At 39.7% G+C, this 144,179-nt stretch overlaps 4 protein-coding genes and 1 long non-coding RNA gene across 7 annotated transcripts; 1 reads left to right on the forward strand and 4 right to left on the reverse strand.

Annotated features, from left to right (window-relative positions):
• Positions 1-3,531: 3,531 nt before the first annotated feature.
• Positions 3,532-40,012, reverse strand: LOC124110350. Its single transcript, XM_048383809.1, has 20 exons — positions 39,946-40,012; positions 36,554-36,763; positions 35,425-35,441; positions 32,361-32,599; positions 31,683-31,864; positions 30,547-30,751; positions 29,867-30,041; positions 29,253-29,419; positions 28,556-28,637; positions 25,367-25,579; positions 24,522-24,637; positions 17,118-17,326; positions 14,285-14,507; positions 13,419-13,600; positions 11,986-12,190; positions 11,063-11,231; positions 9,957-10,123; positions 9,183-9,264; positions 7,659-7,871; positions 3,532-4,825 (listed from the first exon to the last, which is right to left on the reverse strand). The coding sequence occupies exons 2-20, from the start codon at positions 36,744-36,746 to the stop codon at positions 4,709-4,711; spliced, it is 3,156 nt and encodes a 1,051-aa protein (XP_048239766.1). The 5' UTR covers positions 36,747-36,763; positions 39,946-40,012; the 3' UTR covers positions 3,532-4,708.
• A 15,390-nt stretch (positions 40,013-55,402) lies between these two features.
• LOC124110351 lies at positions 55,403-60,445 on the reverse strand. The gene is made up of 2 exons (XM_046469650.2): positions 58,772-60,445; positions 55,403-57,073 (listed from the first exon to the last, which is right to left on the reverse strand). The coding sequence occupies exon 1, from the start codon at positions 59,731-59,733 to the stop codon at positions 58,810-58,812; it is 924 nt and encodes a 307-aa protein (XP_046325606.1). The 5' UTR covers positions 59,734-60,445; the 3' UTR covers positions 55,403-57,073; positions 58,772-58,809.
• A 1,126-nt stretch (positions 60,446-61,571) lies between these two features.
• Positions 61,572-93,287, reverse strand: LOC124110352 (NXPE family member 3-like). 2 transcript variants are annotated; one of them, XM_046469652.2, is made up of 4 exons: positions 93,008-93,287; positions 64,883-65,542; positions 64,206-64,267; positions 61,572-63,649 (listed from the first exon to the last, which is right to left on the reverse strand). In XM_046469652.2, exons 1-4 carry the CDS (start codon positions 93,100-93,102, stop codon positions 63,180-63,182), a joined length of 1,287 nt encoding a protein of 428 aa, XP_046325608.2. In that variant the 5' UTR covers positions 93,103-93,287; the 3' UTR covers positions 61,572-63,179. The 2 variants fall into 2 exon arrangements, with proteins under 2 accessions (XP_046325608.2, XP_046325607.2); XM_046469651.2 differs by having other exon boundaries at positions 61,572-63,958.
• On the forward strand, positions 92,713-116,151 carry LOC124110353. The gene is made up of 3 exons (XR_006857252.2): positions 92,713-92,859; positions 93,809-93,976; positions 113,900-116,151. It is a non-coding gene; the product is annotated as an uncharacterized LOC124110353 (long non-coding RNA).
• Positions 116,152-134,178: 18,027 nt separating this feature from the next.
• On the reverse strand, positions 134,179-141,555 carry LOC124110354. Of its 2 annotated transcripts, XM_048384080.1 has the most exons (5): positions 141,454-141,555; positions 141,254-141,331; positions 135,086-135,142; positions 134,438-134,695; positions 134,179-134,231 (listed from the first exon to the last, which is right to left on the reverse strand). In XM_048384080.1, exons 1-4 carry the CDS (start codon positions 141,455-141,457, stop codon positions 134,490-134,492), a joined length of 345 nt encoding a protein of 114 aa, XP_048240037.1. In that variant the 5' UTR covers positions 141,458-141,555; the 3' UTR covers positions 134,179-134,231; positions 134,438-134,489. The 2 variants fall into 2 exon arrangements, 1 of the variants encoding a protein (XP_048240037.1); XR_006857253.2 differs by lacking the exons at positions 141,254-141,331; positions 141,454-141,555 and adding an exon at positions 140,894-141,008.
• Between the last annotated feature and the right edge of the window lie 2,624 nt (positions 141,556-144,179).

The raw sequence follows: 144,179 nt of genomic DNA on the forward strand, positions 1-144,179 counted from the left end.
TGACAAATCGTGGCGGTATTACACACTGCTGATTCAAAAACGTAAACTTTTAGATTTCCCATCTTACCCCTATTTGTCCTTTAAGTCGTTGGCTGTCATAACATCTACTGTCATACTTCACTACCGGTTGTAATGTGTTGCCAATTGATTCATTATTATCATACAACTAATACTAAAAAATATCATCTCTTTCAATTGTGGAAAATTTAAGTTATTTCAGAGTATTCTTTCTAAAGAGTATACTATGCAACGTTGTTTTTTAAAGTTTGGAATTCTATGTTTTAATATCGTTTCTCTTGCTGATCAGTTAATTTATTTTCATCGCAACCTGTTGCTTATATTGCACTCAACGATGTCATTTCCTGGAAACTACATTACATCCCATTGTACGGGTGACAGGATTTTAGTCATTTTGAAGTGCTTATTGAAGTGCCAATTGGTTTGAAATAACGCTCCAATAGTAATACATACACAGAATAACGTCATATATCCACACCCGAACTTCGACCTGGCCGAACTTAACTTACAAAGCTACATTTCTATCTGTCAGAGGTTCAGGACAATTTGTCAAAAATGAACACAAATGTCATCTGAGGTTAACAGAGAAAACAATATATGAAATATGGATTCCTCATTCATAACATCTATGTAAACCTTGGGGTTAAGACATTGAGGCAAGAAGTAGGCATACCCATGGGCACCAAGTGTGCTTCCTTTCTTTCTGATCAGCTTCTTTTTTGCAAATGATTAGGAAGTTATGCTCGGATTAGCAAAAATCAAAACAAGTAATTTGGCCAAGAAGTTTAATTTAAGCTTCAGGTATAACGAAGATCTGATATTGTTCAATAACACTTAAATAGCCAGTTCCCTTCCACGATGTTACCCACCTGAACTAGAAATAAAGGAGACCATACAGATTCATAGTGCCAGTATGGCAAGAGGGTGGCTTCACGTTTCCAAAAGACAACTTTCCCTTTACGTCAAGCCCTCTATTCCAGCAGCTCCAGCCTTTGGTGTCAACATTTCCCATCTTTTGCTGCACAATTGAGCATGCTCGTTCCAGAAGATTTCAAAGAGCGTCATGCGACTCCTGCCCAAACGTTGTTTGATCAGAGTTACAACAAATAAAGCCTCAGCTAAGCTTTCAAAAACCTTTATGGTTGTCCTGTGACGAACCTTTCAAAATTAGAGGCACCAGTGACAAAAATGATAATTTCTATATATAATTATGGAAAGAATTTGGTCCCTTTTGTTCACTATTATTTCTTTGACACAAACATTGTATCCATAAAGGAAACAATACATTGATATGTTTTGCCAAAGGGACATGTTATGATTTATACCTGTGTTTGTATACTATGACTTTCTACATGCAATTTTGCCACAGCACAAAATGTAAGGTGTCTGTCATAAGCTGTGAAAGCGCATATGCATTGATAATGATTAAAATCCACTTATTCCACGACGACCGTGCCTCCGTGGTCTATTTCTATTCTTTAAAACAATTGTTTATATAACATGTCACATTTGGTCTACTTGTTCTTAAAATTTTTAGTTTTATCTAAACTCTGACATTTGTTAGAACGTTCACCGCAATAACAAGAGTGAGGCAGTGCAGACGTGTCATTACAAGCGGAATGCAATTTGACCTAGTTCCGGTCTGAATAGAATACGGCGCTCTTGTAATGTAGACAGACCGTGTTTCTCAAATGCAGTATGTAAGGGAGGTAATCGCATAATAGTCAACACATGGTGAGGTGAGGCGAAATATGGTTTAACGTCGCGTCCCAGATACTGGTCCGGACTGATGCCGATTTATAGTACCAGCACCCTTAGTAGACTAGACTCAGTATACTAACTCCGAGCCTACCAGTCCTTGTTTTAGCTCCTTAATGCTAGGGTAACAACAAGACAGACAGGGTAACAACAAGTACCATCTTTTAACGTCTTTTGGTATGACGCAGCCGGGGATCGAACTCCGGACCTTCCGCTCTCCAGGCGGATGCTCTACCACGAGACCACGGAAGCGGTGTAACATGTGAAACAGGGAATATTGTTGCCAGGAACTTGACTTTGCTGATAAACCATATTGGGACAATTAGGTTATTGTAAATATAGTTGACGAAAAACACCTGCTTTGCCGCCGTGTTGATGTCTATCATCAACATGTTCTTGTAAACATTGCGGTCTCACCTGGGCAAAGCCCACGTGGGCGTACATATATGTCCTTGCTTGTTTGTATGTTGTTAATCTCTTCACCATGGCACCTGATACGGCTTGACTCATGGAGCTCTGAGTTTTTGCGTTTCAAGTGATGATTACACAAATGTAACAAATGTTTTCTCTCTCCTTTTGTCCCTCGTATATGGATGTTGGAAAAAAATGATATCCGATTTACATTCATGTTGATACAAGACACATTGGGCTTTTTGTTGGTTTCTGAGGAAATTCTTATGATTTGTCAATTACACAATTTACTTTCAAAATTCATATTCGAGAGAGTTAAACATTGATCCAAAGAAATTAAGTGAAGATTTGGTCAGATAAATATACTGCCAGTCGGAAATGACGTTTGATATGACTGCAGACAGACGTTTAAACATGTACAGTCACAACATTTACCACCATACCAGTTTAGCAATGGGCGATTATGTCAACAAAAGTGAAAGTAGAAATGTACTTAGAATTTAGCTTACTCTTATATACTGTATAAAATATGTAGATTTCTGTTTTCAATTTCACAACTAATAGTGAATAAAACTACATCGCCAGCTTGAGCAGATGGCGGTGCAGCTCATATTTAGTTGGCTTAAGACAAGAATGTATGTACCACCAATTTCGCAGTCATCGAGTTGTATTGTCTGCAGTGCATCATTTCTATTGTAATTAAAAGGCACCAACATTTCCATTGCCATAAATGATTCAGTTGTAGAGGTGGTCGCGGTGATTCTTTCACGTAAGTGACGTAGCCGTATAAATCTGTCCTGTGCTCTAGTGGTGTTTTCTGGTCACCCAGAAACTGGGAAGGCCACGTTTTGTCCCGTGTGTCTGATGACGGTTCCACAATCGTGTAATGTTGCTTGGTGCTACGTGAAAAAACCTGGCTACAGCTAATGATGTTTCATGCATGAAACATATAATAATCAAGCATGCATGATTCGTGATAATAAATATTAATCCATGCATGCTTCCTGTACTCGGGATTTGAGCTGGCTAAGCTAGCGACATTCTTTAGTTTTATTGCAGTTTTAATAGTCGTGTCAGGATCAGCTGATTGCGGGTTTGAATCCTAGTGCCGATGGCCCTTGGTTAAAATAGCACCATCATCGAAGTGATATGGCATGATAAAGGCTATTCAAAACTTCGTAAACCCTAACTCACTCACTAGACCTGTTCATCGACACATATATTCCACTGCGGTAGTGATGTTTAGGCGTTTCTCTTGACCTCAAACATCATCACAGGAATTAAACGTGTTCCAGCTTTACTTATGAATTTAGTGACGAAATACATTTATATTGAAAATATTAAGTTTATGTTTCATTAAAGTGAAACAGCAATTCATGTCGGAACCGATTCAATCAACCTCAATGACATAATGGTTTTCAGAGTAAGGTCGTGAAGATCAGTTAGAAAGTACATAAGAAATAGAACATGTGTTGTTTCTCTCCGCATGGCCTGATATTGTTAACATTTGCACTCGTGGGTGCGCTGGTCTGACAGAGTAGTTGGACATTGTGACAATTACTCGATTATTTACAGGCCACCATTTAGTGCAATGTTGTATAACAAACAAACACACAAACAAAAACAAATCCAATACGGTAGATAAAATAAACTTCACTTCAATGTTTAGGGCTGGCCAAGCAGTTCAGATATAATACCAAGACTCGATAAGTTCTACACACGCAATTATATGAAAAGGGTAGAGACTTCTACTCAGAGTATCAGTAATTATTGCCCGCAAAAGCTCACGATAAGGAAACGAGCTGAGAATTATTCGCTGCAGTACTCCGCACATTGATCTTTGGGTTCAAATGTGATAGTCTTTTTTTTTATCCGCGCCAACTCATTCAGAATTGTATTCTAATATAAATGTTTGATGTGTATGTAACTGATTCAGTCAAGAAAAGGGGCACGTGGCCTGTCTTAGGAGTGATCATGGGTTTGCATCCTAGATTCAAGGTTTGTGAGCACCATAGCCATGATCGTGGGTAAACGCCTAAGGCCTGCATCACTTCCGGCGTTCCTCTCGCATCATGCTGACACCACGTGATATGACTGAAATTTTGTTTAAAGCTATTCTTGAAGACCCGTGTAGAATTGGTCTTCAGCAACCCATGCTTATCGTAAGAGGCGGGATAGGGTGGTCAGGTTCGCTGACTTGGTTGATGCATGTCATCGTATTTCAATTGCGTAGATCGATGCTCATGATGTCAATCACTAGATTGTCTGGTTCAGACCAGATTATTTAAAGACATCCGTCATACAGATGGAATATTGATGAGTGCGGTGTTAACAACAAAAATCTGTTTGAAGTGGTTTATACCAAACCATTTTCACACATCAGTTCATAAGAGCAATGCGTCCTAATTTCAATGACGGTACATGAAGTGAAAGCATGTAATAGCTATTCAAGCCTTGTACGTAGTTACGGTGTTATTTAAAACAGTGCCATGGAATCAGCAACCTCTTCATCCACGCAATGTCATGACCTCCTCCTGAAGACGAAGCGGATAGGATGTTTGGTCCCCACAAATATTCTGTATCTGAGTTCTACCTCTTCATGTCCTTGCTCTAGATCCACCTGAAAATGCTGCATTATCTGAAAAGGACAAATGCATATCGATGTAGGTCAAGACAGACGGATGCTTGTACATCAATTGAGCATGAGTGAGTGAGTTTGGTTTAAATCCGATTTGAACATTATTCCAGTTATGTCACGGCGTGTTAGCATAATGTGGGAGGAAAGCCCGAAGTTATGCAGTCTAATAAGACATTTACCATTTCGGTGAAACCAACGAGCACGAGTATGGTGCTGAAAAGCCTGAAAACATAATCGGTGGGAACCGGGATTCGAATCCATGGTCATAGGTTTCAGGCGCACCCAAAGTACTTGGAGCGAATTGAGGCGCCTTAAACCACTGGGCCACTCGTGCCCAGACAGGTTTAACTTAAGCATGCTTCTAAAACAGCAAGAGTAATGCTATGGTGTTCCAGGTACATGACTAAATGTGTAATAGATTCATTAATTGATACGTCCATGGTGATAAGTACCATGATCTCTTTGTGGGTTCACGCATGACCTCTCACACCAACAGAAATATGCAATTTGAGGCTTTCAAGCTAACTTACAATAGATAAAAGCGACAAAGCACTTTCCAAAACTGGATAATAAAGAACCCAGGATTCATTAGGCGAATTTATCACACATATGATAGGGATTCCCTCCGTTGTCTTTGTGTATTGCCTGTATAAATAAGTAAATGAATACTGTATACTCCTGTAAGTTATATTCCGTAGATATCATGGCGATTTAATATCTTCGAGTCTGACATAGCAAACTAGTGGTTGACTGCATCAGCAAAGATGATCCAAGCCGTTTGGGTTCGATGGCACGGAATGGTAGCCAACCGATCCTCATTAGATGGGTGTTACGACAAGCATTGGGTACTGGAGTATATCTGCCCGATCCTCATTAGATGGGTGTTACGACAAACATTGGGTACTGGAGTATATCTGCCATATCGCCATTAGATGGGTCTTACGACAAGTATTGGGTACTGGAGTATATCTGCCATATCGTCATTAGATGGGTGTTACGACAAGCATTGGGTACTGGAGTATATCTGCCATATCGTCATTAGATGGGTGTTACGACAAGCATTGGGTACTGGAGTATATCTGCCCGATCCTCATTAGATGGGTGTTACGACAAACATTGGGTACTGAAGTATATCTGCCATATCGTCATTTGATGGGTCTTACGACAAGCATTGGGTACTGGAATATATCTGCCATATCGTCATTAGATGGGTCTTACGACAAACATTGGGTACTAGAGTATATCTGCCCGATTCTCATTAGATGGGTCTTACGACAAACATTTGGTACTGGAGTATATCTGCCATATCGTCATTAGATGGGTCTTATGACAAGCATTGGGTACTGGAGTATATCTGCCCGATCCTCATTAGATGGGTCTTACGACAAACATTGGGTACTGAAGTATATCTGCCATATCGTCATTAGATGGGTCTTATGACAAGCATTGGGTACTGGAGTATATCTGCCATATCGTCATTAGATGGGTCTTACGAAAAGCATTGGGTTCTGGAGAATATCTGCCCTATCCTCATAAGATGGGTCTTACAACAAACATTGAATACTGGAGTATATCTGCCCGATCCTCATCAGATGGGTCTTACGAAAAGCATTAGGGACTGGAGTATATCTGCCATATCGTCATCAGATGGGTCTTCCAACAAACATTAGGTACTGGAGTATATCTGCCCGATCCTCATCAGATGGGTCTTAAGAAAAGCATTGGGTACTGGAGTATATCTGCCCGATCCTCATTAGATGGGTCTTACGAAATCATTGGGTACTGGAGTATATCTGCCCGATCCTCATTAGATGGGTCTTACGACAAGCATTTGGTACTGGAGTATATCTGCCCGATCCTCATTAGATTGGTCTTACGACAAACATTGGGTACTGGAGTATATCTGCCCGATCCTCATTAGATGGGTCTTACGACAAGCATTGGGTACTGGAGTATATCTGCCATATCGTCATTAGATGGATCTTACGACAAACATTGGGTACTGGAGTATATCTGCCATATCGTCATTAGATGGGTCTTACGACAAGCATTGGGTACTGGAGTGTATCTAACATATCGTCATCAGATGGGTCTTACGACAAACATTGAATACTGGAGTATATTTGCCTGAGATTCCCCACGAGTAACATAAATCACGGCTAGAAGAGTGGCATTTGTAGGCATTTTAACTGTGACACTAGTAATGAGCTAATTTGAAGCGTCGTTGCGATACTAAGACAGAAACCTACCGTAATGAATATCCTTCCTATCAATGCATTTCCCCAGGCTTTATGTCTTAATGGCTTTATGGTAAGGACCTAGCAAAGTTTTTTACACAACTTTGAACATTATTTCATTTAAATCACGGCGTGGCGATTTAATTAATCCCCGAAATAACGCAGGTCTTAATATGTTTAGGTACAAGCTCGGATATCATTCTGGCAGACCAAAGGTCATAATAAAGACAAAACTGGGAGTTGATCAACAGACCTTGACCAATTTAGGGTGGCAACACTGTACAGCGAGTGAGTGAGTGAGTGAGTGATCATGAGTGAGTGAGTGAGTAAATGTTCCTTAACGCCGCCTCATCAGTCTTGCAGCTATTCGTGGCGATTGTGCAACCAGCTGCGGCGCATAGCGAGTTGGCCACACAAGACCCTGTGTTAGAGAATAGGTTACTCTGATTATATTCTGATACGAAGTCATATGTATGGTCTGAATTGAAACCCGAAAGCCTCATCGATATATCGAGATCGAGATCGAACTTAAATACATCGCTAGTAGAACCGATATGAGATATATGCGCATTAAAGGTGTTTTCTATGTGGAATACCTTTGTTATTGCGAGATATATTTCTTGTTCCGCAAACCTCCTCCCTACACATTGACGAGGGCCGAACCCGAACGGAAGTACAGCGGATGACGGGATGGGAACCGTCCTTCTTCCTGTCTCGTCTCTCAGCCATCTCTCAGGGAGGAACCTGTCCGGATCAGGAAAGTATTCCTCGTCCTTTGCCGCTTTCTGGTTCATCATGGCTACAGAGGTCTGAAAAATGCATGAGGTGTGTCTCTGATCGTGGGTTTGAAGCCAAGTTTCCCCCTGATTATGTATCTGGGTTCGTCAGCACCAAAAGTGGGCTCACCAAAGTGATGAACATCTAAATCAAAACGTCAACATCAGGAGAAACATTAGGAGAAACATTAGGAGAAACATTAGTAGAAACATTAGTAGAAACATTAGGAGAAACATCAGGAGAAACATTAGGAGAAACAGGAGAAACATTAGGAGAAACATTAGGAGAAACATCAGGAGAAACATTTGGAGAAACATTAGGTGAAACATTAGGAGAAACATTAAGAGAAACATCAGTCTCGATTTGCTGCCGAAACAGATTCCAGATTCCTTCCGTAAAAGGCAAACTAGTGGTGAAACTTATATGAATGGATCACTTAAAATGAGTGATGTTCGCGAAAAGGGTAAGCAGCGCCTGATTTAGACCAGCACCACTCCGGTATTTTCACCCACATCAAGCTTACACGCCGTGATATACCTGAAATATTGTTTAAAGCGGCCTTTGGCGAGCATAATACATATTTGGGTTTCTTAATACATGTATACGACATTTTCGCTTCGGAAATACAGAAGGATAATGCCATTTTTATCATTTAGTGTGAATTTTAACATAACATGTTTAAGACGCAATTTCACTGAAGGACACTTAAGATAACCGCGTTAAACGCCCCTCATCATTGTTATAGAGCTGATTTGCAGCCATGTCAGTCTACATAATCGTACACACATCGATGTATGGAGAGTTGGAGTAGTTCCTGCTTGGTGAGCTAATTTGCATATTTATTGTATCATAATACAAGTTCTTGGGTTTATAACATAATCCATTACATCATTATTATATATAACCCTCCAGCTGTATCTGATACCTATATCCATAATTACTTCAGTATCAGCGTCTTCTTATTGTTAAGAGTATCCATGTAATTCATTGTGAAACTTAATTATTTTTAGACGTCACTTCATTGTGTGTGAGTGAGTTAGTGAGTGCGTCATCGGGAGACTTCATTACGGTAATCATATGACGGTGTGCCAGCTTGATACAAGATGAAAGCTCGAGGTGATGTAGGTCTTAGACATTTACCACTTTCGGTTCACATCACTTATGACAATTTTTAGTAAAAGGCATCATAACGAATGAAACTATCATATAAACGATAATGCAAAACGTCGGAAAGGGTAACAAAGCGAAACTTTTCACCAGTTCTTTGGATTGTGAAATGAAACTTATTTTATGGTAACTACACTTAAAGTAAACTATCTCCAAACGCCAGTAGTTTAACTTACACCTGCAGGGATCCTGTAGCCTCGAAGCACAATGTCGGTGGGTATGTATCTCTGTGGACCGGACAGTATAGGATAGGCTAGTCTGAAAATGAATAATATTCAGTCTTAAGACGCAATGTTCAGAAGCATTATATGTGTAATTGAAAATATATTTAATCCATTAGCAGCTCATGTACATCATCTCATTGGCTGTCTTGTCGTAAGGATGAGGAAGATGAGTGATGAGTGTACAGCTGTGGGTGGGGACCGGGGTGGGGACCTGAGGGGGGTGGGGGGGGGGGGGGGGATCCGGTGGATGTCCAAAGGCAACCCCTCAAGCACTGTTATCCCTTTGTCACTCCGACATGAGGCTTATTGAATTCGTTTAAGCCACTTTCTTGACATTCTTTGTATGTAAGACCCTGTTGCGATTATAGGTTAGAATAGGTCCCCAGGAACCTATACCAGTTCAAAGAGGGAAAGAAATGGGCGGTCTATGTGACCTGGTTGTGTTATCATACCCCTCTAGCGTGGGATGTTGTACGTAATATTAATCACCGGTTAGTCTGATCCAGATTATTATTATCATGCTGTCGTAATATGGCTGGAATATTGCTCATTCCTGCGTATGCAACAATTAAACAACCCAACGTTATGTAAGCGGAATGTAGTCGGAATGCCAACAGATCGTAGACCTTACCACTGATAAACCAACGATAATTAATCAGAACAAATATGAGATTAGGCGACACGGATGTTTGGTCCTTGCATTCAACATTGGCGACCTACGTGTACCTGAACGACTCCTTCATACAAGCGAATATGTACTTCATCTTCCCGAGGGCCTCCGTCGTGAGCGGAGCCCGTGGACCAACAGCCTCAACGACTTCTGCAAACAACTTGTTCTGCTTGTCTGGATTACGTGCAAGATAATACAGAACCATTTGGAGGTTCCGCGCTGTCTGAAAACACAACAGTCATGTAGGTATTAATGAATATGATGATGAGATAATATATCTATCTTAAAACAGTACATGGATATCTCGTTTCGCTGCTGATGGAACTATGGAAGCTTATAGGTGTTCATGACACTGATATTACATCATGATGATGTGGTTATCTGAAAGTCATTCTATGATGAGAAGAATGTCCTGATAAGATGGACATTATTTGTAAAAACCATCAGTAAATATTTGATAACCGGAGACCTTTTGCGGAAACCCGAAAAAAGAAGCGATAATATAGATAATGATCGAAAATAACGAAATTACTGAACCATGCTGAAATTGTTTACATGATAGAACCTCGAGAGTATAAACTACACTACTCAACGAAGCCAACACGTCAATAAAGCACACACTTGTCATTTGTTTGTTTACTGTTTAACGCCGCACTCAGAAAAAGTCCAGCTACAACGGCGGTCTACAAATAATCGAGTCAGGACTTGACAATCCAGTGAATGACACCATGATTATCTATCTATTGGGGCATTCATCAACCAAGTCAGCGAGCCTCACCACCTGTCTGCCGTTGTACAAAACAACCTTAGCCCTAAGACTGTCGTAAGTCTGTGTTAATGCGTGGGAGTTACGATCACCTCAGCGCTAATATCGCTTTGTACAACGACGCCCTGGTTCCGTTTATCGCCTATCACGACATTAGTGGGTTGCGAAAGGCCAATTCTAACCCGGATCTTCACGGGTCGTGAACCAAGTCAGCGAGCCTGACCTCCTGATCCCGTCAGTCGCCTCTTACGACAAACATGGGTTGCTGAAGGCCAATTCTAACCCTGATATTCACGAGTGTACCCGGTTATTAGCAAAGGGGTATACTATGTCTGAACTTAGAAGGGCGAAGCGAGTAAGTCAAATCAAACAGTGTGAATGATTAAGCCATGTTACCGATTCTGTCCCCGAGCTAAATAGTTCGAATGCCACCGATCCCATTTCTTCAACCGAGAGTTTGTCTAACATCAACAGCGACAACATGAAGTTGTTCTCGTCCACGACGCCGTCCTGCTGTCTCTGCTGGATGTTCGTCAGAGTGTTGGAGTAATAGTCTGTAGCATGACTACAATCACATATAAGACAACATATGAAAAAGAAACGGGAATACTATTTGTTTGAATAAATAATCTATATACTAAAAATTATCAATTTGGGGTCGCCATTATGAAAATGTACATCTGTTATAATTCCAAATTCGATCCTATTACGATCCATTGAAATTTCCCACACATTTAGTGATACCCTTCATATCACAGAAATACTGTTCACGGCAGCATATAATTCGCGGATATTAGTTTTACTGAATTCAGGGACGATTCCCTACATTGTTTGAATCCATGCTTCCTGGAAATTAACCATATCCACATTGTCCGTGTAATGCTGAATGCATGAACAATCATACACAAGATTTCAGCATGTGTATAGGGCAGAAACTGCTTTTTGTTGTCTCGAAACCTAGATTTTATGCGATCAGGCAAGGCATCACCGTACTAGTTGTAGGCAGTACACCCAGTCCAACAAAAAAAAACACCTCTACACACACACCCTATTCTGACTGTGGAGCCCATTTCTGGTGTTTCCCGCTTTGATATTACTGGAATATTCCTGAAAGCGGCGTAAAACCATACTCACTCACTCATTCATCTGACACGCTTTGATTTTCGAGTGCATATGAATTGTGTCTGTTCTATAAACATTCAGTTACAATCAAACAGATATAACACAGTTATGTAATCAAATGAGTCACTTTGGACGTATACCCCTCGCATTTGTGCCCCTAATATTTGCCGTTTATTGAAATAGGAGTTATTTATTACCTGATGATGCGATTCACTGCAGCGTCGTATTCTCTTTTCGCCCTCCATGGTAATTTCTTCAGTAAAATATGGGGAATAGTAAGTGTTTCATTCATCAGTTTAAACATCGTCTGTATGTCTTTCAGATCTTGCATTTTCTCAGGATCACTGTCTGTGTGTGGACTCAGGTACCCAAGACGTTTGTTGTAGGCAACCACGCTGATGCCTGTTGTAACAAACCATACAGGATATGCATGTGAACGCATGTGTTTGATTTAACGACACAGTCGGCCATATTCCAACTGTATGATAGCAGCTTGTGGAGAGTCCAAACAATCCAGTGATTGATATTATGAGCATCAATCCACCCCGTAGGGGTACTTCCACACGCTACCCAACCAAGCAGCTGAGTGTGACACCCGATCCAGTCGCCTCTTACGACCAGACCATCTAACTCAGAAGGTCCCCAGTATCCCATGCTAGTCATCCATTCGGACTACAGAGGATCTGGTGGTCAGGCTTATCGCGACGATCTTTTTTATTGCTGCTCATGCCATCAACCATTGGTTTGGCTAGCCCAGCATAGATTATTAACAAGCCGTGATATTCCTTGGCTATTGCTGAACGTGGCGTTTTATATATATATATATATATATATATATATATATATATATATATATATACGCTCACTCTGCAGTTGACATTGAAAAAGAATAAAAGCTCATCACCATGCGGTGTGTATCATATGAGATGGCTTACGACTCGCTGGTCTGGACAATATCAGGATTCGAGAACGAAGATATGTTATAGTTTATATCTAGCCTTCCTCTTCGCCAAATTAAAGTAATTGGTGACATATTGGCTTATGATTTAATACATTATGTGTGTGACCCGTGAAGATTCCGGGGTAGAATAGGTCTTCAGCAACCCATGCTTGCAGTAAAAGGGGACTATGCTTGTCGTAAAAGGCGACTAACGGGATCGGGTTGTCAGGCTCGCTGACTTGGTTGATGCATGTCATCAATCCCAATTGCGTGGATCGATGCTCATGATGTCAATCACTGGATTGTCTGGTCCAGACTCGATTATTTACAGACCGCCGTCATATAGCTGGAGTATTGCTGAGTGCGGCGTAAAACAACAAACCAACCAACCAAACATTATGTGTGTCGTTTTTTGCCAATCCAATAATAGCGAAACGTCACTGTCCATATCAGGAACGTGACCTGTCAAGCCATACCACACAGCAGGCCTGATACCACGTATCAGTCGGCTGAGTTTTGTACGTAACGTCATGGAATGTTTATGACGTCACAAAATTCGATGACGTCATGAATAGAGGCCTCGGTCAGATATGGGTCTCAGGGTGATACGGGTCATTATATGTAAAGGGTGATCATCTCTACTTATCTTCTATATAGAATATTAACATGATAATTATGTAGGATGCTTACTTTCGCAGGCATATCTGAAGAACATTTCCAATGCGCCATCCTTTTGGATTTTACCCAGTTTTATCTGAGCTACAAGATCATCTGCGACTTCGTTCTGTACCGGAAGATAGTGATGCGCAGAATCGACTTTCATCATCCGGGCATTTAGAGGACTTCGATATCTGTGCCATTCTTCTCCCTCTCTTAGGAATAAGAAGGTAGAGTTTGAAGAATATAAAATGGCTTTAAACGTCAAAGTCCAGATATAAATTTAATTAGCAATGACTTCTTGAGGTCGAGAGGACGAGTTTGAAACATTATCAGACATGTTCATATGGTTGCCAATAGCCCATTCTGCTTCTTGCATTCGTAGGGGCGGTCGGGTAGCCCGGTGGTTAAACCCTTCGCTCATCACGCCGAAGACCCGGGTTTGATTCCCGACATGGGTACAATGTGTGAAGCCCATTTTTGGTCTCCCCCGCCGTGATGTTGCTGGAATATTGCTAAAAGCTCACTCTTGTATTCGTAAATACACCATGAAATGTTTCATGAGGAAAGCTCACTAAGACCCTAGATAATATGTTTACCATATGTTTTTATCTACATGTAAGAAAATCAGCTTGGGTCGCAGATTTGCTAAGTTTCAACCGTAAGGAAAAATATTCAACATAAAAAAACGAAAACAAAAACAGCCTTTCGAATATTTTAGCTTTCCACCTTTTATTAACTTAGTACTTTTGTCCTTACATGTACACATATATGCTCTCTGCCTCATGGCATCCATTCACCTATTGAAGGAGTTAGCATATTCTCCGAAACGTTGTGTTCCTCATAATAAAGAAGTTGACATCTAAACATTCTAAAATGTTTCAGTATACAATACTTACAGACTACCAACTCCTTTTGGTATGCCGTATTTCTCACAGTGCAAGACATTGATATAGGGCTCCATCCTCCGGGGGTACCTCCCTTCACTCCGCATCACCCTCTCCATGTCCCCCACGTCCGACACCAGCACCACCCACTCACCCAGGCGAACACGGACGAGGGGGCCGTACTGGCTGGCGAGATCATTGTACAACATGTTCGCTGTCTCCACGGTGTATTTTGCTGAAAGTGGTGGAGCGTGTAAAGGAAGAAGGTTAATAAGGATCACCCATCCTCGCGTATCTAGTGTATTATATCCAATTTCTGTTATGATTAATACCCTTGACCCATTGGCCACAATAGCCTCATTTTGATCCCGATTCCTACGCTGAAAATAGCCAATCAAATTACTCTCATGAACGATAGGAGTTCTGTGCTAAGCTGTACATAGGGGAGAGGGTAACGACGCTACATTTTAAAAAAAATGTGTTTAGATCCATACCGGAACATATTTTAGGTCTAAACATGTTTAGGGTCTTCATGTGTTGAAGACCCTAATTGGGGCGGTGGGTAGCCTTGTGGTTAAAGCGTTCGTTCGTCACGCCGAAGGCCCTGGCTCGGTTCCCCACATGGGTACAATGTGTGAAGCCCATTTCTGGGTCCCCCGCCGTGATGCTGCTGGAATATTGCTAAAAGCGGCGTAAAATCACACTCACTTACTTATTGATATCATGGTAGGTAGTTTAAGAAAGCGGCGGTTTCTATGGGCTTGTTGGTGTTTAATGGGGATACAGAATAGTATATAACAGATGGTATAATAATACAGAAGTATGTAGGGGTGGGGCTATCTAAAATAAAGTTAAGGGTCTATCGTAGCAATCAAATATACTTTCAATGTCAGCTTCAGTGATACACAGTTTAAACATGTTTTGCCTGAACTTTTAATTTTGTTTAAATTCTAAACATTTTTCAACATGTTACATTCTAAACATGTACCATGTGTAAGTTCTAACCATGTTTAGATTGTGGAGATGTGTTTAGGTGGTGTTTAGGCTGTGAGACGACAGCTCATTTCATGTGTTTAGACCCTGAACACCAAATGTGCTTTCCGTTTGGGATTTAAACACATTCGTGAACATGTCTTGTATCTGTTTACATTCTAAATAAAGCGACAAAACCCTTTTCCATATCCAATAGAAATCGTAAAGCAGAGTCGATTTACAATTCCGACTCATCATAAGCATGTGTTTATGAATCACTATCAAATAGTAATGATACCAGGTGTTCGAGAAAAGGTTAGGGTATCCTGCCCACCGGTGGCACCCGTCACAAACACATGCAAAGGAAAAGCAATTGTTCACCTGAAAAAAAACATGGGAACATATGGTAAAAGTCAAAGTAGGGAATAGCATTGGACATGATTTGTATCACTAATTGGAAATGTCCTCCACATGTCTCCAGTGCATGAAGCGTCTAGCGTACACGTAAAAAAAGAAATCGACCTCTGTGCCCTGGATAATCGTTGGTGAGGATCACTGCACACTTTTGTAGTAATAGTTTTAAAAACGTATAAAAAATGGTTCCTTTATACAAGACAGTGACGTCATCTAAAAAGTTGTAATAATCGCATAGATGATATCAAGTTGCCTGTTATGAAACGCTTCCATCTTAGTTCGAGATATATCTAGTTGTAATCCCTACGGACTAATTGCTATTGTTTGTTATCACACAGTCCGCAAAATGTATGGGAATAGAACAAGCTATACATCCATATACACCATACTGCAGTTGTCATAATTGGGCGCAGGCTGATCACGTGTCATTTCCCCGGATGTGTGAATAACCTAGTGACCCATTGCCGCTTCAATAACCATAATAGCTGTTTCTTTGAACTATTATTATTACATATGCCTGTTATCTTATCCCAATTACGTAGATCGATGCTCGCGATGGCAATCACTGGATTGTCTGGTCCTTAGTTGATAATTTAAAGACAAGGGTGCCGTTAGCGCTAAGGTGATCGTAGCTACATGTACCATATCTTTACATAGACTTAAGACAGTCGTAGCGCTAGGGTTGTTTTGTACATCGGCACCCTGGAATATTGCTGAGTGCGGCCTTAAACAACCAACGATTAAACACATTTAACGTTACATACAGTAAAACCTATTCAGCCCCGACCCCGTATATCTGAACAACTATCGCACTACTTGGGGTTTCTTTATGTTTGTGTTTGTTGTTTAAGGACCTTGTAATATGTCACCTGGTTTAAAATAATCGAATCTGGGCCAGGCAATCATGTGATTGATATTACGAACAACGATCCTCGCCGTCAGGGTACGATAACAAGTCAACGAGCAATCAACAACGGATCCATGAAGTCCTACAACATGATGACCAATTCTAACCCGGAATACAGTAAACTACGGTTATAACGAACACGCTTAAAACGAACTGACGGATATAACGAACTCATTTTTTTGGTCCCGACTATTTGCTGTAGTTATGCTATATATATGCTTATAACGAACTACGGTTATAATGAACTAAACTTAGTAGTCCCTTTGAGTTCGTTATAACCGTAGTTAACTGTATGTGATTTAGGGGCAGTATTCCTCGTAAATCCGGACCATTTTTACTGGGAACGGAACCGTAAATATACGTTGCAATGTACCGTACCGGCATTGTATATTATGATAGATGTGGTATCCTAGTAGTCAAAGCGTTTAAAAGACCCGGGTTCGTTTCCCCATATAGGGCAAAATGCTCAATATAATTATATATGTACACTGTGTTGTGGCATGATTATTGCTAACAGCGGCATGCAACCATTCCCTGGCATACAATACTTACTGAACGGTTTGAACAAAAACATGGCTCCAATTAAGGGTATATTGTACACCCCACTCGGTCCAGGAATTTCTTGAAACGGTCTGGCCTTTGGGATATCCATATCTCTCCCAGTGGCGGTATGCGAGGACATTCGTAGTTTGAGCCACGCTTTCCGAATGCCTCTGACTGCCCACTTCATTGTGTGCCGATGTTGAGAGAGGTGTTTGTACCTGAAAGGATTGTTTGTTGGCCGAAAACGTGTTACAGTTGCGATACGCACTGATAAATGTGAAGAGATGACTGACCTTGACCCTATAGGGCAGTGCCGACAGACAGGTGGTGTGTACATATCATTCATGAAAAGGAAGTGACGTACGGGTGTGTCACAACAGTGAAGGAAGAAGGAACAAGTAGAGTAATATATTGTTAAAATAACAAATAACATAAAGACATGAACGATTTTTTTAATTATAAAATGATTTTTTGTTACGACGAAGCCATGATGCGTGACTAGAAGAAAAAGAAGAAGTTACGAACACTAATAATCATCTGTACTGTTATACGTGGGACTTCACGCTTAAGGCAGGTCGCGTTTACCCGTGTTATTGACACCTTGTGTCACTCAGTCTTTGCCTTTACGAAGGTTCGCGAATGTAGTGGCTCCGTGTATTGTTCGCGTTCATTCAGTGGGCGTTCTTGCGACAGATACACTCAGAAATCCCCGACAGCACTACTGAATAGTTACCAGAGCGCCATATATCTTTTGTGAGTGAACAGCGGCTCAGGTCATTGCTCTCTTGGAATGTAACGCAATGAAAATTATTCTTGTGTAGCACGTGTGTCTAGAAAGGACCGCCGTCAGCTGGAATATTGCGGTGCGCGGCGGTAAACAACAAACAAACAAATGTAGAAATATACTCACAATGGCCTCTAGAAAGTGGTCAAATGTAACAATTTTTATATTTGGTATAACACTTTCTTAGAAAAGTAAAGATTCTCGTACTTTTGGGGGGTTGGGTCCCGTCCGGGATTCGAACCCACACTGCCAGAGTGAGGCACTAAATCGCTTTGGCAGTGTGGTTTCGAGACTCAACCCAAAAAAGTACGAGAAGTTTTACTTTACTAAGAAAGTGTTATACCAAATATAAAATTTATTAAACATTAAGTCAAGTATATTATGAAAATATGACATGCCGTGGTAGGCGCGGCCATTCGCGGTGAAAGTTTGCGCTACAGAAACCAGTGAGGGAGGGTCCGAATTCCAGATTCGTTCTAATTTTGTTTCAATGTTTGTCGGTGCTCTTGTGTTTCACAAGGCTGGTAAACGTATAAGACATATATGACTGCACCATTAAGCCGACACGCCCTGATATAACTGTTAACCTGTTTCAAACAATGTAAAACCAATCTCGCTCATTCACTGTTGTAAAGGGGTCGGTGGCCTTAGGTACAACAAACGTACTTGACTTGACTCTTGAAGAACGAATTTTCACTGACATGTGCTACATAAAAAGATGTGATGATAGCATCAATGGTACACGGATAAGTGCATTTAATACGCAGCCTACGACCACCTGATTCCCGTATTCTACTGTCATACTTGATCAGTTACACATGTTGGAGAACGGGAAAGGGTGTGTGGCAATAGGCCAGAAACACAATGACAATATGCACCAACACGTGGATTTCACACACATCTGTGACACAAGGTGAGCGATCATTCAATCGTTCTACCTGTTCATACATTTAAGTGTTACTGGATAAAAGGAAGTGAGTGACCATTTTGTAACAGGTACGGCTATGATTAATAAGACAGTGATTAATATGAATTCCTGATTAAAAACAGGAATCGCGTGTTAACTGTTTTACGCCGAACTCAGCAATATCTCAGCTATATGACGGCGATCTGTACATACTAGACAAGCATGGTAGTCTTAAGACCATTTCTAACGGATCTTTAGAAATCTCAAACAAGGGGAAAAGGAAGAGACGAATTTCAGAAGCAAAAATAACACATGCAATTTAAAATCATAGTGGCATATATTTAACTTTTAATTTTATTTGTGACAAATTTGTAATTTTAGTAACATGCAGGACTCAAATACTTGCTTAAAGACATTAGCTACAACCTGCAGATAACAGGTATGATATTAACTGTTTGATTGACATGCTAGAAGTTGGTGAGTAAGTAGGAAAACGTACAACTTTATGAATAACAAATCCTGGTGTATTGCAAATGGCGACATTCCTGGTGTCCCCCGCCGTGATATTGCTGGAATATTGCTAAAAACGGCGTTAAACCCTACTCACTGACTGACTGACTGCAAATGGCGACGTTTCGATGTAGATTCTTACACCGCTATCAAGCTGGAGGGACGACAACCATGTGATGAGAGGTATATTAGCATGATATGTTATTTAATTACGATGCAATCAGCTTTTCACAGGTGTTTAATCCTTTTAATCCTCATCCTTGTGTGCTATTTCTGGTTCTGACTGTACATCTGGCTTCATCCAAGTATCCGTATGCTACTTGTTATCTATTACCTGTTGTTGACAATAGTAATCAGCTGCTTATCACAACATATCATGCTTATATACCTCTGATCACTGGGTCGTTGTCACTCCAGCTTGATAACGGTGTAAGATTCGACATCGAAACGTCACAATATGCAATAAACCAGAAATTTTCTTATTTTGTTCTGACATTTAATTACAGTAAACTACGGTTAAAACGAACACACTTATTACGAACTGACGGATATAACGAACTCATTTTTTTTGGTCCCGACTATTTGCTGTAGTTATGCTATATATATGATTATAACGAACTACGGTTATAACGAACTAAAATTAGCAGTCCCTTTGAGTTCGTTATAACCGTAGCTTACTGTGCATAGACGATCAATTTACCTGACTCGCTCAAAGTAGACACAATATGGATAACAATTTCTTTAATTACTGTAAAGGCGACGTTTCGGTATAGATCCTTATACCATTGTATCATGTTCTTCGTTAAGTCTTGCTTGACAACAATATAAGGATCTATAACCGAAACGTCGCCTTTCCGGTAATTAAAGAACCTGTTATCCATAAAATGTGTCTTTTTTGTCACCCGTCAACTTCTCAGTTATGCCCATCAAACAATTGACTCGCTCAGTTTAAGACAGTGAAACATCAATACTTACTGTTCTGTAGTGCGCGCTTCTGTTAATGTGTACTCCTCTTAAAGCATCCATCCACTCAACAGTCCATCCTTAGATCCCATCCCATCATTACACATATCAGGAAAAGTTGAATTCTGCACCAGGCTCAGTTGTCACAACGTTGCCAAAGTTCACCATAAACCCACTTTGGCTAGGCCCACTGACCTAGATGTTCTCCCACGACTTGCATAGGCTATATGTTTAAGTTATGTCTGTCGAGTAAGAAGCCTTGGGTATAATGATAGCTTTATAAACACAATCTATAAACATAATAGGAATAGGCTTGACAAACAAAACATTCAGAGAGGTATGTACGTCCACCTTTTGTATGGAGTCAAATGACATGATCTCCCACGCATAGTTCACGGATCGTGATCATGGTGAATCAGTAAATGGGAAGAGGGATTTGCGGCGTCATACAAAACAAGCCTACAGTGTACGTCACGTCGGCTGGAGCAGATAACAGACTGATAGTGGAGAAATTGATCCAGTTCGTCCGGTAACAATACAGGACACGGATGCATGACTTCTATACAACGTGTAATTGTTTATGGACATTTTTGTTATATAAGTGGGAGGATGTCCATCTGTTACCATCCACACACTACATAACAATTCCCACTCCTTCTATCACATATACTTAATAATCTAACATCGATAACTTGACTAAAGTACACCCTTGCTCGTGAAAACGCCTACGGTCCTCTCTGCTTGAGCAGTGATTTCTCCATCATGGTAAGGGCTTTGTTGCTTTTATTCCGATTACCAATGCTTAACAATTTTAACTTGGATACACCATAATTAAAACACACCCTTGTTTGTGGGAAACACCCCTGACCCCCTCTGGTCTGTTTATAAATTTCTATGATTATGGAAAAGGTATTGTCGCTTTTGTTTCTACCACAGAGTGCGTAAATAATGTAACATCGAAAACATGAATAAATTATACCCTTGCTCGTGGTAAACGCTTCCGCCTTGCACCGGCCGACATGTCAAGCTATGGCACGGTGTAGAGTTATCTTCATTCACTCGATTCAGACACAAAATGAACAGTTTTACTTTAGACTGTTTCCTCACATTCAGATTACCGAATCCTTCCAAACAAAGTATGAACTCTTGAAGAAAAAATATGCCATGATCATCATATCGGGTGAGGACCGCCTCCGTGGTCTACTGACAGAGCTCTGCCCGGAGAGGGAAGGTTGGGGGCTCGATCCCCGGCCGCGTCATACCAAAAGACGTTAAGAGATGGTTCTTGTTGTTACCATACCTGGCGCTCGGCATCAAGGGCCTTAAACAAATAGTGGTCGGCTCGGAGTCCTATTGTGTCTGCGTGGAGTATTCATGTTAAACTGCGGCATGGTACCTCAGAGTGCTAGCACTACTATAAAGTCGGTATTAGTCCGGAGTAGTACAAACAGACAGACACCCAGACACAGACATACACACAGACACACAGACACACACACACACACACACACACACACACACACACACACACACACACACACACACATGCACGTCGCCATTTAAAAACACTGATCTTGAACGCGACGTTAAACCCCATTTCACCTAACCTCATATCAGGTGACAAATACATCAGTGTGTCATTGCAGAGTAAGGAACATGCATTTATGGATATCGTCGAGCAATGGAGAAACCAGCAAGACTCTCCTAGAGAAGCATTATGCTATTAAAAAAATAAAGAAACGTGCTTTGATTGTCTCCCCAAAATAATGATTTTCTACTCATTACTATCTCATTCAGTTTTCAAGTGATCGTTTTCAATAAAGAGAGATTCGGAAAGATTGTCCATGTTAAAAGTACCAACGTGCAAACATACACACTCGAAATGCTAATTAGTTTTGTTTGTCTGTTTGTTGTTTAACGCCGCACTCAGCAATATTCCAGCTATATGACGGCGATCTGTAAAATAATCGACTCTGGACCAGACAATCCAGCGATTGACATCATGAGCATCGAATTGGGATCGATGACATGCATCAACCAAGCCAGCGAGTCTGACCACCCGATCCCGTTATTCGCCTTTTACGACAAGCATAGTCGCCTTTTACGGCAAGTATGGGTTGCTGAAGACCTATTCTACCCCGGAATCTTCACGGGTCGCTTATTAGTAAAAAACAAAACATGTTTACCCAGTTTAAGAACATTAATTAACTCTCGCGGCCAAACATGTTTTTTGTTTGTTTGATTGTTTTTTAACGCCGCACTCAGCAATATTCCAGCTATATGACGGCGGTCTGTTAGGAATCGAGTCTGGACCAGACAATCCAGTGATTGACATCATGAGCATCTACGCAAATGGGGTACGATGACATGCATCAGCGAAGTCGGCGAGCCTGACCCGCCAAACATAGTAGCCCTTTATGGCAAGCATGGGCCCTATATGTACACGTACTCATTTAACATTCAGCGTCTACTCACATATTTTATTAGCCAGCATGTATATGCTTTGACCATTCTGATAAATACGCGTACGTTCACACAGCAAGGCTGTTGACTTCGTTTCGATGTGTTTCAATATAAATATAAAATGTAAACGCCAGACAATAGCGTGTCTCGACTCTCCACCGGAACAGATTCCATTGGGCGTACAAGGAAAACAGCGGTGACAATTGTACGAATGGATCCCTGAAAATCAGTTTGACACCATGCATTCGCTAAAAGGGTAAGCTTGTTCTGCTCTACCAACCCCCAAACGCACGAAAGGAGTTCAAATATCACTATGTCCATTTCATTGTCATGGATATGATTGTCGATCCCCACCTGCCGCGTCATACCAAAAGACTCTAGATGGCACTTGTTGTTACCCTGCCTGGCGATCGGCATTAAGGGGATAAAACAAGGACTGGTAGGCTCGCCGGAGACAGTATTCTGTGTCTGAGTTGGGTAACCATGTTACTACGGCATGGTATCTCAGTGGGATAGTATCATAAAAGTCTGGAATAGAAAAAGCAGGTACACACAGGTTTGTGGATCTTGTCAGATTTGAAACAGGTCACAATAGGATTTCACTGATGTTATTGATTTCACTGATGCATATCAATATCTGGTACATCAGTGGTCTGTCCCACACATATCCCTCGTGAATGAATACTTATATCAGGGACCCATATATGCCATTGTTATTGAAAAACGAAGGCTTGCCCAGAAATCCTAGAGAATCAGTAAAAAACCTGACAAAATTCATAGATAATTAACAAATTATATTGAAACACATAGGATTCGGTGGACAATCTAAAAGGGCAATACAATTGGTCAAACATATGGCAACAGCAACCAGTATCAGGCCCGATGAGAAACACCAGTGCACTCACGAATGTCCAGCATGTGTCACTAATGTCTTGACAGAGGTACTTGCTCCGTTCTTGATTCAAGGAAACAGCGTTGGAAGCAGGCAGAAAACTCCGTGTTTACAGAAGATGTCCCGTCCGCACTGGGCCAGCAGTAAAGACGCAAGTCAGATCGTAGAAGGCGTCGGCACGAAACTTCTCGAATGAGGTAACCTGTCCGCGTGTATCGACGACTGCGAAGAAGTTCCGAATCCTAATTCTAAGGGATGTCATTCTAATCTACGAGCTGCCGTGGGCCTGCCGCTAAAGAAAATCCTTGCCATACCAGAAAACGACATTTTATTTCATTTAACTGCCAAACAATTTCCAGAAAGAACTTATAATAGCCACAGTCACAAAACACTATGACGAGGGATGTTTTGTCTGACACGGTGTAATCTTAGCTTATATTTCGAAGAATGGTTGATAGTGCTTTGTTCATTAATACGGTTCAAGGCCAACCATATGATTTGTTCCCGGAACTGGTTGAAAAATTCTTTATCCTCAGGTTTTATCAACTAACCAGTCAACCAACTATTCAACCAACCAACCACCCACCCACCTACCCAACCAACCAACCAACTATTCAACCAACCAACCACCCACCTACCCAACCAACCAACCAACTATTCAACCAGCTATTCAACCAACCAACCAACCAGTCAATCAATCAATCAAGCAATCAACATGCTGAATGCACTGTAAAATAGGTTGTGGGTCGGAAAAATGTGTTTGTTTCCCTCTGTATGTCTTGCAGCACTAACTGAAAATATGTTCTGCAAAACCCAGAATATTAAAAGGCCGGTCACTCAGCTCTACTGATCCAAGCTGGACATTCGTGATGGATCCCAACCATGTTGGTCTACGACTTCCTCTCCTTGAACTTGAATTTGATTGGTTCTTTGGTCCCGACGAAAGGCCGATAATGTATCTCAATTTCATTTTGTCCTGGCTCCAACGACACTTCAAACTTCTGTATTATCTAAAAATAGAAATAGTGAAAATTATGAGATTTGAATGCAACTCCCAAATTAAAGTAATATTTTGTTGTGTGAATAAAAAAACCAACTAATGCATTTAGACCAAACCGTGTAGAAAAAACAAAAACATTTACGGAAAGTAGGTTTTTTAGATGGAAAAGAACTCTTTTCTGCGCTGAACGCCAGGAAACACGATTTTTTTCGGATTTGAAAGTATTACACAGTTAATTTTTGTTACATACATGTAGTCTAATCAGTCTAACCAAGGTCACGGGGTTTTGAAGATCACAATAATGCATACGAATAATATACAAGGGAAGAGAAAGAGTAAAAGAATGTTTAAAGACGCGATGGACAGTATTTCAGTTAGATCACGGCAGGTTAGCTTGATGTGGGAGAAAAGCCCGAAGTGATGCAGGTTTCAGAAGTTTGTCACTGTAGTGAAACCCACGGTCACGGGTAAAATGAGAGGCTACCTGGAAAGATGATGAAAGCATACCGGGATTAGAACGTAAAGTTCATTCATCGGATCGTTGCTCTCCTAAGGGACAGCTGTGGCGGCCATGCTTACGATCGGATTGGAATTCAGCGAGCAACTTTAATAAACACCATAGTTGGGATGGACAGTCAAACAGGCGTACAATTCGACAAGCCGCCTTGACATCTGCTCAATTGACTTTCCGTCCGTAAGCTAAACATGCATGCTGCGGAACATTCAATGACTTAATAACCTTTGTTACTGCCAAGTATATTTCCTGCTCAGCAAATCTCTTCCCAAGACATTGCCTTGGACCAAAGCCGAACGGAAGCAAGGCAGATGGCGGTATTGGCGTGGCTCGTTTGCCTTCACTGTCCCTCAGCCATCGTTCGGGGAGATAACTCTCTGGGGCAGGGAAATATTTCTCATTTTTGGCAGTTTCCTGGTTCATCATTATCAGCGATGTCTGTAAAGTTAAAATATTTGCATCATACTATATCAAGTCGATGTGTCGATTTGTGTCGAGTCCAATCAGTACATAGTCACAATACAGGGTCTAATAAAGGGCATTTAAAGTTAAATGTACTTTTGTACAAATTCTTTTGACAGTATGATGAGTGGTTGAGAGCGTTTGAGTGAGTGAGTGAGTGAGTGAATTTGGTTTTACGCCGCTTTTAGCAATATTCCAGCAATATCACGGCGGGGGACACCAGACATGAGCTTCACACATTGTACCCATGTCGGGATTCGAACCCGGGTCTTCGGCGTGACGAGCGAACGCTTTAACCACTAGGCTACCCGACCGCCCCTTTAGAGCGTTTGACGCTGCTTTGAACAGTTATATGACGGTGCGTCAGCTTGATGTGGAAGGCAAGCCAAAAGTAAAGCAGGTATCAGACGCTCACTACTTCTTTGAAAACCACAGGCACGGCAACAGTGCTGGGAAATTTAATCAGGGCGAACTGCGTCCCAAACCACAATAAGGCGTCGCAATTCGCTGTGCAGAGTTGCGTCCCTTGGACACACCAGACCCCTTTGATTGTGAGTTCGAATCCCAGTTTTACCAGATAACAATTCAGGTTTGTCAGCACGATACCTGTACTCCTGGGTTTCACCTACGTGGTAAACGTCTGAGACCTGCATCACTTCGGGCTTTCCCCCACATTACAAGCCGTGATATAACTGGAATATTGTTGAAAGCGGCGTTAAAACCCAACTCTATCACCCTCACTCCAAACCACGATTTTCTGGCGCGCCTAAGGGACGCAAGTCTGCACATGGAATTACGGCGTCCTATACGACTTCCTTGACCCTCACATCATTACGAAAGCGGCCGGTTCCTTGGTGTATGTACAGACAATATGATTTATCCCACAGGAAAAACTAAAGGAAAAACTTCATTCCTTGATCCACGAGGCAGTTGTTACTACTCATAGTGACCATGGCCATAGATATAGTTACATCTCTATCGTCAGAGGTACAAGACAATTTGTCAAAAACCGAAAGCAAATGCCATCTGAACTTAATGGAGAAAACAATATGTGAACTGCTCGACTTCTTCTTTGATAACATATATGTGCAATTTGGACATAAGACATTTAGCAAAGAAGTAGGCATCCTCATAGGCACCAATTGTGCTCCCCTTCTTGCTGCTCTGTTTCTTTACGTACGCATATAAATAGGAATATCAGCTCCGGTTGTCAAAATCAATCAAAGGTAATTTGGCGAAGAAGTTAAATCTGATATCGTTCAATAACCGTCAAATAGCCAATTCCCTTACACCGATTTACGCACCTGAACTAGAGACCAGTAAAACCGCCTCATCTGTTTCATATTTATAAATATGCATAGTCATTCACAGTAACAAAATTAATCTCTCAACAAGACTGTTGACCGAATTACATGTACCAGATATGTTTAAACACTTGATCGGCTGCACTCAGCACTGTTCCCGTGCACTTTAACATGTAACTGACCCATTTGTTTTGTTTATGTCCTACATATATTTCACCTCTTGTAAGTGTAAATGTGACAGTATCTGCGAACTGAACTTGTTACCAAACAACGTTGAGTTTGTCACCCAGGCGATAGGAGGAAACATGAACTAATATACTGAACAGCAAAAGAAGCACAAGTGTAACCATTCCATTTTTTGTCTGAATTCATTGGAAAATACTAAAATGATGACAGTTGAGCCGATGACAATATGGTGTCAATTCCACACATGCACACAAACACAACCATATTAACCAAATATAAAACACCGGAGGATATGCAGTCTCGATTATCTGACGAAACAGACACCAGGTGCTTGCGAAAAGGGTAAAACCATGAATTTGTACGTGCAGTAATGATCTGGGATAAAAGCAGGTGCATTTTCGCTCTTAGGTATCCTTTATAAAGATGTATGTCAAACACAGGTTCAAAATACATAGTTGACGGTCTACAGTTGAATTCCTTGGAACGTTGCAGGCCAGCAGCTCCGCGATGTAACCAAACAGTTAGGATGTCATCTCACCACCATCACAAGATCTGCACAACGTCAGCAGCAAATATGATCCGTTGCTGATTGACTACATTCTAGTCGACCTAGAGTTACTATACCTGCACTAGGTCGTTCTACAGGAGTGAATCATCTTAGGATTAGAACTCAAACAGCAACAAGAACAGATGCTGAAGTAAAGCGGCCTAGGGGACCAGTATCATCAGACACGTTTCGACGACGTCTCCACGACGTTTTGGGAGCTCTCAGCTACAACCATGGGCCCCACGTTCTTCGTCCTCACGTTGTTCCATAGCACATCTTCAATTGAGTACCAACAGGACAAGGCACGTCCTCAAACACCAAGGATGTTGATGGAGTCAGGATTCTGATTCCTCCATGGCCATCTCTCTCCCTGGATATGTCTTCCATGGAATATGTCTAGGGCGAAACTGAATATTGGAATGCAGCGGGTAGACAACCAAATAAACTTGCTCACTTGCCTTGGACGTTCTTCTAGAATTTCTTTTAACTGGATGAGGCGACGTTGTACAGCATGTGTGCTAGCCCAAGATGGCCATACAAGCTACTGAGGAGACTGTCACTTTTTAACAACGAAGTACATGTCTTTTTGACGTTCTGTTCCACTGTAAACCTCCGTTAGCCCTGTGAACAACCACCTTCAGCTCTTTAACAGACAGTTCTATCTATAAATATGTGATTTGACACCTTTGTATTTGTCTTTTGTTCCATAACTTGAAACGTTTTCAGATTTGCGTCTTTTACTTGCTGTTCAGTATACATATGTGAAACGGCTGTTTCATTCATTCCTTGAAAATTTTGTTAAAGTTAACAAAGCTATCTGGATATTAATCGTCACATAATATTTTAACTATATGCTAATGATATTTGGTTACAGATCGTAGGTGTGACATGTGTAAACATGAACAGTGCACATACCCCCTTAGGGATCCTGTGTCCCTGCAAGATTATGTCTCCTGGTAAGTATCGCTGAGTGCCTGATACAATGGGGAATGTCAGCCTGTCAAGAAAGGATATGAACCATATTTTACCAATACAGACATGATAGACGGATATGGCACATACAAATCAGTTATTATATATTTATGGACATGCCTATCATAATTGCGATAGGAAATTATGCTCTGTTGAGTCAGGACATTTTAAGATATATATGCCCTGTGGGAACAGAAGACGAGCATTTATAGTCCTTAAATAACTGTAGAACCTGTGAACACTCGACCCTTGAAGATCAGGGTTAGAATATAGGTCTTCAGCAACCTAAGCTTGCCCTAAAAGGCGACTATGCTTGTCGTAAGAGGCGGGTAACGAGATCGGGTGATCAGGCTCGCTGATTTGGTGGATGCATTTCATCGTATCCCCGTTGCGTAGATCGATGCTCATGATGTCAAGCACTGGATTGTCAAGTACAGACTTGATTATTTACAACCGCCGTCATATAACTGGAATATTTCTGACTGTTGCGTTACACATCAAACAAATACTCCCGTGTACTGTTCACATTATCTAGAAAGTTTGCTCCTTTTCTTAGGATTGAAAGGTCGAACACATGTAACCCCTTACGATATATCCAGTTTGCCATACATGATATATATCACAAATAATCTTACCTCACCTAAAGGACTCTTTGAGACACGCTGACATGTAGGGCACCTTGCTGAGGGCGTCTCCGGTGAGAGGACCCGAAGGTCCTAGGACACTGAGGATCTGCTCATACAGTTTCTGCTGCTTGTCTGGATTCACGGCCATGTTATACAACATCATCTGCAGATTGCGGGCGGTCTGAGGACAAGTACAAGATAAGGTTGGAGAAAGGATGTACGTTTTGAGGTCGAATACAGAACATTCACGTGGTTAGAGGTTACCTATTTTCTGAAACATAGAAACATTTCTTCAAGTAGTGCCACTGTAGTACTGCTTCTGTTGTAGTAGAGACCCATGATGTTGTCTATGTCCTTTATTTTCTCCATACATTCCAGTTTGAATCAACAAATAAGAATGCCTTCTTTCTTTTACCTGTTAACTTCCTCGACACAATAAAGGGGCAAACAATAGTGGGTACAGCTTCTCCGGGGAGGGGGTGGGATTACTAAACAACCTGGCACCCGGTATCTCCCCACTCATGGCTACACAGCACGAATTCAGTAAGGCTATTGGAAGAGATGTTAATGATCAGTTGTAACAGTGAAATAATGCATCTTATTGCTTCCAGGGATAAAAATTACTGACCGAATCTGTTCCAGCAATGAAGAGATCCATAGATATAGCGACCATGTCCCCAACTGACATCTTGTCCGTCATAATCAGAGACAGCATGAAGTTGTTTTCTTCTGGATTTGATGTGCCTTCTTTGACTCTGCTGTTGATGTCCTCCATTGCTTTTTCATAATAGTCGCGTGCATTGCTGACAACAGATATAACATTTCACTGCAATTAGTAAGAAAGCGTTACTTTACAAATATGCTCACTTTAGTAGATCTTTTGTCTAAGGCACTGCTGTGAAGATTTGCGTCCCTTGGGCGTGCCACAACCTATGATCATGGGTTCAAATCCGGTTCGTCCTGATTAATCGTATGATTCCAGGTTTGTAGGCACCATACGTGTACGTTGGTTTCACCAAAGTGGTAAACACCTAAGCCCACACCAAACTGGAACGCTGTCATGTAACTGATATGCTGTTCAAAGCGGTCACTCTTGAGGTAGACAATTGTTAACGGATTCTTTTTTCTGTACATCAAATTGGTTTAATAATTATAGTAATTGAATCAGTTGATAATATATAGCGGTCCCAAATTCAATATTCACTAGCAAATCAATATTTGATATTTGATAATAATTGATAGACGCTCTGTTGAGTATTTGAATCAGGGAAATTAACACAATTACAAAGGAATTCTTTGCTCCCATACCTGACAAGGCGATCTGCGACTGTTTTATACACTCGTTTCTCCTTCAGTGGCAAATATCTTGTGATAAACTCGGGCACGTGTTGGTTGTCACTGACGAGTTCCAGGACTGCCTTGATGTCAGCGAGGACCTGCAGCTTGTCTGGGTAGTCATCAATGTTGGGGCTGAGGTAACCCAGTCGTCGGTCGTAGGTCACAACGCCGATGCCTAGACAGATACATATGCTGATGCTATAATCAACAGAAACATTATACTGTATCACGTTAGAAACACAAAGTATGTTAACTTATAATTGCGCCTTTTTGTGACAACCTTGAGTCATCTCACGACTTGAGACAACATCATGGGCTTTACATATGTTTTCCCAGGAGGGTGGTTTTACCATTAAGAAACCCCACCCTTTTCGCGAACACTTGTCATCAATGATTTTCACTTATCCATTCAAATAATTTTCACCGCTATTTGGCCGTTTAAACCCAATGGAATCTGTTTCGGCAGATAATCGAGACTGGTTATTCTCTGGCGTTGACCTTTTATATACATTTGATGAATGCAAATCCAAGCCTTAGTGTTATTTGATTGTTGCAATTGGGGGCTTAACATACTGTATTTATAATGTGGAGCTTGGCTACCTGCAGATTTAACGATGCTTGATCGAATTTCGAATTGAACGTGTTGCATGAGGTTTAAATAGTTATTTTCCAATTAATGGTAGTATGAAAACCCTCCCTGGGAGTTTCACATTTACTTGAGGTGGTTCAGATCAGTTAACAATCTAACCCGAAACCCCAAAAGATTTCTCGAAATGTTTTCAGTATCAGTTACGGTCGTACACCAAGTACATGGATACTCGTGCAGACACGAACAAGAAAAGGTCTCGGACTTTAAGATCTGTGATACATAAAAGTAGCTATGTATAGTGTAAATTGTACACACTTTTCCTACTTATCGTAATTCGCATATCTGTTACACTAGTAGCGCAGGAAGCATAAGTAGACGTCGTCATCTTGATTAAAGGGGCCTGAGTCTTGGAAGTTGTGTAATAGCAAGTATTTCCGAAGCTGGGTTAGTTCGCGTTGGCGGGAATGATACGTTTATATATTTTGTAGGAGGAAAGGATACGTCAGCATTGCCTTACTTTCACACGCGTATCTGTACAACAAATCCAACATTTCCTCCGGCTTGGCGGTTTCCTGTTGAAGGAGGATCACAAGATCATCACCAACCTCGTTTTGAATTGGCAGATAATGCTGAGCTGAATTGACCCGCATTAGTCGTGGATTGACAGGACGTCGGAAATTGTACCATTCTTTACCCTGCCTTTAAACATAAAAAAGAACCAAAATGACAATCCTATTATATAAAAAATATGAACTGAACGTTCTTAAAGCAAGAGGCGGTTGGCTAGCCTAGTGGTTAAAGCGTTCGCTCGTCACGCCGATGGCCCGGGTTCGATTCCCGACATGGGTACATTGTGTGAAGCCCATTTCTGGTGTCCCCCGCCGTGATATTGCTGGAATGTTGCTAAAAGCGGCGTAAAACCACATTCACTCACTCTTAAAGCAACGTTTAATTATTGTCAACCTGATAAACAAAATATTTGACAGATTTGGCAAAATGTATATGTGTCTTAATATACCAGTTTGAACACTGACACCCGGTAGTCTTTCTTTGTAGTTTCTTAGTTGTATTGAATAGACTATTTATGTTATGTCTGATGTGCATCGACAATGACAAAAGACATATTTGATTCATCAGAGACGTCGTGATTACTACAATAGGTTCATGGAACAGAATACTGGGTATATCCACTTACAAATGTGCCAGACCTTTCTTGAAGCCGCTGTGTTCACAATACAGAGAGTGTATCGGGTAGAGCCTTCTCTTGGGGTACTTCCCCTCACAGCGCCTTACAATTTCCATGTCAGCAGGGTCCTCAATCAAGACTGTCCATTCCCCGAGACGGACTCGAACCAACGACCCATACGTCTCCAGAAGGTCGCTAAACAGTCGGTGCACTGTCCATGTTGTGTGATCAGCTGGGGTAGAAATTGTCTATAGGTCAACTTCGAGAACCTTTGTTAATGCATTTGACAGTTGGTGCACATTCGCTACTCTATGGTCAGCTTGAGTAGAATGGTAATAAGATGCAGATACATGAAGGATGGAACAGTCGTGGTCCCTTTATACAGTTATATATTATCATTCAGTTGGTGCACAAGCTGTTCACAGTCGATGGTCAAACCAACCACAACGTATAACTAAGCAGAAGTGATCAAAAGATTCATGTATCTATCTTAAAGTATATGAGAATCGGTTCTATACTATATGGTGAAAAGGGTGGTTTGTATCAATAAATAAACCTTTATGCTAGAGTCAGTAGGATTTTCCGTATATTTTACAAAATGTATTTAACAGAAATATTACACAGCAGATTACGTACAGAATTGGCTTCTCAAGTTGCACTCATGGGGCGAATCGAACCTTTGTCCAAGTAGACTACCGACAGTCTATGTTAAGCACTGGACAGTCAGTGCACACACTACTCTGGTCAGTGGTAAATATCATCAGGTAACGTCTTGAGTTTACAGGCAATATACAGTTTCGGACTGTTGTCTGACAGGAAAAGTAAACATCTTTGCATTGGATATATAAAATGTCTGTAAATTTAAACGGAAACTTGCAAAAGTTAAGTAGTTTATTGTTTTCTGATATGGGTTTCCGTGTGGCGGAATTCAATTTCTTGCACTCAATATTATCCACATGTGTACACTAGCAGAGCATCACCATACGCAGGAGGGTTCTGCTTGAAGTGTTTATACGCTGTCTCTCTAACCTTTGAAGGGCAATTCCCTGATTGTGGTTGAGCCAAGTCGCTGTACTTTATAGCCAAGTCTATGTAACATGACACTGAGACTATTGTATTTAGAATGTAAACACAGACATGACATGTTTAGATCTAAACATTTGGTGAGTTCTATCTAAGAGCATTAAGGTCTAAACACATGAAATGAGCAATCGTCTCATATTATCTAAACTTGTTCAGGAGTTTAACGCGTTAGTGTGAGTGAGTGTTGTTTTACGCCGCTTTTAGCAATATTCCAGCAATATCACGGCGGGGGACACCAGAAATGGGCTTCACACATTGTACCCATGTCGGGAATCTAACCCGGGTCTTCGGCGTGATGAGCGAACGCTTTAACCACTAGGCTTCCCGACCGCCCCTTTTAACGCGTTAAAACATGTTTAGATTATAAAGATGTTAAACATGTTTAGTATTTAAACAGGTTTAAGCAATTTGGATAATTAGAAATGTTGCGAATCTAAACATGTTTCACTAAAGTGCATACCCCCTCCAAAAAAAAAATAAAATAAAAAGAAATTTAATCCATTTATACTGCAAGAATAGCTTTTACCCACCCCACCCCCTCCCACCACACACACGCACTCACTTCTGTATCCCCTTTAAACGTTAATAAAACTATAGAAAGCACTCCTATTTTAAATTAATGAAATTGAAGAGATGTATAGTATTACACATTTAGACTCAATCCAAATCCTCAATCCTCAAACACAATCCTAAATATGATAAGGCCTAAACATGTCAAAATTCTGGGACAAAGAACGTGTTATAGTTTGTGGTTAGGATCTAAACACTTTTTTTTCAGGGTATTTGCTCTATATTTGCAGAGCCGGGCGGAGTGAAATGAAATACCCCTTTGTCATGCTCGGGTGAGTGAGTGAGTATGGTTTTACACCGTTTCTATTCCAGCCTTTATTCTAGCAGTTCACCACAGTGTATACCAGAAATGGACTTCACACACTGTACCCATGTGGGGAATCGAACCCGGGCCTTCGGCCCGACAATCGAACGCTTTTAATATTGGGCTACCCCATGGCACCGACATGCTCTAGGTTATATTCACAGTTGAGATGGGGGAGCGGATCGGTTAAAGCGTTCGCTCGTCACGCTGACGGCCCGGGTTTGATTCCCAATTTAAGAACACGGGTACGCCGAAGGCACCGTTTCGAATCCCACCGCAGTGCAAAGTGATAAAGCTGTAAAAATCCTAAAAGCATCATAAAACCCATCTGACAAACTATACTGTTTCTATACACCACGCCGATAAAAAAAACCCCACTAGTTTACCTGTTTTACGAAGAGTCTTATTGCTGTTTCAGCAACTTTACGACCGGGTCATCAAGATCAGGATAATCCTAGGCTATCTTTGTAAGGAGCAAACATCCTCATCACTAGTACACATTATACTGCATTACGAGGGGACACTCGCCTGCCTAGAGGGACTTCCGAACTCAACATACACATACAGTTTGCAAAAAATGTGCTTTTTACTTGTCTGTTGTTCAACACGCAATTATCAATTCTAGTATTCCAGCTATATGAAGGCGGTCTGTAAATAATCGAGTCTGGGTCAGACAAACCATTATGAGCATCGATCTACGCAACTGGTATACGGTGACATGCATCGATCTGTACGGGAGATATGCTTTCTGACGCCCGTGGCCCCCGTCCGACAAAGCGATCTTAGTACTACGACTGTCGTAAGCCTATGTTAAAGTATGGTAGCTTCGATCATCTTAGCGCTAAGATCGCTTTGTGGGACGAGACCCAGAACATTACACAACCTTCGACACCTTCGACACAATCACCTGTAAATGAAATTGTTATTACTCTATTAAATATCTTGCAATTCTATTACTTAATCCCTATCACGCGACGAAACAATACATGTCAATGTAGACCCCGAAATCATGTGACTGACACTGACCTCAAATCATTTAATCAGTACTGGCCTGTCACGTGATGAATATTGACTCGTCTGCTAGAAAACAAGATGGCGTATGGTACGAACATTTACGGTTTGCAGCTCAGTCACTGTAACGAAACAGAAGACGGTTTAAAGACGTCATAAACTTTAAGTGAATTTCGGTATAACGAAAAGAATGATTACTCTTGATAAGGTAAATAATGTCGGTCCGGTCAGACCATCTCAGGGGTCGTGTCCTCGGTCCTCGTATTCGCATACAGACCTCGTCAAGAGTATTTTCTTGTATAGTGTGTGCAGGTAATCCAGTTTAATGGCATGGGTAATGATTCACAGTAACGATTCCCCCGACAGTAATACTCCTGATTATGACCCATAATTTAATGGGTATTGTTTAAGTGTAATTAGGCCGCGCACCTGTTTGCAAAGACACCTGTAAACAGCCAGCAAGACAACGCTGTCACGACTAATAGCCGTGGTCTCTTTCAGTAAACACCTGGGGGAATTCAGGACAAGAATAGTGCCCCAGTAGCACGTGCATGTAGTAAGGGCCGACTATGGAGGATCGGTCAGATTCGGTGATGGGCGATGGGGTGGCCTAGTGGGTAGAGCGTTCACGCGTCACAACGAAAACCTTGGGTCGATTCAACACATGGATACAATGTGTGATCCCCATTTCTGGCGGCTTGGATATTGCTAAAACACGGTGCAAAACAGTCTGGGTCACACACTCTGTGTCTTGCTCATATTGCGTGTATCGTTGATCATACTTTCATTCACTGGCTTGTCTGCTACAATCATCCATGTTACAGCTGGAATATTGCTGACAGTGCAGTTAAACCAACATTCACCTGCTCTCATTTATTGAACGAGTTATGTTAAATAATGAAGATAACAATATTTTTATAATAATAAGATTTTTTTCTAAAAGGAGAATTAGTTGTACGATTCAAACTATATCATAAGCATGTGTTTAGGAATCATTGTGAAATAGTGATTATACCAGGTGCTGGTGAAAGTGTGAACGTATCCTGTCCCGCCCGTGGCAACGGCTACAAACACATGCAAGGACAAGTCAACTGTAAACCTGAAAAAAAACCCACGTTAAGACATGTTGTCTCACATATAATTATGGCATGTCCGGTAATCAAAGCATCAATTTACACAAGTCTTTTATTTTCATTTGCCATTGTGATCCGATATTACGTGGCCTACTACTTACTGAAAGGCTTGAAATGGAACATTGCGCCTATGAGTGGAATGTTATAAACACCTCCTGGGCCGGGGATGTCTTTGAAGGGCCTCACATTTTCTACGCTAACGTCGCACGCTTGTGTACCTTTCCCGGACCGGTGTCGTATCGATCGATTCAGCTTCCGTCTTAACTGCCCAGCAGTGAGATGGAACGCGTTCATGCTGACCTGCAATGTAGCTGTAAAGAAAAACAGTTTAATCTGTCTCACTTTGTTTTCGCTTTTCTCAGGTTTGGCTCATCCCATTGTAGCCTTGTAAGTGAGTGAGTGAGTGAATATGGTCTTACACCGCTTTTAGCAATATTCCAGCAATATCACGGTGGGGGACACCAGAAATGGGCTTCACTTGTGTATGTTGGGATTCGAACCCGGGTCTTCGGCGTGACGAGCGAAGGCTTTAACCACTAGGCTACCCGACCGCCCCAGTCTTGTAAGTGGCAAACGTCTGAGATCTGCATCACTTCGGGCTTTCCTCCCACATTGAACTGACACGCCGTGATATAGCTGGAATACTGTTCAAAGCGGCGTTAAACCCAAACTGGATATATAGAATACTATTGTCTCACTTTATGGTTTTGGAACAATGTATTGGTAGCCAACCCAGCATAACACTGGTGAAGGTGACAGTGCCACATCAGTATTTCTCAGTTCCAAATCCATTGACATTGATGTAGAGACAAGTCACTGTCTCTTTCAAGTATCAATATATGTATGATTGTGGTACCAACGTAAGATAAAATCGTTGTATTTAGAAGTATAAGTACTGAGATCATATCAACAGCACTCCGGTTTAATAACATCAGGGGTTTCAGGGAATGTGGCGAAAAAGAAAGAAAAGATTATAAGGAATTGCCCTTGGATTATAAAAACGGGAAACCGTTTATGACATATATATGATTTAAACCTTGTTGAAAATTGAAGAAAATGGCACAAACAGTGCTGGATTCATATGTAGGTATAACATCATAGACGATTCAGGTTAATTTTAATAAAAAGTAATGAAACATGGTGATATAAAACGTGTTTCTGGAGGTCACGATTTCCTTAACCATCAGAAGGCCCTTCTTAAAGAATCACGTTCATCATGACATTGCTGCAACAGTCGACACCTTCACGTACTCGACAAACAAGATAGTCAAAATGCTATCGCTGTGCGATGTTTACCTCCAACTGGGCTGAAGCTTGAACGTTGTCGGCTCCTCCGACATTGAGTTATTTCAATCAGGGCACCGATGTCAGTTTCCAAATACTAGTACGCCAACAAAGACATCAGTCCAGTCTACCAACATGACGAAATGTCATCACTATCAGGCCTGACGTTCTCAGATATTATAATATTATTTATGCGCGACATATTCGACACTTGGTGCTACTGTCTTCAAAAATACAGAAACAGCCACGGAATGTTAAATTCACGTTCTCGCGGTAATTGCGATGTTTGCTCAGCCATATGTGACGCTATCCATACCTGCAGAAGGCATTGACGATGACTTAAGTGAAGTGACACTGACGCGCCGGCGCCCTAACCCATCCTCGATATCAGTGTATTATATCTCCATTCTAATATGATAAATATCATGAGCCCCTTCTCCACCAAAGTCCCGTCAACACCCCTCCCCGCCCCACCCCACCCCACAGTCTCCCTGAGAGAATTATAGGGCTACTGGTAACGTCGCACTATTCAAATCTGGCTCCAAACGGAGGTTTGGAAGCACATGGGTCTAGCGTATTTATCCAAATAGGAAGGAGATACACTGGATAATCGAAGATAGTTATACCTCAGTAAAGGGGGCACGGGTGGCCCAGTCGTCTAAGGCGCCGCGATTCGCTGTCCCTCCCACATTAAGCTGACACGCCGCGATATAACTGTAATACTGTTAAAAGCGGCGTTAAACCCAACTCACTCACTCAATCACTCACTATACCTCAGTAAGACTGTGAAGATAGATGGAGGGAATTTCCTGTTGTTCACGACCATAAAATCCGTGTAAACCAACCGTGTCAGCGTCAGAACAAATACCTTTATCAGTGCCCTGGGCCACCTTACCCAAAGCGATCTTAGAGCTAAGCTAATCACAACTTCTATACTTTATCATAGAGCTTCGACACTCGTACCGTCAAGATTACCAGGAATGGGGCCCTGGTATCTTCCCAAAAAACAAGTTGTGAAATCTGGTTGAGAGAAAACAAATGACAAACAACGGGGTAAAAAAGAGTGGAGAGTTTTTCCAGAATTTTGGCATCGCTTATTCATTACCCCAATAACCTTCCCGGAGTTATTGTTTGTAATCATCCTTTGCCTCATCATCCCTTGTTGATAGTCGAGCGATGTTTAACCTGCCCCCGGGGATGTTTCATGACTGTTTACTCAGGACCGGAACCAAAGCTGGGGGATTTCTTACAACCGACTCAATCTATCTGTACACATGCTTGACAAGTTTATAACACTGCTCAGAGTTAAAGGTTCATGACGTTATTCTGATTGTAATAAAATGCAACGAATCTTTATCGGTTAATGAAACCCGACCTCACATGACAGGAACTAATATCTTGACTATGTGAAAGTTGTTGATGCATCGCGTCCTATAGGTTTACCAGGAGTCTTTGATCTAGTCCATACGTGTGTATGAGTAAACAGTTGAGATCCTTTTCGTGGGTTGAACCCCATATCCCCTCTGATAATGTTGTCTGATTTGTCGACATGCATCAATTCGGGATTTCACCCGGCATCAAACTGACACCCCTTCATGTTCAAAGCAACGTTTCAAAAATCTCACTCACTCACTCAAGATGGAAAAAACTGTTGAGGGATAAACATTTTGATAATCTCACTTATACAGAAATTATGTTTATGATTACATTGGACGTTTAATTTACGTGTAACAATTTAAATATTGTTCTACTGCACACAGAAAACAAAAGAAACTATATTTTGAATATTGTCTGTAAAAGTCATTCACAAGACCCAGTTGACTGAAAAGTATGCCAACTTCTCAATTCGTTGAGGTGAGATACTATCTCAATATGACGGTAATTAACAATCCAGATATCACAAATATGTTACGTGGACTTGATGCTTCCCCCATTCAGATACGCAGTCGGCATTGGAGAACTCTTTTTTATGTTTACTTGTGTGTTTATTTCACCGATTGACCTGACAAGTTGATACTGAACAAGATAACTCAGATGTTCGCTGACGAGAAACTTTACAGGCAGCATTTATGGTTTTTTTCTAACCGATCTTACCTAGTGTCTGTGAAGTAAACGAAAAGCAGTTTCCACAGAAACATGATAAATATGCAGATAGATATAGTATTCCATCATTAAATCATGATAAAGATGCGGGTACTGAGCTACATACCTGCACCTGCTTCTTCTCTTGTTGCAAGATGCACAACACTATGTCTCTGCCTGCAAGGCAAGGAGAATCTAAACCATCTGCTTCTTTACTTTGCACAACTGTGTTTAGACACACTTAAATGCATATTGACGAGGGACGAATCATCAGCTATCGGTTCATTTACACAAGTGTTAAACTTCAAACACCAGCTACATTTGGAGATTTGAAAAAGCACAGTTTGGTTAAGCCTAAGAATTTCCTATAACTTTAGTGCAGACACATCCGGAAAATGAAATATTTTTTGAAAATCCGCCATCAAACTATCGTATACACTCTCTCGTATTTAAATGTTGATGCGGTTGGCTAAATATCTCGAGGAAAAGATGTTGCTTTGAAAGCGTGGGAAACAAGGCCTATAAATGATGCTATCGGTCTGTGTTGAAAGTATGAACGTATATGTAAAATTCATAAAAGATGCACATTGAGGAGACAGATGAAACACTTTCTTTGTGTTCTCAAATACGACAGTGCATTAGTTAATGTTGCACTCCTTCGAAAAGTTAAACGCTTCGCTAAAGGCAAACTAAAGACTTTTATAAACATGAACTTATAAAATACACAAATACAAATACAAATAAATGTATGAGGCTTATTTGCATGTGTGTTGTTTTGAATCGCACCCGGCTGTATCCAAGTTATATTACAACGACCTGTAAACAATCGAGCTTGGACCAGTGATTATAATTATCAGCAACGATCTGCGCCGTTGGGGGTACAATAACACGCAATTAAGTAAGTTACCCAGCCTGATCACCCTATCCATTTGGTCGCCTCTTACGAACAACAGAGGTTGCTGTGACATTTTCCTAAAGACACACTATCAGTGCGTTTCTTGATTGAATATTACTCCTTTTTGCTCGGGTGTCTCTTTTGCAGTAAGAGGATCCTACACGTGGTATTCTGCAATACATTATTATCATATCACATTTTACTTAGACATTGGAATTTTTCTGTCAATTGTTTTAAATCACAACAACATGACATTGTCACTGACTAAATTTCAAATATGCCTGTACGGTGATAATTGGGGATATAACACACCCACACACCCACACACCCACACACCCACACACCCACACACACACACACACATATATATATATATATATATATATATATATATATATATAACACGTTTCTTCAACGTCTCTTCAAATTACGGCTTCGTGGTCGTGGTCGTGGTCGTGGTCGTGGATTGTTCATTTCGTATGCGCTATAATTTTATTTGGGGAATCCCCACTTGTCACCGTATCAGGCATGGCCGCTCTTTCATAACAAAAGGTGAGGTAGGGTGAAATGGGGCTTAATGTTGCGTCCAATATTATTGCATTCCATTATATAGCAACGTGCATGCACGTGTGTGTAGCTGCTTGTACTAGTCCGGACTAATAGTCGATTTTATAGTTCTAGCCCACTCAGACACAGTATATTGACTACGATCCGACCACTTCTTGTTTTACCCCCTTAATGCCGAGCGCCAGTCAGCGTTACAACAAGTACCATCTTTTAATGTCTTTATGTATGACACGGCCGAGGATTGAACCCGCTCTCCGGGCAGACGCTCTACCACTAGACCACGGTGGCGGCCTTCATAACATAAAGGCAAACTAGTTTCGATGATGGATTGTACATGAACTGAATACACAATTGCAGCCAGTGATGGTTAATTATAACCATGTACAATAATGAGGTGAGGTGAAATATAGGGTTTAACGTCGCGCCAAAGATTATTGCACTTATTGCGACGTGCATGCACGTGTGTGTGTGTGTGTGTGTGTGTGTGTGTGTGTGTGTGTGTGTGTGTGTGTGTGTGTGTGTGTGTGTCTGCTTGTACTAGTCGCAGTTTAACATGAATACCTCACTCAGACACAGTATACTGACCCCGAGCCGACAAGTCCTTGTTTTAGTCCCTTAATGCCGGGTTAACAACAAGTACAATATTTTAACTTCTTTTGGTATGACGCGGCCGGGGATCGAACCTCAGACATTCCGCTCTCCGGTCGGACGCTCTATTACTAGACCATGGAGGCGGTCTTGTATAATAATGCATCAGCATATATAACACATATTTTATCACCACATCTTGCCAAATTTTTTTTATAAATTTACCTCCCTCTATTGCTCACCTGTCATTTGTGATTCTTTGCTCAGCTTCAGAACATTGCTCGTATGTTGCATCAAAGTGGTAAGGCCTTCATCACTATGAGCTTTCCTGCTTCATTAAGCTGAAACCTCAACACGTGGTGACAGGCACAGATCAGAGATCAAGCGGGAGTCAAGTTAGACTTTTATTTATAATTTTAAACTCGAGTTTTAAGGATTAACTAAACTGGTTGTTTTGCCCTCCGATTAAATTGCAAGTGATTCCATGGAAGTTAAGTGGCTAACCAAGAAACTTCTTTGGGGTTTGTTTCCAGAAACATATTTGTATGAAGACAAGATATTTTTTCATCTACTGCTGAAAAACCAGATGTTTTTTTAATGAAACTATTATCCTATTTTTTTTAATAAACCTCTTTCACCAACGTATTTCTTGTGGCAGACAATTTCTTTTTAAATATCTTCTCCAAGCAATTTCGGGGAAAATGTTTGTTTTCGATAAAATCCCAGCATTTTGCATTTTGCGAGAAATTGGTGTCGTCAATGATTTTCAGTGATCCATTCATATATTTTTCACCACTATTTGTCATTTTGCGCCCGACTAGTTGTGTTGTGGCGGATGATCGGGGATTGTTGGTCTCTGGCATTGACGTTTAGTATTAATAAAGTAACATTTTGTATATTATAAACACTCAATCTGTATCTATACATATGTACGAAAACAATATCCGTCTGTAAGTAACGCTGTGTCCCTGTAAAAAAATATCCGTCGGTAAGTAACGATGTGTCCTTGTAAAACAATATCCGTCGGTTAGTAACGCTGTGTTCCTGTAAAACAATATCCGTCTGTAAGTAACGATGTTTTCCTGTAAAACAATATCCATCTATAAGTAACGATGTGTCCCTGTAAAACAATATCCGTCGGTAAGTAACGCTGTGTCCCTGTAAAACAATATCCGTCTGTTAGTAACGATGTTCCCCTGTAAAACAATATCCATCAGTAAGTAAAGCTGTGTCCCTGTAAAACAATAGCCGTCGGTAAGTAACGCTGTGTCTCAGTAAAACTATATCCGTCGGTAAGTAACGCCGTGTCCCTGTAAAACAATATCCGTCGGTAAGTAACGACGTGTCTCTGTAAAACAATATCCGTCGGTAAGTAACGACGTGTCTCTGTAAAACAATATCCGTCGGTAAGTAACGCTGTGTCTCAGTAAAACAATATCCGTCGGTTAGTAACAACCTGTCCCTGTAAAACAATATCCGTCGGTTAGTAACGACGTTTCTCTGTAAAACAATATCCATCAGTAAGCTACGACGTGCCCCTGTAAAACAATATCCGTCGGTAAGTAACGCTGTGTCTCTGTAAAACAATAACCATCAGTAAATAACGACGTGTCTCTGTAAATCAACATCCGTCTGTAAGTAACGACGTGTCCCTGTAAAACAATAGCCGTCGGTAAATAACGCTGTGTCTCAGTAAAGCAATATCCATCGGTATGATCTTAGAGAGGCTTTTGATGACCTGAAATAGCCTCGAAGATGACCCAAGGCCAGAAAAACCTGAGAATATCAAGGCCACACGTCGCGGAACACTAACTCGAGGTGTGCTGTTCCACAAGGACAATGCACTTGTGCACAAATCGCTTGTTGGCATGGCTGCAATCAATGACTGTGCTGTGAACTCATTGAACATCTTTGGTGATGACCAAATTTCAGTTGTCCACCTCTTCCCAAATTTGAAGAAAGAACTATCTGGCAAGCATTGTGCAAATAATTATGACGTAATTTCTGCTGTGGGTGACATTTGATGCCACCAAGAGGAAGCATTCGGTGGACTCACACTTAAGGGCTTAAAACAGTATGATAAAACATAGCATTCACAAGTCCAAACTGAACAAGCCCGAGTGACAGTTATCCCCGGACAACCTTCACGTTTCAGAGTTTGGTCAAGAACACAGTTTCCTATGGTGGCCGAGAGGGGACATCATTTTCTCGCTCTATCGCTTTCTCGTTTTATCGCTTTCTCGCTTTCTCGCTTTCTCGCCTTCTCGCTCTATCGCTTTATCCCTTTCTCGCTCTATCGCTTTCTCTGATGACTGACCATAGTCATATGAAAGAATCGGGTGTTCTTTAACTTCTTTTGAATAGTATGTACTGTAAATCTTGAAATTAGCGTTAGAATTAATTATAATGAAAAAGAAAGAGAGTAGTATACTTTGCATTTAGGTCTCAGAAATGACTGTTGATAAGACGGCCTCACTGCACACTTTGAATACCAACTTGAATATAAAACCAATCAACTATCTTTTTCCTCATTACGGTTACTGAGAACAATATGTCATCCAAAAACTAGAAATTACATAATGGACATCCGGTACTATTACCATCGCTTGGGTGAGGACTTCCGCAAACAGAATAAACATTGATATTAGCGTTGTTTTTAGGAAAACACTATTGTTTTTTAGGAAGTACGTACTACTCAGCGCTAATGAGCGGTGTTATTTGCTATTTGTTTTGATAACTTGGCCTGGGGGCGGGAGATCCAATAAAACACCTAAACAGGGCCATAAATCAATCAAATTCATTTTTACGCAGAAATCCGTGGATTGTTATAAAAGCACCTATGTCTGTACTGTTAAATTATGTTGAAGTAGATAGTGAGAAAATTTCAACATTCCGTCCATATGTATAATTTGAAATGTGACTGGAAAAATCTCAGCTCTCTTTTATGATTAAAACCCACATTAGCCTCCGCCCACTGAGGTCAGGTTTAACAATTCATTAATATTTTTTTACGTATATACTTTTAATCGTAAAGAAACACATAACACATGCGACCCATATAGTGGCCAAGAGGAAATATTGCTATACCGCGAGAAAGCGATAGAGCGAGAAAGCAAGAAACGAGAAAGCGAGAAAGCGAGAAAGCGATGTCCCCTCTCGGCCACGATAGTTTCCAGGTGAACACGCACTTCTTGAAACATATGGAAAAGAATACTAGTTATGGCGTCAAAGTCTATCAATGTTTACATTGTCACTCATTCTTCACCACAGCTTTTCCTGAAGAGTGAATGCGGACATTTTACGTACGTCTTCATTCCTGTATCACACTGATTTTACGAAACTTATGTCAGAATGCATGTATTGTCTTCGGTCTCAAGAAACATGCTCGTTTCGTAAAACCGGTATGGCACACGGGAACGTTTTATTTCTATTTGAGTGAGTGAGTTGTTGCTTTAAACACTATTCTACCGTGATATTGACGAATGCTTGATTCTGATTCGTTACAAAGAGGTCTCCTTTTTTTCTACGGATGCCTCTCTTAAATTAAGTCTTTTCACACAAAACCGTGCGTATGAACACACCGATCTATCGGCATCCTTCGCATCGATGCACATAACAATGCCAACCGACAACCAATAGGAATAGTGTATACATTCGATATCAAAACCACAACTTATCAAACATTATGAAATTTATTCCTGAACACACACAATTAAGTAAAACACAAACTCCGAAGATCAATCACCGTTTTGTCTGATAATGCCGCGTTAATTTACAGACCTCAGTCCTATAGCTGGAATATCTCTGGGGTGGCGTTAAACACCAAACAAATGTTAGATGGTCTCAAAAACCCATATAACAACGATTATCTGTTCCAATCATGTGAGAGCGTGTGTAGGGGTATGCCTTATCATATACCTATCAATGATATGATGAATTTCGCATTTGCGATTGAACCAACATGGAGACAGTCATATCACAGGGGTATAATAACCAAACCCGTATTAAACCCCCACCCCCACCACCCACCCCACCCCCCACCCCCCTCCACCCACGCCCACTCCTACCCCCCGTCAGGCCACAATGCATTTGCGATCGATATCAGCCTGGGTGGTAAGAAATTGGAGCTACGTCCCTTGGTACGACGTTTCCTCGCCTGCTTTTCAAAACGAACGGATCTCATTGCGTGGATCGATTATGTAAGTCATGTGCATGCTCATTGCACATTGTTTCTCCCAGGTTACAGACACGCGGCAAGTGCATATAAATATAATGACCAGTATTGCGCAGAAATCGATGGTCTGAAAGATAGACACTTCGGAGACAGCTTCACTATGGTGGCACTGTAAACCAAAGGCCGAAACGACAGTCAGGTGATGCGCACGGACGACACTCGGGACTATTTCTATCACGGAAGCCTTGTCGACGTGAAGAAAGCCTTGTCGACGTGAAGAAAGCCTTGTCGACGTGAAGAAAGCCTTGTCGACGTGAAGAAAAGTTCCAAACACCATCTCCATGACATTTAATTTTCATTGTATGTAAATTATGACTATGCCAAGTTTGCATCGTATACTACACTGTCCATTGTAAACCCTATTCATCTAACTGGGTGTTCTGTGACCTGGAATGTTTGTCCTTGACATTATACGTATGGGAGCAAGGTTCAGTTTAAAGTTCTTTGAAGTAAGGCGATGAATAGTTTTGAGACGCTCCCTCGCAAATCAGCTGTCAGTCACCTGAGACCTATTTTATGGTCTTTTCTTTGAGGTTATTTGTTTTGTTATGACGATATCGTACCGTATTCACTCCAGATAATGATTCGATTAAGAGGCTGAAAAAAGTAGTTTCTGCGTTTAGTGGTGAGGTGTTTGTTGATAAATTACTTGGGCGTTAACTGGTGATTATATTGACATTTTAGTACGTATTAACTAGAGTATTAACTACCGCTTCCGTGGTCTAGTGGTAGAGCGTCTGCCCGGAGAGCGAAAGGTCGGGTGTTCGATTCCCGGCCGGTTCATACCAAATGACGTTAAAAGATGGTGCTTGTTGTTACGCTGCCTGGCGCTCAACATTAAGGGTCTAAAACAAGGATCGTTTATTGTGACGTAGCGTTAACTGAAGGACTGGTTAATTATATTATTTAAAGATTATGGCTTGATATGACTCGCTTAAATTGCTGGATGAGTGGTTAACACGTTGTATGTACCACACACCTGCCAGATCAAGGCTTCGGAATACACATGTGGTTTAAGCATTGGCTCGTTTTCTTTGAGTTCTGTTCCCAAATTGGTATGGTACTTAGCGGTATTTATATGGCCTATTTCTGGTGCCGTTTGTTGACTGGAACACTGCTATAAGCGTTTTAAAACCACTCACTCAATCTGTGTGTACTCTGCCATTGTATGGTCGCAGTGTTGCTGATGGCAACATAACAGCGCAGTCACTCCACTATCTGTATACGGGCGAGTTAATACCAACTGAAAGTCCAGTTATCTGTCTCGGGGTAATTGAGGATTGTCCACGTGTTCGCGGGGCCTGTATGTGCAGCACCGACACGTATTCTTACAAGTACTTCTGATATTTCGATGAAATTCCTAACTTCGAGGGCAGCATTTACAAAGTCAAGATAGGCATCTCCCCTTTAATCTGGTAGGCATGGTGTGACGTATTGTGATTCTCTAATGTGTTTATTTGTTTGTTGTTTAACGTCACGCTCCTCAATATTCTAGTATACTTCTCAAAAGAAGTTAAGGACCAAACGATTCTTTCATATTATTATAGTTACTTTGTCATGCCACGACAGGTTAACCATTGCGATACGACAGAATGGGTGGTCCTTACTTTCAAGGCAGTGTATCACTATGTGACGGCGGCCTGGAAATAAACGAGTCTGGACCAGAGGTGAGGTGAAATGGGGTTTAACGTCGCGTCCAAGATTATTGCACTTATATAGCGACGTGCATGTACGTGTGTGTGTTTGTGTGGATGCTGATTTATAATGCTAGCACACTGAGATACCATGCCGCAGTTTAACATGGATATCCCACTCAGACACAGTATACTGACTCCGAGCCGACCAGTCCTTGTTTTAGCCCCTTAATGCTGAGCCCCAGACAGGGTAAAAACAAGTACCATCTTTTAAAGTATTTTGGTATGACGCGGCCGGGTATCGAACCCCGGACCTTCAGCTCTCCGGGCGGACGCTCTACCACTAGACCACGGAGGCGGTCTCTGGACCAGAAAGACTCCAATGTGCTATACGTTATAATATTGGCATTGTCAAAAACGATTTTGTAGTGAAGCATCACGGTTACGAAGCAACGGTTAATTAATAATATATGTCGAACATGTATGTAAAGATATATAGCTGTTTGCTAAGAACTCAGGTTTGGGCTGATGTTAATGAAATCTGCCCATCTGATTATTTCACCATACGGGAGACAAGGCATTAAAGATGATATTTTTTTCTGAATTTACTTTTAACTAACTGAAATCAATGGTGAGAGGTTCTAAGAAATTGCATATTGTTTCGACCTTGAATCAACAACAACTACAACCTATTGTCGTAATAACGGCATTTTACATGGATAATTTCACAGTAACGAGATCTTCCGTTGTAATGTGTGCCTTGATTGTTATATTGTTATATTGATAACAGACCCGTGAAGATCCGGGGTGGAATAGATCTTCAGCATCCTATGCTTGCCGTAAAAGGCGACTATGCTTGTCGTAAGAGGCGACTAACGGGATCGGCTGGTCAGGCTCGATGACTTGGTTTGATGCATGTCATCGTATACCAATTGCGTAGATCGATGCTCATGATGTCAATCACTGGATTGTCTGGTCCAGACTCGATTATTTACAGACCGCTGTCATAAAGCTGGAATATTGCTCAGTGCATTGATAACACAAAAGGCCATACGGATACACACACACACAAATACATGTGACATTTTTCATGAGCCCCTCCTATATTAAATGAGCGGTCCCTAAATAATGTTCAAAGTTTAATTAAAATTATTTGAAAAAATAAAACTGTGTCATTGTTTCATGCCCCCTCCACGAACCTCACGAATCTAAATATTTTTACATTAATTATTATTTACATAATGATTACGTCTAAGCATCGTTGGCATCAATGGGGCCAGGTGCTTTAAAACAATATAAACAATTCATTAAATGTACAACTTAGTCCACAGGGAAAAGTAGTGGGAAGGCTGGCTGTGACTTCTCTACATAAATTATACCTCAAACCTGAACGTACAACTAACAAGAAAACGAGTTTCGTCTTCGAATTCGCTGCAACTACAATATTTACATGTAGTTGGGTTTAAGGGCAAGAATATCAACCTTGTTCAACTTACAGAGCTAATGTGTTACAGACATTTTACTCATTATACATCCTGACCCGTGAAGATCCGGGTAAGAATAGGTCTTCAGCAACCCATGCTTGCCGTAGGGGGTGACTATGCTTGTCGTAAGAGGCGACTAACGGGATCGGGTGGTCAGGCTCACTGACTTGGTTGATGCATGTCATCGTATCCAAATTGCGTAGATCGATGCTCATGATGTCAATCACAGGATTGTCTGGTCCACACTCGATTATTTACAGACGGCCGTCATATAGCTGGAATATGTCCGAGTGCGGTGTTAAACAACAAACAAACAAACAAACAAACAAACATTATACATGGTTGAGATCTGCGTAGTATTGCACTAACATACGGGTCAACTTGTAGTGTTTCTTAAACGGAAAGTATGTAAGGAGGAGTTTGTTGCCGTTATTATGTCCTCTATTATTAAATCATTGTAATCATTGGACAATAATCTTCAGCATAACTAAAATTCTTTGGGAGAAATACAAGACAAATCTAGACAATCTGTCTTGTATTTCTCCCAAAGAATTTTAGTTATGCTGAAGATTATTGTCCAATGATTACAATGATTTAATAATAGAGGACAAAATAACGGCAACAAACTCCTCCGACAAGATAGGTAACTGCTGAAGAGTTAACATTTTAACATTGTTATTCCAGGATTTATTAAATAGCATAGACCAGCTGCAAGTAACACTGTGTATTCTCCTTACATCTACTCAATACGAGTTACGCCAAAAACACACAATTTCAATTTTCTGTTGAGTAAACTGTGAAGTCCAGTCCATCTCCCCACGGACTGACAGATCAGATGTTTTCTCCCAACTTCTAGATAAAATCTAGCTGGGATGCATAAATACAACTATATTGTCTCTCATATCATAGCATAGTTTAAGATAGGTTGGACTAGATTGTCATACAATTTCTTAAATACTTTAAAATCAAAACCTCTAACTGACTCTAATTTGCAAAATATAACACCAAGTGCACGATTAGCAGATTTGGCAACTTCCTTAACTGTAAAGTTCAAATCTAGATTTTCAAGCATCCATATTCCTAAATACCTATAGATATTATTATAATCAATATGATTACTATCTACGCAGTCAAGCATGAGGTTGTAAAGATTGTTCGTCGGGAGTTACATGGGCAATATCAGCTGCATTAACCAGTGCACTTAATATGTCTCCACTTATGTCAATACCACATTGTTAGTTGTCTATTGCTTTCGCCAAGTCATTGATATATATTGAAAAAGGGGTGACAAAACACACCAGAGTTGACGCCAAATACATCAGCATAGCTGTCATTAATATGTACACGAGACCATGCGTTTTCACACACAGACTGCACTACATAAAGAAATATACCGCCAATACCAATTTGTATCAAATAATACCGTAGATAGGCTATTGACTTTGTCGAAAGCTTTCAAAGCATCCATAAAACAAACATAAATAGATTGTCTTGATGATATTCTGTTATTAATTACCGAAAACAAACTGTAGATATGTTCATGTGTACTTCGGTTTGAACGAAAACCATTCTGAACTTCTTCTAAAATAGTTCTAGCCATTTACTGAGCCGTGCATTTCAAATATTTTAATAGCTTTTGCATGGAACAGATAATAAAGAGATACACCTGTACCCCAACGGGTCACGTGGATAATGGAATTAATAACACTACACTGCCATGAATCTGTACAATTCTATTCCAAAACAATCATCATAGTCATCTTAAACAGGGGCGGTCGGGCAGCCTAGTGGTTAAAGCGTTCGATCGTCACGCCGAAGACCCGGGCTCGATTCCCGACATGGGTACAATGTGTGAAGCCCATTTCTGGTGACCCCCGCCGTGATATTGCTGGAATATTGCTAAAAGCGGCGTAAAGCCATACTCACTCACTCACTCACTCACTCATCTTAAACAGAATCTGTATACATATTGGGTTCTGAAGATACTCAGCAGGAAGTAAATCAAGCCCGGCGGCCTTTCCTCGTTTTGCACGTGCATTGGCACACTATATTTCTGTTAACGTAACCGGTAAATGTAGGTCACTGGTGTCGTAGGAAACATCACTATTCACGTGACCAGCGTCCGTGAGATCTAGCAAAGTGGACGTACCGTGCAACAAACCCTGGTTCGGAAAAAAGTTGTGCGGAAACATTACAAAAAGGCTAAAAATCGGTTTCAGAAGAACAAAAATATTTCCAGCAAGCTATAGTATCTCAACAGGCTAAAGCCTATAAATGATGTATACACAAAGAAAAGGGTTAAGCACACCCAAATATATTTCATGATTGATTGGTCCCAATATTTGAAACAGTCATGAAAGATATAATTACGGGAAGAATTATGTTTTCTCGAGATGATGTAATCAGTCATGCGTGACGAAAGCTCACGTGCCATGCATGGTATGTCCGTGCAGCATGCTACCCTCGAGTATCTCTAAAAGCAGTATATCCAAACGTTAAAATTGCTTTCTTAAGCTCGGTTTTAAAAAGATATTCTATGACATTGTGTGACCATAGCACGAAGGCGATTATCAAACGTCACGAGATAATACTCGGCATGCTTAACCCAGGAATGTCTTGTAATGCTATTGGTAAGAATTTGGGCTATCATCACACTGTCTTAAGCCGTTTAGTCGAGAAACATGCTCAGAAAAGTGATGTACAGGACAGTCCCAGATCCGGAAGACCTCCTAGGACGACACATCGCGAAGACAGGGTCCTTCTTCGTCTCATACGTCGAGAACCCTTTTTAACAAGTACTCGTTTGAAACAGCTGTTGTTGCCCAATTGTCGTTTCAGTACCAGAACCGCCAGAAACCGGCTGACGAGTCAAAAAGTGTCCCATGTTGAGAGATCACCACAAAGCTGCTCGTTTAGCATGGTGTATTGCGCAACAGAACTGGAATCTGAGAACTTGGAGACGGATCCATTGGTCAGACGAAAGTCGCTTTCTGCTCCACGTCACTAATGGAAGAATGAGAGTTTGGAGGCACCGGAACACGACCTACACCCCCAGGAACATTAAACCGACTGTTGCATACGGCGGGGGCTCGGTGATGGTTTGGGTGTGTGTCTTTCATGATTGCAGGTTGGATTTGGTCACCATAAGGGGCAATTTAACAGGGACTCAGTACATCCGGGACGTTTGGAGGCCGGTCGTCGTTCCTCATTTTGACAACCACCCTCTTGCTACTCGACCTCAGTACATGGTTGACAATACCAGGCCTTATCGTTCGCAAGCAGTCATGGATTACATGAGGGCCAATGCAATAACGACTCTTCCATGGCCAGCATGAGCCCAGATTTGAACCCCCTTGAACATGTTTGGGATATTATAGGGCGGCGCATACAGGCACGAGGTCCTCCTGTACAAGATTTATACCATTTGGAAGCAGCATTGCATCAGGAGTCAACAGATCCAACATCTGACTGGAGGCATGAGACGTAGGGTGGAATGCGTTATCTGGGCATGTGGCTGTTATACCCGCTACTGATCTGTTTCACGTGTCGTGTCAAAGGGAGACTTGAAGGAACATTTTCACACGAAACATCAAACATAACTCGTTTACTTAATCCTGCAGCTCCTTACTTTTTTTTAGGTCTAAGGTCAAAAACAGTATCTGTGTTACCATGATGTTATTGTCGGTAAATTTCAATCACAACTCACCAATATCTTCTTCATGTGTTGTCAAATGTTTGTTCTATCCGATGACATTGGTATCCCCCAGTTCCTGTGATCAGTCATCCCATGCCTGGATTTTTGCCTGAATACCCTGCCTATAACGATTCTATGTCGAATAAAGATACCTCTTTAGGAAAAATAGGCGTAGCAATAAAACGTTTGAAGATTTGAATAATAAATGCGCCGGAATAGAACTCGTTCTCAACGAATATCTCGTTGGCTCCATTGAAATTCTCGGGCCAATATACACAAACTTATTCAGTCTTGTAAAGGATATTGTATGCAAACGATCGTCTTGGGTCACAGGAATAATAAAACCAATATATAGAAATACAGGTGATACTCTGGATCCAAACAATTATAGACCTATAACGATATTGAGCTGTTTCGGAAAACTATTTATCAGTGTTTAAACATAAGGCTCACATTTTGTAAAAGTAAACCAAATAATGTCAGATACTCCACTGTTGACAACCTATTTGTTATAATAATGTTAATACACATTTTGAAATCCTTTGAAAGAATGTTCTGTGCCTCTCTTTATTGATTACTCAAAAGCTTTCGAAAGCCTTAGGTGTGTTGGACTCGGGTTTAAATTACAAAAATATGGAATTCAGGGTAGATATCTCACACTCCTTTTGTAGAGTCAAACAAGCAGCCAATTGTTTTGTTGTTTGATTTATTTTATTGTACAGTCAACCATATGTAGTTCAGGTTTCTTAATGCTGAATGTTTGAACAGATCTCGCAACTTTGACAGTGTTTTCAGGCAGTGAAATTTATCTCATGAACACAACCAACTTTCTTTTCACAAGGTTTTCAAGGGTTCGTGTGATTGGTTGGTAGAGTGAACATATAGCGGGTAGCCTTGACAATGCTACAGACAATGCTAGCTCTAAGCTAAACAACTCTGAAGTTGTAGCTAGCCTGGATGCTAAGTAAGTTCATTTGTCGACTGAACAAAAGGCTCACGTGTCTGAACTAATTCAAGAGCTTGCTCACTTGTTCATGGATGTACTTGGCCATACAGATTTAGTGTGTCATGATGTAGATGTAGGCGATGCTGTGCCTCAGATACATACATACATACATACATACATATATACATACATACATACATACATACATATAGTTTCGTTGTGTTCATTGTTATTCCTGCATTCTGAATAGCTGTATTGGTCACGTGTTATTGAATTCCTTTTCCAATGAATGTATTAAATTAAGCCACGCCCACGGAAGCAGACTACTTTCACCACTTCCGAGAATCCCAATTACAGTCGAGGGAATTCCCGTTCTGTTCATCTGTATCATCATGCACAGGACCCTTTAGCGAAGTTCATGCATATTCATTGTCCTAACCACCCTTCGAGACCGAAGGCTGAGAAGGGAAGAAACAGCAAACGTACAGGCTCCATCGCCTGTTGTTTCTTTTTCGCTTGCCTGTATTTCAAAAATTGCATTTCTAACTCATATTTTCCCAACTGTCTTCCCGTTCTCAGGGAACTAATGTTTGAATCTGGCGGTTACAGACCAAGTCATTGAAACAGCCGCCTTCACCCTGACATTTGTTCCGGGTCGTTACAGTCTGACAAATGCAGTTCTACCCGCCTCTTGCCTTGAGTGAAAGATCCTATGAACCTTGTTTGATTCTACTGTGTTGATTGACTGATGAGTTTGTGGGCGTGTCAGGTTATGTGCATAAGTTAGTCACCTGATTCATGTCACGCCACAGTTTGTATTCCTTCGCCTGGAAAGTTTGTCAATCTTGTCATTCTGTCTACATTGATACATATAACTGTTTTTCATTAGTCATGTTATCGATGTCTAAATTTATTTTAACATTTAACTGAAGCATTTATCCATGACATAAGCTAATGACATAAAAACAGGTATGTCATACCCCAATGAGAATCTGGTGAGAATCCTCGTGATTGTCGCGACGTCAGGCCCAAACTGTGGTCTAATGTTGCTGATCCCTCTCAGGGCCCTGTGCAGGTATATAAGTTGTATGCCTCCACGCGTCCCCCTCGAGTTATGTCGAGATGACGATTTCCTTTTACATCGGCACACACACTTAAGGCATGCCTAAACATGGCGATCAGTGGTTTATTCGCTATCATATTGGGAAAAACAAACTTTCATCTCTCATGAAAAATATGTGCATGCCGCCAGTCTCCAAACATCGAAACGACTCACTTATCACTCTGCGCGTAAGCACCTTGTGAAAAAGTTGAATGACAATAAGGCGACATTTTTTATTACTTGGTTTACGGATGCGCCGTTCTTTCAGAGTCCAAATGAGGAAAACAAAAACAAAGTACTCCTTTTTTATTACCGCCGATCTTCACTTTAAAAAATGCTTAAAAAGTTCAAACAAAAAATATAATTTAATTAAACAATTAAACGAGACTTACCTGTAAGTTGAAGTTTGATTGGGGTTCTGCTACGTCACTGGAATGCTGGAGGTTTACATGAGATTGCGCAGTGCGATCGAGCGGCAGGATTCAAAGTATGCTTGTGACACCAAGTGCCACTACAAGTACGAGGGAGGGATGCGGAGGGCATGTAAACCTCCAGCATTCCAGTGACGTAGCAGAACCCAAATCAAACTTCAACACACAGGTAAGTCTCGTTTAATTGTTTAATTCTGCTACGTCACTAATGCTTCCGGCTCCAATGAGATTTTAAAGCCACTTGGTGGCACAAGTCCTATCTCAAGAAATAAAATACAAGGTCAAAGTTCAGTATATTTATTTTTTGAGTTTCAGCAAATTCAACAAGATTTGCACAAAATTGGGAAACATGTATGCATAAGCATGACAACCCAACGAAAGTTGAAACTGGTATTCAAGCCAACATGGCACAAACTAAAAACTGCTAATCACAACCAGCAGGTTGTTTGCACAAAACTCCCAACAGTAGTAATTCTATTCACCCGCCGATGTTGACACAATTGTCTTGTACATACTACTTGTGTCGTTCGGCAGTGTTTCTATTGGTACATTGTAGTGTCTAACAAAAGTTGCAGCTGAAGCCCAGCCTGCAGTTTTTAAAATGTCATTCATTGGCACATTTGCTTTCTTAGCTGCCGATGTGGCTGCAGCTCTCGTACTATGAGCTGCAAACACAGAAATGTCAATACCCGCTTCTTCAAGAACAGTCCTAATCCATCTTGCTATTGTGGATCTTGTTACTTTCTTATGGGGTCTCTGGAAACTAATGAGCAGCTGGGTTTCACTTCCTCTAAACTCTGCAGTCTTGTCCAAGTACAAGGACAGAGCTTGATAAACACATAACACATGATCAGTTTCAAATTTTTCTAGCTCAACAAAGTGAGATTTTCGTAATGGATTTCTCTGTTTAAGCAGATCAAGCACAAAAACAATCTTGGAATCTGAAACTTTCATATTGCTAATCTGTAATGTCTGAAGTGACTGGAGTCGGTTGGCTGTAGCCAGAGCCAACAGTGCAGTAAGTTTTAGAGTAAGTTCTTTCAATGTTAGAGTTGAGTTGTCTCCCCGGCCCTGGACTGTAAATACTTAAAAACAAGAGACACATCCCAAACTGAGCTGTATCTAGACCTAGTTGGTCTCTCATTAAAAACTCCGCGCAAAAATCTGCAGATCAAAGCATCAGAACCAACATTAACATCACAACTAATAGAAATCAAAGCTGACACAGCCGATCTCGCTGTATTCAATGAGCTATAGCTTAGTCCTTGTTTATACAGCTCGCTAAGAAAACCTAACAGTCTCTCTACAGACACCTGAAGGGGATCAGCACCCCTTTTATTACAGAAAATTTCCCATCTGTGCACATGGACTGTGTACTGTCTTTGTGTAGATTTCCTCCATGATTTGAGGATGACGTCGCCAATCTCTCTCGGAACGCCACGCTTCTCCAGCGCTTTCCTGACAAGCGACAGGCTAGAAGTTGGAGCTTTTTCCTCAGTGGATGTAGAGCTCCATTGTGAGGAAGGCTGAGGAGATCCATCAGCCATGGTAGCACTTGGGGATAATCCACAACCATGCTCATCGCTACGCTGTACCATGTCTGAGTGGGCCAGTTCGGGAGTACCATTATCGCCTCCTCCCCCCTCCTTCTGAAGTTTCTGTAAACACTGGCTGATCACACTGAAAGGTGGAAAAATGTATGCGTATAAGTTATGCCATGAAACACTGAAAGCATCGACATACCTAGCTGATGGATCAGGCTTCCAAGATGCATATACATCTAACTGTTTATTCAGCCTTGACACAAACAAGTCTATTTCAGGTTTATTCGTGAGTTAACGTTTCAAAGACCTGTTTGTTGAGCATCCATTCCGTTTTGTCATCGAAAATCCTCGATTCTGAATCTGCTATGATGTTTTTTGACCCAGGTATATGGCTTGCAGTGACCCATATGTGCCTATCAACACACCATTGCCAAAGTTTTCTGACAGTCCTGTCACATGATCTAGATTTACTTCCGCCCATTGCATTGATGTAGGCGATTGCCGTAGAATTGTCTATAAAGAGGTGGATGTGACAATTGAGTTTGTCACTACATAGGGCCTGCAAAGCATAGAAAGAGGCCAAAATTTCCAATTCATTTATATGACACCTCTGTTCATCCACAGACCATCTACCGTTAGCTCTCTTACAACCAATGTGACTACCCCATCCTTCCATTGATGCATCCGAGTACAAATCACAAACTGGGTCAGGTATGATGATTGGTTTGTTTGCTGTTTTGACATTATGTACCCACCATTCCAAATCCGATATCATCATTGTGGTAATGAGCATAATGTCGGAATAATTCCCTTTTGACTTTCTCAGTGCATCTATCTTTGCATTTTCTAAGTTCCGATAATGCAGCGGACCAAATTGTACCCCAGGGAAACTGCTCACTAACAGTCAAAGAACATGAGCCGCTTCAAGGATTGTTTCTTTAGTTTTGCATGATAAAGATTGACATGCATTAGCAACTTTAATTGCTTTTTCTGCTGGTAAGGTTACTGTCATGTCAACAGAATTTAGAAGGAATCCCAGGAATTCAATTTCTTGAGAGGGGCTAAATTGGGATTTATCGGCATGAATGATAAAGCCTAGATCTTGCAACATGAGAGCAGTTTTCTTTACATTCTGTGAACATTCGACAGGCGAGTCACCCTGGAGGTAACAGTCATCAAGATATGGCACAACTAAACAATCATATTGTCTTAGAGTAGCAAAGACTGGTTTGAGTAATTTAGTAAACTTTTTAGGGGCACAAGCAAGCCCATTTGGTAAACATGTGTACTCATACAGTCTATGTTTCCATTGAAAGCGAAGATATTTTCTGTGTTTTGGACAATGGGCACAGAAAAGTAGGCGTCTTTAAGGTCAATACTAGCCATGTAACAGCCTGGGGTCATTAATCGGACTGCAGACCCTAAAGTGTCCATTTTGAAGTGCTCATATGGGATGTTTATGTTGAATTCTTTTAAATTCAAAATCATCCTATAAGTGCCATCTTTCTTAATTCTAGTGAATATTGATGAAACACATTCCCCCTCACAATGATCAGTTTCCACTGAAAACTCCGCTTTCTATCAATTTTGTAATTTCCTTGTCAACATGAACTTCTTCACCTCTAGATAATCTAGTTTTCCTTGCATCAGGAATTTCTGGGGTACATTGGTCATCGATAAAATCAATATGGCAACCAGTAACTGTATCTAACACAGCGCTGTCTGATGTAATTTCTGACCATTTATGAATAGAGTGTTGTATTCTACCCGCGTAGAAATCAGAGTGAGGAAGAAGTGCAACATCAATATTTTCTGAATTATGTCTCATGGTTACCTGGGTGTTTGCAGCTGTCGGGGTTTCACTAGACTGTGCTACTGGCTCTGGCCGTGCTTCATCAGTCTCTTGTTGCCCCTGAAGGCTGCGTATCCACCTCTTTTGGCTAAAAAAGGCTGATATGGTCCACTCCTGTATGGCCTGTGTCGTGCTCGTCCGGGATAGCGACCTTTATATGGAAATCTACTCGGACCCCTTGTGAATGTGTTGTAGTCCCTGGGTCTAGCCTTGTTAGCAGCTTTGCAAGACTTTTCAATGTCCTCCAACTTGTTTGTGGCTTCACCACCAAAAAGGAAACTGTTGACTGGTACAGTAACAGAAAAAAGGGGCATATAGTTTGCATGCACATCTGGCCTTATGTGTTCACGCCGTTTCATATTGAGCTCGAAGTTCGCCAGACTGGCCATCTGGATGGTGTCTATGAGATCCTTGACCACTTCTCCCAAAGAATCATTTACAATGTTGGGCCCAGACCCCTTATCAAGATTTTTCTTCATGTTGTATATCTTGTCAGTGATAACTGCCAATAAAGACACAGTCTTGACAATCATTAACTGGCATTTTTGGATTTTTTTGTCCATGCTCTGTGAGTTAGGTCTCATTAGACTCCAAATAAGCTCGTCAACTCGCGTGGCAACGAGTGATGCACAGTTATCAGGTCTTACAATGCTGTCCAGTTTGGATTTAACATCATTATCATCAGGTCTTGTTGATTTAAACATAAGTTCATTAATGATGTCAGCCAGTTCTTGATTAATTCTATCACCAGTTTTTTCTTTAGTTTTGATCTGGTCATGAATTGTGATAAGAAATTTATCACCATGACTTGTGGAGGGTGTACTCTGACGGTCCACTTCACAGGTATTTAACAATCTCTCAATCTTGTCGTCAGTCTTGTTTTCACACGCATTCGTCTTTAGGGGTTCGTCATCCCCATCGACGTACTCATCTTCGTAATGCATGTAAGAGGCGTCACTCTCAGTGCCATCTTCATACTCATAGTATGGCTTGTCAGTAACTGACTGCTTTAGTTCGTCAAACCCTGCAGTGATTGATGATTTAATGTCTGAGATCGAATCAGCAATCAGTTTACCAAACTAAAAAAAACCTCGCTACGCAAGTTTTGTTGATCAGGCGCTGCCATATTGGTATCAGCGCCACCTCGTGGTTGTTCTGCAGTCACCTCGCCCGAAAAAAGATGTTTAGAGCTGGTTTCAAGCGAGTCACTGCCTCGCAGTGTCTCTTTGGGGTGTGATTTTGGCCCTGATTTAGTTTTGTCTGCATGTTTACCGCCAGGTATAGCCTCGCAGTGTCTCTTTTGCTGTGATGCGTTAGAGGCCATGATTCGAATACAGGTTACTGTGTTCAACAGGTGTACACTCACGTGTACGTTTCACTCACTAAAATCGACAGCGTCGATAGTGAAAAGTTAATAAAAGGCGTCACACTAACACGTAGTGCAACTATAGTCATAAATTACGAAACTTAGCGAAAATCACAAATTTGTGCTGTGACCGACCACGTCAGTCCTACCATCACTCAAAGCACATGGCGCACTGCCCCTCGATCGCACTGCGCAATCTCATGGGAACCGGAAGCATTAGTGACGTAGCAGAATTAGCTTCGCGAGTGTAAAGCAAAGGGAAGTCACTCTGATATTTCTCGCTGGGATCCTTCTCTAATACCATCAAAGCTTGTCAACGCAAAGCGCAGTGGTGACCGTTACAGAGAGAGAGAGAGAGAGAGTGAGAGAGAAAATGTTTATTTAAGTGTCACGTGCATATTATATGATAAAATACAAAATGTACATTCATAGAATTATAAAAAGCACCCGGCCATATGGCCTATGAGACACTATAATCCAAAATATCACAGAACAAAATTAAGTTAAGAAAGTACAAATGACAAACAGTCCCTACATTCAATATATAATTAAAACATGAATTATACCAAAACCTGTATGAGAACAATCATACAGGTCTATCAACAACATAGATTCTCGCACAAACATGCATTCAGTCGAACGCATACACACACATACATACACGCCAGACACCGCAGGGTAGATCTAGACCGACCAAGTCACGTCAAATAGGTTATATTTTTTTATAAACCTACTTGTCATATCATTCATGTATTAAATCTTTCACATTTCACAATGTCTGAAATACGTATTCCATTTGATTTTATCATTTTGTATCAATAGATTAAAAAATTATTCACTATTTCCCGCAATGTTATTGAAAATGAAATTCTCGGACACTTCCACAACGGGGCCTCATCGAACATGTCAAACAGCAAAATAAAGTCGTTTCAAGCAAATCTTTCAATATAGTTTACAAAGTAATAAAATCAACAAAAATATATCTAAAAGATGCCAAACTGTCATCTAAGATATTATTTCCATCTTTTCGTGCCATCGCGTGTAATGTCAGTCAAATGACAAGTCGGCTTTCGTCGCCACGATTTCTCGGCTCAAACACGATGTCTTTAATGCCAAAATATATGCATAAGAAATCTTTGTCATAGCTCGTAACCTAGCACTATACATTTACATCCATGAAAATAACGTTCCAACTACTTAAACAAATGAAAATAAAAAAGAAATGGGTAAGTGGATTTTATGAAATCTTATATTTGCCGAAAATCGTGAAAGTTTCGCTTCATTGGTCCTTAATCTGGACGTTATGAATGTTTTCGCTTACATTATTTTAATTTAAAACGAACTTAATTTAGTTGTTAATGAATTATTTAAATAATGTAATACATATAATTTTCATATTTTAAAACAATAGCATTAACTAGACCTTTCAAATAGTGTATAGCCAAAAATGTAGTAGCAAAGATGTTTTACAAGCAGATAATTTCCTAGATAAATGTTGGCTTCATCTATCACACAAGAGTCTCTGGGAACTTGTCACAGCAGTTATCTTCTGGTTGGCGGGTGTTGAACGTCGCCATGCTGCCAATATAGCGGCGTCTTTCATGCATTTCCACCCATGACATGGATATTGTTATATTGCCATTTGTGCACAAGCTGAGTGTCAGGGATATGATAAAATGTTCTTGAGAAATTGAGTTCTTTTACTTTTGTTACTCCAGAATAATTTTTTTTATACCTACCTAACTTTTTAGGACAAACTTCGAGTAAAAACAATCTCTAAGGGCTTTTTAATTTTAACTTTTTAGTTTTTAATTGGCCTACCTCACTTTTGAAATGAGATTGAACTCCGTAAACCAAGAAATAAAAAAGGGTCGCCTAATAATCCGCCAAATCAACTTATGCAGATAACTGGTCACAAAAACATCCATTCTGTGAACAATTCCTGCCATATTAATCCTGACCAGCATAATCAAATATCCAACATTATTTTGCGAAACACTCCATCCAACACTGTGACATCCCAGCTTGTTGATGAAACTCCCGTCATACAGGGCGGCCCCTCGCGTCATGTCCAAATCGCCAGTAGACAACACAAAGTAGGTCTCAAATTTCAAATGTTTCTGGTGGTGTCAACACTATGTTTGCTGGCAACATTACTCGTGGAAACATAACGATTAATCTCGTTAAACCTCCAAGCCCGGCTCCAGTCAAAAGACGCCGGATTGTCATTGATGGTGATAGTGACACCGACTGAAGTATACTCTGACATCTCCTCCGAGAGACATTCTTTAAGTGAGAGAGCGGTTTGATTCAAAAGCTATATATAAGTGAAATTAACCAGAGATATAATCAGATTACACAGAATTGTTGTTAGCGTGATTAAAGTTTCAATTATTCTGCAAAACTCTGTTCAAAAATTTTGTTCAAAATAATCCTTTTTTCTCAGCGAAGGAATATGCCATGAAGGAGTTAAGAGGTTGTTTATTTTGGTTCACAGTAACTTCACACGGCAATGAAAAACATGTATCACTAGGCACGATCTATACGTAAGATTTCGACAAGTTGCTGATGTCAATGTTAATGCATTTATTCCTTAAAAGGGAAACAATAATGCGCAAATGATAAATAAAATTCATCACGAGTGTTTTTTGATATGGGAAATATCAACCTCGTCCCGTTAATCGGTATTTGCATCGTCAATGGCTCGGCAAATACCGATTAAGTAAGACTCGGTCAGAAGGTCAGAAGATGTACAACGGCCTATGACGTGATTTTATTTAATACTTTGTATGGTATAAAATATCGGTATCCCTGTAATGACATCACTTTCTTCAAGTATTTGTATCATTTTCACATGTTTCCAAATTTCAATTGGACCTGATAGCATGTCAAAGAAAATAAAACAATGATTTAATATTCCCCCTCCCCACCCCACCAAGAATTCAACTTAATAAGGCAAAGAGTTTAATCTGGTATCAATTTACTTGGTCAAATATAATTCTTATATATTGTCACTGTATTGAATCACTTCCTAAAGCACAACAATGACATCATTTTGTGTACCATTTGATGAACTATGCTCATGTCTGCGTGAACATCTGCAGAAGGTCTTGCCATGGTCAAATCCCAGAAATCTAAATAAACAATCTTGTCATGCAATGAAGCGAATTCCTCATGCCAAATATCAGAATATATGAGACCCCAGTAGGATAACAAACTTTGTGTCCCTCTGAAATATGCATGTGGGCCACGAACTGCAAGTGTAACATTAGGGGCGCGTGCCAAGAGGTTCTTTGCAGATGGAACAAGTCGTCGAACATGCCGCCGAAACTCATCCGGGTGGACAAGTGTGAAATGAACGTACAAATATAACACTACGATGTCCTTGGTGGTGTTCGGGAGACGGTCCATCATGATGTGCTGAGCTTGGTTCGAATATCTTGGGTAGTGTCGAGCTCCATGATAGAACGGTAATTCGTGAGCATGCCAGGAAACTGAAAAATTGTGTAACGGATCTTTGTCATTAACAGGTACATGGTGATTTGCATGTGAAGGAAAGCGCAAGAAGGAGTGAAGAGCTGTTTTGAACTGGGCACTTGTTGAATCCCCATGAAGCCATAGCGTCCTTCCTTTCAAGCATTGTCTGTAAGTATCTATGGTGCGTGGCAGTGTGTCATGACACATTAGCGAATGCCATCTATTGGTGTAAAAAAAACCGTTTGGAGATTTCTGCTGCCAGGTCACTTTTGCTGGTAAATTATTACAGGAGATATCAGGCGGCGTCAGCAATGATGAATTTCCAACTGCAATTAGAAACATTTGAAGTGAGCTTTAACGTGTGCGTTCAAGATTTCTCTTCATTCCAAGATTGTAGGTAACATTCAAAAAACAAAATTATTCAGAACAGCAAAAAAAAAACACCTGAAGAGATATTTGAATGACCGAATACAATTACTGTTGTTTGAGCCTAGTCTTAGTAACTAAGTGGCCTAGTTGCTTCGACCAGAAATGATGAAAAATACTTTACATATATTTTAAATGCATACTCACCATTTCTTATAGATATATTCAGAAACAGCCGTAGGATGTCAGAGGAAGCACCCTTAACTGACCTTGATATAAGAGAAATAAGTTGACTGTATAAATCGACTGGATAAATAGCAATTTAAATTCTCTAAAATTAGATTGGTTGGTTGGTTTGTTGTTTTACGCCGCACTCTGCAATATTCCAGCTATATGACGGCGGTCTGTAAATAATCGAGTCTGGACTAGACAATCCAGTGATTGATATCATGAGCATCGATCCACGCAATTGGGATCGATGACATGCATCAACCAAGTCAGCGAGTCTGACCACCCGATCCCGTTAGTCGCCTTTTACGACAAGCATAGTCACCTTTTACGGCAAGCATGGGTTGCTGAAGACCTATTCTACCCCGGAATCTTCACGGGTCTCTAAAATTAGTATTAGAATTGAAGATTGTGTATGTGTTCAATATTGCAGAAAACATACCGAGTGATTATTATGATTATAACGATTTTTATGACATTTTGAGGTAATGACGGCGAACTATTTTTATCTGATTCAGACACGTCAATTTCGAATGTCAACCAAAAGGTGCGCGGACGAATACCAATCCAAGATCCGATGCAGAGTGGCAACGGCTTAAAGATGGAACAGACGCGAAGCGTTAATAACACAAACAATGAGGTAAGTAAGTACGTACCATGTAAGGATATCTTTCTCAGTAGTATCAAGTGTGAAATTAGTCGGGCCAGTGTAGGAATTTGTCCATGTATCACAAGTTAAATTAGTCTTCTTGCAAAACCAAGGAAAACCATCGTTCTCAGTTGTCAAGTTACACCACTCGTTGGTCTTTGACATACTCGGTTGGTTTGCTGAGCATCTCGATGTTTCAGACAGCGGTGTCTTGTTGAAATCGGCATATGCTGTCCATATGCTGGAGTATTGTTTAAACATTCTGTAATACAGAGCCAACTCCTCTCTTCGTGTTGCAATAAATACGCGTATCGCAGCCTGTCCGGCCCATGTGGCTTTGAAAACACCAGTGTAACTTCCATCATTGTGGTCGAAAACCTCACCGGAGACGGAAGCTGAAGTCTTGGGATCTTCCATCCACACTCTCAGATGGTCGCCCCCAGTTGACTTCCGGTTACCATCCCTATCAAACAGATCTATTTGAACTTTGATCTGTTCTCCCAACGAGTACGATGGTTGATAATGTTTTAGATATATACGAGAGGTGTTTGCATTGGCGCATTTCGGGTGGAAATTTATAGGGGAGAGGAGTAAATCATGCTCTGGGAGATAGCGGCGTCCAAATACTGGCTCAGTTGTCAGAAACGTCAAGTTGTGGAGGTTTATTCTGAAATGATAGAAATGTGTGTATGTACACTGTAAAAAAACGAACACAAAAAGTGAATTTTACTGTATAATATTGACCATAACCTCGTTTGCCGTCTCAGTCGCTAACGCGAAATGACGGCATGTTTCCCGGAAATCTTTCCAATGAAACATATTTACGGTCTCGTGTGTTGTTTTCACGTGTGGTCTGATTAAACAGCAATGCGGGATATCATCCGTGCAAGTTTTGTCGACGCCATTTTTGTACAACGCTCGATGCCTATTGTGGTGTCGTAACTCAGAAACTGATACCACAACTACACATATGCCAAATTTCCATACAGTTTGAAGTTTGAGATGACCAAGGAATTACCATTATTAGATTTAGTGTCGTTGTCACGGTTCCCTTGTTTAAAATCCGATTGGAGTGCAGATTTTAGAGACATAGAAAATATCACTCATGTTTGCCTTGTACTTTCAAAGGAGATTTCGGAACTGCACTAGAAAAACGGATAGTATGTGGGTTGGGGGTGGGGTATGGAGGTGGGTGTGCGTTAAGCTAATATAAAAACCTTTTTTTCAACAAAGCAACAGTTAGTTGACTAAGTTTTGGCTATCAAACTGGAATTGTTTCCCGAATTAATTATTTCCATTTATCCAGCTTTATTTTAAGCAGGTTCGTTCTTACTAATTTTCAGCTTTATGTAGTTTCAGAGATGTCGAAAACGCAGAAATTAACAACGGACGTCAGGTCAGGTGAGCTAACCATCAAACAGTATTAGAAATTGCCTTCCGTTCGGAATCGAGAAAGTAGTGCTTTGACATAAATAACTTGTTTGGCAGTTATGCTGTCATCGGCAATCTATGCAGGTTTAATCAGGCGACTAAATGGATCAGGTTCTCAGGCTCGGCGTCTTCGTTGAATTCGTCTTGTCGTGCAATGCTACTCATAATATCGCTCACTTGTTTGTCTAGTCCAGGTTCGATTATTTCATGCAGGCCGTCGTCATATAACAGGATTATTTCTGATTTTCTAAAAGAAATGAGCCAATGACACAGATGATACATGCAAATTGAACATGCAATTACATCAGGCATTGCACACATCCCAAACAGTGAGTGTGTGAGTTGGGTTTAACGTCGCTTTGAACAGTTTTCCAGTTATAACACGGCGTGACAGCTTAATGTGGGAGAAAAGCTCTAAGTGATGCAGGTCTCAGACGTTTACCACTTCGGTGAAACCCACGAGCACGGGAATGGTGCCGACAAACCAAGAAACATAATCGGGGAGAACCGGGATTCGAACCTACAATCATAGGTTTCTGGCGTGCCCAAGGGACGCAACTCTGAATAGCGAATTGCGGCGCCTTAGACGACTGGGCCACCCATCCCCCTATCTCAAACAGGCTTTCTGAACCAAATGGAAAATTCAGAAAAATCCCTTCTTGTTATATAATATTTAGGGAGTTAGGGAGGGGACCAATTACAGATATTATTAAGCAACGATTATTGATATCTCAGTCCAAAATACTTGACATTGTAATTAATTAATAGATTATGATATTTTGATATATTATCATAATAGGATTGGACGGCTAGTTTAGTGTTGCGAATTTCAGGTCAGACCCAAAACGAAGCTCGAATGGGTTTTGTGGTATGTTTCATGGGGATATAACACACCAGATTATTGGGGACACTACTTTGCCTATTGCTCTCTCACTTTTCGTCGTAACAGCTATCACACGCATACAGCAACTGATTCAGTATGAATAACGTACAATAACGTTCAGTGTGTTCGTTTGTTGGTTATTTAACACCGCTCTCGGGATAATTCCAGCTACATGACGGCGGTCTGTAAATAATCGAGTCTGAGACCAAACAGTCCAGTGATCAACATCAAGAGTATGATCTACATGATTGTGATACGATGACATGCATCAACCAAGTCAGAGAGCTTGACTACCCGATCCCGTTAGTCGCATCTTACGACAGAGATAGTCGCCTCTCTCGACAAGCATGGGTTGTTGAAGATCAATTCTAACCCGGGTCTTCACGGGTAGTTCAAACTATGACCATAGTGTGTCGCCACCACAATCTAGACTACACCTAAACCAATCCCCCTGATGTCGACTTATAATGAGGGTAACGTTATTTTCAGGGCATTGTCATTTGCAGAAGCCCGAGGTCTTTCATTAACTGCCCAATGAATGATATAAACTATGGCTCCAGGTTCAACCGAATTGTTCAAACTGTCGCCCGAGACCTGGCTGATGTAACCTCTATGCTGACCTCAGCTAATGCAAATTGTTCTTGTGGCTACCACATGAACATACAGTACATGCTATTACCTTACCTGTACCGACTACAATTGTCTAATTCTCAGTTTCAGTAGGTTGATGGGGAACAGGACAAAACATCATGCCACCACATTTTATTGTAGACGATGTCTCCACGGGTTCACTAAGTTAGATCTATTTGAAGATCATTGTCTTTACTGCTCTACTCACTCTATTCAGAAAATTAAGTTACCTCAAACTGAGGAACAAATGTTGGTGAAGTTAAAAAGCATAGAAAGACAATTGAGTGTCCCTTATGTAGTGGTTGCGGATTTTGAGGCCATTACGAAAAGAGTCTGTGGATGTCAACCAAATCCTGAGATATCTCATACATGTTCCCATCAGAAACATGAACCTTCTAGTTTTTGCTATAAGGTTGTAAGTACTGACTCCAGGTCTACAGATGACCACGAGTCATTTCTCACTTTATTGGAAGCTACTGGAGGAACTGAAGGTTATTAGTGAATATCTGAAAGACATTGAACCTATGACACTGACTGAAAGTGATGAAAGAGCTTTTCAAATGGCCTATCAATGTCATATATGTTGTCAACCACTCAGTGACCAGTCATGTAAAGTTCGAGATCATAATCATGTGCTGTCGCGTGATTATCGCGGAGCAGCATCTCAAAAGTACAATCTCCAGTACCAATTTAAAAAGACAAAAGGTAGAGATCGAAGGAAATGGGAAGAAAACTTTATCCCTGTGATCTTTCACAATTTCCGTAGCTATGACAGCCACTTAACCATGAAAGAATTAGATAAAACAGTCAGTCAAAAACTTAAATGTCTGGCTAACAATCCGGAAAAATACATTTCTTTCTCAGTTGGTAATCTCAGGTTCATTGACTCCTTGCAGTTTCTGAATTCACCTTTGGACACCTCGGTAGTCAATCTCAGGGCTGAAGGGTCTGCAAAATTTAAGTTCTTAAGGGAAGAACTTCCAGATGAACAGCACATGAACTTGCTGTTGAGAAAAGAAGTGTATCCCTACGATTTTATGGATGACGAATCAAAGTTTGCCATGAGTGAACTGCCCACTGCCAACTATAATACTTAACCTGATAGTTCTATCTCAGATGCAGACTATGCGCATGCTCAAAATGTATGGCCTACCTTTGATCTAAAAACTATGGGAGACTATCGTGATCTCTATATGATAACTGATGTTTCGTTGTTAGCTCTAGTTTGTGAAAACTTCAGGGATACAGCTTTGACCTTTTATGATATAGATCCAGCTCAGTATGTATCACTATCAGGTATGGCTTGGGATGCCATGTTGAAAATGGGACAGATCTGGACATGCATTTGATGATAGAAAGGGGATTGAGAGGGGGTATTTCCATGACCTCGACCAGGTACGTGGAATCTGACAATCCACATGTCAAGGACTATGACCCTAATGACCCTAGCTCCTATCTCATCTATCTGGATGCCAATAATCTCTCTTGTCATAGCATGTCTCAGCGTCTCCCTGAACGAGATTTCCAGTGGGTGGACGGTGTTAACCAATTAGATGTTACAAATATCCCAGATGATGCAGATGTTGGATACATATATTATAATATCCCAGAATTGCATGACAGTCACAGTGGTTATCCGTTAGCCCCTGAAGCCATGTTGATTACTGACGACATGCTCTCCCCTTATCCCCAACAGTTGAAAGAAGAGTTGTGTATTCAAGACCAACCCTCTAAGAAACTTGTTCCCAATCTGTATGACAACTCATTATATTCTGCATTATAGAAATTTGAAGTTTTATTTCAGCAAGGACTTGAGACTGACCAAAATTCATAGAGCTGTTGAGTTTACCCAGTCAGCCTGGCTGAAACCTTACATTGACTTGAATACAGAGAAGAGAAAACTGGCCAAAAACGAAGCAGATAAAGTTTGCGAACAACTCAGTATTTGGCCGCTCAATGATGAATTAAAGGAAACATGTGAATGTAGAACAAGTCAATTCATCAAAAAGGTTGAGAAAATTATTTGCTAAACCGACTTTTGAAGCCTTTAAAATTTTCAATGCTGATTTGGCTGCTGTACATTTGAAAAAGAATTCACTATATTTGAATCAGCCAGTGTATGCTGGTTTCTCTGTTCTTGACATGTCTAAACATGTAGTGTATGACTTTCACTGTAGTTTTACTAAAGCAAAATATGGTGACAAGGTCAAACTCTGTTTCACAGACACAGATTCCCTGTGTTATCTGATTGAAACGTCTGACTTTTAAGCCGAAATGGCTGAACATCAGAACTTGTGTGACAAGCAATTTTGACCCTTCCGGTCCTCTATTTTCAAAGGCCAATGCCAAGGTACTTGGAAAGATGAAACATGAAGTTGGAGATTGTGTTTTGGAATCTTTTGCGGGACTTAAACCCAAACTTTATTCACTTTATGACGGAAAAGAAAAACAAACAGCCAAGATAGTCAGCAAAACCGTAATGAAAAAAACAATTGAGATATAGCATGTACAAAGATTGTTTGTTTGGTTAAAAACAATTTAGACACTACATGAAACAAATTCAGAGTCAAAAACATCAACTCTACACTGTTGGAAGTAATAAGGTCAGTTTGAGACCATTCGATGGTAAGCGTTGGGTGTTGGAAGATAAGAACAATACTTTAAAATCCAGTCTCATTCAGCCTGATCAAGAAGCCATTTCATGCCTTTCACTGACTTTATATGGTGCATTTATGCTTTACTCATGTGTACAGAAACCCAGGTGTTATGTATAAACTAGTTTGCCAATTGAGTTGATCTGCATTTTGTTTGTGTTTAATGATTGGTCACACTGCCCTAACACAATATTATTGCACGTGTGTACTAGATTGTTGTAAATATGTGTAAAATTTATTAATTTGAATGATTTATTGTCAATAAATGTATTAAACATGATCTGTTCTTAGTTATTGCTGAACAGGGAGTGCATTTAACCCTACAATGTTGAAGTTGCTCGAGGTTGAAACAAGGGTTGATTCTAGAACTTGACCTATTTTAAATTATGATACAGCTATCACAATCAATTCCTTTACCAAAAACGGACAAAAGTTTAAACTGTCAACACAAGTTTTATTTCATAAAACATGCAATCAAATATCAAGACAAATGGCAGTGTCTAAAAACAGTGTACATGGCAGATTATTGTTCAGTGTCTGTATCATCATCAACATCTGACTTTTCACGCTCCAGATCTTCAGCCTCAGAAAGATCTACGTGAGATAAAATGTCTTTGACAACATGTTTCATCCACTGGCTGATTTTAGTGGAGAGTTCCTTGGGATCTGCATCGGGGTCCATAGCTCTCACTTGTTCCAGAATAGGTTTGGAAAGGGGTCCATACCCAAAGTAGCTTACATATCTGATAGCTTTTGAGACGTAAGGTTGTAGTCTTCTTGATTCCAAGGTAGTAGGACGTAAGTCGATTGTCAGATTGCCATAGGGTTTTTTTGAACAGCTTTTTGTACACTGACATAAACCGGTCAGTATTGTTGGGATAGATGCGGCTGGCTAGTGTACCTGTTGTTTATCGACTGGAGAATTAAAGAGTGTCACGTAATGAGAGTTCAGAGCAATGTCGGGGGCAGTGGTGGCCCAGTCGTCTAAGGTGCCGCGATTCGCTGTGCATAGTTGCGTCCCTTAGGCACGCCAGAAACCTATGATTGTGGGTTCGAATCCCGGTTCGCCCTGATTATGTTTCTAGGTTTGTCAGCAACATACCCGTGCTCGTGGGTTTCACCGAAGTGGTAAACGTCTGAGACCTGCATCACTTCTGGCTTTTTCCCACATTAAACTGACACGCCGTGTTAAAAGCGGCGTTAAACCCAACTCACTCACTCACTCAGAGCAATGTCACGTGACTCCTTGCCTCTGGGAAACAGATTTTGCAATAGTTGGAAGATAATGACATTCTTATGGGGAGAGGTTCGGGTAAACAGTTGTGAGATACGTTTATCATCTTTAGCGTTTGACATAAGGTCATCCAGTACAATCATATTGTTATTCTGGGAATCTAAATAGTTTTCATCTTGCAAGTTGTGTGGTTTTATAGATAGTATCATACAGAGGTTGCCACTCAGTGTAACACCATATGATATTGTTCGGTGGTGGATTGATGTATCCTCTCTGCAGTATGTTATGGACATTTATAGACTTGCCACAACCGGATGGACCAACGACCACTGCATTACCAGGAATGGTAAAAGTGAACTGTTCTGTGTCCTGCCTGAGGTTGTGGAAATTGTGGTGGTGGTGAGGGTGGTGGTGAATGCTTATTCTTGCTATGTCTCAGCATAGCATCTTTTCTGGAAAACTGTTTCTCACACTCTGGACATGAAGTGGACTCCATGATGATTGGCGTACAACTGACTTTGTGACAAGAGGAAAAGCCTTATGTACTCTGCAGATCTGTCTCCGGGATCCAACTGTTGAACTTTTTAGGATAGCCTATCCATTCCACAAACACCTGTTTTACGCCAGCTCGTTTCCTTTTCTTCAAAACTTTCTCCACTTTCCACACAGGCTTGTCAACTCTTTGTAGTTCATTTGCATAGAAACAGCCTTGAACCAGATCATCTGCCATATCTTTCAACAAATAGATGGCTCTACCATCTCTGTACTATCGTCTGCTAATAATAATGATTTCCTCAGTCCATTGTTCTATTTTACTTGATAGTCTCTTTGAAATGTATGTCTCAAATGAGACAGTCTCACTTGATCTCCCACTTTAAACTTAAAGGCTTTTCTCACAGACTTCTGTGTGATTTCAACTTTCGATTTGACTGGTATCATCAAAGTGTCAATGTATTGTTCTCTCCATACTAAAGCTTCATTAGTTTGATTAATGTCTGAGGGTGATTGTTCAAACAATGATCTGTGAGGTCTGTGGTTATGATCCCAGACGAGATCTGGAAAAATATCCAAAATAATTATACGTTTGTTTGTAGGTGAAATATCTGTACATAGTTGTCTTGAGGGTCCGTATGACTCTCCCAACAAAAGACGCTTTGGTTTCATTCTGAGTCACATAATTAGTGGGGCGGTTAAGGCTAAAGTTGTGCACTTTGGGTTAAAAGCACCAAACTTAGCTCACTTATATATTGAACCATTCCGAACATTTCTGGATATGGATCCACCTTAGCAGCGCCACCTGGTGGTAGAAAATCCAAGATGGCTGCAAACATGTCAGAAATCTCCTATGATATCAATCTATACTCAACATATCATACTTATCTGATCCATTTATACATATATCCATAGTAATGCATGCGGAATAAATAGCAACAGAGCTGTATTTAATCCAAATATAGTTTGCAGCGCCATCTGGTGGTAGAAAATCCAAGATGGCCCCCAGCATGGCTGAAATCTCTGATGATATCAATCTATACTCAATTTATCATAGTTATCTGATCCATTTAAACATATATCCATAATAATGCATACGGAATGAATAGCAGCAGAGCTGTATTTAATTCAAATTTAGTATGCAGTACTTCCCGGCGGCGATGAAAGTCCAATATTGCCTCCAATATGTTTTAGTTTTCAGAAATTGTCTATATCATTTGATGTCTTCGGACTTAGGATTAGTTGATAAGTTCTGATATGATGAAACATTTTTAAATGACATTGTATCAATATATATTTTTTGTGTATTTTTTGTATTATAGCTCGGCATATTATTTTATAAAGAGTCTACTGAGAAATATTCTACTCAGTTTTTTTAATGTGTCGTGTTCAATTAAATGAGGGCATCTTTTCCTTAATAAAGTGAACTGTATCCATTATATAAGATCACCCAAAAATCACTCATAATCATCTGGGGATGGATTCATATCTTAAAAACATGGATGTATGTATAATTATTATTGCCATTATTGCCATGAACCTATGATATCAACTTACTTCCAACTTAAGTATGACCAGGAATATCGGTTCAATGTATGTGTTTACGGTCCTATTATTCAATTACAATGAACACTTTTCTTCAAAGTATCACATAGCACTGCACTCAAAACCGGCAGTGTAAGGTTTACAAAGGCTTGCAAGACTTCTTAGAGGTGTAGTGTTAATAGGTAATTCATTTGCTTTGTAAAAAAGGTTTCAGTTTCCTATAATCAAATTCTCGCCCTTTGTCTGATCGTATGATCTTCGGCAAAGTTGCATGAGAAAATATCTTTTTCAAAGATTTAAAAACAGAGTCAATGGTTCAACCAACAGATACCTGGTAAACACATAACTAACTATTATCAGGTATTTGACGCCATCATTGTCCGAAGCAATATTGTAGACATCAGCCGAGTCTATATCCAGCGATCATTCAATCCAGAGGCCACCACTCCGTTCCGCTTGAATTTGTACCTTAAAGATCGCTGTAGTGAATAGGCATCTTGAGAAGCTAACCACTTCTTAATATCATGTAAACTGATATTGTTTGCCCCCTATTTTCACAGTGTGATACAGCTTATTGGGCCCGGAAAAGGGGGTTGAATGTTTTGATTTAAAATAAATATCAGATAAATAAGCTTTCCAACCATCAGCCGGCATGGTTGCATGTGAAATAATTCATACAGAGAGTATACATATATTTTATAGTCATTCCCCATTTGCCATCCTTATTGAGCTGAGGCTGGGTTACATTCATTCCCAAAAGCATACTTGTATGTGTGTATTACCTCGTGGAAATAGTGGAATGTTTCCTTTATACAAAGTGAGGAGGTCGTGGAGTGATAAGCAAGCGGTCGTGTTTTCAAAAGCATTTGTTTACACAGCTCACAGACGACTGGCTGTATGACCCGATTTCACGCTCTCAACCAGTTTGAATGTCTAACCATTGGTCTTTCTTTAGTGCGGGCATTACCGGAATTCCCAATGCTGTGTCAAGTACTATACGAGCTATTTTTAGTGTGACATCAGAATGTCGTCCCTTAAAATCGACCAATCAGAATGTCGTCCCTTAATGTCCCAGGCGTTGAAGGAACATTGTCCTTTCATCATGCATATTTCGTTTTGTGAAATGAATAAAACTGTACTATTCATTACGTTTTATGAACTGTTTTGTGCACATTACATTTGGTGAAATGAACAAAAGTTAGCTGATAATTTTTTTCATTTCCATTTTAGGCCTTATTTATATATTTCTATGAGATTTATGTCTAGTCAGTTAAACTCACTTCGCCAGCATGCTGGTACTTTGTCATGTAGGATATGTGTTGTACAAAGTTTTAAAATCAAATATTTTGACAGAATGAAACTTGATTCTTTCTGAGATTGCAAAAAGTCAAGCAAATCTTTTGAGGTTTTGAGAATCCACATGGTATTAATTCCACTTGTCTTTAATACTTTTCTGCGAATATAAAGAAAGTCCTTCCTTGATTGTATACTCAACAACAAAAGTTCCTGTGACACCAATATTTTAGTGTATTTTTCAAACAAGTAAAGTTTGGTTTTCATTATTGTAGTACATGTATGAAATCAAATCACAAAAACGCAACTGCTACAGAAGATCATGCATTCCATGCACAAGTTGACTTTTATGCAAGCCCCATGCATTTCACTACCCAAGAATGGGTATAAAAACATGTGCGTTAACGGGATTCCGTATGCATATGCGTGGTGACAACAACCACTCAGAAAAACAACAAAATTACGCAATTATTTAACATTACGAAATGCTACGCCTGTCCAAAAATAAGCGTCTGCGCGAGATTGGTATGCTTGAAGCAGGATCGAGGCAACGTGATGTTGCAAGACAATTTACCGTCCACAGAAACACCATTTGGTGTTTACGGCAACGTTGGCAACAGACGAATGCAGTCAGAGACCATCCTCGGAGTGACAGGCCACGCGTAACTAATAATCGACAAGACAACTGGATTCGAACAACACACCTACGAAATCGATTCCAGTCAGCAACAGTGACTGCAAGAAGCATCCCTGGCCTTCGACGAATATCTTCACAAACCGTACGTCGCCGCCTCAGATGTACAGGGATTGTCGCCAGAAGACCCATCAGACGTGCCAACCACCGTCATGCACGCCTACAGTGGTGCAGACATCGTCTACGCTGGACGGCCATGCAGTGGGGACAAGTTCTATTCACTGGCGAGTCTCGTTTTCACCTCAGCCACAGCGATGGACGCATTCGAGTGTACCGACGTCGAGGTGAACGTTACGTCAATCATTGTGCCATGGAAGAGGATCGGTTCGGGGGCGGCAGCGTTATGGTATGGGGTGGGATTACAGCAAGACAGAGGACCCGTTTGATGGTGGTAGAGGGAAATCTCAATGGACAGCGCTACCGCGACGAGATCATCGGCCCTGTTGTTCTACCGTTTTTGCGTCGTCATGGCCCAGGCATTACCTTTCAACATGACAACGCCCGGCCTCATATTGCTCGTCTTGTTCGGGATTCTCTTCAACAAAACGTGAATGTCATCCCCTGGCTGGCTCGCTCCCCTGATCTCTCACCAATCGAGCACATGTGGGATGAGATGAATCGGCGCCTTCGACGTCAACCACGTGTTCCACAGACACTCCAGGAACTTGCTCCAGCAGATATGGACAGATATCCCACATGACTTTGTGCGAAGCCTGGTCCATTCCATGAGACGAAGATGTGTTGCTTGCATCGCAACCAGAGGTGGACACAAACGCTATTGATTTGTAAATTGACATTTTGGCATGCTCATGTTTTTGTTATGAAATCACGCATTTTCTGAAGTCAGAATGGCAAATTAAACCATTTGAACACTTACAGGAGTCTTTTATCTGTTGCAAACCGAAATTGTTTCAGATTTGGTAAAAAACATAACTTTGCATTAAATCTTATTCAATGTCACAGGAACTTTGTTGTTCAGTATATTAAGGATTATGGAAAGTCTTTGAGACAGGGATTTGGTGGTACATTTGCTCGACCCAGCAATATATCTCTCTTTGCACGGATTTTATGGAGCTTTGGAATAAAGTACAAAAGAGGAATGGACATGTCTTCAGGTTTTAGGGTCAAAAGTTGATAGAACTGATGCTTGGTTTGGCAGATTTCTTCCTCATGTAATGCCTTACATGTGGCATTATTTGATATGTCATTAATACCAAGTTCTTTGATGAAACAATTAATGTAGTGGTGTTTACATTTTATGGTTTTGTTATTTTAGGCCTTGTCAGTGGGAACAACAACAAACTTTTCATGTTAGGGCAGCCAGACTTTGGATGACACCTGGCTGGGACAGAATGGGTTTATTCAAATTCCGTTCCCGCTTTTTAAGTTTGTACATTCTACCAATAACATAACCCACTCTGAAAGACATTCAACAGGTTCCTCTTCTCTTTTGGTCCCTTCTTTGGCATATTCTTCGGCAGCATCCATAATTAGTTTTAAGTTGTGATCCAAATTAGTAGGAGGCTGCTCACGGTGAGTGAGTGAGTATGGTTTTACGCCGCTTTTAGCAATATTCTAGCAATATCACGGCGGGGGACACCAGAAATGGGCTTCACACATTGTACCCATGTCGGGAATCGAACCCGTGTCTTCGGCGTGACGAGCAAACGCTTTAACCACTAGGCTACCCGACCGCCCCCTGCTCACGGTATTTTGGTCCATATATGAATAATTGACGGGGGCAATTGTGATTATATCACCTACAGGTTGATAGCAGTATGATGAGTTTAGGCAGCCAGAAGTAGTGGAATGTGTCACGTACACCATTACTTTTTTCAGAATGTTGAATCATTACCAAATACAATCGCGTAAAAGGCGACTATGCTTGTCGTAAGATGCGACTAACGGGTTCGGGTGGTCAGGCTCGCTGACTAAAATAATGCATGGTATGTTAAAAGAGACTGTGTCAAACGTCACTCCCACATTCTGAACGTAACAAAATATCGAAAAATTAATATATCTGCCTACATGCCCATAGCTCCTGCCTGTTTATATATAAACACTGTGCTGTTTCATTTAAGTGTGAAATAACAAATATAATAATAATAATTCTATTACAAACTACCAACGTTATCAAAGCGTTACTAGGCTGAAAACAGTCGCGAAACACTGAAAAGATAAGATTCCCAACACAGCTACGATGCCAGTATCACATACATCACCATCGAAAAACCATTGCGTGTTTGTTTCAGTTTGAACCACCATCAAACATGGGCTCACATTCTGTTGCCCGGAAGTTTAGTTATGAGTGAGTGAGTGAGTGAGTATGGTTTTACGCCGCTTTTAGCAATATTCCAGCAATATCACGGCGGGGGACACCAGAAATGGAAATCGAACCCGTTTCTTCGGCGTGACGAGCGAACGCTTTAACCACTAGGCTAGCCGACAGCCCCAAGTTTAGTTATGGGCAAACTATTCAGAAAAAAAGGAAATGTGTTACCATTGTATATAAAACTTTTTGAACAGATCCTTTGTTCTAAAAAAGGAAACACTTTACTAGAAGGTTTTCACTTTCTACTAGAAACAAAAAGTCAAAATGTCAAAACTCAATTTGTAAAATGTAAAAGAGTTACGACACACCCTAGCATCTTAAGCTTTCAACTCTCAAAGATGTAAAATATGATTTAAACATATTTTTATTCAATTAATGAATCTGGATTGGTAAACAAGTCATTTGACTTAGGTTAATACCGCTCCAGTGCAAAGTAATAGAAACAAAATATATAATCTTGATTCAAGCAGGGTGGCTTCGCCTAAAATCAGTTGACATATTTATGTGACTTTATTGCAAAGGTTTTAGATAAAGGTAAGGAAGTTAGGGCTGTAGTTTGTGACATAAGTAAAGCTTGATAAAGTTTAGCGAAAAGGAATTATTATGAATAATAACGATGATATGTATCAACCAAGTCAGCGAGCCTGACCACCCGATCCCGTTAATCGCCCTCATGAGGGGTTTGCCGAAGGGAGAGGGGTAGGAAACGTGTGCTCCACCCCAGTGCAGAGCTCGCGACACACTGTATACTGAATGTTGTATACAGTATATTGCAGTTGATATACTGTATACTGCATGTGATACTTATAAGTTACAACTTTCAAGATTCAAGATTCAATTTGCATTTATTTCATATACAACAGACCGCCGTCATATATCACTGGAATACAGCTGAGAGCGGCGTTAAAACAATTTGTTTTCAAAATGGAGCGCTGCGGTCATTTAAAATAGAACCGTAAACATATGTAGTATCAACTCACTCACTCTGTTTCGAATAATCAGCAGAAAATATATTATAAACCAGGTCTTTGGGAAGAGATATCAGATTTTTATAAGCAGTCACATAGGGATGATAAAGGACCCCTCGCTGATTAGGTTCTTGTTTACTTAAGATCAGAGTTGGCCATGTTAGATGATCTAACCAAAATCCAGGAGCTCCGGCGGGGGGCAATCTGGTCTTGTTAGTGTATGGTATGAGCTGTGGCGTTGACCCAAGAGAATAATGTAAAAAATGATACCAACTCAAATCTATAACGATTGGGAAAGTCTAGATTTCCACAGCCCTAGCCTGAAATTAAGAATTGGTCTAGGCTCCATTTTAATTGTATTAATTATGTTCATTTTGTAGACATGGATGGACCAACCAGGAGGGAAATTGATGGAATATTAATATCACATGTTACCACTGATCCAGTTAAATTCATCACACAATAATATCTTAGTATTTGACATTACGGCATTTGATTATAAGGGCATGATCATGTACATGTTCACTGTAGTAATGTACACACCAGTCAACTTGATTATAATTATTATTATAGTGTAGCGCGGCATCAACGATTACTTTATGATATCCTCACTTGTCATCGATGTATTGACATCGAACAATGGACGACAATTCGAAATTCTTATAAATAGCTTCAATAGGAACAGCGCCGGTGTCAGTACAATTTTCCTAGTTAAAAATATGTCTGTACAAAATATAATCTGAAGCAGACAAGAACAATATTTTTTTATTAATGCTTACTTTCATGGAGAGAATTGAGGCAATCTAGGCTTGCCAAATCGTTCTAGACTTGAGCTGGATTTCTTTTAAATTTATTCTCTATGGTCTGGGAGACGAACGGGCGTCAGCATCGCATGGACAACTGGGACAGCCTGAATCAGTGTAATCGGATATGTTGTGGAGTTTCGGTTTGGGGCTGTTTGCTGAATAGAACAAGGGCTCACGAACAAGGGCACAATGTAGAGATTAAATCATTACCACCTCTCTTTATATCAGATATGTTATTGTGATTTGCAATCTCTTTTGGATAATTGCGAGTTATGTATACTCTGTATTCTTTCGTCATGGTAGCATATATATTTTCTATGTTGCTTTTTGAATTATCCACAAATAATGATAACTACAATGTAAACCTCTCTTTGGAGATATACAATAATACTACTGAAGGGCATATCTGAAAAATGGGACTTATCGACAAATATTTCTTTCTTAAATACTACCCGTTACAGGCATTCTGATCATTATATTATACTTTGTACAGTTTAATAAATAATGACAAATTGTGTATCTTTCTACATTTTGAATTAATTAGAATTTCTGCATTAAAACCTTCGCATCAGATAGTGATATAAACGAATATGATCTATACTGTGATAAATGAATTATCAATTTAGTATTATGAATTAGATAAACAGAAATATGATAGTAAAACAAATTATTTTAATCTGTTCGTGTGAGTAGGTAACGAGAGATCTAGGCAACTCATTCAACGTATCCATTTGTGAAAAATGAAATATTAAAAGTTTAGGGGGTTGAACATGTACACTGAATGACAGGGAAGAAAGCAACGCAATAATTAAATTATGAATCAAATTATGTTACAAATATAACAGAATATATAGAAATATTAGTTTAATTTCTCATTGTTGGAAGGTGTTTAATAATAGATTTTGTTTGTTTGTTGTTTAACGCCGCACTCAGCAATATACCAGCTATATGACGGTGGTTCGTAAATAATCCAGTCTGGACCAGACAATCCAGTTATCATCACCATGAGCACCGATCTACGCAATTGGGATACGATGACATGCATCAACCAAGTCAGCGAGCCTAACCACCCGATCATGTTAGTCGCCTTCGAACAAGCATGGGTTGTTGAAGGCCTATTCTAACCCGGATCTTCACGGGTAATGTTTTTAATAATAAGGTACAATGAAATTCTGTATATGTCCATAATAAGTGTGCATAAGTAAATGGATAATATATCCATACACGCCAATTAAATGGCTGCATATGGTTCTTTGATGAACTCTTTTACAAGTCCACATTTCAAGACATGTATTTGATATTCATAATAAATCCACAAAAGCTACACAATGGCGACAAAACGGTACCAGCATCACAGATATCTATATAATTACTTTTAAGTTAAATCATGTATCTAAATAGTAAATTAGAAGGATTAAAAATATACACTTCCGACATTTTTCGGGGTTTTTTTCGTTTGGAGAGAGGAGTAGTGACAGTAGTGACTGGTATCTGATGGGTGCAAACAGGTGTCGAGTGGCTCTCTCAGATGGCTCTAATTTCGTAGCTCTAAAGATCATGACGGCGATACAGACCGTGATGCAGTTTGTCTCCCAGTCCCTGAACCAAATTATTTTCCCTTCCGCCCAGGCCTTACTACAATGCTATAGCCCCAAATGAAACAAGCCTAGACGTTCAACGGGTTTAGGCTGAAATTTCCATCTCACTTGGGCTCCTTTTAAATTTAAATATAGTTTCTCGTTTTAACAAAAATAATGTATTTTCAGAGACTAAGCGTTTGTCTAACCGTGAAGTACAACTATCCAAAAGATCCCATGCATGTCTATATTTCTTCAGACAGCATCTCCATGTTCCTATCTATATGTATCAAAAGACAAATGAATTAAATATTACAGCACTGGTGAATAGGTTATATGCGCATGTAAGCGTCGATCTACAATATCCTTTGCGCAAAATACATTATGGCATATATACTGATGAATTAACGTAGTAATACTACGCAAATATATGCCCAGATGTATACATAAGTTTCATCTCGTGATCTTTATTCGTGCTTTTAGCTCTTTTTCCTACATTAGATTATGGGGTGTTACATCACACCAGAAAGCCAGGTCCAAATTCAAGTCAGAATTTCATGATCCGTCTTGTATGTTGGAAACCAATATCGCAACATGGCTGAATATTGCTAAACGTGGTATTTACCCGATTACTCACATAATTATTCCATCTTCTTCGTGCACGTTCTACAATCATCTACGATCACTATCTATAAGGAGGTATATCTATATTCATCCAAATGTACATACATATATGTCCACATACATATGTATTAAGCAAGTCCCACATTCTTCCTTAAAAGATAAATGCTAAGCATTTCCTCTGTATGTATTTATATATGTAAAAATCGTTTTTATGACTACAGTGATTTTTGCAAGGCTACTCTCATAAATGTCATGACGCATTTGAGGCCAGGGTTCTTCTATACTCGCATTAATGTGCTGACTTATTATTGCGTTAATTTCATGATGTACAGTATTCATGAAGAACATTTCACGTGGGACCAACAGAGGGAAATATGACTATCGACTATTTTGTTATATTTAGCTAGCTCAAACGATCTAGTGGTTTGATTTATTGTTATGGTATCCACACAATAAGTAGGATCCGTTTTTTCCGTTTTTGTTGTTCTTTGTGTAACGCCGCACGTAGCAATATTCCAGTTATATGACGGTTGTCTGTAAATAATCGAGTCTGGACCAGACATTCCAGTGATTGATATCACGACCACCGATCCACGCAATTGAGATACGATGACATGCATCAACCAAGTCAGCGAGCCTGACCACCCGATCCCTTTAGTCGCCTCTTACGACAAGCACAGTCGCCTATAACGGCAAGCATGGGTTGCTGCAAATCTATTCTTAACCGGATCTTCAAAGGTCAAGTGGGATTCAACTGATATGTTAAGATGAAATAAAACTGAATAATATGTGCTGTTTACATATCAAAGTTTGCCAAATTGTTACAAAATGTTTGGCCACAGCAAGGCTACGTATTCACAACTTATTGTGGTAGGCACAGTATAACTCATGTGTCTGGACTGAGGGAGGGCCGTACTCCTCCTTGTGGGTCACCTGCTTGGCAATATGGGACAGGAAAACTGCAGGGGGTGAGGGCAGTTAAGTTGATGGTACAGACAGATAACAGAGATCATTTTACAAATGTGAAACCTCATTCCACAAAGGAAGAGGCGAAAGCTGAAACTTGGTGAGATTTACAGAACAAAGGCAGTTATTTCTAGTTTCTTACTGACTCTCGAGGATACATTCAATAAAAATCCGTGTGTGCGACACGGCCACCAGTCACTAAATTTGGGTCACAATCTTTCTGTCTTCTTTCATTTGTCATCTGAAATACCATCCCTTCGTGCACTTGTGCTTCCTGCTCAAGTTACCAAACACATCCTGTTTACGTACACCTGCAAGATATATATTACGCCGAGGAGAATTTACAATAATACGTTGATACGTCTAACTGCTGGCCTGGGACGCAATGTCATATTTCTTATCGCCAGGGATCACAGGGGTGATACCAGTCTCCCCCAAGGAGACGTCTGATTAAACTCTTTGCTTCGTCAATGCTTCGTCTATCCCAAACCGGTAACTGGTACCACTAGCAACGATACAATGGCGTACAAAGTCTTACAATGAGTCAAGCATCCGTCACTCGATTTCCATTTTGATTGATTGATAGATTGATAGATTGATACAGAGTGAGTGAGTGAGTGAGTGAGTGAGTGAGTGAGTGAGTGAGTGAGTGAGTGAGTGAGTGAGTGAGTGCCTGTTTCACTGGTATGTCCGGATCTGGGTACGGGTCACCGGCTTAGCGTCACCGATCTAGATATATCTATGCAGGAATAGGTCATCCATGCGGATAGCGTAATCTCGATTAATGTATTCAGGAACCTTTCGTGAACAAAATTTATTGAAAATGCTACCGAAGAATCAAACAACTTTAAGATTTGGCTTCTGTGGTTGAATCATTCTAATATTTCACATAACCGTTAACGTACTTCTTGAATGTTGTCACGCCATTCATTCAGACAGATCTCGAAGATATGTTAATATCTATGCGAGGACAGCGGATTAGATATCGCGAGGCCGGTTTACAATCCGTAAAAGCCTGTGATATGCCATGAATAGCCCATTGCATCTCCTGTACAAAGACTTTCTTTTGTTCGTGTTATCACAGAGCCACAAACTTAGGTCAATGGATCAGATAAAAGCAGGACTGCTGGAATCGGTTGAGGTGAACTTCCCATGACATAAACTCCTACTTGACAACCACTTTAAGAAAGTGCCGCCATTCATGTACACAGCCCTGTGGATGAATGAACGACCTAGTGAAGCCAGTAGCGCCACCTAGTGAGATATAATGGAAGAAGACCAACCGAGAGTTGACTCTTGACATACTCCGGTGCCATCTGCAGAACCTTGGTTAGCAATGGCACAGTGATTTATGAGAGTTTAAGTGAGTCGGATTTTACGCCGCCTTAGCAATATTACAGCAATATCACGGCGACGGATTCCCACATTGTGCCTATGATATGCAGAGAATCGAACCTGGACTTTCGGCACGAGGAGCGAACGCTTTTACCACTAGGCAACGCCAGCGGCCTTGATCATATGATCAACCTAATGTGTTTCAATTTTTCAAATGTTAAAGTTTGCCATCACAGATAATATTTATCACCACTGTAAAATGCAAGGATATCAGCATATTATCACCATCACCACCACCATCATCATCATCATCATCATCATCATCATCATCATCATCATCATCGCCGTCACCATCATTATCATCACCACCACCATCAGCATCAGCATCGCCACCGGTATCGTTATCACAGGTATATACGGTACTCCACACAGAGATTAACGAAGGGCATCTATTTGATCAGGGGTTAGTTAAGTATCTATAACAGCTGTGTGTCAGTACATCCAGTTTCTGTCAGTGCAGAAAAATACCAAGTCGGTCAGCTGTGAACAAGGTTCTTCAGCATCGGACATCAGCTGTCCTTGACACGCACATTTCAGCGCATTTGAATGGATTTAACAACAAGTAAGGTCATCTTGAGCGGGACGGTTTTCGTAGGCAATAGATGGATTAGCATATGAACTATGATTCTCTTTAGGTAGAAAAAGATCCACGATGTTCGACCTGGTAGAAGTGTGTAATCAAACCGCACAGCATTTGGTCTTTGATTGACTGTGGCGTCAAAACAAACTCATTCATGTACTTGATCTGAATGTTCATCTTAATTGTTATGGATAGTCACGGAGCCGTGATCCAGAGAACAGGGTGTCATTAGATAAAAAATGAAGTAATAATAGGATTACCAGAAAAACGGGGTATAACACCCAAGCCAATAACCTCCCCTCAGGAACACCAGAGTAAGTCAGTACAAGATTGAAAACTGTCCCATAAGTATGTATGACAGGCTAGTCGGGTATTGCTACTTGTATATGTGAAAACAAAGTTCTTAAAATTAATAGCAAAACTGATGAAAGTCACCAATAAACGTGTATAAGTGTTATATCGTCACTGCAAAAATAATGAGTGTTGTCTTTAGTATTAACATTCAAATACGTGATATCTGTATTAGCGATATTGTCTACGTTCCACCGGTGAGTAAGCGTTAGCCTTACTATCTCGTAGTATAAATGTTGCAAGAAATTGTATTTCTGAAGACATCACGATACAGTTTTTAACGATGCATCACGTCTGCACCAGCGCTTGATAACAGCCTTGTGTTTGGGTGTTTCAGTAGTTTAAATTGCTGTTCTTGATGTTGTTGAATAAACTTTGATACTATGAACAATATAAGGTTATATGAGAGTATGACTTTAGAATGGTAACATGCGTTAATGTATATCTGATATAAATATATATATATATAATAGGATGACATAAATAGAACAATGACTAGTACGTCCAGATTAGTGTATAGGCAACATTTAAAAGTAGATGAAAGAACACAATCGTCCGGAATACAATGTATAATTCTGATGCACTTCCATGTGACTATATAGCATACAATATGCTTTCGGGTCCCGTTTGGGTCAGTTTGGGTGGCAGCTTAGATATCCATAGAGTAGGTTCATCTCGGAATCTCCCATATAACTGGGGCTCCTCTTCAATTTAAAAGGAGTTACTTGTTTCTTTCAAAACTATACAGTTTTAGAGACTAAGCATTAGTCTGAATAGATATCACCAGTTTGGAATTTGAAACTAATCTGTTTACAGTAACAGAACACTGTTTAAGTGTCATGTACAAATGAGAAAGTGGAATCCCGTCAATTAGGCGGACGAACCTTAAAACTATTAATAAACATTAAAATAAGCAATATCTGGAAAATGTATATGCATATACTATCTGGCAATAAACACCAAGATCACCTTCTACAAAAATAAGTTTTAAAAGCCGGTTGATATTCTTTTGCGTATTTGACGAGTATATAACTTTCGAAAGTATAAATCCTTTTCCTATACTCAGACGTTCCTGAACCTTGCGCTTTCCTAATTATTTTGACTAAAATTATTACCGTTATCATTGTATTTGTTAATGGGAAATACGCGCCGATCAAGTACGTGCCATAAATTAAAGCGACATTGTACGATTCCGAACTCATCACGAGACTGTGTTTATGAACCACTGTCAAATAGTGGTGACATATCGTGGAAACAATACGCGAAATCGCGCATGCACAGAACGGAAAATTTGGACAAGGCATTAAGCAATCCGCATGCGCAGAACGATTGATTTCAGTACTTCCGCTAAGCGCTTCGAGTACAGCGTCAAACTCGGGCCTGTAATCTAACACGCGAGAACTGACAAATGAAATCTGAGAAGTAGGAATACCGGTAGACGCTGTTGCTTGATTGACAATGCCAATCAAGAAAGGGAGGAGCTTGATGATATCGTTCTCTCCCAGTTAATTCCGATGTCAAATAACGACGTTATTTGGACGGAAAAACGATGGTTTGAAAGCGTCCAAATAACGTCGTTTTTCCGCCCAATGACCACATACGGAAAAAAACGACGTTTTCGTGTTTGCAGTGTTAAGAACTTCTTCACAGCTACCGACTGTTAATGCTAGAACAGTTAACTACGATAACCGCAAATCATTTTTACCCGACACACTGCTAATGTGGAATGAATTACCGGATAATGTTCAGTCGAAATATACTGTAAATGACTTCACTAAATGTATCACCACGACAGAAAATCCTAAAATATTTAGCTTTAACTTCGACTGTGGTACCCGTTTCTGTCAAATTCTCCATTGCCGCCTCAGATTAGGATGCGGTGATTTAAATGCACTCAAATATCATAGTTATATATATGATTCTACTACCTGCTCCTGTGGATATCATTATGAGGATCCTACACATTGCTTTTTTCGAATTCATGTCGGCACTACTGCAATCTTCGGAACAATATGTACTACTATATAAAGGGATATGACTTTGATTCAGTATTATATGCAAAAGCTACAACATCTACCGATACTAACCTTGCTATTGTACAATCTGTCCATTTGTTCATTGCAAAATCTAAAAGATTTAAATTTTCTAAATATGTCTTCTTAACGATTACATCGATCAAATAGTTGTTTGTGTGTGTGTGATAAGCTGGTATGCTGTTTGTTCATGTACCGATACATGTCTGTGTGTATTTGTGTGTGACTTGTATATCATGGTTAAAACATATTTTTATTTCAAAAGAAATCTGGATCGGTAAACAAGCAAAACCTGCTTATGTAAATACCTCTCCAGGTAATAACTTTACAACAGCTGGTTATATATCAGATTATATTTAAAATAGTGCTAAACATAAACATACTAAATGCACAAATGAAATATATGAAGCCAATACAAGTGGTGTCTGTGAAATAAGATATAGCAGTTTTCCATTACTACATGCATAAAATTAAGCTACTCGAAACTTTTGCTCTTGACAATGAAATCGTGAACTGATTTAAGAATAGTCATGTTTGTAGAACTGCTAACTAAACTTCTGCCATGTAATATCGTTTTTAAATCATGCCCATGTATGTAGAAATACATACTATTAGTGTTTCTGATATTATCGTATTGTATACTTGTATATCATCATAATATTTGCAACAGCAGGTACAATTAATCTAAATTTATTATTTTATGTACAGTTTACTCTCATTAATTGTTAAATGTCCTTTGTAGGGAGAGGTGTTTGAACAGGTTGAACCTGTTCACCAATCCCATGCCTTTTTCATGGAAATAAATATTGTTTAAATCATATTATCGATGTACTTTCAATTCAATTACCTATAAGTCCATATATCAGTTACCCATAAGTCCCATAGACGTTTCACAGACGTTTCACAGACGTTTCACAGACGTTTCACAGACAATTGTATACAAAATTAGAAATGTATGAATTTCCTATAAAATTACCAATAAATCCTTATGTCCCCATATACTTTTAACAGAACTATTACAAATAGACCGCCTTGGATGACCACTATCATATATAATGAACAATATCACTTAATAAAGTCGATATTTGTGTTCTGCACCTTCATATTATTCAAGTCCTGTAAACAAATAAATATCATATAACACATACAACATGGACTGCACATACAATTAACGTCCAATTGCAATGAGGATATATTGTATCGGTATGCTCCACTTGATGTTGGCCAGAAGGTAGTTTGAGTGCACTCATTAACTACTGTGAGCGATTTTGACATGGCCCCTGTGCTTGTGTAAACACGAAAAGTGTTTATCCCCTGCAGAGTGGTGGCAATGTGAGGATAAACCGAGTCACTTATAGCTATATTTTGGAATGAACTATAGTCGGCGGATAAGCCGCTCAGTATACAGGCCCGTAAAGTTAGGCTATCCCAAGAACCAGCCATTGAAATTATTGGTCATAACCTGTAGTACAGCAATACAAAGAGCCTCGGCTATTCGAAAGATCATAGAAAAACAGAAGAACAACTGTGTTTAATAAATATTCCACTGAGAAAATTTAACGATTTCCCAAACCTCAATTTATGTCACCTAAAATAATGCATGGTGTGTTAAAATAGACTGTGTCAAACATTACTCCCACATTCTGAACGTAACAAAATATCGAAAAATTAATATATCTGCCTACATGCCCATAGCTCCTGCCATAGCCTGTTTATCGTATATGCCGTCAATATATATAAACAATGTGCTGTATCATTTAAATGTGAAATAACAAATATAATAATAATAATTCTATTACCAACTACAAACGTTATCAAAGCGTTACTAGGCTGAAAACAGTCGCGAAACACTGAAAAGATAAGATTCCCAACACAGCTACGATGCCCGTATCACAAACATCACCATCGAAAAACCATTGCGTGTTTGTTTCAGTTTGAACCACCATCAAACATGGGCGTATACTTTCTGTTTGAGTGAGTGAGTGAGTATGGTTTTACGCCGCTTTTAGCAATATTCCAGCAATATCACGGCGGGGGAAACCAGAAATGGGCTTCACACATTGTACCCATGTCGGGAATCGAACCCGTTTCTTCGGCGTGACGAGCGAACGCTTTAACCACTAGGCTACCCGACCGCCCCAAGTTTAGTTATTGGCAAACTATTCAGAAAAAAAGTAAATGTGTTACCATTGTATATAAAACTTTTTGAAAAGATCCTTTGTTCTAAAAAAGGGAACACTTTACCAGAAGTTTTTCACTTCCTACTAATAACAAAAAGTCAAAATGTCAAAACTCAATTTGTAAAATGCAAAAGAGTTACGCACACCCTAGCTTCTTAAGCTTTAAACTGTCAAAGATGTAAAATATGATTTAAACATATTTTTATTCAATTAATGAATTTGGATAGGTAAACAGTACCGCTCCAGTGCAAAGTAATAGAAACAAAATCATATAATCTTCATTCACGCAGGGTGGCTTCGCCTAAAATCAGTTGACATATTCATGTGACTTTATTGCAAAGGTTTTAGATAAAGGTAAGGAAGTTAGGGCTGTAGTTTGTGACATAAGTAAAGCTTGATAAAGTCTAGCACAAAGGAATTATTATGACTGGGGTGCGAACAGTTGAGTTTGTCTTGCATCAGAGGGGGAAACCACAAGTTTTTCTTGATGGTTACCGTTACCAGAAGAACACAGTAAGAGGAGGAGCTGTGCACTGGAAATGTGTTATTAAGCAGTGAAAAGGCAAATGTACCACTGTAGTATTGGGAATAAAGTACTTAAGAACACAGCTTACAGTTTAGCCCCAATCCTTACTAAACAATTCAATTTCGCTCTTAAGCGAGGAATATTCCCATCACAATAGAAAGAAGCTCTTATCATTCCTATTCTTAAGAATAGCGTGAATGAATGTACAAATTACAGACCTGTTGCCCTCACAAGTTGTTTTGCAAAGATATTTGAAAAATGTATATTTAAACATGTGTACAACTATTTAAGGAATAATAATGTGCTCACTAACCTACAATCTGGATTGTAGTTTGGTACAAAGGAATAATTTATAAGCTACACCATTATGGTATTTGTGGATATTTATTGAGATGGTTTGATAGTTACTTGGAAAAACGATATCAAAAGGTAGTTATAAATGGCTATAGCTCAGATCCAAATGCTGTCTTGGCAGGTGTGCCACAGGGCTCGGTCTTGGGACCATTATTGTTTATTATCTATATCAATGTCATAGTTGAAGGAATAAATAGTAATATAAGAATTTTGTCTGATGACACATCTTTGTATGTGATCATAGAAGATCCTGATATAGCTGCTCGTGATCTCAATAATGACCTGGACAGAATTTCAGAATGGGCTGGTAGATGGCAAGTTAATATTTGTGTCCCGAAAAAACTTAATCTATTCAATTTACCCGTAAAGTAAACCCTTGTCGCAAACCTAACTTATATATGAATGATACAGAAATTAAACACCTCATAAACACCTAGGTATTACTTAACAAAGTAATTGTACATGGAAAATGCACATTGATGATATTGTAAGGAAATATTGTCCTCTGGTTAATTGTTATAAGAAGTTATAAATATTGTCTGTCCCGAACTACCTTAGAAACTATGTACAAATCATTTATGTTACCAAGCTTTGATTATCATATTTGGGACAGCTGTACTAATGAACAAGCTAACTTATTGGAAAAAACTACACTTAGATGCTCTTAGAACCACATGTGGCGCTGTCCGGGGTACGAGTCATCAGATGATTTACAATGAAAGAAATTGTAAGTCATTTAAAGACAGAAGACACAATTCAAAACTGGTAAGGTATTACAAAATGAATAACCATTTCTCCCTGAAATATCTTTGTAGGCTTATTCTTGATACAGTTTCGGAAAACACAAATTATGACTTAAGGGATAAAACTAATCTTCAAACAGTGAAGTGTAAAACAAAAGCTTATGCAGATTCATTTATACCAGCTACAACACAACTTTGGAATATGTTACCAGAAAACCTAACGGGGCAGAGATCGTTACACAATTTACGAATTTGCTTCACGTAAAGGGAGATAATGGTATACACTGGGATTTAAATTATGGAAGCAGATAATGTCAAATTATTCACAGTCGCCTCAAGCTTGGCTGCAGCGATCTTAACTAAGATCAGTATGATAAATATATTTGATGCAAAAACTTGTTCCTGTGGATATCACTCCGAAGATGCTTTATATTTCTTTTTGTGTGTGTACAAATTACTATGTTCTTCGAAATGAAATGTATTTTCACCAACATGCTTATTCTTTACAAACAGTGCTAAACGGAAATTCGTATTTGAGTGAGGAAGAGCAAATCCTAATATTAGATTCTATTCAAAACTTCATATTAAAAACTGGCAGATTTTCAGTTAAATGAATTGTTTAATATAAACTCCAAAAAGATTTATTATATATACACATCTAGCTTGGCATTTACAATTCATTTGTTGCATCTAACCTTCATTGATGCATTTATTGTAATATGTCCTATGTGTAATGGAGCGGTATTAACATAAGCGCTTCGCTTGTTTACCAATCTATTTTCACACTTTTGTGAAGAAAAAATATGATCAAACCAAATGTACCACTGTAGGTAATTATGTCCGAAACATCTCAGATTATTGTAACCCCCTAGCGATGCAGTCAACTTGAATGCAAAGATGGCTGACTTTGACTTCATTAAATTATATGTATGAATGCTATGTAATCATGTATATAAGTATGTGAATAAAGTGCATAAGAAGACATCAAGTATCATGTAGTTCTTAGTGAAAAGCGGGCCAGTCCATTAACTTATAGGTAAATAACACCTACCCACCTGACCACTATACCATGACCTTTGTTTTACGCTGTAGTTCTTATTGGATGTAGTACTTATGACAGGACACCCTCACAACTGAGGCTAAGGATCGTGAAGTCGTGTTTTATCTGAAAGGGGTACCTAGCCCTAATGATCGCTGAGGGTTTCTTGATCGAAAAGGGGAGTCAAGGGCCAAGAATAGAGTTAGGTAAATTAATTACATTTTATTTGAAGCAAATGTATTTTCAGTCAGCCATTATTAAAAACAATTTCGTTCTGTGAAAGGAAGAGCTCAACATACTATATTTCAGAATATCCATCTTATTCAATTAGTGAATTATATTTGGGGATAGAAACATAGAACAAATTACCACCACCCCACGTTTTCAGGACATATTATTATTTGTCATTAAAATCCCACGCAACCCTACCTCCCCAAAGAATATCATGTGGTCGTCCCTCCGCCTTACGTCTCCTACCTGGCCAAAACATAGAATAGTATCTGTGAAGACATTCACCGTCAGATACCCGGGTTCTTGAGGCCTGGTACCCACAAAGGTACCCCGTGATGGGTACCAAGATTCTAAAAAGGTTTGGTATCCGCAAAGGTGCCCCTTGGTTGATACAATGGATAGGACTACCTGGATGCATTTTGGGTAAGTATCTTGTGGTATCCACCATGAATCCTGAGATATAAACCACCTTGGGTGTTGTGACGAACGTATCAGCAGCCAGTAGATGGCACGAGGTAAAAGCGAAGATGTGTAAGTAAATGTGCATATGGACTGTTATCAATATACTTACATTGACTGGTTGAAGATATCCAGTTTCACAGATACAATAAGAACGCCACAAACAAATACCAGACAGACAAATATACGAAATATGTGCTTCTTCATATTGGCATACGTCTCCTGTACACTCGACGCCCTTACTGAAAACCCTGTCTGTACACGATCGATTAAGGTGATTCACCCCCTACTGTATGACATGCTTCTGCTAGGGGTCGGGCGTTTCATCTTAAACACAGAATCAATTGTAAATGTATAGCGAGACGTGGATAAATAGGGCGTCTCTGAAGGTGTGTCTGCCATAGCCTGGCAACAGAATTACCGTATTTAGTCTTGTTATTAGTCTCTGGCAAGCAGCAAGGCACATAACGATGTGTTCTGTGAATGAAGATGAGAAACGCAAAGAAAATGTGTTATTTGCTGATGAAGTTTTCAAATTGAAATCGGATACATGTTCCCCAATCCACGACACGTTAATTCATCTAGATAACTTTGTGGAAATTGCATTGGTTAAAAGGGATATCAATATATAAACTATGCTGGGCAATCAGGTTTGGCATGCACATATGCACTGGAAATGTGCGAGAATCCTATGATCGTGAGTTCGAATCCCTGATTCGACCTAATTATGTTGGGTCCGTCGTCTGAGACGCCGCAATTCGCATATCTTGTGATGTTTTATCGCACATCTCACATTTCCATTGGCCAAATTTGTTATCTATGTTTGTTGATGCCGTTTTTTACTGCATATAATATTTTCAAAAAAGTTCTCCAAAATAATGCATCCCCTAATTATCTCCAACTTGGTTTTTAGCAGATCACAGCCGAAGAAGTTCGTACCTACTCGTCACATCCTACACGCATTTTGAAACAAACCACACATGCTGAGAGTACGGTATGTCGGTTTAGCTGTACAAAGGAACTGGCCTCGGCAACTTGGTCCATTATCTGTCGTAAAGCGTGGGTACGTTTATGGGCCATGGTGAGTTTATCTTTTGTCGGCACATGCACGATTTTTCCGGTTTACGGATCCGTTAACCAATTCTTAAATAAAACCGCCCAACTTGGAATATCACAGTGTTTCTCGCTTCACACTTATACAGATTTGGAACGACGAAATCAGCAGAGCCATAATGGTGGTTTTATGATGAGAATGGCTTGATACATGTAATCGCTTTGTCGTGTTGACATAATGCATGTAGATACACTGTAAACATGTGTTTAGAATGTAAACACATACAAGACATGTTTAGATCTAATCATGTTTCGGAATGTATTCAAATTCTAAACGGAATACACATTTGGTGTGTTCGGCAACACTGCAGTTTACCGGGCGCGCTCGAGCTCTACCATCCGCTCAATTACCGCGCTATAGTGCCACTGCTGTCTCGCTATACCGTTACCGTGCTTCACGATCCACGGTCTTAGTGAAACTTACACGTCTTTACGATACAACACCCGTTCTCGTGTGTTCTATCTAAACACGTTTAGGGTATAAAACATGACATGAGCTATCGTCTCAGAGCCTAAAAACCACCGAAACACAACATCCCCATGATCTAAACACGTTTAGAAATTTTAGCATGTTTATATATTAAAGTTGTTCAGAATTTTAACATGTTTTGAAATTAAACAGGTTTTAAACATGTTTAGAATTTATTTTAAATTGGTTACAATTTACACATGTTTAGTGTTTAAGCATGTTTAGAATTTGTTTCATTATGTATTATCCCAATAATCTAAACATGTTTAGAATTTAAACATGTTTAAATAGAGTGTATATCATTGGACATTAATTCAAATATGGATAAGGTATGTAATTTATGTTGAAATTGGATGTGCAAATCAGATTCACAAGCATTTGTTTAACTCATATGCTACCAGGACTTACAACGAACTTGGTACAATATTAAAAAGAAAAATGTACAAATAAAACAACCGAAGTTAATGGTGACTGGGAAAATTGACATTCGTGAAAACGGTCCAGTCCATATCACAGGAGGCAAAGGGGTAGACTACATATCAAGAGGTTGCAGGTTCGTACCGCACCGAATTTTTGAAAGTGTTCATGAATGCGGTGTTGCTGTGTGGCCGATATACGGGTCTTTCTCCCCTTTAGAACCAAACGCGTTTAGCTCTCAAACATCATCCTAAACATGTTTGGACCTAAACATGTAAAACATGTGGGACCAGAAACTAGCACTATAAAACCGGCATAAGTCCGGATAAGTGCAATCAGCCACGTACACACACACGTGCATTCAAGCAACAACATAGGTGAAATAATCTTAAACGCGACGTTTCATTTCACCTTATCTTGTCGCCTCGTAAGACAAGCATAATTGAATGGCAAGCTATTTCTATCCCCACTTCAAAACCCGGGATCAGTACAGTGCTAATACAATCAGGGACGGAACAGAAGAGGTGCATGTTCTAGTACGTTAGTTCTTGTTCAAGTGTAGTATAACTGGATGAATGTTCACGGTCGTTCATGCGTCTCTAACCGCAGTAAGGTATTATATACGATGCATTCACCGGTGGGTAGAGAAGAAAAGATTGTGTTTCATTTTGGAAACGGGAATTTCTCGGTGACTTGGAAACACAAAGCAAGCGTGACAGCTGAAAGCCAGCAGACGTTATGAAGGGACATATTTGTGTGATACCAGATCACATATCTTTCATATACCGTCAAAGGGTTTTGGTTTGGTTTGGTTTGGTTTTACGCCGCACTCAGCAATATTCCAACTATATGACGGCGGTCAGTAAAATAATCGAGTCTGGACCAGACAATCCAGTGATTGATATCATGAGCATCGATCCACGCAATTGGGATCGATGACCTGTATCAACCAAGTCAGCGAGCCTGACCACCCGATCCCGTTAGTCGCCTTTTACGACAAGCATAGTCGCCTTTTATGGCAAGCATGGGTTGCTGAAGACCTATTCTTCCCCGGATCTTCACGGGTCACCGTCAAAGGGAATGCCAAAGGGAATGTCAAGGGAAAGTAGAGATAATTTATGGATAACACCTTATTTTTTTACTGTACTATACCGACGTTTCGGTATAGATCTTTAGTCCGTTTGTCATCCGTCAACTTCTAAGTCACAGCTAAAAAAGTGTAAGTTTCCGTTTTCCGGAAACCTTCCCACTTTGAATCCGGTCCGGATACCTTCCGGAAAACTTTTTAAAAAGTCGCATTTTGTTGTTAAATATTTGAAACTTACTAAGAAAATTGAAGATTGCTGAAGGTATCCGGAAGGTTTCCGGACGCAAATTTTCTTGTTTCTAGTTAACAATGTTAGTCTGGGCATATCAGACAGCTGTTGAAATATTCTGTGTTTTTTTAGTTGAAATATCCCCTTATAGCTGAGATCTGTGGGCATGTACTTTTGGAGAAGACAATTTTTCAATTTCATATATTGTTCTTTTTAAATGTTAAGCGTATTTAAGGAACAAACATCAGTTCTAGTATGATGATATCCTTAAATTTCATGTTCAGACTTCCTGTTTGTACTGAGAAAAAGTATAAAGTCATAAACTATGTGCTCACTTGGGCCTTTGGTCCTGGTGAGATGATAATAAGATTATTTGTAACGGTACAAGTACTTGGTCCAATATTTAACAAATGTCAAAACAATTTTTCGACAACAAAGTCAGGGTCATTCAACACATACTTTATATAGGGAATCACTTGTTCGACAATGCAAAAAGATCATCACCAAGATCAAAATCTTTCCATGAATTATTGCTAAATTGTCCTGAAATGCAGATTAATGCAATGCAGTATTTAGTTTTATTTCTAGTCTATTTGTTTCTATTTTATAACACTGTTTTGACAGATATATAACCTTGATATGACACTTAGTTCAGAAAAGATATGAATAAGATAATATTTATTATACCCAAGGAAGTTTGGGTTACATCGTAAAAGCACAGAGAAACAAGTAACAGATTCATGATTTAAGTTAAATACACTGACACAAACAACAAACATCATTGTACTTGATTATTATTTTCAAAAACAAGTAAGTGTCACATATTGAATAAGTGGGTACACTAATGCCACCATTCACATATCTTTAATAATATTCCTGCCCTAACATGGCAATAGATACGGAATATACCAAGTGTTCCCCAAGAGGAAATGGTTTGGCCATTGCATTATAACTGCTGCAAAACTGGTCAATTAGGTTATACTGTTTGTTCCAAACAAAACAAGCTTTTGTCTCGGAATTCATATAGCTGCCCATATAACAATCAGCAAGCCAAAAGATGCAGGTAATATGTATGTTCCGACCCTTGAGGCGGATATCACTTGAAATGTATACAAACTTGACGTTTTTACATTACTATTTGATAACATAATCAGAAAACATTAAGAAAGATAAAACTTCAAGTAGTATTTAGTGCCGATGGTCTGTTTAATAATTGCAAGGCAAGGGCAATGAGCCAAATGTCTTTGTCATTGTTTGAATGTTTGTTTGTATGAGACAAAGAAGTCTGGAGTAATTATTAGTCTTGTTTATTCCTGTTCAGTCGACAAAGTAAGTAACTGACATGTTTTACAATCTACAACATGTACAATAAATGGTTATTATGGAGAGCGTTTGGTTTCAAAATATAAAGGTTTATTAGAGTGTTTAATAAAATCTGTAAGAGCTAAAAATATAATTTTAGAAATTACTTCAAATTACTGTTTGATATTCATATTAACACCTTCATAGTTAATCACATGTTAAGGTACTAACTTCTTTATTGGTAAAAAGTGAAAAGGACATCTTTGTCAAATTATATTTAATTTAAATTAAGAGTTGATTTTGTGTGCAAATACAATGCTTAAACAGTTACTACAAATGTAAATATTCTTAATCGAAATGACAAGGCGTCAAGCATAAATTCTACCACTTGACAAGGCCAAAACAGTTTGCGTACTTTTGAATCGGGTAGTCAGACACAGTTATCATCATACCCTGAGGGCATGGATGCTTGCTGATAATAACAATCACTAGATTGTCTGGTCCATGCTCAATTATTAACAGGCCGCCATCACAGAGCTGGAATATTATGAGTGTGATGTTTCACATTGCATTGAAATATACCATGTTAAATACATGTTGTTTGAAATTATCACAAACAAAAATACTCATTCAATACTCATCCTCCCCGTGAACATCCCCAAAACGCAGAACATGCTGAAAAACAGCTAACGTATCTAATCCTTTCAAGGTTTCAGTGTGAACTTGTTAAAGATTGATAAGCTGTCGTTATTCATTGTAATCCATATCTCACTTTCTTGAAAAAGACTCTGTTTCAGGTGGCAAAACATGATTGGAATGGAATGCAACTGTTTGTGTGACATGCACTTTGCCAGATTTATACCCTTGGTACCAACCCTTATTATCAAATCCCAGCGTTATGATGAGAATAGGGACACGACCCTTAAAAGTCCTACACCTGTAGCTCTTATGCAAACCCTTGTCGTCACAACAAACAATTGATCATAATAATGACAAACAAAAACAGTTTCCGAACACAACAAAACTACAAGGCCCGTGTCTACTTTCATTCAAGGACCATCACCTCAAAGAAATTACCAAATGTGTACAACAAAGTTCACGTATGACATCACTACCGGAGGCCAACTTTTTTCAAAATGGCGTGTTCACTGACAACAGTAGGCGGGATTTACGAGGGGACTGTCGTTGATTCAGTGACCGTAGATACATAAATGTGACAAAAACATTCTGACAATCTGTGTTCTGTTATTTGGTTAAATCTTTCTCAATGAAACTAAGAGGAATAGTCAGAGATCCCGATAAATACCGTTGTCGTGATTTTACGTCAGTCATGGCGTCACGGTGGACGGAAACTGATAATTTCTGTTGAATTTACCAAATCATTGTTATGTATCTTTTTTTAATTCCCTAATTCTTGCTACGATTCTCACCCGATGCATATTCTGAAAATGTTGAGCCAGTTTATGCAACGAATAGACGAATGGATATCTCAAAATAGGAGAAAATGCCACACAGTATACAATATGAATTTTGCTTTGTTTACATTTCAGACAAGTGCAGTTTTCCGACCTCAGCGTTCGTTTTCACACCTAATTTATGTTGCATGGTTTCATCTGGACACTTTTTAAAGAGACAAAGACCATTTGTCATTTGATTCTAAAATGCATGAGGAATTCAAGGATGTATGTACCACAGCTGAGTTTGAAATATACGTGATGTGAAATATCAGATCTTTATTCAGTACAGTACAGGCCCTTTGTACAAAATGTATGGCATATTTATGGCAACAGTCACAATGATAAAATACGTGTTCTCTCTTCTTTACTGTGATACAGATATTGAGCGATATTAATAATCAGCTTTGTGTTGGTCGTAGATAAAAGAATATTAAACTTATGGACATTTGGGTGTAAATAATATTTTGAAGGAATATAGAGATGGCGTAGGTGAATGTATGCAGGGCACACTAGCAGGAAATGAAACTCGTTTTCTATTAGGCCAACTTGACATAGTTTGCAAAATCTTTTTTTCGCGAGGGATATTAAGTTTTCTACCAGTTTCTATTTCCAGCCAGTGTGCGCTGCATCTAAACCTTGACATACATGACCGGAATTTACTCACGGTTACACAATACAAATATTCATCACACTTCAACGTTATTTTAAAATGAGAATAGAAGGACATTTTGAGGCTATTACATAAACTTCTATGCCATATTTGTTGAAAATTATCTTTCAAACGTTGAAATAACATCGAATTAAATACCTGTACGTTACCGGGTGATTGTGATAACCAAACATGACCGAATCCGAGTGAAAATAACGTTGTTCTAATAATAGTAACCCGATTCTTCTTTCCTTGACTATCGTATAGATACATCATTTCATAACACTTTTTAGGTGAGCGGGTACCCGGCATACACATTAAACGTAGCCAATATTTAAAAGCTCTCATCATTGCATTGATATGTAAAGGGATTCTGCCACATTCATCCAATACAGCACTACTTGATGTACATTGTTTAACATTCAATAACCATTTACATGCATATAAATGAACTTTCTCAACTTCTTCCATTTTATGGAATGCCCATATTTCTGACCCATACAGTAACATAGGTGATATCTTGGAGTCAAACAATCTGAAAAGAAATTTTGGAGAATAAGGTTGTAAACAATTAATGCTTTTTAATAAGTTGATAAGTACCATTTTAGCTCGAACTGCTATGTTGCTTAAAGCTTGTGTCCATGAAAGCCTGCTGCTAAAAAACAAACCTAAATATTTATACCCTTGTGTGACTTCCACAAGTTGTCCATTCAGATACCATTTTTCACTTTTTTCAGCCGCCCACCTTTCTGAAAAACTACAATTTTAGTTTTTTCAATGTTTACTGACATACTCCAGTCCACACAATATTTATCTAAGATAGATAGTTCCTTCTGTAGTCCCCTAATAGTGTCTGAAATTAAAATCAAATCATCTGCAAAGAGCAATAATAAAACTTGTATAATATCAGGGTGTATCTGTACTCCGTATAGCTGCTCCTGTTCCATTGTGTGTACAATTTCATTTATGAATACTTGAAATAAGAAGGGGCTTTAAACGCAACCTTGTCTTACACCTAAATTACATTGAAATTGGTTTGACAACAGGTTGTTACTTCTGACACATGCCTTGACACTACCATAAATTGACTTTAACATTTTGGACATCTTCGTGCTGACACCGTGCTTTCCAAATACTTTCCACAAATAAGAATGACGAACAGAGTCAAACGCCTTTGAGAAGTCTATAAAGGCTACATATAACTTACGACCAGACATACCTAAATATCTTTGAATAATAGCATTTAAAATAAATAGATTGTCAATTGTCGAGTGTCTCTCGTCTAAAGCCAGATTGACATTCTAATATTTTGTCATACATATCTGCCCCCAAAAACTAATCTATTATTTAATATACTTGTGAACACTTTAGACAAAATACTCAATAAACTAATAGCTCTATAGTTATCTTTGATTAATCTTGAGCCTTTTTTATGTAATGGGATAATAACACCTGTATCCCAATCTTTTGGAAAAACACCACTATCAAAGATACAATTGAAAATTATCTCAACATGAGGGACAATGTTAGGTAGTGCAAACTTCAGGTAATCTGGGAGAATATTGTCCATACCAGGTGATTTAGAGTTTTTGAGAGAATTAATACTGTCAATAATTTCATCTTTTGCGATTGGTCCATCCAGGATGTCGCGGGAGATTTCATCGCTTTCTATTATTAGTGGTTCGGCTTCGTCGTTTAAGAAATCACTATCTTCTTCAATGGTAGATTGATTAAATAAATGTTCAAAGTATTCCATCCATTCTTTTGAATCTATGGGATTATAGTTACTTTTCGTATTCTGCAAGTCCTTGATATTCTTCCAGAATGACTTTGAATCAGTAGTTTGCTCCAGTGTGGTACGTTTACTGGTCATGTGATCCCCTTGGTTTTTTTCTACAAATAGTCTTGTATGCATTCCTAATTTGATGGTAGTTCAGCAAGTCTTCATTGTCTTGAGTTTTTCTAAATTTGTTAAGTGCACGACAGCGTTCGTTTTTCATTATCAGACAGTCATCCTCATGCCACGGGTTTCTTGTTTTACAAATATGTTGATGATTGTTATTATTATTCCACGGTTTTTTTAACATACATGCTGCTGAAAGAATTGCCTCTGTAAACGTTATACACTCTTGTCTATGTCACTAAGAGCTTATAAGCTCGCTTTTTCCAGATTCGTTGCAATTTCAGGCGATTCCATATTATGTATGAACTGTTCCTGCTTGTTATCCACCCAGGTGTATCGAACACGACGGTCTGTTGATTGCGTTTCCGCGGAGCATTTTACCATAGGCGTTTTCATAGTTACTGGTAGATGTAGTGAGTCACATCGAGGCACAACCTCAAAATCACATATATGATACGAGAAAGAAGTCAGATGAGCATACAACATAATCTATGATACTACAACCATTAGGGCTGACATAAATGTACTCTCCTATTTAGTTATCCGCACCTAGTCTACCATTCACTATGTGAATGTCTAATACCAAGCACAACTCAAGTAGGCTTGTTCGATGCATGTTGACTACTTTATCGCAGGAATATCTTGGTTGGCAGAACCTTGGAAAATAATCTGAGTAACACCCATTATTATTATGATCAAGGAATGGGAAAATGTCATCTTCTAAATAATCTACTTTTTCACCTGTTCTTGCATTAAGGTCTCCCATCAAAACAATAGGAATATTTGGATATTGCCGAAACAGTTCCAAAATATCATTTTGAAGTAATTCAATACCATTCTTGTTTTCCTTATTTTCATACCAGCTGGAACGTTCAGGATGTACATATGAAAAGACATACAGGATATTATCAGTCAAATTTAGCATTTCTTTTGAGAAAACAATGCATATGCTATGTTCAAAAGTAACAATATTAATGACAGAATCAGTCAGAAAATTGATTACTAAAACGATAATTCCACCTGATAAACGCCCATGTTTAGAAAGTCTGGTTGCAGGCACACTATATAACTGAAAATCAGAAAATATAGCACTGAAGTCTTTTTCTGTAGTCCATGTTTCAAACAAAGCTATAATGTCAAAACTGGTTACAAAGGATAAAAAATCATCATCATGTTTTTTATTTTTCAAGTCCGTCCACATTCCATGAAAGGAATGACACTATGTCTTGTCTATCTTGTCTATTGTGATGTTATAGGCGTCTCATTACTTGCATACGTGATTATGTTGACACTATCCAATATAGCGGAAAGTTCAATTCGGCGTTCGTGTTTGCGTATTTTCCAAAAAATCTAAACGATTCTGGCGTTATCGGCGACGGTTTGTATTGATCCTTGGTGATATTGATGAAAGACAGATACCCGTGATCACTAATATGCTATTTGTGAAATTCATTTCTCTGAGTAAATAGGGGCGGTCGGGTAGCCTAGTGGTTAAAGCGTTCGCTCGTCACGCCGAAGCCCCGGGTTCGATTCCCTAAGTGGGTACAATGTGTGAAGCCCATTTCTGGTGTCCACCACCGTGATATTGCTGGAATAAAAAAAAGCGGCGTAAAGCCATACTCACTCACTCACTCTGAGTAAATATCTGAAATGAGATTTCGAAATAACACCGCGAATGGTGATTTAGTAATGTATAAACAGTGGCGACATTTACGATCTACCTAATTTTCAGAGGTCATTTACAGTAATTTTACTTTGCCTAAAATGCTAGTGGATGATATCACAGACCAGGGAATTTCCCACAGAATTCAAAACTGTGAAGTGTATTTGTATTCGTGATGTATGTTGAATTGTTTTCGACTTCAAAGTGAGGGTTCAAGAGGAGGGACATGTCCCTCTTGCATCAAGGGGGATAGTTCCCCCATTTATCGTATTTATTCCAGATGCTATTGAAAACACATAAGAACTTTCAGTATTCTACATTATGATTGAACACATTTAACTGTAAAGACGAATAAGAGGCGTAAGAGGCGACTAACGGGATCGAGTGGTCAGGCTCGCTGACATAGTTGATGCATGTCATCGTATCTCAGTTGAGTGGATCGATGCTCATGATGTCAATCACTGGATTGTCTGGTCCAGACTCGATTATGTACAGACGGCGCGGCGTTAAACAACAAACAAACATTAACTGTACCTTGGGTATATTTTAAATTGAAAGATATATGTTAACTCAAAAATTATTAATGAGGGCTTCTTTGACCGATGTACTTGAAGTCATGTGCGCGTGCTGATTGGTTTGTCGTATTTTCGCACATTACATTCATCGATAGGGGGACGAGTCTTCTTGCTGGTTACGGAAAGGGGCGAGTGGTGACGAATGGATCGTTCATTTCTGCAGCAATTACGGAAAGGGGCGAGGTTTGCCGATTACAGTTCATTGCTGGCCATATTGGGAGCAGCGGGGATTTCGACAGTGTGTATTAGGAATTATCCGTACGTCGTTGTATGGAATATGTGTTTCTCTAGCATGCCTAGAGATAAGGCAGTGTGACAAGGGATATCCCAGCGGACGTGATATTCCTACAGCAGACATGTTTCACAACCTCGTCAAAATTGGCAAAATATTGAGATTGCATTTGAGGTCATGCAGGGAGCTGAAGTTTCACATTCAGGTGAGGAATATGTGAATATTAATGATCACGTATTAAAGTCATTTACCACCTGTAAGCCCCACTTATGACACATTCACTGGCAATAATGCAGTTTACCGGGCGCAGCCCAAGCTCAATCATTCACTCAATTACAGCGCTATAGCGCCGGCTATCTTGGTATACCATTACCGTGGCTCACGCTCCATGCAGTTACTCTCGCTTCACGATCCAACACCCCTTTTCGCTCTTTGGGAAACATACACGTCTTTACGATCCAACACTCCTTGTCGATCCTTAGGGTTAGCCATAATTCATACCTTTTCAAACGTTAATACAGTTAAGCCGATTGGTCGGTCATGTTGACATAAACAATGGCGGGTGTGGTTTCAAGAAAAGATGAATGGGAGGGCGGTCCGTGATGTCACACGCATGCACAATTCATTGTTTACTTAATTGTGCATGCGTGTTAATTGGGTGCTAATGACCCGTTAAACGAGCACTGATTACATGTGATATCGCTGTTGGTCCAGTGGTAGAGCGTCATCTAATTAACGAATTAATTAGCTCAAATTAACGAAATAATTAGCCAATTCGGTGAGCCAGCGAAGCGCGTTCGAGCCCGAATAGTGCTAATTGGATCTGAAAAAGTGCGCCCAGTAAAGTGCACAACTTATATTCCTTTAACTACATACATTGTAAGCTAATGTGACTCATTTTCTTATTTCATACCGTGCCGACACAACAATCTTTCTTTGGTACTCACCAATCAGTGACTAAACTTACTTTTGCAGATGTTTTGCAAAAGTGAACATAGCTAAGTGTAAGATAAGACATTTTAAAGCCAAAATAAAGGTATGGACATTTTCACTTAAACTTGTTGAACAATAACCACAACTTTATCATGTGGGGATTTTGGGCGGTTGGGTAGCCTAGTGGTTGAAGCATTCACTTTTCATGCTGAAGACCCAGGTTCGATTCACGTCATGGGTACAATGTGCGAAGCCCATGTCAGGTGTCGCTCGCCGTGGTATTGCTGGAATGTTGCTAAAAACGGCGTAAAACCATACCGAGTCGGGTGCTCGTTATAAGTTAGGAACTTCTTTACAGCTACAGACTCATTATGGAAGGCTCTCAGAACACCTACAGCCTGATGTTACTGTATACGTAGGTATCACATTCCATGACTTTTGAAACATCTGCTGATGGGGGGAATCACTTGAAATTGATTTAATTTACGCTCATGTGCTAAAAAGCAAGAAAAATACCGGAGGGCCCTACATTTTTGCATTTCCATGAAATTAGAACAATTGAAGGATTTAACTCTACAAAGACATGTAATTCTGGGTATCATATCCTTACTTTTCACATAAATGTTTTTGTGGGTGTGTGGGGGTACCAAGGAGAAATCTGCCATCTTATTTCCAAGAGGTGTTCATCCCTTTTATGGACAAAGCCCCTCTATGTTCAAGAATAGTCGTGAAAGACCTCCATAGGAAAACCATCCGCAAAATGAACTGCCCAGCCTTCTTTTAAACTGTAATCCTGCCAATGACCCTTTTTACAAAGGTTTAATCCACTATCATCTGCACTATAATATATTGATTGTGTGGATTTCGCAGTTCATGGTACTTTGTTAGCTTGATGCTAAGAGTGTCCTTGTATAAATAATTATGCGATGTGCCTTATTGTTGCGGTGTTTGTGACCGGTAATATTTCAGAAGGTCTTGTATAAATGAATGAGGGGTGTATTTGTGTGCAACTTTACATGCATACATTATCCAGCAATGGCTTTGTTCAAGAGTTATGCCAGCAGCATTTACGGACAGGTACAGTTTGCAAATGTACTTTAAAGGTTTACTTCGTAAAATTTACATCTCAAAACTGAATTAAGATTCGGTGACCAGGGTTAGAATATGCCCTAGGCACCTAAATACTATGAGAATAGGCTGATTGTGTAATTGTAAACACATGTAGAGGTTCACTTCTCGTGTTATCAGCCACTGGTTTGTTTGCTCAAAACTTGACGATCTACATGCTGCAATAAAATAGCTGGAATATTGCTGACTGAAGTGGTAGATAACATATACTCACTCGCAATACGATCTCATATCTCTCTCCATGCTATCTTGGAAATAATCTCCCCAACAGAATCCATGGCAGAATTGGTACCTCTTACCTTTGTTGGTTGTAAGAGGCAATTTCAAGTGTGTTAGCTGAAACGAAATTAGTTCATGATTTATGATGAAAGTCAATCCACATTCAATAAACATTTAAAAAATATTACATCTTTTCATTCCTACAACTGATGATACCAAGATATTATAAGAGACGAAACATATCTTCCAACCTAAAAAATATATTAATTGACAAATTAACACCATGACAGGCAAAATCAGATCTAATCAACCAGCTCCCGTCAGGTTTGGTTCTTAGAAACCTGTGTTTGTTCTACGAAACGACCTGTGTGTGACGTTGATCTCACACTGTCACTATCAACCACTTGTTTGTCTGGCTCAAACTCGATTATTTACAGCCCGTTTGACCAGAAATTATTGAGAATGAGAACAATGTGAATTATAGATTTGTTAAATCATAGACCAAGAGATAAGTTTGTCCAATGAACACCGCATACGGTATGCTACAAATCAGCAATCTGCTCAAGATTTTGTTACACCACTTCTTTTCCCAATACACCCTAAATGCTGCGAGGAATATTGTCTGTCAAGGAAATTAGAAAATCATGAGTCATACCGTACAAATATCTCACCACCTCTACTTTCATATTCCATATATGTTTCAGATTATTTTTGATTGATATTGTCCTTCTCGATTCCGCAAATATTTTCAATTGGGTTCAGGTCAGGACTGTAGCTGGGCTATTCCAGGAATGTAACATTTTGCTCCTTAAACCATTCCTGAGAATGCTTTGCTTTATGTTTTGGATCATTGTCTTGACGGAATACCCACCTGTAACCATTCAAAACTTGTGCTGTTGGAAGGTGATGTCCCTGTAGAATATCGTTGTACCCTGCACAAGTAATTTACCTACAAATTCACATAATGGTGTGGCAACCAACACAGACACGCCACCCCACATATGAATTAAGGACAGTACTTTGGACGCTGGTAAATTGTTGTTTTTTCTGTTCATTTGGTCCATATTTTTATGCAGTTTAGATATAGCCAAACTGAACTTTCATCTGAGAACATGACATTGTCCCAATTGGAATTTCTATGCCCCAAACACCAGTTCAAAGGTCGTTCTTGCTGTTCAGGTTTAGGAGTGGTGATAGATTTCCGCCAATCCATTGCATGCAAATGCATTCTTATTGTCTCTTTCCAAACATGAAAAAAAGTATTATTTTCACAGAAAATCCATTTATCGAAATCAAACTTTGCACTGCACCTCTCCTTTAGGTATAGAAACTGAACTCCCAATTGGAAAAAAAATCCATGAAGCAGTTTTCAAGTAATAGGTCGCACAAATGTTGAAGTAAAAAACAAATAAAGTTTAAAACATGAACAAATTAGATATTCATAGAAAAAATTCATTATGTACATACAAACGTTATATTTTCAGGTTTATATAAAGTTATAGAGACGCTAAACCTTGGATTATCCTTGCAAAGTTTAAAACATCGGAGGTCTTGTGGTTTGATGTCGGAACTGTTTGTTTTGTTGTTGTTTAACGCCGCACTCAGCAATATTCCAGCTATATATGACGGCGGTCTGTAAATAATCGAGTCTGGACCAGACAATCCAGTAATTGACATTATGAGCATCGATCCATTCAATTGGGATACAATTACATTACACAACATAGTCAGCGAGCCCTGACCCCCCGATCCCGTTAGTCGCCTCTTACGACAAGCATAGTCGCCTTCTTCGGCAAATCATAAATTACATCTATGAATGATAAACATTGTGCTGTGACAACGTTCTTGTCTAATATATCATTCTCATTGATCTACCTATATTACAAACAACATACTGTTCTGAATAATACCTCTAACGCCGCAATTCGCTGTTTAACACCGGAATCATCAGTGAGTTTAGTTTGACACAGCTTGTAACAATATGGGACACCAGAAATGGGCTTTACACATTGTAGCCATGTTGGGAATCGAACCCGGGTCTTCGGTGTGACGAGCGAACGCTTTAACCACTAGCCTACCCCACCACCAACAGATAGTAGTGATATAACCCTATAGCATACTGTTGAATGCCGCGTTAACCCATATATTCCCTAACTCACTTTTACCCTAAATGTTGCAAATTCGGAATTTGTGAATATGTTATACAATATATCAAAACCACAAACAGATTGCATAATTACAGTTTCGTGCACTTACCTTGTCGTTTTTTGCACCGTTAAATCACACGAGAGCATTAAATCAGGTTGAAAAACGCTTGTTCCAAATCCCAATTTCCAAAAGAGTGCTTAATGCAAACGTAACGCGTATCTAGTAGAAACATCAATCAATGTCTTAGCTAAAAAACTCGTGCAGCGGAAGTGAGCCCTGATTGGCTTAACTCGTTACCATGACACCACGCGACAATGCAGACGAAGACCTGCATGATATGTACAACGCTTCCAACCTGATCTGACATTTGTTTATGAAAACAGTCTGTACGGGACTGGACATGTGAGGTTTAGCCCAGTGGTTAAAGCGTTCAGGTCGAAATCCAGCGGCCGATTCCAAACATGGTACAATGTGTGACGTTAATTGGAGGTGACCCATGATATATACTGAATCTAGCTCACTCACTTACTTATAGACTTGCTCTGCTTCACGGTCACGTGATCAGCCAGTGTCGAGTACAAACTAACATTGTACACTGGGTAATACTGTCATAAATTATAAAATATCTGGACAATGCAGTTTGAGCTTGCAGACAGACATGTTTTTTGCTCATAGTCATGACAATATGTTTTCCTCTTGGAAATAATAAGACTATATTATAAAGTTATACGTATAGAATTATAATCGGCTTTTTGATACTGTACAGTGCATGCTCGTCTTTGAGTTTGTAGGCAACGTGTTATTGTAGGATATTGGTTGGCCGTGACACATTAAAACCTCTGTCTATACCAAAACGTGGATCAACATCATTTTGTTTTCTTATCAAATGACCATTATCTCACAGAAACATATTATAAAGTTCAAACAATTAATAATACATTTGATCACAATGGGCCTTGTGGCTAAAAAGAAGAAGCCGAGCGAGAGACAATGCTGTGAACTCACTTTAACCTTACATACCGTATACGCCGTAATAAGCAATCCGTCAGTTTAGAAACTTGACAAAGGAGGGCAGTTATTAAAACCATGAACAAAAAGTAAACTTTACCATACAGGTCGAGCGGTAGTGCATTAACTTAGTTAAAACATCGATGAATAAAAAAACGTTTTCGATAATAGTTTTATATGCTGCTTCTATTTCTGTAAAAGCATATGTCGCCATGGAGGGTCGCTCATTATAACAGAACACTTAAAACGGCGAATACGGTACATCTCAAGTTATTGGACTGCCTCATAAACCTTGTGTTTCTTTAAGAGAATATTGTGCCTACATACTTGCTACAGACAGGCTGTGAGAATGACTTCATGCTCATAAAGTTCTGTAGTTCCTAGTTATACCATAGTGTTGTTGATTGACCTGTTTTTAAAGTTCCTTCTGCTATTTCTTGTAGCCACTGTAAGTGGCCTCCTTGCATGTTATTCATATGTAACAGTCAGTGATGAAAGTGTATTTGAGTTCTGTATTCAAGTCAAATGAGGTCTAACGTCGCGTACAATATTATTGCACTTATATAGCGACGTGCAATGTGTGTGTGTGTGTGTGTGTGTGTGTGTTTCTGTGTGTGTGTGTGAGTGAGTGAGTGAGTATGGTTTTACGCCGCTTTTAGCAATATTCCAGCAATATCACGGCGGGGGACACCAGAAATGGGCTTCACACATTGTACCCATGTCGGGAATCGAACCCGGGTCTTCGGCGTGACGAGCGAACGCTTTAACCACTAGGCTACCCGACCGCCCCTTGTGTGTGTGTGTGTGTCTGTGTGTGTGTGTGTGTCTGTGTGTGTGTGTGTGTGTGTGTGTGTGTGTGTGTGTGTGTGTGTGTGTGTGTGTGTGTGTGTGTGTGTGTGTGTGTGTGTGTGTGTGTGTGTGTGTGTGTGTGTGTGTGTGGCTGCGTGTGCTAGTCCGGACTAATGCCAGCCCACTGAGATACCATATCGCAGTTTAACATGATTACTCTACTCAGACACAGTATACTGACTCCGAGCCGACCAGTCCTTGTTTTAGCCCCTTAATGCCGAACGCCAGGCAGGGTAATAGCAAGTACCGTTTATTGACGTCTTTTGGAACGACGCGACCGAGGATCGAACCCGAGGCCTCCCTCTGTCCGGGCGGACGGTCCACCACTAGGCCACGGAGGCGGTCCATTTTACATGGGACACAGTAGACACAAGGTTGGACTTTTCATTCAACTTATTATTGGGCCCTGCTGGAACTAGAGTTTTCATTGAAGGGCTCGGTATAACCCAAGTTTTTGTTTAGACCCCTTTATTGCTTGCTACAGAGTTACACCCAAAATTTGATATAAAGTTCACGTTGACTGTTGACAGTGTCCCAATCTTCAGACCTCGGGTACTAACCATGTTGTCAAACATTTTACCCCGGTATTACCGTAGCGTGGTACCAGCCAAAACAGGCAACTGAAATAGGGTTACAATCAGCGTTAAACCACCTCACTTAAAAGCTTTAGTGGTGTAAACGTTTAATAAGCTGTGGTTCCCATTCCAGAAGACGATAACGCTACGACTAGCGAAGGTCATCTTAAGGTGAGGGAGATACGCCCGTCTTAGCCCTTTGCGGAAAGCTGAATATGATATCACCAATAACATGCAAACCGTTAGAGCTCCATCCTATTCTAGAATCGTGCATACCATTTGAAGCCGTGTGTCATCTTAAGACAAACGATAAGCAACACTAGACCTATGACAAGTTATGCATTAATAAACTATGATACTATGGGTGTCACATGTGACCAAGTCGCCCAAGGCGCCGCAAGTCACTATGCAGAGTTGCGTCCCTTACACGTGCCAGAAACCTACAATCGTGGGTTCGAACCCCGATTATTCTTGATTATGTTTCAGGGTTTGTCAGCACCATACCCGTGTTCGTGGATTTCACCAAATTGCAAAACATGCATCACTTCAGGCTTTCCTCCCACATTAAGGTGACAGTCCGTGATATTATTGAAATACTGTTGCACTCACTCACTCACTCACTCACTCACTCACTCACTCACTCACTCACTCACAAGGAGTTGATGAGCGAGTTAATGATGACTCGCGTCAGTCACCAAGTATCCAAGCTGTATCTCCCATCTGATATCTAAGTGTGGCGTAGTATGGAACGTAAATATTCCTTGTTTATTATATCATCAATATTGATATTTGCACCCTGATTTTGCTAGTATGTATGCTTACATTCCTTTAATTCTTTTTAATTCGATCAAACATTCGTGATTTAATGGTTCGTTCTTTTGTCATGAAACGTGTAAACATATTGTAAATTCGAAAAAAGTCTTAAAAAGCAGAACCTCTGCGAGTGCTAAAAGGTTTACAAAAATGTATCATCAAACTTACTGTGATTAGCATTCAACGTCAACATTTTAGCCCCTGTTTAAAAAAAAACTATTTCTTCTTCAAGATATTGATCAAACTGGCCCTTTTTGATGTGGTTCTTTCAATGTCTGTGAAGTACAGCAAATGCTATTTATAATCGTGCAATAGTCAAGTGTCACGTAAGCAGGTGTAATATATTTATTTCGAACATAAAGTGAAGTGAAACTATAGTGTTTGCGCAACCGTCTGTGTCAGATGGACTCGAAAGTTTGACAAGGAATTCACGAATTTGATTGCCAGAGCGCTATTGGGTTTATGAAGATCATTGTGGAAATCTTGTTTTACAAATTCAGGTTATCAGTTGATTAAGTGCAGTTGTGGAAACTGTATGACTATGAGAACGATATAGGGAAATCCTCTGAACAAGCAGACCGAATAATAGAGAGATGACGGGTACACTGAAGCGGGTAAACATTCACGGAGGATTCTTGAAGGGTTTTGAACAATGGCCGGTGACATTCCGCGATGTACATTCGCCGTGGGCTATAGATGGCCCGTGTCATGAATGAATGTATCAAAGCCGGTGACATTCCGCGATGTACATTCGCCGCGGGCTATATGTGGCCCGTGTCATGAATGAATGTATCAAAGCCGGTGACATTCCGCGATGTACATTCGCCGTGGGCTATAGATGGCCCGTGTCATGAATGAATGTATCAAAGCCGGTGACATTCCGCGATGTACATTCGCCGTGGGCTATAGATGGCCCGTGTCATGAATGAATGTATCAAAGCCGGTGACATTCAGCGATGTACATTCGCCGTGGGCTATAGATGGCCCGTGTCATGAATGAATGTATCAAAGCCGGTGACATTCCGCGATGTACATTCGCCGTGGGCTATAGATGGCCCGTGTCATGAATGAATGTATCAAAGCCGGTGACATTCCGCGATGTACATTCGCCGTGGGCTATAGATGGCCCGTGTCATGAATGAATGTATCAAAGCCGGTGACATTCCGCGATGTACATTCGCCGTGGGCTATAGATGGCCCGTGTCATGAATGAATGTATCAAAGCCGGTGACATTCCGCGATGTACATTCGTCGTGGGCTATAGATGGCCCGTGTCATGAATGAATGTATCAAAGCCGGTGACATTCCGCGATGTACATTCGTCGTGGGCTATAGATGGCCCGTGTCATGAATGAATGTATCAAAGCCGGTGACATTCCACGTTGTACACACGTTGTAGCTCATAGATCACCAGTGTCATGACTGAAACGGTTGATTGTGTTAACCCATGTAGTAATGTAGTACGGACACAGGGCCAACTGGGGACTGGTAAAGCTATAGGGAGGTTAATATCTTAAGCTAACACTTAAGTACATTGTTGCGTATGGTCGACGCGGGGTGTGTTCACTGTCGTGAATGAGCGAATATTCACCCTCACAGAATGAGACGACGTGGGACTACATACCGTACGTAATGCATTTATGTGCAGTTGATCGTTAACTGTTTCTTTCGAGTACAACAGATATAGTTATTTTCCAACCCTGAAGAAAGTTTGAAAAGAAGGAATCTAGATCATACTTTACGTAGGGTAAGTAGTACCAACTTATACCATATAGTGATGAATAACATCATAAAGATATAATCAGATTCATTTTCCTTTTATTCGTGAAACATAGTAACGTTTTTGTGTTTGTTTTTTTGTTTTTGTTTTTTTGGGGGGGGGGTTTACGACTTTTATGTCATTGTCCTAAATTTGTAGTCGCAGTCGTTGTCGTCGATGGTGTCCCAGAACTGCAACTGGAGGTAGGGGTTGCGAATGACTCGCGTACACAAAGTAATGAGGTTTAAACAGCGTGCATGGATGAAACCTTACGTCGAAATCAACATAGTCAAGCGAGAGACGACGGCAACGGACAATGCGTCACGTGACCACTATAAGCTTCTTAATGATGCCTGTTACGGAAAAAAGATAGAAAACTGTCGAAAATATAGGGGTGTAAAGCTGATGACGGACGTGGAAAGGTTGTTGAAATTCACATCAAAATGTAATTTCAAACGTTTAAACTTTTTTTTCAGAACATTTGACTGCTGTTGAATTGGAGCGTCCGACTGTCCAGCTTAACAAACCTATTGCAGTGGGATTTTGTACCTTAGTACACGCCAAAAGACGAATCTATTCGTTTTATTACAACGAGTGAGTCAAGCAATACGACGATTGCGTTAAGTTGTTGATGACGGACACGGACTCCGTCTTGATTTCGATCAGCGCCCCTCCCGAGAGACCTCTGCTCGATCCTTACCTGTTCATGCAACAAAACATTCATTTGTTCGATACCTCGAATTACCCGAGGTGCCATCCCCTGTATAGCAAAGACAGACACAGGGTGGCTGGGTTAATGGAAGATGAGGCCGGTGGGAAGGTCATCCGAGAATTTGTAGGTCTAAACGCCAAAACTATAGTTATTTAGTGGATGGTGATAGTGGAGAGGTTTCAAACGAGAACAGAGAAAAAAGGTGTTCAACGTAGCTGGGTGACAAAACATCTCCGTCACAAAATGTTTATAGGGTGTCTTTTCGATCGAAAGCAATTCAGTTTAAGACAGATACGTTCTTTTCACAATACAATGTACAGTGTGAAGGTCAACAACATGGCCCTCTCCCAGCTTGACAACAACAGATTGTTATAACCTTGTGGGGTGCAGAGTTTACCCTATAGCCACAAACAAACTGATTATAACGTCCCCCAGTAACCCATCTGACCCGTGAAGATCCGGGGTAGAATAGGTCTTCAGCAACCCATGCTTGTCGTAAAAGGCGACTATGGTTATCGTAAAAGGCGACCAACGGGATCAGGTGGTCAGGCTCGCTGACTTGGTTGATGCATGTCATCGATTCCAAGTGCGTGGATCGATGCTCATGATATTAATCACCGGATTGTAACCCATCTTGTCAAAGTTATACCGTTTCTCATACTCGCATTCACTTTGAACTCCAACATACTGGCAAACGGATTGAGAGTGTGGTAGAAATACAGCAGAGACGACAGTCAATGCGTTTCCAGGTACTGTAAATAATTAAATATGAAAAGTAAAAACAATAAAAATAAAATTGAAAAATCGTTATTTAAGATATGAATCATGGATTGATATACAAATTTGTTTAATTTTCATTATTTTTCAGTGAACTATGAACCGTGTTTCCAGATATCACTTTAGTGTGTTAGACAGAGGACGGAGAACAGTGTACTAGGGGAAGAGTGAGTGAGTGAGTGAGTTTGGTTTTACGCCGCTTTTAGCAATATTCCAGCAATATCACGGCGGGGGACACCAGAAATGGGATTCACACATTGTACCCATGTCGGGAATCGAACCCGGGTCTTCAGCGTGACGAGCGAACGCTTTAACCACTAGGCTCCCCGACCGCCCACTAGGGGAAGAACCTGTATAACAAACAAGTGAAAGCTTTCACAGAAGCTGTCTCTCGTGAAACCTCCCCGGTTCCCAGATGAGGGAGCTCCTTATCAAATACAGATACACAGAGTAAACTATGTAATGCCACTTCCTGGCGAGCATTCCCTGGTCGAGTAGCGACAGAAGTTCGAATCCATCTTGGATTCCTTCTATCTAAAAGCATAAATGAATGGTATCCGGGAAGAAATCGGGGAAGCACCAAAGTCTCCAGGGTGTGAAACGGGTCACCCCTTACAAAAACACCTCAAAGTGAAGCGAGCGAGGAAGCATGGTATTTCGACGACGTGATCACGCCGACATCTTAAAAAAGATGCAAATGACTTTATGGGGTCCGAGGGGCTCGTATTTCATGAGATCTATAGACTCAAATACGAAACTCTAGAATGGCTGCAGCTCAATTTCTTGACAAGGGAGAAGTGAGTGTGAGTGAGTATGGTTTTACGCCGCTTTTAGCACTATTCCAGCAATATCACGGCGGGGGACACCAGAAATGGGATTCACACATTGTGCCCATGTCGGGAATCGAACCCGGGTCTTCGGCGTGACGAGCGAACGCTTTAACCACTAGGCTACCCGACCGCCCCTACAAGGGAGAAGAAAAATTCCCATACACGTATACTGAAAATAATAATGGACTAAACTTGAAGTGGAATGTAGACTCGTGTATGTAAATAGAAACAAGCCAACTTTTATTTATGTTAGGCTGACAAAGTATTATAACTGTATATGACTAAAAATAACCCTGTTTTATGTGGATAGTACAAATATTGTACAGTGTGACCAGTCATAACTGCTATAATCTACAATGTCTCTATTGTATTCACATACAGGGGCGGTCGGGTAGCCTAGTGGTTAAAGCGTTCGCTCGTCACGCCGAAGACCCGGGTTCGATTCCCGACAAGGGTACAATGTGTGAAGCCCGTTTGTGGTGTCCCCCGCCGTGATATTGCTGGAATATTTGCTAAAAGCGGCGTAAAACCTCACTCACTCACTGTATTCACATACTTGGTTGAGATAAAAAGATGCACATAATACCATTAGCATAGTTTGTTACCATATACATAATATTACTATTATTTTATATGAGATATTGAGAAAATCATGTTTTGAATGAAGTGCTAATAAATTCAAATGATGTTTCCCCCGTGTCCGTTGTCCTTTATCTACTCTGAAATGTGTTTGTGATGCAGTGACACCTGTTAGTATATTGATGACTTGAAATAACCCTAGTACAAGGGTAAACCCGTTTATCCAGCCCCCTCGATTTAACCGCACCAAAACGTATGGAAAAACGAGATTTTTCCGCCGAGTTGGTGATCATTCGGAATGCGTTCCCTCAATGATGAAATACTCGAACACAGCTCCGTACAGGGTAAATGAGCATTATTGAATACACTGTAAGGTGATGCGTGGAGTTTGCATATTATGAATTGTCCGATTGTCTATGATTGTCACGTGGTTGATTATGACATAGTCGAAAGCCTTTTGACAACTTTTCTTTGAATATGAGAAAAGCTCAACCCATGGGAGATAACTCTTTCTAGAACCTTGATCCATTTTGTGAAGAACAACCAACTCATGTATGTAACAGACTTTATTGTTAAACACATCAGTGGTTTACATTTTTTACAAAAAAAATATTTATTTATTCCAAATTGACAGACAGTTATCAGTTAGTAAGTTTATAATGGTTTGAGCCTTTTGCCGACACCTGGAACGCCAAACTTGACTTTACTTCGAACTTGCATATGCTTTTGAGTGGGGTTGGACAATGTTCTCTTGAGACCATCCCCACTTGCGGCAAAAACCTGTCATAACCTGCTATGGTGTTCACTTGTAATTTAAATTGTTGGAAACCAGTGTGCACCTCCTCATCTTTGTGAGACGACAAAATGAAATGTCAAATCAGTTCAATGACATTGGAACCATGTATAGTTTGTCCATGTTTGTCACTCGAGTTTGGCATTCCATAACGAAAGTCCTAGGTCGCGTTGCTGTTTCAAGAGCTGCCACAGACCTACTAGTTTCCCAATGGTGGAGGTAGTTTTGATATCTCGCAAAAGTTGTCCGAGTATATCGTCCAATTCATTAACGAAACTCGCCATTCCGTGATTGCAGACGTGTTCATCCTTAGTCGTTGCATTAGATGCCGATGATGATGATGATGATGTCGTTGGTTCATCCTTAGTCTCTTCTGTAAACGATTTATGCGTGATATTGTTGACTGCAAATCCTCCTGACTGACTTTCACTGTCAGCAAAGTAGATGTAGGTTTACTGTGGGGTGGAGGACTGGTGTCCCTCTTCTGGGTCAACCTTTGATACTTTTCTCGTGATAGTAATATCATAGGCTTCATCCTCTGAACTCATTTGATCCGTACCGTCGTCTACCTCTAAATATGTATCGAGGGCGGAAATGCACTGGGGAGAATGTAGTGATGTTACTTTGCGTTTTGCTTGCTATCGAGCGAATGACATGTCTGTAGCGCTGCAGTTTCTTTTTAACACTGTCCTTCAGTGGAATGTTACCTATGAGTATATTATACACCAACGTTATGATAGCTTGAACTGAGGTTTGGTTAAGTGAGATTTTTTCTGTGCATGGGTACGAAATCACTCAACAAGTGAAGAAAATCTAAACATGGTACAATATAATCAGTCGTGGTTTTTAAGGGTCGTATTCAGTCCTCTTGTAGATGTAAGGTATGGGTTCACCAAACTGATCAGGGATATTGATTCGAGCAAGGCTTCTTGTAAGGATTGTATGCACGCTTCCTTATAGTGAAACAGCCTTTGACTTTCTATTACCGTTATAACTTCGGCAGGACGCACTGACATGTAAAGTGCGAGCTGGTGTTGTACAGACTATCTTCCAGAAGTAGACCTTGCTCATCTCGCAGTTCATTAGCAACTGAATAGGTTACTGACACTGCATGGGTTATGTATGACATTAGCTCTTTTAGTCTCGAGGTAAATGGATGGTCCAAAGCTCACCGGGTGAGATACCTGTGTGTAAGACCATACTCTGGTTTATTGTAAGGCGATGCATCAACGTCTAAATAACCACACTTTCCCCCTTCTAATGCATCCCGATAGGATTCGGAAAAATATCATGCATGCAAAACATATACTTAGTGAGATCTTTATATAATCTATACGATAAACGAATGTGCATTCATTAAGATATTCCATCCGTGATATTGCGGGAATATTGCTAAAAGCGGCGTAAAACCATACTCACTCACTCATTAAGATATTCAGCGGTGGAGGGAACAGTCCCTTTGAATGTTATGATTTAACACACACATTTATGTACAGTTTGACAGATTATAAAAATATGAATATCAAAATTCATCACCACTTGCCAAGTTCACTAAAATGTCACCAGTGGGAAATTGTCACAAATGAACACGGATGTTAACTAAGTCTGATCTTCTTTTAACATGGAATGCATGAACTGGTTGAGTGACTGCTTTCCATCAGAATTACACACACAGAAAGAAAGGGCTAAAAACCTGAAGATATCCCGTTTTCATGGTATTAAGTATTCACTACCAATTTCCCGTAAAAATAAAATGTTACCTTTGACATCACTAAGCATCAATACGCAGCAGGACCATTTGGGAATTGTACAAATCACAACCCCTAATGTGAAACCCATAGTTATTGTTAAGATAACAAATCCTATCTGCATTTAGACAACATGACAGTCTATATTTATTTACAATATCCTCCAGTAAATAGTTGGTAATGTCAGAATAACACCCTCTGAAAAGATACCTCTAGTCCCCACTTAATCTCCTCTTATTAACTTTTACCAAAAACAAACAAAAAGTGGGGTGTGGGGAAATGTCCAGTATTGAATATCAAGAGAAGTATTTTTTCGTAACGAGTTACGGTACTTTACTATATACCCTTATGGACCTTCTATTATAAGAAATACATATTTTTTGTAGACCTTTTAATTTCAACGGTTATATGCTACTAACGTTTAAATGTATCTAATTTTACCGTTAAAAAGGGTGTAGAAATAGGTTAATGTGTCAAACGTATTTAAATTTATCTTCACACGCAGCGCTTGTTGCATTAACATTCATATATTATCATCATCAATGCTTAGGTTTTACGTCAACTTCACAGTCCTGTATTTCATCGACGGGGTAGGTCTGGTTGAATAGTAAGTAATAAGCTTAATAGATATAAACCACCATACTTAATTGTTGGGGAAAAGTTTAATGTAATACATTACATAACATTACATTACATTACATTACATTATTGAGTATAGTAAAGATTTATAGCTAGAGAGAGAGAGAGAGAGAGAGAGAGAGAGAGAGAGAGAGAGAGAGAGAGAGAGAGAGAGAGAGAGAGATTCTTTATTTCCTCCAAAAGTTAATCCGAAGATTATACATAATTAATCAAACGTATCCACACAAACTCATATTACCCGTACATATATACAATACAAGACAGTAGCACCAGTGTTATGCCATTCACACAGTACACAAGGTTAGATCAGATGACATAATCAAGGTAAGGCTTTAGTGTAAGTACATAAGCAGAAAATATCAGTATAACAGATTCCCATGTAACTATATCAATACATTGTGAGAAGTGAGTATCAACACCAAGGAAAAAGGACAACATATCTTCTTCATCTTGTAATTCCAACTGGACATAGGTTTCAACATCAAGCAGATCAATAAAAGTTGAAAACAGTTCATTTCTTTCCTGCATTAGAGCTTCACAATGTAATATGATGTGATTATCATAATCAAAGGCATGCTTGTTACACAATAAACAGTCCCTGGAAGTTTTGTTTCGTGATGAAACTCTAACACAAAATTTTAAACTTGACCTCTCTTCTGGGTACATAGATGCTAGTTGCCATAATATATGGTGAGTAAGCTTTGTGTGTATTAGCATGAAGCGTGAAAGACCTGTATTGCCAGAAACTTTTCTGCGCCACATATTTTCTTCATATTCATGAATGGTTTTATTAACCAGTTGCTTTCTGAAGCATTGTTTTCACACAACAGCCGATAATCCCTAAGCTTTCTCGGCTCAACTCGCCTTATTTAAAATAATCCGCGAGAGAAGTTTCAGTTCTACTGACCAACTGCGAGAGTAGGCTCCTTTCCCGGGTATACCTCTGCCTTCTGGCTTCAAACGACCGAAGCATATATTTTGTAATCTAGGCTTACGTACATTTACACATACATCCACACACACACACGCACGCACACACATAATTTACATACATACATGTAATCATACCTACAGCCACACATACCATGCATACGCACAGCAATGTAATTATACGTACATACTGAATAGGAAGCGTGTGTATTGATCTGCTGTTTTAATCACTGACCTATCAAGAGTGTCAGTCGGCATGTATCAAATCTTTATAACCGGTGAGATTGAGATAACTGTCACACCTGACTTATTTGTCTGAATGACACGTCTGAAAACAAGGGGTGAACCTTTACACAGTAATTCGGGGTAACGATTTTCTGTGCTATAAAGGAAATCAAAGTACCGTTGTGCTGCATGTGTATGGAGTACATATATCTTATGATGGTATTTTATTCCTAATATGTACGATGTATGGCATAAGTATGTATACACTCAAAAGAAGACACAAGTTACCGTTAATAATGACAGAGAGATAAATAAACGAAGGACGGGTAAGTATTATCACCTTGGTTAATCATAAGTTGTCATTTTTTAAACAGTTTTTCATAAGATGAAAGAAATGATGGTGCAGAAAAAGACTAGCAATTAACACTATAGCCATGATGCAATCGCGTTACTTAATGCGATTTGAATATTATTATTTACTATCGTACCCCCTTAATGTTTTAAATGAGACTTCGTGTTTTAATGTGACTTGTCACCACAAATTAAAATTATTGCTTGTAAGCTCAACAAAATTGACAAATACTCTAAAAGATATGACAAGTAAACCATTAATGTACGTTGAAAAAAATTATATTGTAAATGCCAAAATGATGTATCTAGGATCAAGAAGAAGATATATTGACAGAAGCGCTAGGAATTTATTCAACAAGCCCGTGAAAACAACACTGCTTTAGCTCAATGTTTACCTCTCTTGGCGGCCATTATGCAACGGCCATCTTACACACAACCCCGCGCTCACGTCTACTAGTCTCTTCCTGTGGTACGGTAATTAGTAGAACCTCCCCCAAAGTGTATCCTCCATGATATAATGTAAGTCTCCATGGTCCCAAGTATAGCCCGTTTTTATATTGTGTTGTTGAATGATAGATTTTTTTACATGCTCTCAAACTATATTTATATAAATCTGTGATATTATAGTTAGTGTCCTGTCCTTCGACGACAGGACTTAAACAGTCAAAATATATTTGTTATTCATGTACAATTTCGGCTCGTCACGATATGGCTAAAATATTGCCGATGTGGCCTTAAAATTTAACTCACTCACTCACTACTTTAACTAAATCATACTGAGCAGAAGTAATGTCTTCCCCTGTTGTCAAAGTTGCACAGTCTCTACACGGTGCCAAACAGCCACATCCTGGGTTAGTGATCTGCAGATGCTAGTAGATGTAACAACTCAAACATCTGAAGGCATTTGAAATAATTGTAACCAATATTTCATAATTTTACCTGTGCATTAAAAAATAGAAGGATTGTACCTGATTCACCATTAATCATTGATTAATGTATCTCCCAGAAATCGCTCACATGTACATGTATGTACTCTCTCAATAATACTTTCTCTAACTTGCTCATGCCCCATACCTTAGCACCATATAGCAGAATCGGATTTATTTCGTATCAAATATTTTAAGTAACACACTTTAAAATTCATATCACCGATAGTTTTCAGATTTTTTTAAAATACCGAAGATCGTTTTTGTTTGTGTTGCTTCCAGGACTTAAACAGTCAAAATATATTTGTTATTCATGTACAATTTCGGCTCGTCACGATATGGCTAAAATATTGCCGATGTGGCCTTAAAATTTAACTCACTCACTCACTACTTTAACTAAATCATACTGAGCAGCAGTAATGTCTTCCCCTGTTGTCAAAGTTGCACAGTCTCTACACGGTGCCAAACAGCCACATCCTGGGTTAGTGATCTGCAGATGCTAGTAGATGTAACAACTCAAACATCTGAAAATGATATAAAATAGCAGCCACGCAGACAGAGGCTATACCATCATCTCAGACTTCAAATGAAACATTAGACCCAGAATCGTCAACAGCTCAAAGTGGTTGCCATTCAACATCAAGAAAAAGAAAACGAGAAGAACGGACAGGGCCCTCCCACACTTGAGGTGCCTTCTTCTCAACAAAAACCTCTTCAGGTTCAAAAGCAATATCAGCCTTTGGCAAAGGAGGTCACTCCATCGCCGACAGGCCATGGGAGTTGACCTCCCTCCCGGTCAAGATTGATATGCTAATGGATTTGTTTGGTTGGATTGTTGTTAAAAGCCGCACTCAGCAATATTCCAGCTATATGACGGCGGTCTGTAAATAATCGAGTCTGGACCAGACAATCCAGTGATTAATATCATGAGCATCGAACCACGCAATTGGGATACAATGACATGCATCAACCAAGCTATGCTGTTGGAGTCAAGTGAAATCTGGAATCTTCGAGAACTGCCCTGTATAGAACCTTCTAGAAGATATTTAGACTATATAAGGGCGCAAGGGGCGTGTCTTTCTCATGTCACAGTACATCTCACATTATATCCAGACCAGCGCTAGTGTGAAGATCATGGCCGTTCTTGGAAGCTTGTCCACGGTTGCTGAATATCATTATCACTATCATTGCTATCACCACAACTTTTGTATTTAATAGTACACTTGTAATTGCACTGCCATTGAATTTATTACTACCACTCAACTGTGAACTGCCAGTGCAATTACTTTACAGTAATTAATTGATTTGTAAACCAAGTTAATCTTATCTTAAAATTGTTAATTGTATAACATTTCCTTGTTCTTTGTTGGTTTCACACAGAATTCTCTATTTTGGGTTAACTTATTGTTTCAATTTTGAAATCGACCCGCAACATATAGCTATTTCATATTGCCACCTAACAAGTGGTCTCACTGGCATGGACATATCATATGTTGTAATCTGGGACACCTTCGTGTAAGTGAATATAGCACTCACTTCTTTGAAATGTTTACTTGGGAAGTGATAGGGTTTCACCGCCATAATGACATAAAATTAACCCGGTAATCTAGACCATAAGAACATTACGGTATAACTCGGATTGGTTTCGTTTACACAAATCAGTGTTAAAATAAGGATGATTATTATCATCGTTTAATATTTGCAATAGTGTTGCGATAGTATGCTTAGTGTGTGATTGGAGCTTTACATAACTTTTAGCGATATTTCAACAAGCAAACGCTTTCGCCACTGAGCTACCACATGCTTTATTCGTCATGTCCTTGTTTGTTCTTTAACGCAAAATTTAGCGATACGAGTAGTCCAGCTACATTGTATATGACGGCGGCTTGTAAATATCTGGACCAGAATAAGTCTGGAACAGAAAAACAGTGATTGCCATTATGAGCAACAATCCACGCCTTCGGGGTACACGCAAGTCAATCAATCAATCTGTGCTTACATATACTGAAAGGCCTATAATACAATTTGTTTAAGTTTATCCTTTTACAGAGTATTTCTATAATTCATTGCTTGAAATGCATATTCTGTGATACGTTTTAATACATTAATATTTTCAGTAGACATCAATTCGAGAAATTTATAAATGTTTAGTACATCTAAGGGCACAGGTGCTCTTCACGCAAATGCTCTAATTCTTGACAAAGAAAGAAAAAATGATATTCATTTTCAATTTTTTTGTGTATGGCAAAGTTTGCATACTCTTGTGCATGCTTTTGTGTATCTTCTGAAGGCTACGAGAAGAGCATCATATTCGTGAAAAGGATTTTCTAAATTCAGGGAGAAGTGATTTCAAAAGATGTTGTTCGGTCTTAAACTGGGACATGAACAATACATAGCTTCAGATTTGAGTGATAATAGAAGTATCGCCTCCCATTTCTGAATATACACGTGTAGGTATCCTTCATTAAATAAATTGATCCGGATATTCTACATTCTTTTCACTTTACCTATTTATCCAAAACCATTGACAACCACTTGCATTTCCGCGACTCACATAAACCAACATCATATAATAACATTTATTTTGGATATCTATAGGAAGGCATTTGAAATAATTGTAACCAATATTTCATAATTTTACCTGTGCATTAAAAAATAGAAGGATTGTACCTGATTCACCATTAATCATTGATTAATGTATCTCCCAGAAATCGCTCACATGTACATGTATGTACTCTCTCAATAATACTTTCTCTAACTTGCTCATGCCCCATACCTTAGCACCATATAGCAGAATCGGATTTATTTCGTATCAAATATTTTAAGTAACACACTTTAAAATTCATATCACCGATAGTTTTCAGATTTTTGTAAAATACCGAAGATCGTTTTTGTTTGTGTTGCTTCAATTTCACAAGAGAAATAAATACCCAAATATTTGTACTTCGTAGTTTAGAGCTTTATCTCTATAAAACATTTCTCTCGTTTTGATGATAGTTTACCGCCATTTAATAAAATGTACACAATTACCTTAGTTTTTTTCCATGTTGACAGTTAACAATAGTTTATCATAAATCTCTTCTGATGCATTAATTTGACGCTGCAAACCATTTATAGAACCAAACATAATTACAATGTCGTCAGCAAATAGCAAACAGCAAACCCGATTTCAAAGAATTATCTGGATGTAACTGTATGCCGTTTTGAAACTTATCTTCTATTTCCATGGCTAATTCATTGATAAAAATGAAAAAGGAAAGCGACTAAGAATACAACCCTACCTAACTCCAATATTACTTTAAACTTCATCGGGTTTAAATACCGTTTATTCGTACCACAGCATTTTACTTGTTCATATATGGCTGATGGTAATTTTGACATATTACAGTGCCTTAGTAAATACCACAATCTATCATACTGTACTGTTTCGACAGCTTTACTAAAACCAACAATCTTCCCTTCCTAGATAGATGCCGTTGAATGAATGAAAACAATATAAATAGTATAATAGTGTCTGGAAGTATAACCCTCTCTAAAGCCAGCTTGCCATTCTGATATCAAATCAGACACGAGTCTCGTGTTAATAATATGCAAAAACGTTTTGCTAAATATACTAGACAATGTGAATTCTTCTATAATTATCAGGACCATGTACCGGCCCATCTAATGTGTGAACAATTCCGGTAAAATGTCATCAAATCCAGGTGATTTGTTATTCCTAAAGCAGTTAGTACTTGAGATAATTCCTTCCTGATGCGTGAATCTAGAATATCTTCTACAATACCACCTTAAACGTTTTGCGAGTGGTCATCAACGGGCATATCTTTATTGTTGTATTTCTATGGACAATTATATCTTCTAATGATCATGCTATGTGCATAACTCTATACTGTTATCAGCATGCGTTTTTGCATTAGGGTTCTTCAGCGTTCCCCAGAAGCGCTTTGAGTTGGAAATTGAAGTTTCGACTTTATCCTGCGGCTTTTTGTTGTATTCTTGTCTTTTCTTGCACGAATATTCCTTGCACGAATATAATTTTCTAATAAATTCGCTTTTTAGGTTTGAAGTCCGCGAACCCGAACAACGAATCACACCAGTTGGCCATACGACCAGATAAGGCTGCCCAGCACAAATTCTAATTGTCCATAGCTAAACAACTTCCATTTGCAATGAGAATTGATGCCATGAAATATGCAAAAGCAAAATCAGTTTTGTAAGCAGAATCTTTGTTGTAAAATCTGCACATTTGACGCATCACCCAAAGCATATATCACCTGTGAGACCATGTGCACACATCTTGATGTACGTGTTGACACAGCATCGACTCAAATAGGGGGCACGGGTGGCCCAGTCGTCTAAGGCGCCACGATTCGCTGTGCAGAGTTGCGTCCCTTGGGTACGCCAGAAACCTATTATTGTGAGTTCGAATCCCGGTTCGCCCCGATTATGTTTCTAGGTTTGTCAGCACCATACCCTTGCTCCTAGGTTTCACCGAAGTGGTAAACGTCTGAGGCCTGCATCACTTCGGGCTTTCCTCCCATATTAAGCTGACACGCCGTGATATAACTGGAATACTGTTAAAAGCGGCGTTAAACCCAACTCACTCACTCACTCACTCACTGTTCAAATAGAATTCACTTCCTGGTCACGCTAACAACTGTACATCCACAGCTATTTCTATACGTTGGTGACAGCTGTCGACGAAATATACCCATTACCATCCTGCACTTAATGATACCCTAGTACACATCACGGACCTGTTCATTTCATGATGCTGTTTTCAATATCAATGTTTACCTTCATGTGCATGTGTTTATACACATTTGTTATACCGCTCTCAAGAATCATGCAAGTTCATTGGTTACTCCGTACCACGTGACGAAACAATACATTTCAGTGTAGACACCCCCCACCCCTCCCCAAATCACGTGACTGAGATTGACCTAGAATATTGACTCGTCCCATGATCAGTATTGACCTGTCACGTAATAAATGTTGACTCGTCTCGCAGAAAGCAAGATGGCGTCGTGTACCTACATTTCGTACGGCTTCGTTCCGGGCAGAATACCAGGGGTCGGGTCCTCGGGTCCTTGTGTTTCCATATTGACGTCACCAAGATTAATTATTTGAAAATATAGCTCACTGTCAATTAACTCCGATGTCAACCCCCGGCTCAAGTCACTGTAGTGTGATTTGGGCCTAGGCTGAGGTCAGTCTAGAATGACTTGGGCCTAGGCTGAGATCACTCTAGAGTCACTTGGGCCTTGGCTGAGATCACTCTAGAATGACTTGGACCTAGGCTGACAACACTCTAGAATGACTTGTGTCAAGGCTGAGATCACTCTAGAGTCATTTGGACCTAAGCTGAGATTACGCTAGAGTCACTTGGGCCTTGGCTGAGATCACTCTAGAATGACTTGGACCTAGGCTGAGATCATCCTAGAGTCACTTGGACCTAGGCCGAGATCAGTCTAGAATGACTTGGGCCTAGGCTGAGATCAGTCTAGAATGACTTGGGCCTAGGCTGAGATCAGTCTAGAGTCACTTGGACCTAGGCTGAGATCACTCTAGAATGACTTGGACCTAGGCTGAGATCACTCTAGAGTCACTTAGGTCTAGACTGAGATCACTCTAGAGTGACTTTGGCCTAGGCTGCAATTAGTCTAGCATGACTTGGACCTAGGCTGAGATCACTCTAGAATGACTTGGACCTAGGCTGAGATCAGTCTAGAATGACTTGGACCTAGGCCGAGATCACTCTAGAGTCACTTGGGCCTTGGCTGATATCACTCTAGAATGACTTGGACCTAGGCTGAGATCACTCTAGAATGACTTGGACCTAGGCTGAGATTACTCTAGAGTCACTTGGGCCTTGGCTGAGATCACTCTAGAATGACTTGGACCTAGGCTGAGATCAATCTAGAATGACTTGGACCTAGGCTGAGATCAGTCTAGAATGACTTGGGCCTAGGCTGAGATCATTCTAGAGTCACATGGACCTAGGCTGAGATCAGTCTAGAATGACTTGGGCCTAGGCTGAGATCAGTCTAGAATGACTTTGGCCTAGGCTGAGATCACTCTAGAGTCACTTGGACCTAGGCTGAGATCACTCTAGAGTCACTTGGACCTAGGCTGAGATCACTCTAGAATGACATGGGCCTGGGCTGAGATCAGTCTAGAATGACTTTGGCCTAGGCTGAGATCATTCTAGAGTCACTTGGACCTAGGCTGAGATCAGTCTAGAATGACTTGGGCCTAGGCTGAGATCTGTCTAGAACGACTTGGGCCTAGGCTGAGATCACTCTAGAGTCACTTGGACCTAGGCTGAGATCCCTCTAGAATGACTTGGACCTAGGCTGAGATCACTCTAGAGTCACTTAGGTCTAGACTGAGATCACTCTAGAGTGACTTTGGCCTAGGCAGCAATTAGTCTAGCATGACTTGGACCTAGGTTGAGATCACTCTAGAATGACTTGTGTCTAGGCTGAGATCACTCTAGAATGACTTTGACCTAGGCCGAGATAAGTCTAGAATGACGTGGGCCTAGGCTGAGATCACTCTAGAATGACTTTGGCCTAGGCTGAGATCATTCTAGAGTCACTTGAGCCTTGGCTGAGATCACACTAGAATGACTTGGACCTAGGCTGAGATCACCCTAGAATGACTGGTGTCTAGGCTGAGATCACTCTAGAGTCACTTGGACCTAAGCTGAGATTACGCTAGAGTCACTTGGGCCTTGGCTGAGATCACTCTAGAATGACTTGGAACTAGGCTGAGATCAGTCTAGAATGACTTGGGCCTAGGCTGAGATCATTCTAGAGTCACTTGGACCTAGGCTGAGATCAGTCTAGAATGACTTGGGCCTAGGCTGAGATCAGTCTAGAATGACTTAGGCCTAGGCTGAGATCAGTCTAGAGTCACTTGGACCTAGGCTGAGATCACTCTAGAATGACTTGGACCTAGGCTGAGATCACTCTAGAGTAACTTAGGTCTAGACTGAGATCACTCTAGAGTGACTTTGGCCTAGGCAGCAATTAGTCTAGCATGACTTGGGCCTAGGCTGAGATTACTCTAGAATGACTCGTGTCTAGGCTGAGATCACTCTAGAATGACTTTGACCTAGGCCGAGATAAGTCTAGAATGACGTGGGCCTAGGCTGAGATCACTCTAGAATGACTTTGGCCTAGGCTGAGATCATTCTAGAGTCACTTGGACCTAGGCTGAGATCAGTCTAGCATGACTTGGGCCTAGGCTGAGATCACTCTAGAATGACATGGACCTAGGCTGAGATCACTCTAGAATGACTTGAAACCTAGGCTGAGATCAGTCTAGAAAGACTTGGGCCTAGGCTGAGATCATTCTAGAGTCACTTGGACCTAGGCTGCAATTAGTTTAGCATGACTTGGGCCTAGGCTGAGATCACTCTAGAGTCACTTGGGCCTTGGCTGAGATCACTCTAGAATGACTTGGACCTAGGCTGAGATCACTCTAGAATGACTTGTGTCTAGGCTGAGATCACTCTAGAGTCTTTTGGAACTAAGCTGAGATTACGCTAGAGTCACTTGGGCCTTGGCTGAGATCACTCTAGAATGACTTGGAACTAGGCTGAGATCAGTCTAGAATGACTTGGGCCTAGGCTGAGATCATTCTAGAGTCACTTGGACCTAGGCTGAGATCAGTCTAGAATGACTTGGGCCTAGGCTGAGATCAGTCTAGAATGACTTGGGCCTAGGCTGAGATCAGTCTAGAGTCACTTGGACCTAGGCTGAGATCACTCTAGAATGACTTGGACCTAGGCTGAGATCACTCTAGAGTCACTTAGGTCTAGACTGAGATCACTCTAGAGTGACTTTGGCCTAGGCAGCAATTAGTCTAGCATGACTTGGGCCTAGGCTGAGATCACTCTAGAATGACTCGTGTCTAGGCTGAGATCACTCTAGAATGACTTTGACCTGGGCCGAGATAAGTCTAGAATGACGTGGGCCTAGGCTGAGATCACTCTAGAATGACTTTGGCCTAGGCTGAGATCATTCTAGAGTCACTTGGACCTAGGCTGAGATCAGTCTAGCATGACTTGGGCCTAGGCTGAGATCACTCTAGAATGACATGGACCTAGGCTGAGATCACTCTAGAATGACTTGAAACCTAGGCTGAGATCAGTCTAGAATGACTTGGGCCTAGGCTGAGATCATTCTAGAGTCACTTGGACCTAGGCTGCAATTAGTTTAGCATGACTTGGGCCTAGGCTGAGATCACTCTAGAGTCACTTGGGCCTTGGCTGAGATCAGTCTAGAATGACTTGGACCTAGGCTGAGATCACTCTAGAATGACTTGTGTCTAGGCTGAGATCACTCTAGAGTCACTTGGACCTAAGCTGAGATTACGCTAGAGTCACTTGGGCCTAGGCTGAGATCACTCTAGAATGACTTGGACCTAGACTGAGATCAGTCTAGAATGACTTGGGCCTAGGCTGAGATCATTCTAGAGTCACTTGGACCTAGGCTGAGATCAGTCTAGAATGACTTGGGCCTAGGCTGAGATCAGTCTAGAATGACTTGGGCCTAGGCTGAGATCAGTCTAGAGTCACTTGGACCTAGGCTGAGATCACTCTAGAATGACTTTGACCTAGGCTGAGATCAGTCTAGAATGACTTGGACCTAGGCTGAGATCACTCTAGAGTCACTTGGACCTAGACTGAGATCACTCTAGAGTGACTTTGGCCTAGGCTGCAATTAGTCTAGCATGACTTGGGCCTAGGCTGAGATCACTCTAGAATGACTTGAGCCCAGGCGAAATCACTCTTGAGTGTTTTGAGCCTGGGTTGAGCCTGGGCCACCCCACCCTTCGGTCCACTTGGCTATCCGGGCTCAAATACCCCCCCTACTATTTCGAATGTCCATGTGTGATTGTATGTTCTGGTTAGATTGTGTATAAAGCTAAAGATTTATTGGAGGCTATGTGATTGGTGTGTAGATGTTTGAATCACACATGTGCCCAACTTCGTGTGTACAGCTGTAATCCCAAATGTCTACGTCGTGTGCAGAAATTGTTCATGATATCAATACTATCAATAATGCGTCCTTCACATACATACATTGTATACATGAGATATTGACATGGTCCAAGTTTGCAGACAAGAAACCGCTGCTTTTTGCATTTTCTAGCATTGACGTTTTCTACTTTGTACAACTATGGTTGTTTACAGCATGAGTATTGATTGACAACATCTGGCGTTACATAATGTATGTAATGTCTGGGTTTGTTTGACATGGACATTTGATATTGGCAAGGCCACACATAAAATTTTCAGCAAGAGGTAGCTGATGTGGTTGAAATAATATTTTTCACAGAAAGCAATGGTTAAAATTGGCACCCTGAACAGGCAATAAGTTATTCGTATCTACCTTTAAAATAACGCGTGTTGAGCCCAACGGGGAGTGATCTGAGCCTGGAGTGTGAGTGAGTTGGGTTTAATGCCGCTTTTAACATTATTCCAGTTATATCACGGCGTGCCAGCTTTATGTGTGAGGGAAGCCCGAAGTGATGCAGGTCTCAGACGTTTACCACGTCCATGTTTTGTATGACCAGCTGATAGGAAGGTTGTCTCAGAAACGCTATATGTCAGTGTGATGGAAGGCAAGTGCTCGAGAGGGAAACTAACAACATTCAAGAAGTCGAGTATGTGTCCAGTATGTGGTTAGAGATGGGGAGGGAGGAGAAAAAGACATATACATTTCTTTGATAGGCATTTAGAAGTTGGATTACTAAGTAAGGATAAGAATTTATGGATGAACAATTGTAATAAGCTCTTAATTGTAATAAAGAAGTTGTTCATCCAGCTCTTAATTGTTATAAAGAAGTTGTTCATCCATAAATTCTTATCCTTAGTTAAGACATATACAGAGAGCTCGGACAGACGGATACAGGGCTGAAGGAGAGCGAGGAAGAAAAGCAGCAGTATAGGCCGAGTCCATGAGAGTGGATAGTAGATGCAGCAGAAAGGCAGGGACAAATTGATTTTAATGTTATATTGCAATATCCCAGCAATAGAGCGATCAATTGATCGAGGTGTAGACAGCCAAAGACAAGACAGAAATAGCTTGTTAAAGATAGGAACAGATGGCCAGGTGGTGCAATAATGTTCATACCACTGCATACATTACTATTTTGCAAGGTTTAGCTGAATTGTTTTAACTTGACGATATTCAAGAGAAGGTCTGCATGTATTAATTTATGTGACTATATCTCACAAATAACAGGGAGAACGTTTGAGGTTTGAGGAATTAAGGTCACGGTCAAGACTAGAGCTTGTTTAAATTTTTAAACAGAATACAAGCCAAACATTTTTTTAGATATTTGGCAGGCAAGTTGTTCATCTATATATCTTATCCTTACGCTCCACCTTACATTATGAACGAGAACATGTCAACAAACATTTGTCAAGCTCGAGTGACAAAATTCTTTGCAGAAATCTACAACCGTTATTTGAGGATTATCAAGCATCTGAGGTTTCAATTGGCCATGCTAGAAATCTAGTCTTAGTTTGGACAAGCGCACACCATCACAATTTATAACATGACAATACGTTTCAGTTTGCTGTGGAAGGCGTGTGTTTAATTATCAATTATCATTGATTATTATGCCATTAAAAATGTATGTTTAACCGAACAGCTGTGCAGCAACATACCTGGTATCATTGATATGATATTGTATTAATATCTGGACCACGGTGATATTTATGACGCAAGTTAGTTTCAAACAATATGTTATTAGTGTTTGTCCTGTTAGTATCCCCCAATCTGTCGAATCTTCTTACATCAAGTATAAGGTACAGGATTACAAGAGGAACAGAACCGCACCCCAACTACAATACACTGTGACACAAACCTACCTTGTGAGGCTAATCGTGTCCTCAACATGTTTCACGAACCTTCTTCAGTATCCATTGCGATCCTTACCTTTTCTCAAGTGAAGCTGCACGTGTCAGACACGGACATGTTTGAGTGAGTGAGTATGGTTTTACGCCGCTTTTAGCAATATTCCAGCAATATCACGGCGGGGACACCAGAAATGGGCACCACACATTGTCCCCATGTCGGGAATCGAACCCGGGTCTTCGGCGTGACGAGCGAACGCTTTAACCACTAGGCTACCCGACCGCCCCTGGGACATGTTTGAAGATATTTCGAGTTTTAGAATACAGAATGAGAATGCAGGTATTAAGCTGAACTCTTTTCCATGTTAGTAAATACTGTAATCCGTTGCATAGCTTTCGCAAGCTTATTTTGTTTTTGTTTTAAATGTGTTTTTTCTCGAAAACCACTAATGCAGGGCGGGACAACTTAGGAATGGCCAGGAGTCCGAACTTGACCACACAGAAGGAAGCGAGATACAAAAACATGTTTTATATCATTGGAAAGCTCTCAATGAGACAAATCCAAATAATGTGTGTCCCAGTGTGTTCACATGTTCACAAGCTCAAAAATTGGCTCCAAAAATGCATTACTGCAGAAATTTCTGGCAGAATTTTTTTTTTCTGCAGAAATTTCTGGCAGTATTTTTGTTTTCTACAGAAATTTCTGGCAGAATTTTTTTTTTCTGCAGTAATATCAACCATCAATCTTTGGAGAGTTTAAATTGAATTCAGCAATTGAAGATAGTTATCTTGGTATTATATTTACCAAATTTATCAAGAAAAGTTGACGTCACTCGAATTAAACAATGGAACAACATGTTGGCCTCATACCTTTGTATACTAGACAGATGCAAATCATTGAACCTTGAGCTTACCCTATAATTATCTAAATTATTATGAGAATTTCAGTGACCATCTTCAATGGCCTTTTTACGACTTTGAAGTGTACAACATTAAAGGTGAATGTGATTCTCAAAAAATAAATTTCATAATTATTCCATGGGGCCAACCAAATATATAATCCCCAGTTGGAATTCAAAGAAACAACCTACATGTGATATACGGTACTCTGAAAGTAGGTTAACTTCAGACATGGAAAAAATAGAACACAACCAAGATTTTACAATATAACTGCATATATTGTTTCATAAGTTCCATTGTGCACATCTCATCTTATATATGTATATATATATATACAATTCTAAATACACAGATTTACTAAGAAACAAAAACATACAAAGTACAAAACTCCTGCAATGCAATCCTCGGCAATATCTCAGCCACATAGCTTAGACAAAAAATATGTTCATTTCAGCAAAACTTGCTGCTCCTTCTTTATTGTTCTGATACTGACGCTTGTCTTCGGTGCTTTGTCAGAGTGATCTGAAAGTAAAGAAAGAAAATGTAAAGAATATGAGAACATAATTAAAATCACAGTGCATCTATACAATAAAAGCAAAAATAGTAACCTCATGAAGTTGGGTTGTTTCTCTGCCCACATTACACATATTCTAAGTAACGCTGACTAACCCTAATATTACACATCACAATACATATTTCAAAAGAAATGTAATATTTATTGAAATTACCTTTGATTGTTTTTGCAGTTTTTCATTGTTCTTCTCTATTGCCTCTTGAACTTTAGTTGGGAGGGTTGTCGCTTCCCTTGGGGCAGGCATGAAGGGCTTGAAGTCTGATAGCTTGGTGGTGGGTGTCCGGATGTCCCCAATCTTGAAGGAGGGCATCGCGGGTTGTTGCAGGCTTCTGTCTAAGTTCCCTTGCAAATACACTAAACAGTTGATCCAAATCTTCATGCGTGTGCCCCACCATGAGAAAGAAAGTTTCACCTGAAAATAGTATTTACATCAGTATTATCACTATGAAAACAAATCAAATTGTACAAAACTTGTTTATTTACAGAATACTGATTTGAGTATTGAGAATATTAAGAGAAAAATCAATCTTGTGCATTTAAAAAGTTTCAACATAGTGTGCAGATTCTTTTATACTTAGGATGAGCAACTGGACATGAAATACTTGCTTCAAAACAATTCTAATGTGGTTTAAAACAATTTACATAAATTATAAAAATATTAACCACATGTGACTTCAGCATTTACTTTGAATTGTATAGTATAGCCTCAAGGAATAAATACGCTATACATGATATTGTATGTGGAATCATATACCAATAATTTCATTGATAACTATCTCCATGATAGCACTAAAAGTGACACCTTGGATTGCAGCGTCCACTTTTGACTGGCCGACAAAATCTTGCAGCTTTACTGGTCCTGGAAATGTCAAATAAATATTTGAACAATACATAAATTGCAACTTTAATGTAATTTGATAGTCATACAAATATAACAATTGCCAATTTCCATTCTCAGAAATCCACAATTCCTCCAAAATTAGACAAGCCTACCAGACAAACATTGAATTTATTCAACAGGCCCGTACCAAGCATTTAGCTAAGACAAAGATAAATTTCTATCCTTCTAAACGTGTGTTACAAATATAATGTACAAACAAATGTCTTGACATACATGGCACGATCCCATTACAAAACAAATCCCATTACATCCTTTACTAATAATACTGGACAAACTACAATAACGTAACCCATATATGTGCACTGTGGATACTAAGCTCCACTGGTTTCTAAATAAGAATCTACATAACTCCCTACCAATAGGATATGTAGACAGTAATATATGTTTTGGTTTGGTTTGTTGTTTACTGCCGCATTCAGCAATATTCCACCTATATGACAGCGGTCTGTAATTAATCGAATCTGGACCAGACATTTCAGAGATTCATATCATGAGCATCAATGCAAGTCAGCGAGCCTGACCACGCGATACTGTTAGTTGCCTCTTAAGACAAGCATAGAATTCACTGGAAACTGGAAAGGAAATATCACAAAAAGACATGTTGTGCTTGGATACCAATTACACAATAATGACCCATTAAATCTTATAATTATTCTTTGCAGAAATCTTTTTTTCATGTAAAGATACAAGGCATATTCCATCGTTCCAGATCTTCCAGAATGAACTTAATAGTTTTATTAAAGCAGTTATTAAATGAACAGCATTTATGAGTGGGTATAAGACAGATTCTATAAATTTTGGTCTTCATGGCATACATTTTTTTCGTAACATGGAAGTTGTTTTCTGTTTGACATGAAATGCAACAAATAAAAAGGGCTTCACACACTGTGCCCATGTGGAGAATCAAAACCAGGTCTTTGGCGTGATGAGCAAACGCTTTCACCATTGGGCTACACAACCACCCGAGGGTAAAGAAGAAAGCAATGAAGGTTTCGACACAACATCCATAATGCAGTAATACATGGACAAACTGAACATGCATGCACATAAAAAAAACAATTATACGGACAGAAATGGCTGTGTGTTTTGCCAAAATTCCTAAAAATACTGTTGCTAGGATGCAGCAGTGAACTCATTGTTGTGTTTATTTGCTTGTTTCTATAACTATATTCCAGCTATATGACAGCAGTCTGTAAATATTTGAGTTTGGACCAGTCCATCCAGTGACTGATATCATGAGCATCAGGTTACGCAATTGGGATACGATGACACACATCAAGCAAGTCAGCAAGTCTGACCATCTGATTTCGTTAGTCGCCTCTTACAACAAGCATGGTCGCCTCTTATGGCAAGCATGGGTTGGTGGAGACCTATTGTGAGAACTATGCATGTCATATATATGGCTAATATTAGCAAATTCCATTCAGGAGTATACACTGAGCCACAGCGGGCAGCTAATTTTGGCTTATGGCACATGTAACTAGTACTTTGGGGGAACTTTTGTACTGAAAGTGTTGTTTCATTGGTTGCCATCAGTTACTGAGACACATGGACAAATTGACTTACTATGAAACTGGATGTAACATTTAATTAAATAACTTTGGGCAACATACCTCCTTATAATAATTATGGTTTCTTTTATTCACTGTGGCACATGAACACCTGCTCACCTGGAATGAGCAGTCAATTCCAATTTCATTTTTGATGAGTTGATTTCCCACAAATATTTGATGGAAATAACTTGATTCTGATTGGACAATCAGGTTATGAAATCACAACAATCCCCCTCTTATTAAAAAGGCTGATTTGGAAACTAATATTTTATAAAGTAGTACTTTTTTACAGTCATTGTCAATAAGCATTTTAAAATAATTACATTTATAGGATACAACATGCAAAGTTTCACTACAATATTGAAAGGATGTGTGGCAATACATTTTGTGCAGAAAACCATAAAAAATCTACAGAGAGAATGAATTTCAAGTTTTGAGGACAACAGAGAGCTTGACATTGGCACTTTTCATTTTAGGACTGTTACGTCATATCTTTTGTGTCACAGTGAGTGATTTGTCATCCTAGTGGCTAGCTTAGTTTTCTTTTGGGGTGCCCACTTCATCGTGGTTTTTGTGCTACATGCTTTCAATGCCTGACCTATGTGTAAACAAACTGTTTAAGCATATACAGCACCACTGTCGGTGATTTTGTTTGTTTGTTCACTTTTTTGTTTAACACCGCACTCCAACAATATTTCAGCTATATGACGGTGGTCTGTACAGAAGTCTGGACCGGACAATAAAGTGATTAGCATCATGAACATCAATCTATGATTTGGGATATGGTGACAAGCGTCAACCATGTCAATAAGCCTGACCACCCAATCCTGTTAGTCGCCTCTTACAACAAGCATAAACACAACATGTTTTTAACGTGGAGCACGGTTACCTGTAGATTTACCCATGCTTAATTTAAAATTTGAAACCTCATTCTCTGTTTTCGTTTCCAAATTCAATTTAGTGCAGTTTACAGGTTACCAAGTGAAACATTGAAAACACAGTATTTTTATCTCCTGATTAAATACTGGATAAAATTGGTAGCATATATAAAGGTATTAATAGAGTTAGATAGAGTGACAGTAACATGAGAATGATATGAATTACAAGTCTACAGACACTAGTTATAGTTAGATAGAGTGACAGTAACATGAGAATGATATGAATTACAAGTCTACAGAAACTAGTTAGTCTGAAAATGTCATGTAATACTGAAAATGTCATGTTTTAATGAAAACTTGATTTTTAAACATTTTGATAATGCAATACAAAAAACATTCATAAACAAACATCTCACAAAACTGTGATGCAATAAGATCAGTGTCATGTATTTTCAAAATGACAATCTATCATTAAGTATTGTGACAATGTCTTGCGCACTTAACATAAACTGTATGGTTTTGGGCCATATTGTCAGCGCCACAGATGTAGTGTTCGGAACTGGTTGAAATTCACAACAAGAATGATGAATAAATCATACAACATTTGTCAAGATTAATCAAGTTCTCTCAGATACATGTAGCCTATAGATCCTATAGATCCTATAATTGCATCAATGTTACAGTCACGCTCGCATGTTGCTGTATATAAAAAAAATTAAACCTTAGAGATATTAAAACAGTATTATCTCACGTAATTATTCCAAGCTGATGTAATGATTCCAACTTTTTTATTTCCAAGTGTATATTTTTAATTGATATTGAAGTTTAAACAATTGACATAAGAATCGCAAGTGGGTGGTTTGTTTTTTTTCTTGAATGGGCAATTAAAATAATAATGTAAAAAGTATCCAGTTGGCTATTAAATTACATTCATTTTCCCTAAACCAATGTCAGCAGTTATTGCTTTTTTATGACATGAGTAGAAATAAGTTATAATGTGTATATTTATATAAAACATGAATTACCAATAAAAACATCATATTTGGAAGGCAATCTGCCATGAATACAATGGAAGTATCTTGTAGGGATCAGCAAACAGTGCAGACAAACATTAAGGATGTGCAGGGGCAACTTAAGATTAAAGATTTCTTGAAATGTTAATGGTTATCCAAAAACTTAATAAAGCATCAATTAATCATCTCTTTTATAGCACTGCTTGTGAAAAAGAATAATTGTTGATTTGTCTCAAGATTTCACTACTGAAAAAACTTTTGGTGAATATCAACTTTGTCTTTCATACATTGTACACATGCTTCCATAAAATTATTTTTTTTGTATAATAGAATGTTATGTTAATCATTTTCAGATTTAACTCAAGAGTGACAAATATCTATTTAGATATTTATCAAGTTTACATAACCCTAACAATGACTACCGAATTTCTTCCATTTAAAATTCTTGTTATCATAAAACTTTAAAATAGGCACGTCAAGATAAGTCGTATTCTACATCTGAAATCAATGTTAGTGACAAGACTTTAAAAGACTTTTAAAAGCATTTTACACTTAAGGACAGTCATGAACATGAATTTTTGTCCGCTTATCTAAACTTACATTTAACCTAGCTGACAAACCCCTTGTGAAACAATAATATGAATACACTGAACAGTATGAATGACCTGACAAACATCAGACTGTTTATTCATAGTCTTTTTCTTATGCCAAACTCTAAAAACATGATCCTATCTTTATTACAACTACAATTTATGCAACGGAATTCTGTTACTGATGTGCTTTGTAATGACGATTTCGCGATTATATGAACGAATGATTCGTCAAAGTACCTTAATGCTTATCCACATTCTGACTGGTGATGAATGATTCTTGTCAATGTTTTTGATAACCTTGTTACCTCAGGGAGCAAAGACATGTTATTATTTTCACAAGATTATTCCTGTTTCACAAAATTTTGGTTGAAAAAGTATGTACCAAAGATGATAATATGTGAGATTTGAGAATAGATGCCTTGAATATGAATAAATACTAAATTATGTTTTAGACACTTTGTCCCAAAAAGAGTTACCAGGTACATATGATCTGACACTCCCAACCTTTCGTAATCACAACATTCAACTGTTGGCTTGTGCATAGAGAATGGAATCTATTCATATACGTATTTGAAGGTTTTGCCTTATTGTATCAACAAGTTATTTCAATGAAAATTAATAATGTTTAACTTGTTTGTAAATTGATGAGAAATAAGTTAGGTTTATTATGCAGATAGCAAATGTGTGCTTTGTAGTAATAATGAAACAATAGTTCAAAGAAATACATTCATTGATACTGTGTATGTGCAATAGTACTAATTACTTTCAGCATGTGTTATCATACAAGACCATATCAGACAACCCATTCACCTGTTAACAGACGTGACACACCTGCTTGTGTGGGCCACTTCACGTTCTTATTACATAGGAATAAGCAATCAATGCTGTCAACTTATTTGTATGTTATGATTACTGCTCCTGTGATAATATGACATATCATTTTAGAATAAAAATGTTTGAAGCATGTTTGGGAAACCTAAAATATACAGTTGTGACTTATCACTAACATAGCCCCACACGCACCAGAAAACATTGGATCAACGGTAAAGTTGTGAGTCTTGAATGATTGTGTTTGGTTTAACACCGCTTTTAAGAGTATTCCAGTTATATCATGGCGTGTCAGCTTATTGTGGGAGGAAAGTCCAAAGTGATGCAGATCTCTGACGTTTACCACTTCGATTAAACCCACGAGCACAGATATGGTGCTGACAACCTAGAAACATTGGGCGAACAGGGATTCAAACCAACAATAAATGCCCAATTGCAATGCCTGGTAGTGTATGTATATAGTTGGTATCGATACGTTATTCAGGTCTTATCAGTAATACTCCTTGCCAAACCCTTACGTTTATCGAATATTGTTTCCATGCTAAATTCGGTTCCATTTTGAAGATCACTTTTATATGTATCCAGTTGGAAACAGCAATTATGAATATAGATTTTGCAATATTCCTGGGCTTTCAGAAATTCGAGAAGAAAATTCGCGAAATTCGATATCGACATGTCCTCTCAAAACGAAGAAAGGGTTCTATCACTAGGTCCACGTGAGAGTATGTCTCGTAAACTTGCCTAGCCCTACGCCTACTGTTAGCACCACCGAGTAGACCGAGCCACCCACCAACTCGCACCCTAATTAAGTCATGGCCGTGTGGGCAACGAGGGCAACACTTACCTGGTATACTACGTACGTAACACAAATATAATGCCACGCGAAGCCATATATATATATAAAGGCTACACAATCCGCGTACGTTCGCAGAGCCCTGGCTCTTCCGCTCTTCCTTTCCTAGCTGATGTTGACATTTTGATAAAAAAAACAACATGCACCGTGCTTTGATTCCGAAACGAAATTTATATTGGCAACACAGTCGGTGGTGGTAAAAAACCCCAGCGCAACGCAAGACCGATGGAGTACCTCACCCCTACATTCGCCGTACCAGTTTATTTTCGCGTTCGTAGCTCAACTCTACCTAATAGTGCCGATGCAATAAATGAACTATAGTTGACGACATTGCACAAAAACATTACTTACCAATTTCAGTGTTTTTCCTTTTGGGCAGATTTCTTGAAGAAAGATGTCTGCCTTGACTGTTGATGACGTTGGTAAGATCTGTAATAGGGTAATGTTCAGTGAATATGTTCATAAAGAAACCATGATCCAAACAGAAGGCAAAGGTTCTTCAAGATATATACGGTGTTTGGTGTACAAAAATAGAATAAAATGCTTCTTACCCATGTCAACGTTGTTGAAGCAGAGCTGGTGAACCCTCCTCAAGGCATCCAGAGCTTCTCACTGCGACCAGAACTTGGGTTTTCGATGTGATTTACCGACTTGTTGAATCGTTATCGTTTGATCGTCTGACAGAACGTTCTCGACGATTTAACGATATTTAACGATATATAATACCTGATTAGGGTTAAATCTATATATACCATTTTTATGGTCGGGCGTCCACGGCTGATTGGTATATCAAATCAATCACAAGGGTGTATATCATGCCCCTGAGTGTTCACGCCTCACTGGGTGGTCACGTAATAAGGTGTGGCACCAGCATCTCGGGTTACAATTTGATATTAATTCAAGTACTCCACTGATAATGTACATAGGTAGTTAACTTAATTACATTCAGTTTTGTCCGACAAGGAGCGAGTTTCCTTTTTTTAGACACAGATTTTGTAACAGGCTCTTCCCCTGGAAACACATATATTGTAAATAAATATGTTGCCGTTTCCATCAACCTTATCACGTGATGTTCTATAACTGTTGTCTTGTACACTATCCATAGTGTAAGTCAGCTGGCTCGAGGAATTTTCATATAGTATTATCATTAAACAACATACCCTATGCAACAGTTATGTTGCTACCCAGACAAAACTATTTTTATATTCTATGTTAAATGTAAACGATCAGTTTTTATTATAAATACAAAACCACCTTTTAAGCGGTAATACCTATCATGCATTAAATAACATATATGAACAACCATGTGATTATAAAGTCTCACGTTGGTTCCTCCGTGCAACTTCATGCCTGACTTACATTCATATTGTTCTTTCACCACACTTACGCTTCTCCAAATTTAGAAAGAAGCTGTGTACACAGTGTTCTTGCGAGTTACAATTACGCGTCCGGTTTGGCGGCAACTTCAAAGAGTGGACATATGGTTGCTCCTTCAGGTAGCTATAATTACCCTCTCTATAATGCAATATCGAATTATCCATTTGTAATGAATGATAGTAACACTAAATCGGATTGGATTCAGTTAAATCTACATTTCTCAAGAGCTCTAACATCGAGATTTAAAATATATTTCATGTAAATACCTTCTTTGTCATGTGACTTGGATATATTCGTGTATATTCAGAATCGTACCTTCGCACAATGTCTTTGCACAATGGCACAAGCAACGTGGTCTCTTTCTGTAAAAAATAGCACTCTTTATTTCAGCCACAGCAAAGATCCCGAACCACCCGCAATCAGCAGAGTTACAGCGTCTGGTTACCGTCTTGCAGTTACGATACAGGTAAGACGTCAAAATATTTATTGTTTTATTTCTTGAAACGCCGACCCTAGAACGTGGAATTTTGGTAACACGGGGGGTTTAGGGGGGTGTTGGTTGTTCACAGGGTCACTCGACAATCAGAATGTATACGGGTATTTCAATAAATGTATGATTCTCACCGACTCCCTTAGTGGACTAGGGAAGCCCTCCAAAACAAAAATTACAAAAAAATTGCCTAAATTAATAAACCAAACACTTAAAAGCTCCGACGACCTAACAAAAGCAGGCAAACAAATAACCTTCTTGTGGATCCCCGCCCACGTAGGAATTTACGGCAACGAAAGCGCCGATAAAGCAGCTAAATTATCTCTCAAAATACCAGTAATAAGCCTAAACCCTCAAAATAAACTAGAAAACTTCAAGGCCCTAGGCGTATTCCTAATCAAAACAGACCTAATTAAGCGCATCTAAAAACTAATTAATCTACCAATCCAGGTTAAGGAGGGTGTTGGTTGTTCACGGGGTCACTCGACAATCAGAATGTATACGGATATTTCAATAAATGTATGATATATTTAGTCCTTGGGCAGCCCCAATCTAAAAACAACAATAAAATCCTAATTCTCACCGACTCCCTTAGTGGACTAAAAGCCCTCCAAAACAAAAATTACAAAAAACGACCTAAATTAATAGACCAAATACTTAAAAGCTCAGACGACCTAACAAAAGCAGGCAAACAAATAACCTTCTTGTGGATCCCCGCCCACGTAGGAATTTACGGCAACGAAAGCGCCGATAAAGCAGCTAAACTATCTCTCAAAATACCAGTAATAAGCCTAAACCTACCCATCTCAAAATCAGAAATTAAAAGTGTAAACAAACAAAAAATAACCAAAAAATGGCATCAATATCAAAACTCAAATAGCCAAATCAAAAAAGTGCTCAGAAAACCACTAGCCAAACCTAAAATCCTACACCCCTCTAAAAAAATTGACAGATTTATTACAAAACTCCAAACAGGACACACGAACCTAAATAACCACCTAAAAAAACTTAAAAGACACACCACAGGCAACTGCCCCCACTGCAAACAACCCGAAACCACAGAACACGCACTCATCCACTGCACCCACTACCAAACACACAGAACCACACTACAAACCACCCTCAATCTAAATAAGGTTCCTATTCTAGATGAAATACTAAACCCTCAAAATAAACTAGAAAACTTCAAGGCCCTAGTCGTATTCCTAATCAAAACAGACCTAATTAAGCGCATCTAAAAACTAATTAATCTACCAATCCAAAATCCAATAAACATACAAAAACCAACCCACCCGGCTCCCTTAGTTCCCTCCTCCACCCACCTCGGCATTTATTCCAAATTTAAAAATTCCAAAACTTCAATATAAGCAACCCCTAAAAGCCCCCTCTTGGGTTGCACACATCACTTTC

This window comes from Haliotis rufescens, unplaced genomic scaffold, assembly GCF_023055435.1.
Source record: "Haliotis rufescens isolate VD_foot unplaced genomic scaffold, xgHalRufe1.0.p SCAF_5, whole genome shotgun sequence".
Classification (NCBI taxonomy): domain Eukaryota; kingdom Metazoa; phylum Mollusca; class Gastropoda; order Lepetellida; family Haliotidae; genus Haliotis; species Haliotis rufescens.

Coding starts and splice junctions, on each gene's coding strand:
- LOC124110352 (XM_046469651.2), bottom strand. CDS start 93,102: ATGAAGAAGCACATATTTCGTATATTTGTCTGTCTGGTATTTGTTTGT. Junction 64,268..64,882: donor GAGAAAGATATCCTTACATG/GTACGTACTTAC, acceptor TCTTATATCAAG/GTCAGTTAAGGGTGCTTCCT. Junction 63,959..64,205: donor GAATATATCTATAAGAAATG/GTGAGTATGCAT, acceptor TTCTAATTGCAG/TTGGAAATTCATCATTGCTG.
- LOC124110350 (XM_048383809.1), bottom strand. CDS start 36,746: ATGAACGCGTTCCATCTCACTGCTGGGCAGTTAAGACGGAAGCTGAAT. Junction 13,601..14,284: donor CCAAAAGGAGTTGGTAGTCT/GTAAGTATTGTA, acceptor CTTATTCCTAAG/AGAGGGAGAAGAATGGCACA. Junction 7,872..9,182: donor GCTACAGGATCCCTGCAGGT/GTAAGTTAAACT, acceptor TGCATTTTTCAG/ACCTCTGTAGCCATGATGAA.
- LOC124110351 (XM_046469650.2), bottom strand. CDS start 59,733: ATGCATTACGAAGATGAGTACGTCGATGGGGATGACGAACCCCTAAAG.
- LOC124110354 (XM_048384080.1), bottom strand. Junction 135,143..141,253: donor AAGGAAAAACACTGAAATTG/GTAAGTAATGTT, acceptor TGACATTTCCAG/GACCAGTAAAGCTGCAAGAT. Junction 134,696..135,085: donor AGTGGACGCTGCAATCCAAG/GTGTCACTTTTA, acceptor TACTATTTTCAG/GTGAAACTTTCTTTCTCATG.